This window comes from Urocampus carinirostris, chromosome 16 (assembly GCF_059441175.1).
Source record: "Urocampus carinirostris isolate Australia breed hairy pipefish chromosome 16, RoL_Ucar_1.0, whole genome shotgun sequence".
NCBI lineage: Eukaryota > Metazoa > Chordata > Actinopteri > Syngnathiformes > Syngnathidae > Urocampus > Urocampus carinirostris.
In genome coordinates, this window is record NC_142364.1 from 10,809,923 (window position 1) to 10,954,101 (window position 144,179).

Below are 144,179 nucleotides of genomic sequence, written 5' to 3' on the forward strand. Positions count from 1 at the left end.
GTATTGATGAATGCACAGTTAAGATTACAAATTGCATAAATCAATCGCAGATATACACTGGATATCAAAACAAGAGAACAATTTTTTTTAAAATGAGTAATTTGGGAATGAAACCATCGTCACTGTATCAACAACTGTATTTTGCCAAAAATGCACTGATCAAAACTTGAGAACAAGGACTTTGGCATGGTAACGCAATCTGATGTTTACCTGGTATCACTAGTCTCTCACACTGCTCTGGTGGGATTTTGGTCCATTCTTCTTCCAGCCTCCTCCACAGTTTGGTGATTGTAGTGGGTTACCTGACCATAAGTTTGTCACCCAGGATTTTCCAGAGGTTCTCTTTTGGGTTGAGATCAGGAATAAATGTTTTCACCTTATAGGACATTCTTGACCTGTTTTGCTGTGTGGCATGGAGCATTTTCGTTATGAAAATTGCAGTAAGTGTCACGGTTGCCCATTGCCCTCACTTGGGCCCGCCAGTTTGGCGCCAGCTGCTGCTTGTTGCCTGATAGGCTTCCCTCCTGTTTAAACTCAGTGCTCTCATTCACTCCTTGTCAGTCCATCAACAAACCTCTGCACTTGCAAGACTTGTATTTTGTCTCCGTCCGGTATTCTGCTCGTGTATCCAGTATCCGGTATCGATCCCGCCTGTCTCGTCCTGTCCGCTATCTTGCTCCAGTATCCAGTATCCGATATCGATCCAGTCTTTCTCGTCCTTTCCGGTATCTTGCTCCAGTCTCCAGTATCCGGGATCCGATCCCGCCTGTCTCGTCCTGTCCGGTATCTTGCTCCAGTCTCCAGTATCTGGTATCGATCCCGCCTGTCTCGTCCTGTCCGTTATCTTGCTCCAGTATCCAGTGTCGATCCCGTCTGTCTAGTATTGTCTGGTATCTCGCTCCAGTCTTCATTATTTGGTATCGATCCCGCCTGTCTCCTCCTGTCTGGTATCTTGCTCGAGTCTCCAGTATCCAGTGCCGATCCCTTCTGTCTCGTCCTGTCCGGTATCTTGCTCCAGTCTCCAGCATCCGGTATCGATCCCGTCTGTCCCGTCCTATCCAGTATCTTGCTCGTTTATCTAGTATCCGGTATCGATCCTGTCTGTCTTGATCAGTGCATTTTCAGCAAAATGTTTTTTTTTTTTTTTTTGAAATGCCTTATCCATTTTGTGAAAAAATGTTGTGTAAGCATGGTATAGACAGAACAAAATGTCCTTAAACTCTTGAGCAATGTAGTGTCATGATGACTGATTGGATTACCTGTGCCGGCTCGTTTTGCGCCAACAGCTGCTGATTTGTTCCCTGTCCTTTTTAAGCTCAGTCCTTTCACTCTCCTGTTGTCAGTCTGTCGGCAAACCTCTGTTTCTACAAAGCAAGCATATTGACTCTGACTCCCGTCGGTCCTGCTTTTTGCACCCGTTTTTCCACCCGTCCGTTCCTGATCTCCCCGTTTGGCTACGACCTGTTTTGGACCCCAACCACGTTTTCTCTCCCGTCCCGGCTTAAGACCCGTTTCGGATTCCGACCACATTTTTGCTCTCCTGTACCGGCTATCGACCAGTTTTTCTGTCCTCGACACCGCCATCCCCGCTCTGGAAGATCCACTTCCGTATTTGGATCACGATCCAATCTTGTGAGCGGCTTGCTTCCCGCGTCCAGCGAGCATCGGATCGCGGGCGCTGCCCTCCCTCTTTCTATCAATAAGACTTGTGGTTAACGTTACGCATTTGGGTTCTGATTCCGTCCTGGTCGTGACATGTGGATGGTATCATTTTTAAAACTTGAAACAATGTATACTTCTTGTTTCTGCCCCTGTTCTTAAGGTTTTCTTCCTGATAACTACTGATAACGACTAGCTGTTGTCTGTTAGCCAACTGTATAGCATCCATTATCACTCCTCTTCTACTGTAACAAGGAACCCCTTCATCACTACCTCAAACTTCAATGAAAAACAATGAAGGGTCTTGTTCCTAGTGTCAGCAAAACTCTTGCAAGTTGGAGTAGAAACCGAGGACAAAATCAAATCAAAATCAAACTTGACATTACTGGAGAAGTTGGAAAATCGGCTTTGAAAGTCCTTAAAAATATGGCCATGAAAAGGTTGTAGGAACCCTGAAGTTGAGAAAGTCAGGAAAGCGGAGGCGACATGAAAGATGCCCTTCTGGGGGAGGAATGTTAGGAGGGCTTCCTATCATCCCGCCCCCCCTCCGGCAAAGCGACATCTACCTCAGGCACGCCAAACTTTTTTAGTCTCAAGTCTTAATTGAGCGTTTGCGCCCCCCCCCCCACTCGCTCAGGGGCCCCTGGGGGCCCCTCACTCCTCACTTTGTTTGCCGACAACAAAACGCGCCGTCGCTGTCACTCAACGCAAACAAACAAGAAGCGCCCCGAAAAGTCGACGGACGGGATCCTTTTCTACGATTTTTCCTTGGTTTTTACCTCGGGTGAGGCGCGAGAGGCGCCCGCCTCTCTCACCTGCGCCGTCTTTTTGTGATGTCGTCGTAATTGCGGCATGTTGCGTCATGAAAAGTCGGCGTTTTCCGTCAAGGACGCGGAGGCGGCGCTACTTGAGAAGCCATTGACGGCCTCCTGAGTGCTCTCTCGCCAACGAGCTCTCTCTCTTTATCGTTTTGCAAAGTCGATTCCCGGAGAAACCAGTTAGAAGAATTATTATCATCGTGGTTTTTTTCTCTTCAGCTGCCTCTTCCTGTGAGGCCTGCTTCACCTGTGAGAGGCCGTTTGAGAAGTGAATTATACTTGCTCTCACATTTAATATCATACTCTTACAAAGACACATTTGTACTCTCATACAGACACAGTCATACCCATGCACAAACACTACTATACTCTCTCATTCACACTACTATATTCCCTCACACATATTATCATACTCTCATATACACACTACTATACTCTCTCACAATCAATACTATACCTTAATACACACACTACTTTAGACTGTCAAACACACTATTATACTCTCTCTCATACGCGACTATGTTCCCACACACACACACACACACACTACTATAGACTGTATTTTACTCTCTCACACACACTACAATGTTCTCTCCCACATAGTACTACACTATCATACACATACTACCATGCTTTCAAACACATATTACTCTACTCTCACACACACTACTATAGACTTTCACAAGCACTCGTATACTCTCTCAAACACACTACTACACACACACACGCACAACTAAAAACTCTCAAACACAGTATTTTACTCTCTCACTCATACTATTATACTCTCATACACACACTACTATAGTCTCTCCCACATACTATTATACCTTTATACACACATTATTATGCTTTCACACGCATAATACTCTCACACACACTGTTATACTCTCTCATATGCACGACTATACTCTCTCATGCATACCATTAGAATCTCATACACACACTACTATTAAATGTTCTCCCAAATACTACTATACTCTCAATCGTACACTGCTATAGACTTACACATACTATTACAAATACTCACTCACACACTACTATTCTCTCACACAGATACCAGTATATTCTCATACATTTACTACCAGACTCTCTCCCACATAATACTACACACTACTATGCTTTCACACACTTTGACTATACTCTCACTTACATACACTTACATACTACTATGCTTCTTCACACACATTGTAGACTCTTACACATGCTATTATTCTCTCTCACACACACTACTATAGACTTTCACACACACTATTATACTCTCTTAAACACACTACTACACACACAGACACATACACACACACACACACAACTAAAAACTCTCAAACACAGTATTATACTCTCTCACTCATACTATTATACTCTCATACACACACTACTATAGTCTCATACTATTATACTCTCAATCGCACACTGCTATAGACTTACACATACTATTATATATGCTCACTCACACACTACTATTCTCTCTCACACATACCAGTATATTCTCATACACCTACTACCAGACTCTCTCCCACAAAATACTACACACTACTATGCTTTCACACACTTTCACTATACTCTCACTTACATACTACTATGCTTCTTCACACACACTGTAGACTCTTACACATGCTATTATTCTCTCTCACACACACTACTATCATCCCCCACACATTACTATAGACTCTCACAACAAAGACACACTCTCTACTACACATTACTATTCTTTCTCATTCTACATTAAATTTGCTATTAGTATATAGGTTTTTACCACCTAGTGTAATGATCACCTCATATCTGAGTGCTGTTTTACTTGGGTACTTTTGGTAACCATGGAGATGCACACTGATATGCGTCTATATATGTTGTACATTTGAACCGCAACCTGGAGTTGCTCCTAGTACAGAGTATAGAAGTATATGTGAGAGAGTATAGTAGTATGTTTGTGACAGCATGGTGGTGTGTGTATGAGAGTGTAGTGTTAGAGTATAGTAGTATGTATGAGAGAGTATAGTAGTGTTTGTGTCTATATACAAGTATAATTGTGCATGCATGAGAGGATGATGTTATATGTGAGAGCAAGTATGATTTACTTCTCAAAGGGCCTCTCATATTCATCCTCTCTGCACGTACACGTGGTCTTGAATTATACATCAAGTGAGGCCGGGCCCCATTACAATTCAGCTCTTGATGAATGGGGTCAAAGTTCGGGGCGGTCTCATGTCGGGGGCTCTTGTGAACATGGTTTGCACGGCAGGTAAAACTTGTCCCCAGGATTTTAACACGTCCTTCGTGTTTTTCGCTGAATTTCAAGCAGGGAGGTGATGGCTGACAATTTCCAAGTCATAGGCTCAATCCCATTACTTCCCCTTCTGCTTAGCTCTAGGTAAGGATTTTGAGTCATTGTGGTAGATCTAAACTTCAGTAGACATTCAAAACAAGGAGAGAAGAAATTAATGAATTTTGAAATCGCAATGAAATTGTGACTTTCTTACCGTTGTTGTGAAAGCGCTTTGCTAGAGTAGGGGGATAAATGGCTTTGAGACAAAATTTGTTTTTTTTATCCTCTAACTTGAAAATGGTTCTCCCGGTGTCTTACGTTTTACCAAGCCTTTTGGTGTGTGAACTTTGAGAACTTGAGTAACACTTGGTAGATGCATGCTGCGTGCTAAATAAGCAAGCTAACTGTCTGTGGACGTCATGAAAATACAAACAATAGAAGAAGGTGTCAGGACCAGAACGGAAACAGGACCCAATTGCATAGCGTTTATCACAAGTTTATTGAAGGAAAGAGGAAGGGCTGTGCCCACAATCCGGTGTTCGCTGGACGCGGGAAGCATGTCGCTCTCGTACTCGGATTGTGATCCGAACACAGAAGTGGATCTTCCGTAGCGAGCGATGGCGGTGTCAGGGACGGAAAAACTGGTCGGTAGCCGGGACTGGGAGAGCAAGGCGTGGTCGGGGTCGGAAACGAGTCGTAAGCCAGAACGGGAGAGTGGACGTAGTCGGGGACAAAAAGAGTCGTATGCCGGGACGGGAGAGTAGACAAGCTTAGGATAAAAAAAGGCCGTAGCCGGAGACAGACGGGAGCAAAAACGGGACAGGTGGGAGTAAAAACGGGACAGGTGGGAGTCAGGGTCGAAAAAGGCTTGCCTAGTATACACTGAGGTTCACAGACGGACTGACAACAGGGGACAGACAGGACTGGGTTCAAGTAGTGACAGGGAGCCAATCAGAACCCGCGGCGGTTGGCGCCAAAAGAGCGGGCACAGCTGAGTCACATCAGTAATCGCTCGGTGTTGTTTTGAGTATTCCAGACATTGCGACGCCCAGGGGGGGCTTCCTTGGCACGCCCATGGGAGGAGTCGGCACGCCATTATGCAGGGAGAAGATGGTGGATAGGAGAGAGCTAAAGGACTTCAGAAGAGGGCTTCCCAGAGACTCCAATGACGCTAATTCGGCCGTTTTCGATGGAGTACACTTAGTTAAATTGTCAATGAAATTAAATCTGCCCCCGTGTGAAAATGTCGGCTTTCTTGTTCATCTTTTCCTTCAAGAAACGAGCGCGCATAAATTGTTGGGTGAATGTAGGTTGTGTTTGGTTAACGGAGTCAGATAACTAATTCCAACAATTTGGTAAACGGTACAATTTGATATTTGAATTCCCAACACTACCAACTTGGTTTCCCCCACTCTTCCTCTTAGTTTATACTTGGGGGATGACGTTTACTTTCTTACCCTTGTCGTGATGGTGCCTTGTTAGAGAAAGGGGTAAGATTAAGGGGAAGGGTAGTAATGGGACAGAACCTTGGTCTGCTTCTAGTTCTCTTGACCCTAATTTCAATCCTGTTGTTTTATTGGTTATTGGGAATTCTGCTGTAAAGGGTGAATTGTTTGCATGCTGATGCTAAACAAGTAAGCTAACTGTTGGCGTCTCGGAAAATCAAAACGGTAACAGAAGGAAAAATGAACGCGGGACAAAATCTTTCTGGTAGATTTCTCGCGAAGGACTCGCTGTTGATGTTTTGCCGTCGGCCTTTCGCCTTCGGCGCAACCTTTCCCTGACATCATAGCCTTTTCGCTAGCGCTAAAGCCAACAAGAGCGCGGCGCTAATCCGCCCTCCTCGCCGCCTAATGAAGCGTCAATGGAGCAGCTCGGCACAGATTATGGACTCGCCATTGTTGGCCGGCCGATTCGGGCTCCATAGATTCGGGATTTGCGGCCAAATCCTTTGGCCGCTTCCCACAAAGCTCAAATCCGCTTGATGAGCTGCTTTCGCTGCTCTCGCTCCGGCAAGTCTTTGGCCGCCTTTCGCTTTCTTCGGCTTTTCTTGCGTCGTGTTTGCGTTTAGGATCGGCCTCCCCCGAGCGGCCCCCCTCCGACGGGCTGACCTGACCCCCGGCTCGGCTTTGTGGGCCACACAGAGTGAGGTCTCTGACGCTAATTTACAAGCTACGTTCCAATAACAAGGAGTGTAAATATCCAAATGGGGACGCTGACCTTAAAGCCTGACGCTTCAATAGTTAGAGGTTCACAAATGTATAAAAAGGGCAACAATTTTCTGGAAATTTCTCTCTTTGCTACTCTCAAACTGAAACTAAAGAGAATTGCAGCCTCAAAAAAGTCAAAATAATAAAAAAAAAATGCAATTATAATGTATTGGCAGAAAACGTTTCTGATTTTAAAGCCTAGATTTCCTCTTTTTTGTCACAAGCCAGGAACGGAGACAGGACCCAATAACGTTCATTTTACTCAGTTTTTATTAAGAAAGAGAACAGATGATCTTCGGACACGGGTAGCTGATGGCAGGAACGCAGAAGTGGCACTTCCGTGTCGAGCGAGGGTAGTCGTTGTCAGCGAGAAAACAGGTCGATGGCCGGGACGGAGGAACAAAAGCCTAAACGGGTCCAGAAAAAGGTCGGCAACAGGTATCAGGCAGTAAAACAGGGCAAAACAGTTCGATGGCTGGGACGGAGGAGCAAAAGCAGATACGGGTCCAGAAAAGAGGTCGGCAACAGGTATCAGGTAGGAAAACAGGGCAAAACAGGTCGATGGCCGGGACAGAGGAGCAAAAGCAGAAACGGGTCCAGAAAAGAGGTTGGCAACATGTATCAGGCAGGAAAACCGGGCAAAACAGGTCGATGGCCGGGATGGAGGAGCAAAAGCAAAAACGGGTCCAGAAAAAGGTCGGCAACAGGTATCAGGCAGGAAAACAGGGCAAAACAGGTCGATGGCCGGGACGGAGGAGCAAAACAGAAACGGGTCCAGGAAAAGGTCGGCAACAGGTATCAGGCAGGAAAACAGAGCAGGATAATGTCGGAGAGTACAAAAGCTTGCCTAGCTGAGAGCATAGGTTCGCTGACGGTCTGACGTGTTCCTTTCGGAAGACGGGAGTTTAAAAAGAGTCAGCCAATCAGGTCCCGCGGCCGTTGGCGCCAACGGGGCAGCCGCAGGTGCCCCGAATCAGTAATCATGACACTTTTGAAGAGATTTGAATGTTTGCTTTTAATCTTGGAAAAAAATATAGATAAAGATATTTTTCATTATATTTTGTTTTCAGAATAAAAAACAATAACTTGCTAACTTGCTAAGGATAATTATTCTAATTATCTTGATTATAATGATCATTTTTCTTATTTCATTTATTTCTGGAATAATATATTTGTGTATAATTAAGGATTATTGCTCTTATTTAATATTTTTTCTGTCTCAACCAGCACACAGGGTGGACCCAATCACGTAACGTTTTCTCACAATTTCATTGAAAGAAAGAGGAAGGGCTGCGCCCACGATCCAGTGTTCGCTGGACGTGTGAAGCAAGTCGCTCTCGGATTTAAACTGGGATCCGAACACAGAAGTGGATCTTCCGTAGCGAGCGATGGCGGTGTCAGGGACTGAAAAACTGGTCAGCTGGGAGAGCAAGGTTTGGTCGGGGTCGGAAACGAGTAGTAAGCCAGAATGGGAGAATAGACTTTGTCGGGTACAAAAAGAGGTCGTAAGCCGGGGCGGGAGAACAGACGTGGTCAGGAGCAAAACATGTCGTAGCCGGGGACAAACGGGAGCAAAAACGGGGCAGGTGGGAATCAGGGTCGAAAAAAGGCTTGCCTAGTATACACTGAGGTTCGAGACCGACTGACAACAGGGGACAGACAGGACTGGGTTCAAATTGTGACAGGGAGCCAACCAGAACCCGCGGCGGTTGGCGTCAAATAAGCGGGCACAGGTGAGTCACATCAGTAATCATGACATTTTCCTTTTTTTTAGGATTATTCTTTTTTTTTTATCTCGTTTGTCGTATAACATAATTTATCTTTTTAAAAATTTTGTTTCTGGGGTAAAAGAGTAATTTATTTCATCTTAATTCTGGATTATTTAAAAAAAAAATTTTTAGGGATTAATGTTCCTATCAGGGCAGCACGGCGGTGCAGTGGTTAGAGCGTTTGCGGCACAGTTCTGAGGTCGTGGGAACCTCCTGCGTGGGTTCAAATCCAGCTCCCGGCCTTACTGTGCGGAGTTTGTATGTTCTCCCCGTGCTTGCGTGGGTTTCCTCCGGGCACTCCGGTTTCCTCCCACATTCCAAAGACATGCATTTCAGGTGCATTGGCCGGTCCAAATTGTCCCTAGGTGTGACTGAGCGAGTGAGTTGTCTGTCCCGTGTGCCCTGCGATTGGCCGGCAACCAGTTCAGGGTGTCCCCTGCCCACTGCCCGATGATTGCTGGGATGGGCTCCAGCACCCCCGCGACCCTACTGAGGATAAGCGGTGCAGCTGATGAGATGAGATGAGATGAGGGATGTTCTTATCGTGGTTCTGGAATAAATTAAGTATAATAATACTTTTATAATAAGCCAAATTGTTTGATGGTTTTGAATTCTTAATAGTTAGATAATACATTGTTCACTTTCTCTGATTCGAATCCAGTTTCCGTTTCTGTTCCAGTTATTTTGAATTGCTCTTTTCCTCTGCCGTCAATCTGCTCCCGTTTTTATCCTTCTGTTGTTTCTCAGAATGCTAGCTAGTGCCCCACACACGTTTCCCCTAACATTCCCCCTTACATTCCCCTGCACGTTTGCCCCGCACATTTCCCACCTTTTCCCCAGTCTACCTATGGAATCTGACTTGTGAAAGGATCGTTCATCTCTCTTGCATCCTGAGAGATGGATAGCCGACATTTTCCCCCGCCAGGGAAACCGCGTCCTTGCCCCCTTCTCAAAAAGAAAAGCCGACAGATCGTAATATGCGAAAGAGGAGGACGCCGAACAAAATAGCCGCAATGAAGCGAAGATGTTCGGGGAAGAGCTGCGTGGGTGGCGGCACATGGTCGGCCATATGCCGAGGTTTCGACCAGGGGGGGGGGCAAACCGAGAGTCGAACTGCAACCTTGTCGAGGTGAATGGAGCTCAAAGGCAACCCGATGTTGAGTTTATCGTTTAAAAGATGCTTAAAATGGGGAGAAAAGACACTAGGAATTAATTTTGAACTTGCCAACATGTGAGGACTGTAGAGATTCTAAGCCTGGCACACATTTCAGAATCTGGCTCGAAGGACCAATTGTTAGGTTTAAGTTAAGTTAGGTTTTGTCCGCTAATAGAACAACCCTTGCATTACAAGCTTTCTTTTTTGCAAGCGATCGAAACAAAGCAACGTTGATATTTTATGTATCAGCTGTAAATGCAAAGTGCCACTTGTTGCCTGTGTTCATTATTTAAAATAGAACAACCTTGGTATTTAAGTATTGTCTGTAAATGCAAATTGCTTCTTGGTTGTGAGCGTACACTTATCAAAATACAACAACTTTACGAGTACTGTCCAGGAATGCAGCACGTTTCTTCATTGCAAGCATTCAATGATCAAAATAGACCCACCTTAGTATTTCAACTGCCGTCTGGAGATGCACAGTGCTTCTTTGTTGCAAGCTTTCAATTTTTGAAATTGAACAATTTTCGTAATACCAATGCTATCTGGGAATGCAATTCCTTCCTCATTTTAGAATAATGTTGGAATTTCAATGCCATCCCCAAATGCAAAACACCACTTAGTTGCTACTGTTCAATGATCAAAATAAAACAATCATGGACCCACAAATATTATTTGAGAAGGCAATTGCTTCCCTACCATTACACATACAGTCTGTGAATGCAATAGTTCTTTGTTGCTAGTATTCAGTGATCAAACTAGAACAACCTTGCCATTACATATACTGTCTTGAAATGCGTTCAACAACTTTGGTATTTCAAGTACCGTCTCTAAATCACCTTTGCGTCTTTGTTGCAAGCATTCAATGATCAAAATAGAACAAACATGGAACTACAAATACTATTTGGGAAGGCAATTGCTTCTTAATTGCAAGCGTTCAACGATCGAAATAGAATAAGCCTGGAGTTTCGTTGCCATCTGGAAATGCAGAATGGCTTTTAAATGATCAAAATGAAACAACCCTGCCATTACCTGTACTGTCTGGGAATGCAACGGTTCTTTGTTGCTAGTGTTCAATGATCAAACTAGAACAACCTTGCCATTACATATAATGTCTTGAAATTCAATTGTTTTTTGTTGCTAGTGTTCAACAACTTTGGTATTTCAAGTACCGTCTCTAAATGCACTTTGCGTCTTTGTTGCAAGCATTCAATGATCAAAATAGAACAAACATGGAACTACAAATACTATTTGGGAAGGCAATTGCTTCTTAATTGCAAGCGTTCAACGATCGAAATAGAATAAGCCTGTACTTTCGATACCATCCGGGAATGCCGAATGCCTTTTAAATGCTAGCCTTCAATGATCAAAATAAAACAACCCTCCCATTACCTGTACTCTCTGGGAATGCAACGGTTATTTATTGCTAGTGTTCAATGATCAAATTCGAATAACCCTGCCATTACATGTCCTGGACGAAAAGTGTCTTCTTTTTTCAGCGTTCATTGATCAAAATAGAACAACCCTGACATTACAAACACTGGTAATGCCAAGCGCCTTTTTTTGACGCGAGAATTCAATGAACTCAAATCAGAACAACCTAAGTGTGTCAAGTACTATCCGGAAATGCAAAGTGCTTCTGATTAGCAAGTGTTCAATGATTATAATAGAACAAATGTAACACTGATTTTGACAAATGTAAAGTAAACATAAAATGTTCATCGACGTTTGAATATCGTCAGGTGTCGGTGAGGCGTACCCCTCCCTCGCCTCGAGGGACCCGGGGTAAGGCAGGAGGGGGGTCTCATTGCTCTCGGCACTTTCCTCTTACACAAACGGCGGGATCAGCGCTCGGCGGCGGAATAATGAGGAGATAATGGCAGGTAATGCCGCCCGATCTGTCCCCATTATCTCCTGGCAGCCGCCGGCGCAGCGCCATCTGCTGCCGGATCTCGGGGCGGCGCCGCCTCAAAAGGAGACGGCTTAGGGCATAATCCTCCGACGCTAACGCTAACGGCCAACAGTTTGCGGCCTCGCCGGCGAAATACATTGTCACGGGCGGGAAAAGCCGTCATTTTCCGGTTTCAAACCCCGCACCCCACCCCACCTCCTGAAACGGAGTGGCTCCCACAGTTTGTTGGCTGCCGGATCGGGAGCAGGGGCTTTAGCGCCTGGCAGTGCTCTTTGTGCCTCGTGTTTACCCACGCTTTTCGTTCCCAGCAGGATTCCCAAAACCCTCAAAACACCCAAACCCCCGCTCCTCCCACAATACACAAAGATTTTTTTTATTGTCTAGATTTGTCAAACCTCCAAACATTTTCTGGATACTCAAGTGGGAAAGAAAAGAAAATTAGAAATGCAAAAACTAAGTGGAAAATTCCACTTTTGTTCCAATGCGCTTGGAAGAGGGGAGTTGCCCAATGACAAAAAAAAAAGTTTTGTTTTTTTCTCTCGACAAAACTAAAACTAAATGAAATAAGAGAATGCAAAAGGGGAAAAAAGAAAGGGAAAAAAGGGAGAAAGGGATAAGGAGAAAAAAGAAAGAAAGGGAAAATATGGAAATACGGGGAAAGAGAAAAAAATAAAAAAATAATGGAAAAATAAAGAAAATGGGAAAAGAAGGGTTTACTGTGAAAACAAATAAACGGGAAGAAGTTAAAAAAGGGCACAAGGAAAGTAAAAAGGGAAACAAGGAAAAAGTGTCAGGACCAGAACGGAAACTGGTCGGTAGCCGGGACAGGGAGAGCAAGGCGTGGTCGGAAACGAGTCGTAAGCCAGAACGGGAGGGTAGATGTAGTCGGGGACAAAAATAGGTCGTAAGCCAGGACGGGAGAACAGACGTGGTCAGGAGCAAAATAGGTCGTAGCCGGACAGACGGGAGCAAAAACGGGACAGGTGGCAGTCAGGGTCGAAAAAGGCTTGCCGAGTATACACCAAGCTTTGCAGACGGACTGACAACAGGGGACAGACAGGACTGGATTCAAGTAGTGACAGGGAGCCAATCAGAACCCGCAGCGGTTGGCGCCAAATGAGTGGGCACAGCTGAGTCACATCAGTAATCTTGACAAAAATTGAAGAAAGTTAAAGAAAGTTTAGGATGAAAAAGTTTGAAAAGTACAAAAATGACAAAAGGAAAAAGAAAAAAAGAAAAAAGTTAGGAATAGTGAGTAAGAGGAAAGAAAAAGAAAAAGGAACACAAGGGAGAAAAACAGGGAAAAGGAAGGTAAAAGGAAGGAAAAGGGAAGGAAAAGTTAAAATAGGTGAATAGGAGAAGAAAGAAACAAGATAAAACACATTTGGAAGTTGAGAGAGAAAGAAAAAAGGGAAAGGTAAAAAAGGGTAAAAAATTACAACAGAAGAATAGAGAAGAAAAGTAAAAAGGGGAAAAAGTAAGAAATAAAAAGAAAAGAAAACCTCCCAATAAATTCTTAACACAATTAATGCCGATCGATTTAGAAAACAATTACTCTTGAAATAAAGGCAATAAATAACAAATACATTTTAGATCATAAAACAAAATCTTTTCACAATATTTTCATTTTTTTCTTTTTTGGGGGCAAAAGTTGGCAAACCATAGTGTGACATGACAGTTCGGGAATTGCGCTAACAGAGCGCTAGCATGTGCCGTTTTCACTTTGCCGGCTGCAACCGATCGACATGAGCGCTCATCGGCAGGCGTGCCAATCAAGCCGCCCCCCCCGAACCAGCCTCAACCTCCCCTCCTAGTATTTCCTTCTGAATTTTTGTGCATAACCATAACCGAATGCTACTAGCTTCTTTCACTAAGTCTTTAACACACCACATATTACATACACGTTGTCACGTTTTCCTCATTTATGAAAAATGTACTTGCATACTTGTTACATATCTTAGTTTTTTATAGATTCGTTTTATCAAATTGGTTTTGAAACACTCACAATGAAAGGAAAAATAACACATTCATTGTATAACTTTGTATCACCTGCCAGGAAGGCACTTTGAAATAAAGTAGTATGGAAAATTATTACCATAAAAGGATTTTTATAGTATTTCCATCGTATTTCTTGCTGTATTTTGTAGTATTTTGGTAGAGTTACTGTAGATGTATTTGTGTAGTATTTCTGCTGTAGTATTTTTGTGGTATTTCTGTCATATTACTGTTGCTGTATTTTGTAGTATTTCTGTAGGATGTTTTGGATGGATTTGTGTAGTATATTTGTAATGGTAGTTTTGTAGTATTTTTATAGTAATTTTGTTGTATTTTTGTTATAATTTTTTAGTAATGTCACCGTTGCCCATGGCACCGACTTGGCCCCGCCCATTTGCCGCCAGCTGCAGCTCGTTGACTGATTGGCTTCCCTCCTATTTAAGCTCAGTGCTCTCACTCACCCTTTGTCAGTCCGTCAACGAACATCTGCACCCGCAAGACGTGAGTTTTGACTCTGTCCGGTTCCCTGCTTGTGGTTCCTGTATGTTCCCGTCTATTTTGTCCTGTTTTATATTGATCTCCAGTTTCGTTCCCGGCTATTTTGTTCTGTTTAATTTCAATCTCCAGTTTCTGGTATTGTTTCCGTCTATCTCGTCCTGCTTGTTATCGGACTCCAGTCTCCAGTGCCTGATATCTATCCTGTCTGTCCCGTCCTGTCCAGTATCGACCCCATCTGTCTGATATCTGCTTGTGGAATTGGTATTGATCTCGTTGGCCTCTGGCTTCCTGTCATTCCACGCCAGACTGCTGCCTTACTTCTTCCGCCCAAAGATCGCCAAATCACTGGTGTTAACTGGGTTAACGTGCATGACTCCCCATTTCCTGAAAAATAAAGCTTGTGTGAAAAACGTCATGCATCTGGGTCCTCCTCCTGTTTCGGTTCTTGACAAGTATGTCTGTAGCATTTTTTTAGTATTACTGTAAATGTACTTTTGTTTCATGTAGCTCATGGTATTTTTGTAATAATACCTTAGTATTTTGAACTATTTCCCGTCACAGTATTCGTGTAGTATTTTTACAGTATTACCAACAATGTATCACTGTAATATTTCTGTAGTACTTTTCTAGTTTTCCTTTAGTATTTTAAGTATTTAGCTAGTAGTATTTCTGTAGCATTTATGTGGTATTTTTTTTTAGTATTTCCATACTAGTATTTTTGTAGTATTACTGTACATGTACTTTTTTGTAGTATTTCGCGAGTATTTTTATGATTTTTACCGTCATAGCAATTTTGTAGTATTTCTGTAGTAGTATATTTATAGCAGTTCCATACTAATATTTTAATAGCATTTCTTTAGTACTTCTCTGTATCGACATTTCGTTCTGTGTGCATTGTTACAAAGAATGACAATAAAAGTAAATTATCTTATTATCTTATCTTATCTTATCTTATCTTATCTTTGTAGTATTTTTGTAACATTAATGGAGATGTATATTCGTATTAGAGGTAAGATCTTAGGCCTGGGTCAGTTTCGGGCTTAAAATGTTAATCATTAAGTCGGGCCGGTCAGGCTTCTCTCTCGCTGTTTTTTTTTTTATTTTTATGGAGGATCTACACAGCATGCACTTACTTTTACTCAAGTAATTATAAATTATTTATCTAAATAATTATTTAGATAAAGACAATGCTTACCGAACTATCAGTTTATTTTAGAATCATGTTAAAAGCTTCCTCCTTCGACCTCCCTCACATCAGACGTCATTTTCGCTTCTTGCCGATAGCTTACAGACGATCCTGACAACACTCGTCGGATCGTCTGTGAACCTACGCTACACGCTAGGCAAACTTTTGTGACTCCTGGCTCTACCCTGTTCTGTTGTTCTGTCTGACTCCCGTTGGCGACTTTTTTTCTGGACCTGTTTATGTTTTTGCTCCTCCGTCCCGGCCATCGACCTGTTTTTCCTTGCTCTCGACTTTGCCTGCGCTCGAAACGGAAGTGCTACTTCCTCATTCCCAGGGATCTGCTACCTGTGATCGAAGTTTTTTTATAGCATTTCTGCAGTACTTCTCTGTTATTACCTTTTTAGTATTTCTGTAATATTACTATTTGTAGGGTTTCACCTGTTGTATTTTGGTAGCATTTTTGTAGTATTACTTCATAAGTATTTTTGTATTATCTCACAAGTAGTATTTCAGTATTATTTTTGAAATATTGCCGCTACAGTATTTTTTTTTCTGTAAAAATTATGTTGTAGTATTTTTGTAGTATTTCTGTTGTAGTTTTATAGAAATTGTGTTGTATTTTTTGTAGTATTTCACTAGTAGTATTTTTGCCATATTTCTGTAATATTTTTGTATTATTTCCATAGTAGTATTTTTGTAGTATTATTGTAGATGTATTTTACTAGTATTTCTTTAGTATTTTTTATGGTCTTATCGTCCTAGTTTGTTGTGTAGTATTTCTGTAGTATTTTTCAAATATTGCTGCTACTGTATTTTCTTTTCTGTAAAAATTATGTTGTAGTATGTTTGTAGTATTTCTGTTGTAGTTTTGTTGAAATTGCGTTGCATTTTTTTAGTATTTCACTAGTAGTATTTTTGCCGCATTTCTGTAATATTTGCATATTATTTCCATAGTAGTATTTTTGTAGTATTATAGTAGATGTATTTTACCCGTATTTCTTTCGTATTTTTTATGGTGTTATCGTCATAGCATTTTGTGTAATATTTCTCTAGTAATATTTTTATAGCAGTTACATAGTACTATTTTTATAATATTTCTCTAGTATTACCTTTGTTGTATTTTTCTCTCGTATTTTTATGGTATTACCGTCGGAGTAATTTGGTAGTATTACATTAAAAGTAGCTCCATAGTAGTTATCTATAGCATTTTCCTGCAGTACTTCTCTGTTATTACCTTTTTAGTATTTCTGTAATATTACTATTTGTTGGGTTTCACCTGTTGTATTTTGGTAGCATTTTTGTGGTATTACTTCATAAGTATTTTTGTATTTTCTCATAAGTAGTATTTCTGTATTATTTTTGAAATATTCCCGCTACAGTATTTTTTTTTCTGTAAAAATTATGTTGTAGTATTTTTGTAGTATTTCTGTTGTAGTTTTATAGAAATTGTGTTGTATTTTTTGTAGTATTTCACTAGTAGTATTTTTGCCATATTTCTGTAATATTTTCGTATTATTTCCCTAGTAGTATTTTTGTAGTATTATTGTAGATGTATTTTACTAGTATTTCTTTAGTATTTTTATGGTCTTATCGTCCTAGTTTGTTGTGTAGTATTTTAAATATTGCTGCTACTGTATTTTCTTTTCTGTAAAAATTATGTTGTAGTATTTTTGTAGTATTTCTGTTGTAGTTTTGTTGAAATTGCGTTGCATTTTTTTAGTATTTCACTAGTAGTATTTTTGCCGCATTTCTGTAATATTTGCATATTATTTCCATAGTAGTATTTTTGTAGTATTATAGTAGATGTATTTTACCCGTATTTCTTTCGTAGTTTTTATGGTGTTATCGTCATAGTATTTTGTGTAATATTTCTGTAGTAATATTTTTATAGCAGTTACATAGTAGTATTTTTATAGTATTTCTCTAGTATCACCTTTGCAGTATTTTTCTCTCGTATTATTATGGTATTACCGTCGGAGTAATTTGGTAGTATTACCAATAGTAGTTTTTTTATAGCATTTCTGCAGTACATCTCTGTTATTACCTTTTTAGTATTTCTGTAATATTACTATTTGTAGGGTTTCACCTGTTGTATTTTGGTAGCATTTTTTGGAGTATTACTTCATAAGTATTTTTGTATTATCTCACAAGTAGTGTTTCTGTAGTATTTTTTAACTATTGCCGCTATTGTATTTTTTTCTGTAAAAATTATGTCGTAGTATTTTTGTAGTATTTCTGTTGTAGTTTTATAGAAATTGTGTTGTATTTTTTTTAGTATTTCACTAGTAGTATTTTTGCCATATTTCTGTAATATTTTCGTATTATTTCCATAGTAGTATTTTTGTAGTATTATTGTAGATGTATTTTACTAGTATTTCTTTAGTATTTTTTATGGTCTTATCGTCCTAGTTTGTTGTGTAGTATTTTAAATATTGCTGCTACTGTATTTTCTTTTCTGTAAAAATTATGTTGTAGTATTTTTGTAGTATTTCTGTTGTAGTTTTGTTGAAATTGCGTTGCATTTTTTTAGTATTTCATTAGTAGTATTTTTGCCGCATTTCTGTAATATTTGCATATTATTTCCATAGTAGTATTTTTGTAGTATTATAGTAGATGTATTTTACCCGTATTTCTTTCGTATTTTTTATGGTGTAATCGTCATAGTATTTTGTGTAATATTTCTGTAGTAATATTTTTATAGCAGTTACATAGTAGTATTTTTATAATATTTCTCTAGTATTACCTTTGTTGTATTTTTCTCTCGTATTTTTATGGTATTACCGTCGGAGTAATTTGGTAGTATTAGATTAAAAGTAGCTCCATAGTAGTTTTTTATAGCATTTCTGCAGTACTTCTCTGTTATTACCTTTTTAGTATTTCTGTAATATTACTATTTGAAGGGTTTTACCTGTTGTATTTTGGTAGCATTTTTGTGGTATTCAGTAGTATTTTTGTATTACCTCACAAGTAGTATTTCTGTAGTATTTTTTAAATATTGCCGCTACAGTATTTATTTTTCTGTAAAAATTATGTTGTAGTATTTTTGTAGTATTTCTGTTGTAGTTTCATAGAAATTGTGTTGTATTTTTGTAGTATTTCATTAGTAGTATTTTTGCCATATTTCTGTAATATTTTCGTATTATTTCCTAGTAGTATTTTTGTAGTATTATAGTAGATGTATTTTACCCGTATTTCTTTCGTATTTTTATGGTGTTATCGTCATAGTATTTTGTGTAATATTTCTGTAGAAATATTTTTATAGCAGTTACATAGTAGTATTTTTATAGTATTTCTCTAGTATCACCTTTGTAGTATTTTCCTCTCGTATTTTTATGGTATTACCGTCGGAGTAATTTGGTAGTATTACCAATAGTAGTTTTTTTATAGCATTTCTGCAGTACTTCTCTGTTATTACCTTTTTAGTATTTCTGTAATATTACTATTTGAAGGGTTTTACCTGTTGTATTTTGGTAGCATTTTTGTGGTATTCAGTAGTATTTTTGTATTACCTCACAAGTAGTATTTCTGTAGTATTTTTTAAATATTGCCGCTACAGTATTTATTTTTCTGTAAAAATTATGTTGTAGTATTTTTGTAGTATTTCTGTTGTAGTTTCATAGAAATTGTGTTGTATTTTTGTAGTATTTCATTAGTAGTATTTTTGCCATATTTCTGTAATATTTTCGTATTATTTCCTAGTAGTATTTTTGTAGTATTATTGTAGATGTATTTTACTAGTATTTCTTTAGTTTTTTTTATGGGGTTATCGTGATAGTAGTTTGTGTAATATTTTTGTAGGAATATTTTTATACCAGTTACTTGGTAGTATTTGTGTAGTATTTCTTTAGTAGTACCGTTGTAGTATTTTAGTAGTATTTTTTGTAGTCTTGGTGTGGCAGAAATGTGTCTTGTTTGCTGGGGCAAGCTGCAGGTCGTGCACAAATGCGACGTAGACGGGGACGCAGCGCCTGCCCCCAACAAGTTAAAGATCACATGCCACCCTTAACTATGAGGATGATGAAACTGGTCTTGGTTTTTCTTAGACTCCGCCCCCTTATATTTTCCTCCGTCGTCCTCATTTGCATCAGGTCGTTTGTCCTGACTTTGTGATTATATACAAGCTTTTGGCTGGGGACGCGTGTACCTGCGTCACCCCCCTCCCTTGCCCGGCTGGGGCCCCATTAATAACCGGGCCCCGCCAGGGAGAAGGAGACGGAGGAGCTTGTTAGGCCCTGATTTCCCGAAAACCTGCACATGTAAAAAAAAGTGGGTTCAGTTGTGGTCGAGGACGACCCCCCCCATGTCGGGCGCTCCGGGGGTGTCGGCGGCGTGGAAATGGGATTAATTTGTGACGCCTCATCAAAAGGGAATTAGCCAGTTTTGGTGAGCAAAGACGCCGGCTCACTTGTGAGCTACTTTGAATACTGGGATCATCCCTGTAATCCCGCCCCAAAAGACAAAAACCGGACTAGACCCCCCCAAAAAACACAGAGACAATCGGCGCGTCAGGCGGCATCATGGCCGACCCTAGCAACTCTTCCACCTGTCACCCCGTCGCTTGCTTCTTTGTCTCGACCATTAAAGGCCATCGAGAAGGAGAAGGATACAAAAAAAAGACAAGAACGGAACAAGAAGAACAAGGAGAAACAAAAAAAAAAAACAAGATAAAGATTGGGGAAGCGAAGGAGAACAAAAAGAATAAAGGGAACCAAAAGAACAAGAAGGCAAAAAAGACCACAAAGAACAAAAAAGTAGGAGAGAAGGAAGATAGGGAAGAGAAAAGAAAAAGAAGAACAGGAAGAACAAGGGGAAACAAAAAAAGGTGAAGATTGGGAAAGAGAAGGAGAACAAAAAGAACAAACAGAACCAAAAGAACAAGAAGGACAAAAAGAACAAGAAGAACAAAAAAGTAGGAGAGAAGGAAGATAGGGAAGAGAAAAAGAAAAAGAAGGAGAAACAGAAAATACAAGACAACGATTGGGGAAGAAAATGAGAACAAGAACAACAAAGGGAACCAAAAGAACAAGAAGAACAAAAGAACAAGAAGGCAAAGAAGACAAAGAAGAACAAAAAATGTAGGAGAGAAAGAAGATAGGGAAGAGAAAAAGAAAAGGAAGAATAAGAAGAACAAGAAGAAACAAAAAACAAGATGAAGATTGGGGAAGAGAAGGAGAACAAGAAAAACAAAGGGAACCAAAAAAACAAGAACAACAAAAAGAACAAGAAAGCGAAAAAGACCAAGAAGAACAAAAAGGTAGGACAGAAGGAAGATAGGGAAGAGAAAAAGAAAAAGAACAAGAAGAACAAAGAGAAAAAAAAAACAAGATTTAGATGGGGGAAGACAAGGAGAACAAGAAGAAACGAAGGGAACCATAACAACAAGAAGAACAAAAAGAACAAGAAGCCGAAAAAGACCAAGAATAACAAGAAAGTAGGAGAGAAGGAAGATAGGGAAGAGAAAAAGAAAAAGAAGAACAAAAAGAACGTAGGGAACCAAAAGAACAAGAAGAACAAAAAGAACAAGAAGGCGAAAAAGACCAAGAAGAACAAAAAAGTAGGAGAGAAGGAAGATAGGGAAGAGAAACATAAAAATAAGAACAAGAAGAACAAGGAGAAACAAACAAAAATCAAGATGAAGGTTGGTGAAGAGAAGGAGAACAAGAAGAACGAAGGGAACCAAAAGAACAAGAAGAACAAAAAGAACAAGAAAGCGAAAATGACCAGGAAGAACAAAAAGGTAGGAGAGAAGGAAGATAGGGAAGAGAAAAAGAAAAGAAGAACAAGGAGAATAAGGAGAACCTATAAAAGATCAACATACAAAAAAAGATAGATGAAGACAAAAAAAAGAAAAACAAAAAGGAGAGTTAGGAGAACAGAAAGGAACATTGGGAAGAAGCAAAGAGAAGAAAAACTAAAAAGAAAACAAAGGGACAACAACACAGGAAGACAAACTAAAAGGTGGATAATAAGATGATATAGTAAGAAAAAAAAGGAAGAAAGACAAAAAAAGATAAGAAGATAAGGGTTGGGGAAAACCAAGTAGAAGGACCAGAAGAACAAAAAAGAACAAGATGTGAGAAGATAAAGGAAAAGAAGAACAAAAAATACGAAAAAGAAGAATAAGGAGAAACTATAAGACGTCAAGATAGAAAAAGTGAAGACAAAAACAAGAACAAGAACAGAAACAAACAAGGAGAAGAAGAAGCAAGCTTTATTTACACGGAGCAGATATCAAGAATAATAGTGGTTAGCGGCCAGCCATAGCCTGAAGCCAAGTGAGCCACACGTGTGGCTAGAGAAGGAAACATTGAAAAAAAGAGGAGGATGCCTGCATCACAGGAATCAACAATGTTTGCTGTGAGAGGCAAGTGACACTTAGGGATGAAGCGAGAGACATTAGTGACTTCCTTTTCACTGTTTCCTTCTTTAGCCAATGATGTCAAGTGCCAAATACCAAAATCATGGAACACATTGACACGAGTGGCTAGAGAAGGAAACAGCAGGGAAAGAAAGTCAAAGATACTTGAATTTCGGAACTCTGCCCTGGAAGGTGAGTTACACCGAAGGACAAAGCAGGAGCAGTTAACAATATCATTAGCAGCTAGCGGGTAGCCATCACCTGCAGCAAAGTGGCTAACATGGGTGACTAGAGAAGGAAACAGTGGGGAATAAGCACTAGATTTTGTTACCTGGGGGAGAAGAGAGAGGGGGGTCTTTATACCTGCCACTCCCTTGTGAGCCATTTGTCTCCACTCGCAGTCAAGAAGTAGACATTATGACACTAATCACAGAGAGCAGCAGTTGCAAAACGAGTGGCCCCCTCAACACCCAACCCCCTAAAAAAACTTGAAAAAGGCTAAAGTCTCACACTGGAATAGGTAAATAAATAAATAGATCCCCTATCTAGCCCCCCACTGACATTTCGCATCCTCGTCAGGCCCCCGCGGAGCCGTCAGGAGAAACGAACAGCACGAGTAACCTACCTGCTGTTGGGCCCCCCCCTCTACCCTCCGCCCCCGCCATCTCATCATCGCCGGTCCCCTTTGTCCTGATTTATAGAACGGCAAAGGCAATGGATCACCTGGCGGTGGAAGGGGGTTCCAGGGGTACATGCTGATTTTCTCTTTCTTCTTTGCCTCTTCTGCATCTTTCTCCTTTTTCTTTTTTTCCTTTGTGTTTTTTTGTTGTTGTTTGTGTTCTTCTTTTCCGCATACGTTATCTATTCTCCTTCTTGATTTCTCTCTTTCTTTTACTCCTATTTGTTGTCCTCCTTCTTTTCTCCCTTTCTTCATTTTTATTTTATTTCTCCTTCTTATTGTCGTTCTTTTTGTCCTCTTCCTTTATCATCCCCTTCTTGTTCTTGACCTTAGTATTCTTGTCCCCTTTAGGTTCTTTTTGTTTCTATCTTCCTTTATTTTCTTTCCTTTCTTGTTCTTCCTGTCTAACTTTCTCTTCTTGTTCTTCTTCTTGTTCTTCTCCTTGATGTGCCCTTTCTTTCCTTATTCTTTTGTCTCATCTTTCTATCACATTTTTTTCTACTTTTTTTCCTCCCTCTTGTCCTTTTAACATTTTTCTGTTTCTTCTTGTTACTCTTGTTCTTCTTTTTTTTAACGTCTTCTACTTTTCTTCTACTCCTTTAGTTCTTTTCTTTCTTCTATTCTTCTTTTTGTTTTTCTTCTTGTTTTTGTCCCTTTTTAATTTGTATTCTTTGTTGTCGTCTCCTTCTTTTTTGTTCTCACTTGTTACTGTTGTTGTTCTTCTTCTTCTTGTACTTCTCTTCCTTTTCATTTTTATTCTTCTCCTTTTATTGTTTTTCTCCCTTTTCTTGTTCTCCTCCCTTTTCTACTTCTTCTTGTACATCTTGTTATTTTCCTTCTCTTCTTCTAATAATTTTCCTACTTCTTCTCCTTATACTCCTTCTTCTTGTCCTTCTTTTGTGTGTTATTTTTCTTGTTATTCTCGTCCAATGACTTCTGCTTCTCCTTCTTGTTGTTCTTGTTGTTGTTCTTGATTTTCTCTTTCTTTTTCTTCTTTTCCTTGTTTCTGTTTTTCTCCTTCCTCATCTTCTTCTTACTATCTTCCTCTGTTTTTTTCTTCTTAATGTTATTCTTCATGCAGTTCTTTTTCTCCTTGATCTTCTCATTCTTATTGTTCTTCTTCTGCTTCTCCTTGATGTGCCTTTTCTTTCCTTCTTCTTACGTCTAATCTTCCTTTCACTTTTTTCCCCACTTCTACTTTTTTTTTCTTTTGTCCTTAATTGTTTTCCTTTTCTTCTTGGTTCTCTTGTTCTTCTCTCTTTTATCTTTTTTCTTCTACCTTTCTGTTTCTCCTTTAGTCTTCCTTTTTTCTTCTCTTGTTTTTGTCCTTTTTTAGTTCTCTTCATTGTATTCGTCTGCTCCTTCTTTTTCTTGTTCTTATTTGTTATTCTTCTTGATGTTCTTTGTATTCTTTTTTTTCTCCCTTTCCTCATTTTTTGTTCTTCTTTGTCTTGTTGTTCTCCTCAATCTAATTATTCTTAATGTTAATCTTCCTGTTCTTTTCTTCCTTTATATTCTTCTCCTACTTCACCTTCTTCTTTTTCTTCTTTTTTTATTTTCTTTGATTTATTTCTTCTTAATGTTAATCTGCCTATTGTTCTTTTCTTCCTTTATATTCTTCTCCTTCTTCACCTTCTTCTTTTTCTTCTTCTTTTTGTTATTCTCTTTGATCTTTTTTCTTTTTAATGTTAATCTTCCTGTTCTGTTTCTTCCTTTATATTCTTCCCCTACTTCACCTTCTTCTTTTTCTTCTTCTTTTTGTTATTCTCTTCGATATTTTTCTTTTTAATGTTACTCTTCCTGTTGTTGTTTTACCCCTTTATATTCTTCTCCTTCTTCTCCTTCTCCTTCTTCTAGTTATTCTCCCTGTTGTTCTTTTACCTCTTTATATCCCCTCTCCTACTTCTTCTTCTTCTTTTTCTTCTTCTTTTTGTTATTCTCTTCGATCTTTTTCTTTTAATGTTATTCCTCCTGTTGTTCTTTTACCCCTTTATATTCCTCTCCTACTTCAGCTTCTTCTTTTTCCTCTTCTTTTTGTTATTCTCTTCGATCTTTTTCTTTTTAATGTTACTCTTCCTGTTGTTCTTTTACCCCTTTATATTCTTCTCCTTCTTCTCCTTCTCCTTCTTCTAGTTATTCTCCCTGTTGTTCTTTTACCCCTTTATATCCCTCTCCTACTTCACCTTCTTCTTCTTTTTCTTCTTCTTTTTGTTATTCTCTTCGATCTTTTTCTTTTAATGTTATAATAATAATAATAATAATAATTTCCTTGTATTGTCATTCTGTGTAACAATGTACACAGAACGAAATGTCGATTGCATCTGACCTGATGCAGCCGCAGCCAAGAGAGGGCGCCGCCGACCACTTTTTAAGTCTTAGGAATGACTCGGCCGGGGCGCGAACCCGAACCTCCCAGTCTCAAAGCGGGCGCCTTACCATCTAGGCTACTGAGCTGGTTCCTCCTGTTGTTCTTTTACCCCTTTATATTCCTCTCCTACTTCAGCTTCTTCTTCTTTTTCCTCTTCTTTTTGTTATTCTCTTCGATCTTTTTCTTTTTAATGTTATTCTTCCTGTTGTTCTTTTTCCCCTTTATATCCTTCTCCTTCTTCTAGTTATTCTCCCTGTCGTTCTTCTCGTTCTTCTATATTCTTGGACGGACGCACGACAGATGGAGTCGGGGACGTCCCAAAAAAAGAGTCCTGGACCACCTGGCCTCCACGTCCTCCTCTGAGACGACCGAGCGTGACCAATCGCATTGCGGAGGTCGTCTCGTGCACGGGTGATGGAGGGGACTCCTGGCGAGGGTGGGGGGCCTCCCGGGGCCCGGCGGGGGCGCCTCCTGGGGCCCGACAGGGAGCGGCAAAAGAAAGCGTAATGTCTTGTAAATGACCACGGCGTCGCTCGTCATTTCAATCCGCTAATCTCATTTTCTGCCCCCAAACACAGACTGCATAAGAGATTTTCCCCTTTTTTTTCCAACGTCTGCCGACATTTGACGTGTACTTGTGTGTTTGTGCACGTGTGGCGCTTAGTGTCATTCAAAATGGTTCTCTTTGAAGGCCATTTTATGCGATTATTTTTATATTTTATCCCCTAGCACTCTATCAAATTACAAATTAAATAACTCAGAATTTTGTGGACTTCATTGACAATGTTTAATATTAAAATGTATCGTTTGTCTACTCCATTAACCAAACACAACCTACATTCACCCACCAATTTATTCACGCTCATTTCTAGATGGAAAAGATGAACAAGAATAGCAATTTCACACGGGGGCAGATTTAATTTCATTAGCTATTTAACTAAGTGTACGCCATCAAAAATGGCCGAATTAGTCGAATTAGTGTCGTTGGAGTCTCTGGGAAACCCTCTCTTCAAGTCCTCTCGCCTTCCTCTCTCAGCCCACGTCTTTCCGTAAGATGGCGTCCCGGCTCCTCCCATGGGCGTGCCAGGGAAGCCCCACGTGGGCTCCACCACCTCGCCTCAATGTCTGGAAAACTCAAAACAGCAGAGCGTTTCTCAAAACATTGCCTGCCGTCCTCCGTCATCTGGGCCCTTCCGCGTCTGGATGCGCTGATTATCTTATCAGCCTCACGTCCCACAATATTCTCCACTAGGTTGCACTGACCTCGCACCACAGCCCCGCCAGTGAATATCTTTTGCATTAAATGTAATTTGTATTCGATCGTACAAAACCCTTTATAGTCAAATGTATAAAATCCTTCAACAAGAATGTATTTTTTCTAGCCAAGTCAAGTCATATTTATGTGTTTAGATGTCACAAAGGACTGTACAGGTTACAATGACACCATCCCCTGATCTGAAACCAACATGAGGGCAAGGAAAAACTCAAAACCTCAGCACGAAGAAAATAAGAAACCTTGAGAATGGGCCTCACAGGTGATAATCCCCCTTCCAGGAGGACCAGGGTGCAATAGATTTTACATGGGGTATGAGGTTGGCATCAATCATAAGTTCTTGAATAGAAGTTGTCAAGACCAGAACGGAGACAGGACCCACTTGCGTTACGTTTCTCTCAGTTTTATTTGAAGAAAGGAAAGGGTTACACCCACGATCTGGTGATCGCTGGGCGCGGGAAGCAGGTCGCTCTGAACGCGGAAGTGGGACTTCTGTGTCGAGCGATGCTGGTGTCGGGAACGGAAAAACGGGTCAGTAGCTAGGACAGGAGAGCAAAAACGTGGTCGGGGTTGGAAAGAAGTCAAAAGTCTGGAGAGGAGAGTAGACTTGGTCAGGATCAAAAATGGGTCGAAGCCGGGGGACAGACAGGAGCAAAAAATGGGACAGGTGGGAGTCAGGGTCGAAAAAGGCTTGCCTAGTGTTAACTGAGGTTCGCAGACGGACTGACAAACGGGGACAGAAAGGAGTCTGAGGCAGTTGGCGCCAAAGGAGCGGGCACAGGTGAATCACATCGCTCATCATGACAATCGTATTATAAATCCTATTAAAGAAAAAATTCTCTCTATTTAAGGACATCCTATTTCATAACGTTTTATATTTTATGCCCTCGCTCTTTATTAATCACTAAATTAAATAACTATTCTTTTAAAGTCTTCATGATCAAATTTGTTTGAACACCTCCTAATACAATGAACTGAAGTTTAAAGGATAATTTGTGTTCAATTTAACCCCATTTTGTATTATCATATTTTTTTCCCTGTTCTTTATTAAATCACAAATTCAAACCATTGAAATAACGTTTCAAACAATTCTGAATAAAGCGAACTGAAGTTGAAAGGATAAATTGCCTTCAATTCGAATTTAACATCACATTTCATATGACATTTTAACGTGTCACTCTTTATTAAATTATACAGTTAAATAACACATTATTTTGAAAACTTAATTGACAACAACGTTTTCAAACCATTCCAATTAAAGTGAACTGAAGTTTAAAAGTGAATTTGCCTTCAATTTAACTCAATTACAATTATTATTTTGATATTTTACCCCTCGCTCTTTTTATTGAATTGTGTAGTTAGCTAACTCATTAATTCGTAATCCACATCTACAAAAACTTTTTCATGACATTCCGAATAAAATGAAATGAAGTTTAGAGGAGAAATAGTATTTGAATTGGGTCAATTACATTTTATATGATATTTTTACTCGTCACCTTAAATAACTCATGATTTCATAAAAGTCATTGAATCATAATGTTTTCAAACAATTCTGAATGAAGTAAATTGAAGTTTAAAGGAATATAATGTCTTCAATCTGTCACGGTTGCCATGGCGCCCAATTGGCCCCGCCCGTTTGGCGCCAGCTGCAGCTTACTTACAGATTGGCTCCCTGTCAGTATTTTAACTCGGTCCTGTCAGTCCCCTTTTGTCGGTCCGTCTGCGAATCTCTGTTTCCCTTTTTCGCTTGTCCTGTTTTTTTTTGCTCCTGTTAGTCTGTTTTGAACTAGACTACGTCTGGTCTCCCGTCCCGAATTACGACCTGTTTTGATCTCGACCACCACGTCGGTTCTCCCGCCCCGAACAACGATTCCTTTTTTGATTCTGATCACGCTTTTGCTCTTCCACCCCGGCTACTGACCCGTTTTTTTCCGTTCCCGACACCGCCATCGCTCGCCACGGAAGTTCCACTTAAGCGTCTGAGCAACCTGAACCCCGCGACCAGCGATCTCGTGTGTGCGCTCCTTTCCCTTCTTACGAATAAAACTGCGAGAAACGTTATGCATGTAGGTCCTGTCTCTGTTCTGGTTCTGACACAACCTAACTGTATTTTGTTTCATATTTTTTTTATTTTATGTTTTTAAATTGTATTACTCAAACGATTACGAATGAGCTGAAGTGAAGTTTAAAGAAAAATCTCATCTTCAATTGAACTCTATTTCATTTCATATGACATTTTAACTTGTCACGTGTTACTAAATTGTGAAGTTTAATAACTCATCATTTTGTAAACTTTATTGACAAGAACATTTTAAAACAATTTCTTATAAAGGGAGCTGAACTTTAAAGGAAAACTTTACTTCTTTTCATTCGGTTCAGAATCTTGTGCAGGTCGCAAAGACTTTGCGAGTTAGCGATGGACAGGAAAGCTCGTAAGTATCAACAAAGGCACACAAACGTAGTTTTTAATCTACTGTCAGTATTACCACCTCCCTCTGCATCCAACTCGCTACTCCACTATACCAGCTCAAGACATGTCACATCAAAGTTAAATCTTTTTTTTTCTTGACGTGCATATTTATCTATGATGTTATTTATTCATATGCACATGTATTACATATAAGTAGTACTTGCTGTATACTATTTTGTTATTTTAATGTTTTTGTATTAGGTTGCGGTGTTCGAAACGCATTAGCCGATTAGCATAGTTTTCTATCCCCGGCTATTCGGCAATTTCACTTCAGAACAGATTCATGTCGTATCCCGGGGGTCTACTGTACGTTTATCATTGTTATAAGGTTGTAATTTAATGCATTGGTCGTGCATGTGGATGTTGCATAAGTGGCAGTACCCTTTGAGAAACGTATTTTCCTCAAAACCCGCAGTGCTCCGACTTTGATCAAGACATGACTCGACTCGAGTTCATTGGGCCGTGTTTCCAGCTGCTTGGCGGGGGGGGGCAATCGTATCAGATCACAGAGGATTTAGATGGGGGGGGGGTCTTTCAGGGAGTGGTCTTTGAGGGAGGTAGGCAAAAAGCAGTTTGCAGCCAAGCTGCCGCCATTCTTGTGCGCTTCCGGTCCACTGGAAGACTTGATGAAGTTGAAATGAAGCCGAATGAGGAGATGAAGCTCAAGCGGGGCCCCAGGGCCCCCCGGGTGAGGTGGGGGCCGGGGACAGCTGACCTGGATCAAATCGGCAGAAAGAAAAACGACACGAAAAAGAGGGCGCGAGAAGAAGTATCCTAAATGTGATAATCTCCAATCACCTCCAACATCAATTCAGTGGAGGTTGGGGTTAATGAGCTGGCGGGCGTGAGGCGAGCCCCGCCCGCGCCTCACACCTGCACCACCCCTTCCCATCCCGATTGCTCCTTTTCCCTATTGGCGAAGGCTCACATGCTCATTGTTGTTCTTTTGATGTAATCCGTTCTCACTTCAGCTGACTTGGGAAAGCCTATTACCCAAGCTCCTCTGCTCTCTGCTATCTAAATGCTAACGATGTGGGGGGGATGAGGAGGGGATGTTAGCGAACCACAGGAAGGGAAACCACATCCGAGATACTCTCGTTTATTTTTACTTTATTTATTTGATTTTCTTCCTCTCACTCAGAAGAAAGCTCAAGGTCATTTGTGTTGGCCGCAATACTTCAAGGTCCTTTTAAAATGGAAGTCCCAAGAATTCAAATTTATAATTCCTCAAGGGAGCAAGGAAGCATTTTAGTCAACAACAACAAAAGACGGTTAAAATAACCAATAGCTGGAGTTGTTCAAAGTGCCAGCATGAGTGTCTAGCGGGAGAAGCTAACGAAAAGGCCGGTAAAAGATTGCTAGAGCAAAGCGGAATTTATCAAGCATTGGGACTCACAAATCAGGGAGATCAGTGACATGAGTGGCTAGAGAAGGAAAGAGTTGGGGGAAAAAAACGGTTGCCTGAATCACAAGACTCAGCGACGTTCGGCTGTGGAAGCCGATAAAAACTGGATGAGGAAGCAGGAGCAGCTACCTTGTGAGTTGACAGTTCCTCGTTAGTATAGTGGTCAGTATCCCCGCCTGTCACGCGGGAGACCGGGGTTCAATTCCCCGACGGGGAGGATGGCTTTTGTAACTGTAATCCTGTGCAGTCCTTTAAGACATTTTTGTGATTAAGGGCTATATAAATAAATGTGACTTGACTGGACTTGACTACCCAATAACAATAGCACTGTGCGCACAGCATCCAACTGGCTAGAGAAGGAAACATTGGGAAAAAGTGGAAGATGCCTGAAATATTAGGACTCAGTGAGATTGGCTTGCATGACAGTGTAGAAAGAAGCAAGCTTCATTTACAAGGAGCAGATATCAATAATAATGGTTAGGGACCAGCTATTGCCTGCGGCCAAGTGAGCCACATGAATGGCTGGAGAAGGAAATATTTGAAAAAAGAGGAGTGTGCGTTTGCTGTGGAAGGCGAGTGATCTTAAAGAATGAAGCAAGGGACTCTAACAACGAGAGCAAAATTAGTGACTTATTTTTCACTGTTTCCTTCTTTAGCATATAATAAGCGCACAATGCCCAAAACATGAGTAGCTAGAGAAGGAAACACTAGAAGAAAAAGTAAAAAATGCTTGAATTTCAGAACTCAGCTGTGGAAGGCGAGTGACACTGAAGGACAAAGCAGAAGCTGCTAACAATAACACTAGCGGCTAGCGGACAGCCATCGCCGGCAGGAAAGTGGCTAACATGGGTGGCTAGAGAAGAAAACAGTGTGGAATAAGTGCCAGATGCCTTTTACAAATTTAGAACAGAAACAAACAAGGGGAAGAAGAAGCAAGCTTTATTTACACGGAGCAGATATCAGTAACAAAAGTGGTTAGCCGCCAGCCGTAGCCTGCAGCCAAGTGAGCCACGTAAAAAAGAGGCGGATGCCTGCATCACAGGAATCAGTTATGTTTGCTGTGACGGGCAAGTGACACTGACGGATGAAGCGAGAGACTCTAATAACCGGAGCGACATAAGTGACTTCCTTTTCACTGTTTCCTTCTTTAGCCAATGATGACATGTGCCAGATGCCAGAATCATGGAACACATTGACACGAGAGGCTAGAGAAGGAAACAGTAGGGAGGAAGTCAAAGATGCTTGAATTTCGGAAATCAGCCCTGGAAGGTGAGTGACACTGGAGGACAAAGCAGGAGCTGTTAACAATAACATTAGCAGCTCACGGGCAGCCATCACCTGCAGCACCTGGTTAACATGGGTGGCTAGAGAAGGAAACAGTGGGGAATAAGTGCCAGATGCCTTTTAAAAATGTATTATCCTACGAGATTTTTAAAAAGTACATCTCTATGAGATAGTACATGTGTTTTTCCTTATCATTTATATCAATAGTCTTTTTTTAAATGAATGAAGTAATTTTACACAAGTAGGGGTCACTATAATACACACTGGGACTTCAAGAACGTGGGGGGAATAAGAGGAATATTCGCACCAAGAAATTGTTGAATCTTTTGTTTACATTTTGCACTTTGTAAAACCTGACGCTAGTTTTGCTATTCTTGATCCTGAGGCAGCTAGCCAAAAGCCATCAATTGCAGCCGAGTAGCTAACATGAGTGGCTGGAAAAAGAAACAGTGCTCAAAAATGCACCAGATGCATTTTACAAATGTCCCAACTTTGAAGTCTTTAAACGCATGTCACGTTTATCTATTATTTGAATGAATGAAGTATTTTAACACAACTAGGGGTCGCTATATCATACTCACTGAGGGCATGACAAAATAGCAAAACATTAGCAGAAATAAATTGTTGAATTTTTTGTTTACATTTTGCACTTTGAGAAACCGACTTGTTCTAATTCCACGCTAGTTTAGCTTTTCTTGATCCCGAGGCAGCTTTCACAGGAGCTAGCCAAAAGCCATCAATTGCAGCCGAGTAGGTAACATAAGTGGCTAGCAGTGTTCCCTCTAAACTGCGCGCGTGCGCATTGCGCACTGCTTGCACATTCTCAGTGCACAAGAAAATCTAGCCGGCGCACAAAAATGAGGGCTCGAAATTACTAATTAAGAAGCGACTTAAGTCAAAGTTACAGTGCATGAAGGTAAAAATACACGGGTTCCCCTGACGTTGTGTCCTAAATATGGTATTTTGAAGTCGAGTCGGAGTTGAGTAAAGTTAGTAGAGTTTGTCGAGAACCGGCTTCTTTGGCTCGGCTCACTAAAAGGAAACCGGCTCTTTCGGGTCCTAAACGCCTCTTCAGGTTGTTTTTGCTTCTTTCATCTCAACATGACCAAATATTATCTAAAATTATGCACAAAATGACTTAAAGGAAGGGGGGAATAGAACAAAAAAGAAAAAAATACCAAAATTAAAAAGTAGTAAAAAGCTGAGAAAAAAAGAAACAAAAGGAAGAGAAAAAAATAAGGAAAAATGTAGAAAAAAAGGCAGAAACAAGAAAAGAAAGAAATTCAGGAAAAAAAAGTAAATAGAGAACAAAAGGAAAAAAGTAACAGCTCGGAAAAAATAAACACAATGAAATTTTTTTTAAAGGAATTTTTAAAAAAGTAGAAAAAACACAGAAAAAAAGAAGAAAAGGTTTGTGTTGCATTCAAATAATTTCCAATTAAATCAAGTGAATCTTGTTGCCAACATTTTACTTCCACTAAAAATGTGATTAAGTACAGTTCTGTATCTTACAACCGACTAAATAAGCCCCCAAAAATGTTAATATTATGCGACAAAATATATCAAGAAGTAAAAAGAAATGGATATCTTGTGAAAGAATTGTAAGAAAAAACGACGTTTGTAGGCAATCGTACAACCTTTGCAATAGTACATGAGTCAATTCATTCAAAAGAGAAAAATCATTTTGCATTGACGGAAACTCAGTAAAATGTAACGTGATGTCAAGTTTTGGACATGTTTGATCATGAATTATCTTGCCACACTTGGGATTATGGTTGCTCACTGTTGTTTCAAGCGTTGCTCACCGACTTTGTGTGAACGCTCAGACCCGTAAGGAAAATTACAGGGAACATTGGTCGCTAGAAAAGGAAACAGTGGTAAAAAAGCACCAAATTGATTTTACAAATGTCTCAACTTCCAAGTTTTTAAACCACAAGTCACGTTTCTCATTTATTTGAATGAATGAAGTATTTTAACACAACTAGGGGTCGCTATATCATACTCACTGAGGGCATGACAAAATTGCAAAACATTAGCAATAAGAAATCTTTCGTTTAATTCTTAACTTCGCAAAACCGACTCGTTGTCATTCCGCGCCGGGTTTAGGTTTTCTCGTTCCAAATCCGGGAAGATTTATCAAGTTTGGATGGGGGAAGCAAGTAGGGTCAATTATAAAATCACACTTTCCTCCGAAAATCCGGCGCCTCCTCGCAGATTATGCCCCGCTAGTCTGCCAGCATAATATTATTTTCCCGATTTCACCGTGCAAGATGGAGGCCTCGGAGGTCAGGGCGAGGAAAAAAAGACAACAACTTGTAAATGTGTTTTCAAATGCGAGGTGTTGTTTGCGCGTATTATGGAAATGGGGTCTGCAGGTAGCTCGGCACCGTCCGCTTCGGGTTTTTTTTGCCAAATGAGTCTTCTTTCGTTCCTCCCCCTCCTGCCAAACTTGCGGAGGATGCGCAGCTGTTCTCCCGGAGCGGGCCTCCATAAAACATAAAAAGAAGGCCTATATGAAAAATGCAACTAACGCCGCCATATTGGGAGGGGGGTGTCCTGGATGGATTTCTTCTTCTTTTTTTTCTCTGCAAATTGGTTTGACTGCTAGCTTGGCCGCCCGCCTGCGCAAACATTTGCTCAGCGTGCCGCACCCGTGAACGGCATCACAAAGATTGATTGTTCGCTTGCCTTTTTCGATATGAAATGAAATGGGATTCTTCCGGGATGGAGGATTGTGCGGTTTTGCATAAAAAAGTGGGGTTTTTTTTTTCTTTTTTTTCTTCCGCTGTTGTGCAAGAAGCTCCACAAAAATCGATCCCGGCGCTAGTGTCCGCTCGGGACTAAAGCGTTGCCGTGGTTACCGAGAAAAAGTAACTTGATTCCGGATGACATCGTCGGGTTCCTGTCATTGTTTGCGTTCAGACGGGTCATCCGGTTTTTGAGAGGGAGTGCGTGTCAAATACAGTAATATCTAAGGTCTTAAAATGTCATTTTTCACAACAGCAATTTCCCTGTCCCTGTTATATTTCTCTAAAGTACCAGTGTGTTGTCATGATTGCAACCGCTTGATTGGCGCCAAAAGCCCGGACAGCTGATTGGCTGTCACTCTCTTTTTAAACCCCCAGCTTCCAAGAGTAAGCCGTCAGATCGTTATGCGAACTGTTGCCTTCAGTTCAGTAAGCTTCAGCTTGGGGCGGCAGTAGCTCAGGAGGTACAGCGCTCGTCTTGGGATCAAGGGATCCCAGTTCGAATCCCGGCTTGTCCGTGTTACATGTCGAAGTGTCCTTGGGTAAGACACTGAACCCCTAATACCCCCAATAAGCAGGTTAGCGTCTTACATGGCTGCAATACAAGGCCGCTATTGGGAAATGTGAAGTACACTGTAAAGCGCGTTGGGAGGTCTTCATTGACTTGAAAAGCGCTATATAAATGCAGATCATAAGTAAGCCTTTTCGTTCGACTCCGTTCCTGCCCTGCTTTTATCTGCCTGATCTTTGTTGCCAACCTGTTTACGGACCTGACTACGCCCCGTTACCTGCCTGCCTCCTGCTACCGACCTCGCCTACGAACTCGACACCGACTTTGATCTCCAGTCCCGGCCAACGACTTGCTATTCCCGCCTGTCTCCGATCCTCCTCGCTCGACACGGAAGTGCCACTTCCGCGTTCCCGCCACCTGCTACCCGTGTTCGTCGATCCGCAAATCGTGGAAGCAACCCTTTCTCTCCCTCTTATCAATAAAAACTGAGAAAACGAGCGCTATTGGGTCCCGTCTCTGTTCCTGGTTCGTGACAGTGTGTATCATAAAGCGACCCCAAGAGATGTAAAATAGAGGATGTTCTAAATGGCTTGGCACATTTTGACATTGAATATCTCCGAAATGTTTAAAGGTGGTGTCCGTAACTTCAAAATATTCTGGTTGCTGACGCCATCTTCTGGCTGAAATCATCATTGCAGCTCCTTTTGGTGCAAGTGCAAGTGCAAGTATGTGAGATTCTTAAAAGAGCTCAAATAAACTGTTTTTAGAGGTTTGCGGTTGACATTTGGACTGTATTTGAAACAGTCCTTTTCTTACTTTCACCATTTTCATCCTGGAATAAAAGAAAACCGCGGCCACAGGTGTCTAATCACTCTTCTCCCACATCTTCTCTCTTCAAGCGAACTGCTGAGTTTGGTGATTGAGGTATTTTCCTCTTTTTTTCCACTGTTTTTTCCTCTAGCCACTTATGTCAGATCTCTGCGATTTTGGGTCCTGAGACATGATGATTTCTGCTTTGCTTTTGCAATTTTTTTACCAGCTTTTTAAGTACATTCTCCAGCTTATGTTTGCTGTTTGCGCATGCTTGGTTCAACTCCTGGTATTAGCTCTCTTCAGCTGCTCCGATTGTACCCAGGTGGCTCCATCTTTTCTTGCCACTGGGCGGATTAACAGCAGCTTTTAAGTCCTGTTGCTTGCTAGAACGAAAAATAATACGGAGTTATGTTTAAGAATTTTGCTTAGTGATATCCTTCAGGCTTTCGTAGTTTGTTTCCTTTCAATGATCCGGCCTCTAATGATGAATTATTTCACAGTGTCACCTTAACGATAACGAAAGGAAAAAGACACCCTGCAAAAATTGTCGACATAAGTTCCCACTGTTTCCTTCTCTAGCCACTCATGTCACTGAATTCTATGAACCGGAGTCAAATTCAATGTTTTGCTGGACTTTTTGGAATTTGTATGAATTCAATTGAAAGCGGCCTCTTTCAAATTCAGTATGTTGTCTGAGGGATTGCGCCTAATGCCTTGCTCAATGTCTACTCCTGCCTACTCATTCTTCAGTCTAACTGTTTCTTTTTCTTTTTTTCTTTTTTTTATATTTTCTGCAGCTTTTCTCACCAGGACCAGTTGACGCCCTGCAAAAATATTCGCAACAACAGGATGTCCTTGGACTTTCTGGGCTGAAAATTAAGGAGGGATTTCAGGGAACAAAGAAGGTCTGAAAACCCTTGCCAAACGGTTTTGCTTTTCAATGTGTTCTCAAAGAAACACATTTCACCCTTTTTTTCAACTTCTTTTCCTTTTTTCGGAATAAGACTTCAAAATATGGTACGCAAATGCATCTATTAATTTGCCTTGGATTAGCTAAAAAAATCTATAGATTATGTAAACCGCCCAAAAAGACACATAATCGCTGCGTAATCGAAGGAATAATTCTGAAAAGATTTATTAATTGATAATCATTTTACACTCGTTATTTAATGAGGCTCTTACAACGTCTAATTCATGCCCATATGCAAAACTTTATTTCTGGAATCATTTATTTCACTTATACTTTCAAAGTCCTAGAAAAATACTATGAATCAATTTGGGCACCCTCGTGTATTGTAGATATTAATACCTTAGTTTTTAGGTGACCTGTTTGCAACTTCTCTGAAGAGCGGTACCCTGAGAGCCTCAAAACAACTGTCAAATTGAGCTAAAAAAAAAAAAAGATTGTTCAACATCATAGTTTAGACCTCATACAAAAATGCTAGCTCAGAGAGTTCAGATGACAGGTATAAAGGAAATGGAAGCCCACAGGCACAGTTCGAGTTATTTCTCGGAGTGGCGGGCCAAGAAAATCTAAGATAAGCAGAGGCGATCAGGGGCGCCTCAACTTTTTTTCATAGGACCGTTTGATTATTCCAATATTTATTGGATATTTTGATGATTTTATTTGATCTATAATCTGGTAAGAATAAAACAGCCTGCACTGTATGCATTGTAAAGCAGCATATGATTTGAAAGTCATCTTTTTATTACACTCCACGATCAAGGAACTGGAATAATTGTTCAAAAAAGGTTATAGATTATATAGATTTAAAATAATACATTATCTAGAAAACAAGGAGGAGAAAGACAAGCATTAAGCTCATGTACATTTCTTTTGACAGTTTACTTTGTCTCTGGCCAATCTTCCAGAACTTTAAAAGAAATGCTGCAGATTACCTAATTTTCGGTTTGTTTGTTTTTTTTAAAAGGATTACAGCCTTTCAATCAATTGTAGGGTTTTTGTTCTTACTTGGGGGAATGTTTTACATGCCATCCTTGCCCTTTCCCATAGATACGCCCCTGGACGGGATGGAGAAGAATACCCAAACATAAATATTACATATTTATCCCGATTTAGGACTGTCAGGCGGGTGAGAAATCGTGGACTTGTTTCTTTCGAACAAAAACGTTCAAATAAGTCATTAAACTGTTGTTTATGTTTGTTTTTAGCCTGCATAATAATCATAAATAAGATTGTTTAAATTAAATTGTCTTGAATCCTACCAATAAGCGATGTCTGAAAGCACCTGACAGTCTAACGGAGGAAGAAATTGTGCAATGGGCTGCGCCCGCTAGTGTAGAGCGTGTGCGTGCGTGTATATTTACGAGTGTGTGTGTACGTGCGTGCGTGCGTGTAATTCTCCCGTTGAGTCAGTGGCATTTGGAAGAGAAACATTCGAAATGGAGAACGAAGATTTGGCATTAAAAGCCCAGAAAAGGCGAGAACATCAAGCAGGTAACGCTCATGCATCTTTGTATTACCTTGTGTTGAAATAAATTAAAAAAACAACTAATTAGTCGACCGCGTCGCCCCATTTTAAAGCAGGATTAGCCGAGCTAGCTAAGAAGCTAGCAAACAAGCTAACACGGTATTAGACAAAGATCCACAATTTACGAAGATGGAAAAGTGCTAGTTGTTGAATATGGGCAACTGGAAAGATTGAATGTAAGCACGCAATAACGCACGCAAATTCCAAAATATTCATTAAATTATCTTTTTTTAAACTTAAAACTAATCCAATATTGTTGAACCCTATCCAAATTGAAATATATTTTGAGCTCATTATTAGTGACGTCATCTTTTTGGAAGTTCGCTTCAGGTCAAGATCATCTATCTTGCTTGATTTATTTAGAACATATAGATTTACCCTTTCTATTTGTTATCACTACTTCTAAAGCTCAACTATGAAAAATATAATAACAATAAAAGTTAATCCAACATTCCATCGGTTTCCAGAAAGTAAGACTTAGTAAGCCATCAGCCTGACGGAATGCAGCTTCGTTTTCATGATGCAGGAGTGTCCACAAACCTTTTGCCAACTTCTAAGTCTAATTACGCACTTGAATTTCATGTTTTTTTAAATTAAGTCATCTTTAGGGATAGTATTTAATAAATATAACATATTTTCAAAAAGTTTAAACACGTTTAGACATTTATTCAGAAAAGAAAGTTGACATAATGTCCCTTTCCCGTTTGAGTATCATGGATTTATTCTTCAATATTGTGACCTTGGATGGATGGTGTTTTTGACCTTGAACTTTGTCTGTAGGTCCAAGCAGCGTGTTACACGATGCAGAAGGTATTGCATCCAGTCACACCTTTCGGATCAATGCATGTCAATACTTCTCATGCTTTTTAACTCGAATCAAAATTGCACTAACGGCATTAAATGTGTCAACTTATAGCACGTACTAGTCATAGTTATTCGATGGAACCTAAGAAAACGTAAATTAGCTCTTAACATGCTGTTGGTAGAGTGCTTTGTTAGGATTGTCATGCCCTTAAAATATTTGATTGCCATAGTCACCTCTTTATTTTTAATAGCAGTCCTGATCGTCGATTGGTTATGGACATATTCCTTACCAATGGTAGCGATTCGAGAGCCTTCTTTGTATTTCCTATTTATTGAAACTACGCTTGAGATAATTATCATCTTTCCTTCTCCCTTGAGCATGAATGTAAATAAATACATTACAACAAATGTTTTTGAACGGCTGACCCGAAAAAACTTTCCAAAGCGCATTAAATTCTAAATGATGAAAAATAAATGCATTGTGGGAGGTAGTTCAGCCAATAGCATATCGACATTTTCACGATGTCTTGACTCAAACCAATAGCAGACCAGCATTTTGTAGTCAACAAATAGCAGGCAGCCATCTTAGAGACGTAATTCATGATACTGCAAACTTTGAATTAGAAAGTTTTTGCAAAATAATTTGTTGTTGTTGGAGAAAAATGTACTAACGAGGGCCCGAGGAAATATCGTATCCCACACCGTAAAGTGAAACATAGTAAGTTGCGGACTCTGTTTTCAGGGGATCTACTGTATTGCTATTATTCCATTCATAACATCAGCCTTTCATCTGCGCACTAATATTCCGGAGGCAAACGTCTTATCGTCAAACATTCAGATGCAAAAAGCTTCACGTGCCGGAGTGACCTTGTGTGACCTTCCTCCTCCTCGTGCCTCAAGCCCAACAAAGTGAGAACACGGAAGTAACACGTGCGTCCATTTTGTGTTTGGTAGCCTTGGAGACTCAAGATCATGACATCGGCTGCTGCGGTTGGTTGTTGGTGGTGCTCTCGCTCCTGCTCATGATCGTCACGCTGCCGCTCTCCATTTGGATGTGCATCAAGGTCCGCTTCCTAGCATTTTTCAGATCACGTCCTCATAAAAATTGATCTTTGTCGGTCAAACATCAAGTGTTGCGTATGCAGATTGTCAAGGAGTACGAGAGGGCCATCATCTTCCGCCTGGGACGTCTTTTGAGGGGAGGAGCCAAAGGACCAGGTAGGGAATAATTGTGGTGGCCAGTTTTAGCTTTACAGTAGAGATGTACTGAATTATTGGAATTTAAAAAAAAAAAAAAAAAACAACACCAGAAGGGCCTTTTCAGTTTCTGCTTGAAAAAAAAACTGAAAAAAGTCTTCCAAAAATTCTAATGACGTGACGTCTTAGGTAGGGCGAGCCTTGTGAAGCTGGCTGTAAGTCGGCAAATTGTGAACAACGCATCTTCTTTTTTTAATTTTGCACACGAGTGGAAAGTCAAAATGAGATCTCTGCCAAGTTTTTACTAACCATACATTTTCTCATAAGTTGTCGTGTCCCTCTGCTTCCACGATCTTGTCCTCTGCTAGCCAGACTTTGGTTAATGTTACATGTTAACTTTACAGAGCTGAAATATTACTGTTGAGTTTTTTAAATTTTTCAAACACGTAGTTAATGTGTGACACTCCTTCAACCCCAAATTTTTTGTTAGCTGTAAAACGGAATTTGGTTAATATTTACATGTTAACACCAGTGTCTGAAACTCATGAGAAAGGGTAACCTGACACCAGGGCAGACAACTCTGAAAAGTTGCCATTTTTTACAAATTGAAACACAATAAGACGACTAATTGCAGTATTAAGGATTGATCATCAGAATATATAACAGAACAACATTTCAAAATTAAGTTTATTATAAATCTACTTATAACATTCATTGCATGTATATGACATCTCTGTTTTCCATCTGCCATCAGTATGTACCTGTATTTACTCATCTTCATTCATGCAATGTTTGCGTTGCGTCGTCTGCTGCAAGCCACGTGAACTCCTCTTTCCACGGTGCTTTTAATGTATGTTTACATTTTGTAGCGTCATCAATTGTGTTGGCTTCTTTTGAATCTTTGTTCTGGGGCTGAGGTTTTGGCTTGATTCCTAACCACTTCTCAATTTTTCTTTTGTTCTCTGTACTTCTACTTTGGAAAATGATATGCAAATGCACGACTTTATAACGCTCGGGAAAATCTGGAAGCGCGAAGTTATTTGATGCAGGCTTCTGATTGGCTGCCGAGTATGCAAATTGCTAAATCAACCAAAATTCCGAAATTTCCAAACCGGATGAAGTTTTCGAAATCGAAATAAAGCAAACGTTTGAATTGATTAAAAAAATAAAAAATATTTTCCTTTTTTTTTTGTGAAAAAGTTGTTGGCCACCTGGGCGTAGACGTCTTGTAAGTTGTACCCCCGACGTAAGAGATGCAAGCCCCGGGCGTCCGGGCAGACGTTATTTCAGACACTGTTAACACTGATTTACCACTGTTGAGCTGCATTAATTCGTAAACACATACTTTATGTGTGACATGTTCTTCCCGAAGTATTTTGTTAGCTGCTTGCTGGTTGCATCCCTACTTTACAGTATTACAGAATTTTCTGAAACTTGTTCTATGCCGTTAAAACAATGAACTTTTTTTTTTTACTTTGAACAAGAAATTTAATCCACCAGGTTATGCATTTTGACATTTTTTTAAAAATTCCAATACAGCCACAAGAGGGCAATCTTGATCTTAACATGTTCTTGGGCTAACTGACACGCCGCAAAGAAGTAATTTTTTCGTTTATGGAATTGTTTTAAAATTGTTATTCAGGACGGATCAAGAACGCTTCAATCGTTTTGGTCGTAAAAGTAGTTTGATAGAGTCAGGAAGGGGTATGGCTCAGGGGAAGGGCTTAAACCCACCCTTAAAGCCACTGTGCTCCAGATTCCACTTATATTCTAGTGCATATTAACTATTACTTTTTTACCGCATGGTGCATTTTATTAGTCTAGTTGTCATACAGTTTGATGCGATGAAAAATGGCCACACCCAAGGTTAATGGTGTAAGCAAGGGGGTTAAACCTCACCGCTCCTTAAACCACAGCACTCCGCATTTGACTTACACTCCAGTGCAATATACGTGCTAGATTTCTTTTCCACTTCGTGATGCTTTTTAAATCATAATGCAACTTGAATAACTTGATGTGTCAATGACTCAAAACCCCCCTACCCATACAAGGGATAGTGTTGGGTAAGGGCTTAAGCCTTTTCTGCTCTTAAAGCCACGCTGCTTTGCATTTGACTCCAGTGCGACATATAAATACACTAAGTAATGCAATTTTTGTGACATGTTCTTCTAATCGATGTGCTGATGAATGGACCTGTCCAAGGGGCGTGGTATGGGGGAGGGGCTTTAGCCTCACTGCGCTTATTGCTCCTTATTTCACTTACACTCCAGTGCGGCATACATACTATGTTTCTTTTCCATCTCATGTCATTTTTTTCCCATTCTGGTTGTTATGGTACAGCTCCATGTGCTGCCGAACGGCCTCACCCACTCGTGATGCGAAACATGGCTAGCTAGATGTCTTCAATCTGTTTCCAAGTCTTGATTGAATTTCTGACGTCAACGGGCCAGTGTCGCAACCGTTGCCTGGTTACGCGCCGACTGTACAGGATTGTTATTGGGCAATAAAAAGGGAAGGAAAGCTCAATTCCAAAGGTGGGGCGGGGGGCTCCATTTGAGTCTGTGTCCAGAATGTCAAATGGACAAAGTTGCAATCGGGTGTTGTTTGGTTTCAAAATGGAGCATTTGAAATTGTCGTGCAACACAAAATAATAAAGAAATTGTTGGTGGATGCCACCACTGTTCTAAACGACCTCCCTCCCCTTATGAGTACCGTATTTTCTACTATAAGGTGCACCCCAAAAAAATAAGGCGCGGAAGCTACCGTATTTACACAGGTATAACTGTTGCGCATTTTATACACTTAGGGTATATAATGATTAAAAAAAAATAGCACTTACCAAAATTGCAAAACATTGAATGCAACAGGAATCAGACCCAGGTCGAAGCAATAAGAATGTTGAATCCTAACCACTAAGACCACAAGTAATAATGATGACATTTGAAAAAGCATTAGATTTATTATCATTCTCACACCATTCTTACTCATAAAGACAAATGGTCGAGAAAAACTGGTCAAGTTGTAAATAAACACAAAAAAAGCAACAATTAATAAGGGAAACAACAATTCAACTATTTGGTGTATCTGATGATGAATGGGACTTTGATTTTATATCTTTCAGGATGAAATTTCTGTTTTCTCTGTTCTTTAACATTTGTTTATGGCACCATGAGTTCAACTGGTGTAAAAAAGAGAAAATCAAATGGCCCTTCCAACGTCATCTGTATCAAAAATGGCGTGGTGGGTAATTGGCAGCATTCTCAACGCTGCGACCAACTTTCAAGTACCGTGGCATACAGTGTTTTGCTATTTTGGTCAGCAACATTAGTCAATTGATCCATCATTGTACAAATGAAGGACTATATCATAAAACCTTGTGTAGTAACGCAAACAATACTGGATGCTTTTATATTATTCACCGAGTTCTGCTGTATATGAGGTGCGCCAGGTTTTAAGGCGCACTTTGAAATTTCTGCCCAATTTGTGATTTTTGGGTGCGCCTTATAGTGCGGAAAGTACGGTAATTTGATGGCCCGCCATATGCCCGCTTGACTTATGGAAGACATCGGGAAGAAGCGATGTAGTCTTGCAACATTTTCACGACTCCCCCGAGGAAATAAATTTGCATGCGTCTCGTATCTCGGCGTCTCGTCGTCTTTGATTTGTGCTTTGACTGCAGCTCATAAAACACAAAAGCCGGCAGCGGCTGCTTCCAAATGTTGGAATTGGAATCCCCAAAGCGCCGGAGGACTGTGACGGCAGGGGGTAATAATAGCAGCAAATGCCACATTCATCGGGGTCTTCGAGCCCCCCGTCAAATCCCGTGGTTAGTCATGTGCGGTTCCATCGTGCAATTGGCTTAGCAGAGACGCCCCAAAAAAATTAGGCTGCTTGATAACTGTTTTTTTTCTACTGATATTGATATAATCCTATAATTATGGGTGTGTTCAGAAAGAGAAAATGTCACTTCGAAACATGATACAAGTGCCCCAATACAGAATGTCACACATGCCTCGGCTAAGAAAAATAGATCATGCTTTCTTAGCACTGGCATTATCATAGCTCTGCTCATTAGTAGCTAAAATAAATCATATTAATATACAAGCTCTCCAGTGCCTCATGTCCATCATGAAGAGGTCGAGGGGAGACACAGTCAAGTGTAAATATAATATAGTCTAATAAGGAATATAAATACTGATCTTTCTGAGAAGTGTCATGTTTTTTTTTCTTTCGGGACGATAACTGTGACATCCTGTTTGGCCTCTAGCTGTCTGTGACTTATTGTGAATCCCTAATATCTACAAATAGATGAAAACCTCAGAACAAAATTTCCTGTCGGAAAATGTAGGAACATAATTTACTTTCTCAAGTAAAATGTTAAATTTTCCTCCGATTAACGGGACATTAGATGTCCCTGTATTGTGTAGTGCAGGGATGACAAACTCAGTTTGGCTCTGGGGCCAAATCCAGACCTTCTGTTCTGAGATGGGCTGGATCAGTAAAATAATGTCAACTCCAAATTTTAGCTTAGTTTTTCAGTATTATGCTTCATCATTCCGCAGACCTTACATATTATAATCACGGATGACATCGGGATCTTTTCTAAACACAACACATTTATTCACAAACAATGGGAAACATATTTTAAAAGTTTTACACCTGAACCAACTCACCATGCTATACAAACTTAACACTTCCTACTAGCGGCTGCAAAGAGCATTTGGTTTGGATTTATTTAAAAAAAAAAAAAAATCCTAACTTTTGAAAGAAATCACCTAGAGACTTGCTTCTTTTTTTACATTCTCAAAAATTAATTGCAGGCCCGAATAACGTGTCTGCTTTAGCTCGTCTAGACATTCTGATCCCGCCTCCCAGCTAAAAGTTGGCCTCTTTTGCGCCAAGAAAGGTGTAGCGCCCCCCTTTGCCGGCCAAAGCCGCAAAGATTCCCGCGGTTCCTCAGCCCAAATGTGGGCACAGCTGCCGTCTTGGGAAGCTTGCTTGAGTTGGCGAAGATCCCGCTGCATTCAAACATTTGCGGCGCCGCCTTATTGTGTTTACCGCAGTCCGCCCCCCTTCTTTCTCGCCTGATTGTGTTTGCCTTCTCGTGATTCCACAGGTTTGTTCTTCATCTTGCCGTGCACTGACAGCTTCATTAACGTGGACATGCGCACCATCACCTTTGACATCCCGCCGCAAGAGGTACGAGTGCGCTACGAGTGAAAACGAGCGCCAACAAGCGCGCCTTTTGTAAACAAAAACATCCGCCGAGACGCGCCGGCTGTCAAATGAAATGCCGTCAAGTTGAAACGCCTGCTTTGCGCCATTTACATTGGAAATTGCTTCCACTTTTATTAGTGGTGATGTCTTTTTTTGCCGGATTGTGTCAGTGCAATTTAACATCTCATGACATTATGCATACAGTTGGCTAGTAAATGTGAATGAAGGCTTCATTATTATCTCTGCTTATATAACAACTTCCTTTAAATGGAACAAGTATATTTTTGAAGGAGAGAGCGGAACAAAATCCAGAAAAACAAAAAGTATAATACATGTTTGTCCTCTTCCGCTCTAAAAAACTTAAACAGAAATGCATTGCATTCTCTTAAAAAGTAAAAACTTCTTTTGTTTTGTTGGAAAAAATAAAATAATTTTTTTTTTCTGTTTTGTTTTTTTAAATATCTATTTTTGCTGTTAGAATTTTTTTTTCTCCATTCCTCGTATATTTATTTATCTGTTTTTAATACATTTTTTTCTATTTTGATGTTTTTTGTATTTTTTGAAATATTTTTTGGGAAGAAAACAAATCTTCTTGAAATGTTTTGCTCCATTTTTTTGAAAAAAAATGTTTTTGTATATGCAATGATTTTTTTTGTTTTTGTTATTTGTAATAGTTTTTTTTCAGTCTTTGAATATATATATATATATATATATATATAATTATTTTTTTTTTTTTTTTTTTTTTGCGTTGTTTGAAATGTCATTTTGTTTATGGAAGAATTTTTTTCTGAATTATTTTTAAAGATATGTATTTTTTCACTTGTTTTTTAAAATGCATGTTTTTTCTCTAAATTTTGAAAAATAATATTTCAAGAACTAAAAAAAACATTTCTAAAATCTAAAAAATATATATATATATAAATAATATTGAAAGCTATTTATGAAAAAAAATAAAACAATTATTTTGAAAAATTTAAATATCTTAAAAAAGGAATTCCAAAAGCTGAAAAAAAGATTAGTTAAACAGAACATAGGTCTTTTTTTATTATTATTTTTAAATACAGCTTAAAAATTAACCCCTCAATTTTGGGGGGTAATGTTTCAAAGAATTTGGCCCATTTTTTTTAGTCCGCCAAAATAAAAGGATGGGTCAAATGTGGACCAATCATTTGACCCATCCCTTTTTGAGGGTTCATTTAGACCCAACAATTCCACACTCTATGACACTAGCGTTTTATGCATTGGAATACCGCTAATCCCCTTATTGTTATATTAAAAAAATTACAGCTTTTTTTTACAATTAAACAACAAAAATCTTCACTGAAGACTGGGTATTTTAGTCTACTTTATTTTGAAACCAGACTAAGTTTTGTACTTGAACAAACTGCTCCAACAATTGCATCAGATTTCTGTTTTGATAACTTTTTATTTTTGTTCGTTTTTTTTTTAAATGTTTTCGCAAAAACATCTACCACTTTTCAACGTCAAAAGGTTATCATGTATGCCATTTATTAAATGCTACATTCAACTTTTCTGTCTTCCAGGTGTTGACCAAAGACTCTGTGACGGTGAGCGTGGACGGCGTTGTGTACTACCGCGTCCAGAACGCAACACTAGCAGTTGCTAACATCACCAATGCCGACGCCGCTACTCGCTTGTTAGCCCAAACCACCCTCAGGAACGTCCTGGGCACCAAGAAACTGGCCGAGATCCTCTCCGACCGAGAAGAAATCGCTCACAGCATGCAGGTAGAACACTGGTCTAGAACTTGTGCCCCGGGGACTGGATCAAGTCAGAATGTTGAAAATGCTGAGAGATGCCAGTTTAAATATGTCCGTGAGATGTGCCCAAAGACCGGCACGACTCACAAAGCAGCCACTTCAGCTGTATTTACAGATTACTATTTATCAACCAGAGAACATATGAGAAAACAAACCAATGGGATTTGACTTAAAATAGAAGTCATGTACGCACTGTTTGAGGCAATTACATTGCACTCCCTTGAATTTAAAAACACAAAAATAGTACCTGGGTGTTTTTGCAGAAGTTTAAAGAAGCTTTTCCAAATTCAGGTACACATTTTCTTAAAAAACATGAAAGCATATAAATAATTTTAAATCATTAAAATACACTTAGTGAAACTTGTAAAAAATAAGAATGCTTACATATATGTTAAACATGTATACTTAAAAAAATGTGTTGTTTTTGTGTCTTATCCTGTGTCCCTTGTTTTGCTGTCATAAAACTTAAAATATGGCTGCCTATATTTTCCTCAATTTTATTAAGTTTTTTCTCTATCGGCATATACAAAATATTAAATACATCAGTCAACCTTTTATTGCAAATCTTTTCAGCCCAATGCAGCCGCGACTCAAAAAGTTTGCGCAGCCCTGAGGAAAAATAAATTATACTGTAAATCGAGTGCAGGTTACCCTCTGCTGCCATCTTGTGGTTAAGATAAAAACTCACTCGCCTATGCTTTCTTCAACTCCAAGCTGTGAACATGCTGCCCAGGATTTGAATTTGTGCCCAAATTGGGATCCTTTTCATAATTACCTTTCTTCAGAAAGAAAAGCATCTTTAAACATTAAAATATTTATTTGTTTAAAGATGATTAAGATAAGAGACTCATTCAATTGTCATAGTAATAAAGATTTTGTGAAAGCGTACGGTTATTTGCCATCAAATGGAAAAAAGAAATATGCCCCACGCTTGCCCTGTCAATCCCCCCCTTTCAATTTTCTTTTCTCAAACAATGAAATAATTTACTCCCCCAATAGCCTGAAAACAAATCTGAAAAACACAAAAAAATAGTTTGAAAAGCACAAAATATCCAATAAAATAGACCATGAAAAATAAAGCTTCTTAATAAATTCTAAAAAAAAATCTAAAAAATAAAAATCATGTAAGAAAACATCAATTTGACGCCTCTTCAAAACACCCTCTTCATATATTTTCAATAAAAATGGTGCACTAAAAATCCCTTCAAAAACTTGGGAAAAGTTAGAAAAACTAAAATAATAATCAAAATAACATACAAGGTTAAATCACTTAATAATATGAACATCTCATTAGCTGCACCGCTTATCCTCAGTAGGGTCGCGGGGGTGCTGGAGCCCATCCCAGCAATCATCGGGAAGTGGGCAGGGGACACCCTGAACTGGTTGCCAGCCAATAGCAGTAACATATTAAACTTTAAAAATGCAGTAAAATTGAATAGAGAATCACATTTTGTTCCTTTCTGAAAAGCAGAAAAATATTGCTTGGCCTCAAAACAGAAATTATTCAATAACAAAGCACATTCAAAGAAAAATCTTTAAAAAAACATAATTCAAATAAAAAAATAATGTTATTCTGAAAAAATGGAAATTGATGTAAAAAAAATTTTTTAAAAAGGCCTCTTTTATGCGAGACAATTCAATAAGTGAAAATCCAAGACTGAAAACAAAAAAATCCGCTAAACCATACCAAGACTTGACTTGTAGCCCCTTTGACCCCAAACCTTTCACATGTAAAATCTTATTTAAATTTTGTCCGTTACTGTCACTATAAAAAAGTAAATATTACCTATTTAAAAGCAATAAATATATATTTAAAAAAAACGAAAAATTTCTATACCAGTAAACATGAAAATTTTTTAAAAATATTTAATCTAAAGGAAAAAAATGTTATGAAAAACTGAACTAAAAGAAGAAAAAATGTCTCGCATCAAAAAATATTTTTATCTTTATGTTTGTTTTCTGTTTCAAAAATGCCTTCAGAGAAAACGTTTTATTTTCAAACGCTAACATGTAGACGTGTCTCCTCTGCAGTCCACCCTGGATGAGGCCACCGATGATTGGGGCATCAAAGTGGAGCGTGTTGAAATCAAAGACGTCAAATTACCCCTGCAGCTACAAAGAGCCATGGCAGCTGAGGCTGAGGCCACCCGCGAGGCCCGTGCTAAGGTAGGGCAAAAATGGACCCGTTTTTGGCCTTTGGTATCTTCCAGGAAGAATTTTACAGGACTATAATCTCTGCTGAGTCGCTCATGGACAATAGCTTCACTTTCTCGAGATGTAACATGAAGAAATGCCTCAACATCTAGTACCGAAACTTATAAAGTTTGGGGGCATTTGAGCCTGCATACAACCAATAAAAATATTATTTTCAAAATTTGCATATCACGGCAGTATGCACCAAAATTTAATTGGAAAACATGTCAGACATTTGAACTAAATGTAGCCTTACTTGCTACGGTAAGATTCAAATAACACTCAAACCAATACAATTTTGAGGACATGTATCTGACATACGTGTACAGACGCTGCCCTACTTACGAAGGAGATTCCGAGGTTCTGGGCGATCGTTCATAAGTTGAATTTGTTTGTATGTTTAAGGTTTTTTTAAGTATGTTTAGTCATGTTTATTTGTATAGCCCTTAATCACAGAGTCTCAAAGGGCTGCACAGACCACAGATTATTGCAAACCACAGACTATGATGACACTGTCCCCTGATCTAAAACCTACATGAGGGCAAGGAAAAACTCAAAACCTCAGCAGGAGGAAATTAAGAAAGACAAGTCAAATATCAAAACCAGGTAACCATAAACAAACTAAGCAATTTACCTCTGTCAAGTTCCACATGTGTTCATCTAGTGCATTTTTATCCTATTTAAGATATTTAATACAATCACCAAAAGTGCAGACTCATCTATTACTCTCTCACCTATCAACTCCAAACTAACACATGTGGATAAAAGGACACACTCTATAACCAAAAGGTGAAACTGAACTTGGCGAACTCCTTTTTTGTCACTAAACATTTTGAAATTAAAAAATAAGCAATCATTCTCTGCATTCAAACAAACAGAAATCTTGCCACACACATGACAATACCTATTGTATAAATCATTCGTCTATAAAAAAAAACAGATTTCAGCGACAGACTGCTGTCACAGTCTTGTTCCACGGATAGACAGAGGAGGTAAGTTATTCCTCATGCCATGAGGCTCTTTAACTCCACCCGGGGGAGTAAAAGCCCACATTAAACCCCACCCCAACATTTGCATATTGCCCTATTTTTATTAGTGTGTTTTTCCGTAGCACTATTTAAATACTCTATAGCAAAGCGTTATATTGGGTATTTTTGTATTCCATATCTTTATTTTATTGTATTTTTCAACACAAGGATACTGCTGGAAGTGTAAATTTCCCTACGGGGATGAATAAAGTATCTATCTAGCTATCCTGTAAAATAAGGTGATTGTTGGGATGATGCTGTGTGGACCACTCTGCTTGAATCCATTCACTGATGAGCTAACATACATGGATAATTCTTGTGTTGAACATGTTATACACTTAAGGATCACTACGGATTGAATTTGTGTAATGAGAGTTATGAATAATATTTATGCAAAATATTTAATCAGTCGAAAATGTCGCGGACCAAAATTGGAAAACATTGTACGCAACGGGAATCAAGCCTGGGTCGCAACGTTGAGAACGTCAAAACCTAACCACTAGTGATACCGATGGCATCCAAAGGCATTAGATTCAGATTCTTTTTCGGATTGAGATATACTTTATTGTCATTCGTGTACACGTGTATACAGAACGAAATGTCGATACATCTGACCCGCACAGTTTCCTTGAGCGTCAAATGGGAAACTGTTTCGGTCCCGATGCTGGATATTAAATGCAGAGATAAGTTTAACCATGTCTTCGTCAGAATTTTAGCGCAGCAGTTCGTCATCTCGCGGTTTGATGTTAGTTCCAGTTGTAAATGGTCCAGTTTATTGTCCAGAGAGCGAACGTTGGAGAGGAAAATGGATGGGAGAAGCGTTTGAAGGGTTTAGCCTTTAGCCTAGCGGTAAGCCCGGCCCGACAACCTCGCTTCCTCCTCCGGTCACACCGCTCTCTTGCCACTCTGCTTCGCTGCTTTGTAGGCCGCTGGGTCTTGTTGACGTAGCAGTCCGAGGCTAAGTAAACACTCCCGAGTGGTCGTAGCACCGAACGCTTGATTTCTGGATGATCGCATATCCAGCAAAAAAACTGCGATCGTATATTAATCTGCAGTTTGAGTTGACTTTGTGCGCCATCAAAAGTGAGTCGAAGACTGGGTTTTATGACCGAAGTGTAAAAAACTGTAGCGAGCCGATGTAGCCGCAGCCGAACAGGGGCGCCGCCATCTTGTAATTAGATTTCATCTCATAACTCTCTATATTTACCCACGGTGCCAGACACAAATGTTCGAGAATAGAGAAAACAGAAAGTGTTCCTGAAAGATATAAACACAAAAAAGCACGACAAGGGAAACTGCTCTTTACTGCATCTGATGAGGAACTGGACTTTGCTTTTATTTATATCTTTCTAGGACGACTGTTTTCTCCATTTCCGAACATTTGTCTCTGGTACCATGAATAAAAATGCTGTGATAATGAGATAAACTTTTGTTGCGTTTTTCAGGTGATCGCGGCAGAGGGCGAGATGAATGCCTCGAAGGCCCTGAAGGAAGCCTCGCTGGTGATCGCCGAATCGCCTTCCGCGCTGCAGCTCCGCTACCTGCAGACGCTCAACACCATCGCCGCCGAGAAAAACTCCACCATCATCTTCCCGTTGCCCCTGGAGATGATGCAGGGCTTCATCAAGCAATGAACGGATGCTCCGGACCACCTCCAAAAAGAGTCAAGGTCACCTTACCACTTCGCCGTGTTTTGTTTAATGCTACCACCACTGCCAGTTAGAGTTACAGGAACTTGATGGTTATCGCATGTTTTCCCTCGCCAGCATGCCGATCACTAAGCACGGACCCTAGATATCAACTCCGTCGCCTTAAAGGGACAGTGTGTAATATTTCAACCATTGTACTGTGGGGTGCGACGGAGCACGAGGAGCAACACAAACTACCGAGATTTAAAGTAACCAAAAGAACTATTTTTCTTATTAGTTTGGCTTTCACTGAGTTTTTGAGGGTACCTTTAGCACAGGAGTGCGCAAACTATGGCTGGCGGGCCGCACGCAGCCTGTCAGGCTTCTGAATCCGGCCTGTGAATTGTTATAATCGTAATGTTAACACAAAAAAGTACTGCTCGTCAAAATGTGTTGATTTGGTGTATTTATTTGGATATTCAAAATATTTCATGCAAAAACACTATTGCATTATGAGTTTTTCATTGGATATTATTAAATATAGTGGTTAAAAAAGGGACGTCATGTATTACAGTATTTTCCAGTTAATAAGGCGCACCCTCAAAATATTCCTCTGTGAGCTATTCATTTCATGTTTATACTCGACCAGACTATAAGATGCATGACATTAAAACTACTAGGTTGCAATAAGAAAACGGCAGAAAATACAAATTTCAGAGAACATAAATCTAGGAAATCTGATTTCACAACTAAAGTAACCTTCTATTGTTATACATTTCTGATTTTATTTTACTGTGTTACTGGTATATAAGGCACACTGAATTATAAGACGGACTTTCTAAATTGTAACAATTCTTTTGTTTTTTAATTGAACCTTATAGAAAATATGGATCTTTGCTTGAATTGGAGTACTTCCCCAAATTTTATGAAATGGTATATTTATAGACGAAAAAAAGAAGTATACAAAATACCTGTAGATCTCTGCATGTTTATACATCCATAAATGCATATTGTCACTGCTATTTTAAAAAAAAATGTCATTTCTTTGCCTGAATCAAATGTTTGCAATGAAGAAAATGCTTAAAAATTGGGATACTTCTTTCAGAAATAGTAATGAGAGAAAAATTGGAAAAGGCCCATTCTGGCCCTCCACTCAAAAAGCATAGCCCAGCTCTGCCTTGGCAAAATTTGATGTCAATTAAATCCGAATTTCTTCACAAAAAAAGAAAAAGAAATACTGGTTTATGTATTTTTGCTTATTGTTCAATTCATCACTGTTTTTTAATGGATAACGGTTTTTTAACTATTAGGAGGTGCTAAATAATACACAATGTCCCTTTAAGTGCTCTGGGTTAGTGACCAGGTCCAAGCTTCGATTACCCGCAAATGCCGCTAGTTGTAGTAGTAATAACTGTGTAATAACAATGTAATAACAGTTAAATACCAAGGTGTGTGTTTTGGGGGCGTATCCTCAAGTTGAACAAGCCATAAAATAGTAATGGTGTAGCAGTCGTGTGCCGCAGCTTCGCCTTATCTTACCGTCGTGCTTTTAGGAAACTTTTCTATGCAGTAGCAAGACATTTTTTTTTTAACGGTTGGTTTTTTTACGTTTGCTTGAACCAAAAAGTGAAAAATTCTCGTGTAGTGTTGCTGTTACAAGATGGAGGAGATTACTAGCTTTACTAACTAAACCTTTGTTTTTTTGGGAGTACGTTCTACCCAAAGTAGCTACTTTTTGAATGAGGGCGGGAACAGGTGATTTTTTTTTTTTGAGCCAATCGGCATTCATCTTTAACAAGGGCTACTAATTCATTTTAAAACAGGTCACTTTCACGTTTCACTTTACTCGTATATATTTTTTTTACTGATCTAACCGTCAATGGCACTGAGTCCTAACATTTAGATTTTGATGGGAAACTGTTTCGGTCCCGATGCTGGATATTAAATGCATGTCCTTTATTGTTACGGTCAATGGCTTATGCAGTTAATAAATGGTATTTCATGTATTGCGTCATGTATTTATTACTATTTTTAAAACAGTAGAGCCCCCGAGATACGGCAACCCCTCTTTATGACGTTTTCATTTTATGGCATGGAATGAGACAGGTTGTTTTCAGCCTCTTTTTGCAGCCCCTATCACTATACTACATCAACAACAAATTATTTCACGAGTTACGTTCCTTATACGTCTCTGATAAACCTGTCCGATATTGGTTAACATGTAATAAAATTGTAGCGTCACAGTATCAAGAAAATGCAGATACGCTATTTGGCTGAACTACCTCCCACAATGCCTTTCCACCTTTTTTCAGTTAAGAATCACCTGCGCTTTGTACAGACTTTGCCAGTCAGCAATGAATACTGAATTTTTGTACAGCATTTATATAATAATAATAATAATAATTTCCTTTGTATTGTCATTCTTTGTAAGAACGAAATGTCGATACACCTGACCCGTTGTAGCGAGCCGATGCAGCCGCAGCCAACAGAGGGCGCCGCCATTTTACCAATGTTATATGCTATGGGTTCCAAGTTTTGCAGTGATGCTAAAGGGAAAAGCAAAAACATGACAACCATGGAAACGGAAGCTTGATGATCAAAAATCATGGAGAAGGCACGCATCACCATCCCAAGTTGCATGGCTGTAAGCGATCAAAGATGGGGACTATAATTAAAAATGAGAAGGCGATTATAGCTACCCCCTCTGCATCCACCTGTTACTGCACTGTACCACCTAAAGTCATGTCGCACCAAAGCTGAATCAAATTTAAATGTCGAATCATATACATTACACATTTTACCTAGGACATGAAGGGTTCGGAGTGGATAAGGATAAATATCTATACCGATATATAAAAGCTTCACTTTAAGACCCCCCACTTGAGAACTTATTGATGACTATTGTATATAAATTGGAATATACACAGTCACACAGGTTTGAATTAACTATTATTTTTGTCATGGTAAGGTATGCAAAAACTAGCAAAAATTCTGCTAAGCAGCCGGCACAATAATGTCCAAACGTTGTTGTACGCTTTTGCTAGTTTTGGCCAATATAGAAAGTTCTGATTGTCTCGGAACAAAAACCCTTGGAAAAATGTAGCGCTATCATTTCATCTCAAAAGCGAACTAAGGTCTCTTTTATTTTTGTTTTGTTACACTACAACATTAGCATGCTACATTAGCATGCTAGCAGCTAACATTCGATACACGTGTAATGCTTTTTGAGGGGGACACACACAGCATATAGATTTCAAGTCGACTTTATTTTTGTGATGGCAATGTGTGCTAAAGGTCGAACTGGCAAAAGAAAGTACCATATAGCAAATTATGCCAAGCAGCAGGCACAATAAGGCTATTTTAGCCCTTTTGCTAAATTTGGCAAAGTAAATACGGACCAAATTTGCATTGTATAATAAAACCCTGTAAACATAAAGGTGCTTTGAACTAAACTAAGGCCACATTTCTTTGTTACGTTGCTACATTAGCATGCTATCAGTTATCATAGAGCTAAGTCTGCATTTTGTTTGTGTTACATTGCTAGAATAGCATGCTAGCAGCTAGCATATAGCTGATTCACATGGCTAGTTCGGCCATGGCCCTCTCCAGGGGATCGCTGGTCCAGTAGTCATGGTCCCAGCCCAGGAACCAGCCGGTAAAGGTTGGCGGTTCAAAACCTTGCTTGATCTTCACCACCGGAGTTCTGCGGTCTCTGTTAGCCGGGTCCGTCTCGATGTAGCGTAGCGCTGCGTGAAAAAGAAAATGCTAACACGCGAATGTCTAAATTGGAATCAGGTTTTTAAATAAAAAAACAATGCTAGCAGGTACTAGGCAGCCCCAAGGACCACACCAAGTTTCTGACTCAAACTATAAAACTATAAAATCCCAGCAGGTACTAGTTAGCCTCAATGACGTTGCAGAGTGTCTGACACTGGGATGAATGTCTCAATTAGCTTCAAGTAATTATACAAAATGAATGCTAGCATGTACAAGTTAGCCTCAAACACTGCACAAATTGGCCTCAAGATCTCACCAGACGGCATGGCTTCGGTCTTCTCCTCGTCATGGGCCTCGTTACCGATCCAGACGAAGACCTTGGTAACGAGAAGAACGTTAGCTTCTAGCATGCTAATTTAGCATGTTACACGTCCTTTTGTGACGACGAGGCACACGTTTCGTCCAAATCGTCCTACCTCCTCCCAAGTGTCCAGGATCATGACATCATCTGTGGCCAGGTCATCCTGCATCATCTCACCTGGAACTTCCTCAATCTGCAGGATTTTGGTATGTTTTTTAATTCTATTTTCTTTTTTGGCTACAAAATAACTTACGATAAAGTTTCCGGTCTTGTTGGAGCAGGCGAAGAGTCGAGGAGGATGGGCGTCCATTTTGTCCTTCAGCCTGGTGGAGGTGCGATATTCGCTTTTTCCTCCCAAAATGTCCCAGAAGTCGTCTAGGGGTGGATGATTGAGTTATCTCATGCAAGGAATACGTGTCACAAAACCAACTCACGTAATTAAATACAGTAGACCCCGGGATACAGCGTCTCCGCCTTATAACTAGTTCCTTAACAGTGTGTAATAAGATGGGTTATTTTTTTCCAACTACAAACAACAAATTCACATCCCGCAAAACTTAGTTTCGTCTCTGTCTGCTATTGGTTGACGTCATAAAAAAACCATGGTCTTCCATTGGTTGGCGTCACAACATCATGAAAATACAGATTTGCTATCGGCTGAACTACCTCCTACAATGCCTTCTCTCTCTCCATTGGGTTGCTAGCGCCAATGTTAAAGTCAATGCTAAAAGCGGGAGTGATCTTGTTCAACACATTGATGTATATTTTCTCTTTTTTTGTGATTTTCTTCGCTGTCTCATAACGAAATCCAATTTCTGTGGCTTATGAGTTAAGGCATGCAGTGATGCTAAAGGGAGAAGTAAAAACAAGATAACCAAGGAAACGGATCTTCAAATGATGAAGAGATACTTTCACAGACTTAGCTCTAATATCTCTCATAAAGCGATGGCTTTAATAATTATTACGTAGGAAGAAAAATATAGATATAAACACAAAATGTGGCAAGGAAGTTGAGAAACATCAGGGATGTAAACCCAAAATCTTCATCTTTTGCTAGCGCCTATGCTAAAGTCAATGCTGAAAAGGAATTATCTTAATCAAGACATATTTTTTTGTAAACATTACATGTAATAAGCTTCAATATGTCCAATTATGAGTCCCAAGACTTGCAATGATGCTAAAGGGAGGAGTAAACCATTGAAGCAAATCTTTAGATAACACATGTACCGTATTTTCCGCACTATAAGGCGCACCTAAAAGCCTTTATTTTTTTTCAAAAGCTGACCATGCGCCTTATAATACAGTGCGCCTTATTTATGGATCAACATTAAGTCGCAAAGTCTTCCAGCTAACTTGCAGCCGCCGACTAGATTTTCCCCCGAACGCCAAGTAGTCCACGGTGTATGCTGGGATTTATTTACCGGCGTTTCATTGGCTAACCAATGTGTCAATCATCATTTGAATCGATCACTATTGGCTAAAGTAATTCGGAGGTCAAAGGGCGGATCCTTTTTATCATTTACAGGCTGGCATAGGCTGAAACGGCAAAACAAAGCCTGCAATTGGCCAAAAAAGATGTGTCAATCATCATTTGAATCGATCACTATTGGCTAAAGTTATTCGGAGGTCAAGGGGCGGATCCTTTTTATCATTTACAGGCTGGCATAGGCTTAAACGGCAAAACAAAGCCTGCAATTGGCCGAAAAAGATAGCACGTGGTTGACGGCATACAGAAAGCATTTTTTACTATTCTGTATTTGTAAATATTTTATTCTCCTGGATTTACTACACTCACGGATATAAGAGGACATTGGCTGCACATTATTATGAACACAACGACTTCGGTGAGCTACTCTGGCTATATATTATCCCTGTATCTTGTTTCAGACTGAACTCGATGTTTCTGTGATAAGCGGTGCAGATAATGGATGGAATGGAGTGTCTATTTTTAAATTAAACTCAATTCCAAGTGTTTATTGTCATATGCACAGTAAAGTTGCAAGCGAAAAAGAAAATAGATATTAAGGAATGGTTGGCATTTCTTGAATCCCAATACTTTAACCTTCCGAATGATGGAACGATGCATTTGAGTGACATCGTACGGACACCGCATCCGCACGTGTTCTCGACACGTATTTGCGTCTTTGCAAGCTTTGGGAATGTTAAGGGGGTAATAAGTTGGACTGAACTATCTGACTGTTTTGTCCACGTTCCCATTGTAGCGCCTTATAATCCGGTGCGTCTTATGTATGTCAAAAATAGGACCAAAAACTATTTTTTCGGGGTGCGCCCTATAACCCGGTGCGCCTTATAGTGCGGAAAATACGGTAAATACAAATATGTGAATCACTTCTCTTGCTAAGCCAGGTTTCTCATTCTTATTGCTAAAAAAGGGAAAGGGCACAAATTTGTGTATAGGTTTCCTCACCAGTCTCCCCTCCCTCAGGCATCTCTGTTGGGGACACGTTGAGGATGTGGCAGAGTTGTTGGGCCCCCGTCTTCTCGGGGCCACTAGCCCCATGCCCCGCCCACAGGAAGCAACCGCCGGGGCTCACCAGGACAAAAGCGTCGTTGGAGTTCAGGTTGGCAGCCACCGCGTCCACCTGGAGATAGAGGAGTTAAGCTCCGCCTCCAAGTTAAGCTCCACCTCCAAGGCAGAGAAGATAAACTCTGCCTCCAAGGTGTAGAAATTAAACTCCGCCTCCAATTTCCAGAGTTTCTTCCGTCTTACCTCCACGGCTCGGGTGTGGCCGGCCGAGTTCGAGCGCACTTGGAAGAGGCGGGTCTCGGCAGGTTCTGATTGGCCGCCATCCCTGGAGGTACCGCCCTTGTAGACCACCATTGGCTGTCCTCCAAAGAGACTCATCAGGTGGGCGGGTTCTTTGCCTTGCACGACTCTCACCTAGGGGCGGTATATGAAATTGTGCATTGTTTAGTCTTCGGCTAAAAATGTGGGCGTGGTCATCGTCAGATGAGCAGCCAATCACAACGCTCCCAAAACTTGAGCGAAATCCTGCGGGAGAGTCCAAGCTAGCAAATGTTGATTTTATTCTATTTAACCATGATACAAATGACCTTTTCCCCAAAAAATATTTTTAGTAAACATACCTGGCAACGCTAAATAACCAAAATATGCAAAAGGTGAGCCAAAAAAACCTACCTATTTCTACACCCAAATAAGTTATTCATGCAAAACGATGATGAAAACTAGCGCACTTAAATGAATTGTGCAAAACAAGTGTTAGAGCAGAGTCTTAGACTTTCTTTGGTACTGAATTCTGCAAGACTATACAATGTGCATGTCGAAAGGAACATCACTGACATCCCCTTGCTGTCTCTAAAAGGCACAGCATGTTTAAGAGCAGGGATATTTGCACAGTAGGCAAGAAACAAAACAAATCTATCAGAGACATACTGTGGCACTCGTGACATTAATTCTGAAGAAATGAACCGTGCGCATAGTTAAAAACACAAAAGTGACATCACCAAGCTGTCTCTAAAAGGCACAGCATGTTTAAGAGCAGGGATGTTTGCACAGTAGGCAAGAAACAAAACAAATCTGAGACATACTGTGGCACTCGTGTCATTCTGAAGAAATGAACCGTGCACATGGTTAAAAACAGAAGTGACATCATCAGGTTGTCTCTAAAAGGTACCGCATGCTTTAAAGCTCAGGAATCGGTATTCAATAGACGAACAATTTTCATAAACGAAACCCATTTTTAATACCATTGTATTAAGACATTTTTGCAAGAAAATCGCCTATTTTTAAAAGCCGTCTTAGTGACTTCTTTTGGAGAGCGATTGCCTTTTGTGTTGCTTGCTTTGCTGCTACCTGGTGGCAGGTTTTGAGAACTGCATGACTTCCTTGCAGACGATTTTTGTCAGGGCTTCGTTCCGATCAGCAAATATTGTTGGCTGATTAACCAGCTGGTCAGCGACTAAATTGCTGCATTTTAGTCCATAAACAATCGTGTTATGTGAGATCTCCATCTAATTTTACTCTCTGTGGGGATTATGGCATTTAGTAGACACCTGTTGTCTCTCGTCTCTAGAAGATTAGGATGCATATTTGCTATCACACGCACCTCAATGGATTAAATGTTCTTTAGTGACATGCAAAGAGAGTAATTTAAGCATAAATGTTAGAATACAATTCACCATTGTCATACAAAATGAACACATATTGGTGGAAAATAATTCTGGAGTTGAAATAGTTGCTAATGAGTCCTACTTTCTAGGTTACTTCCCAAAACACTCATGCAACTGAGGTGCAATTTAGTGTCCACATCTAGCAGGTTGTCATGCACACAAAAATCTACGTTGGGGTGAAAGTGACAGAAGATATCTATCCACACAGCCAGGATGATATTGATTGAAAAAAAATGTGATTTAAAGGTATCCACAAGGACTACGTGTGCTTCATTATCCTCGGTCAAAATAAGAGACATTGGAATTTTGTCGCTGGCTGTGTGCACTAAAAGACAAGATGCAGCCGGGAAAATCAGGAGAATCACCTGAGTGGTTATACGAGCGCCCGACACCTGAGGAAAAAGAAGCGAGGTGAAATGGAGGCGGGGAAGAAGAAGCCGAGGGAGGGAAGGTCACAGAAGGAAAGGACAGAAAACGCCAAATGGGACCTGAGAGGCTGACAAAAGAGGCTACCTGCACGGGACCACCACCGAGTTCCTCATCCAGCTGGGCGCTAAGCAGGGCGCAGGTTCCCTTTTCGTCCTGGCTGGATTCCAGGCCCTGCCTGAGATGGACAGAAGCGATAACTGATGTCAGGATGGATGAGACGACAAAAACGAGGACGGATGAGAGGACTCAACTCAGTCATGAAGACATACCAAGTCATTTTAGGCAGACTAGAGGACAAGAGTACGTTTAGGGGGATGAGAAAGACCATGTTGGTTAAAACGGGCAAGGCAAGCAAAGTCAGGATGGATAAAACAACTCAAGTCTGTGCGCCCGAGACGACCCAAGTGGACGAGATGACTTAAGTCGGTCAGGTCAGACGAGGCAACCAAAGCCAGGATGCACAAGGCAATTACAGTTTAGGCAGATGAGGTGACACAAGTCAGTCTGGGTAGACAAGACAAACCAAAGTCAGGATGGACGAGGCGACCCAAGTCAGTTTAGTTGGACGTGACTAACCAAGTCAGTCAGGGCAGACAAGACAACCAAAGCCAGGATGGGTGAGGCAATTAAAGTCAAAGCAGATGAGGTGACCCAAGTCAGTCAGGGTAGACGAGACGAACCAAAGTCAGGATGGACGAAGCGACCCAAGTCAGTTTTGGAGGACGTGACTAACCAAGTCAGTCAGGGTAGATGAGACAAACCAAAGCCAGGGTGGACGAGGCAATTAAAGTCTAGGCAAATGAGGTGACCCAAGTCAGTCAGGGTAGACGAGACAAAACAAAGTCAGGATGGACGAGGAGACCCAAGTCAGTTTTGGTGGACGCAACACACCAAGTCAGTTAGGGCAGACAAAGCAACCAAAGCCAGGATGCACAAGGAAATTAAGGTAAAGGCAGATGAGGTGACACAAGTCAGTCTGGCTAGACACGACAAACCAAAGTCTAGATGGACGAGGCGACCCAAGTCAGTTTTGGTGGACGTGACTAACCAAGTCAGTCAGGGCAGACAAAGCAACCAAAGCCAGGATGCACAAGGAAATTAAGGTAAAGGCAGATGAGGTGACACAAGTCAGTCTGGCTAGACACGACAAACCAAAGTCTAGATGGACGAGGCGACCCAAGTCAGTTTTGGTGGACGTGACTAACCAAGTCAGTCAGGGCAGACAAAACAACCAAAGCCAGGATGGACGAGGTAATTAAAGTCAATCCGGATAAGGTGACCCAAGTCAGTCTGGGAAGATGAGACTAAACAAAGTCAGGATGGACCAGGCAACCCAAGTCAGTTTTGTTTGACGTGACTGAACAAGTCAGTCAGAGCAGACAAGACAACCAAAGCCAGGATGGACGAGGCAATTAAAGTCAATGCAGATGAGGTGACCCAAGTCAGTCAGGGTACACGAGGCGACCCAAGTCAGTTTTGGTGGACATGACTAACCAATTCAGTCAGGGCAGACAAGACAACCATACCAGGATGGACGAGGCCATTAAAGTCAATGCGATGAGGTGACCCAGGTCAGTCAGGGTAGACGAGACAAACCAAAGCAAGGATGGACAAGGCGACCCTAGTCAGTTTTGGTAGACGGGACCAACCAAGTCAGTCAGGGAAGACCAGATAACCAGAGTCCAGATGGAAAAGGCAAACCCTAAGTCTATTTAGGTCGACAAGACAATCCAAGACAGTCAGGACAAGATGATGCAAGACCGGGTGAACAGGAAGAGGGGACTCAGCAGGGACAAGGCAACCGAAGTCAGGGCAGCAAGAAACCACCCAAATTAGAACCTCCATTCCCCTTGTAGCTTGAGCCCTTAGGATTGAGGACACTCACCACATGTAGATAATGTGTCCTCTGCGTCCTCCGTGCTGGTAGTCATACTGAATGATGTAACTGTCGCCTCCGTAGAACTGTCCGTAAGTGGATGGTGACACCGACACCTTGTCTGAGCCTTCCACACGCCAAATCTGATGAAAAAGACGGTGCGTTAAAAAAAATTGGGGACAAAACAAGGAACAGTATCAACGGTAAACTAGAAATCAAGTCGTACATCATGAAAAAAATTGTGAAATGTTTTTTTCAGATTAAAACGCAAATAGATAGCACTTTTTTCTTTGTATTTTGGCTAAAAATAAAATATACATGTGTCGCAATTTTGGAAAAATTCCTGCCTTCGCTACTGAAGGATTTCCTACATTTTACTACAAAGGATTTTATACGATTTAATACAAGTTACATTTATCGAGTGCAATGAAGATTTCTACTGAGTGGGCTTCAGGTCACGCCGTTCCAAATGCTAAATGTTTTAGCTGGGGAATTTTGATAATAGAACTCTGACGAAGGACGTCAGGCATTGTTTTGATAAACGCTCGGTGTTGTTTTGAGTTTCTCCAGACATCGACGCGAGGGGGTGGACCCCACGTGGGGGCTTTCATTGGCATGCCCATGAGAGGAGCAGGCACACCAGCTTGCGGAAGAGACGTGGGTCGAAAGAAAGGCAGAAGCTAGAGAGGAGGCTTGACTAAGACTCAAGTGACTCTAATTCCGCTAATTCGGCCATATAATTAATGGAGTTCACTTAGCTAAAATATTTAAGAAATTTAATCTGCTCCTGTGTGGAAATGCCGGTCTCTTGTCCATATTTTCCCATCAAGAAATGAGCGCGCATTGTTAGGAGAATGTCGGTTGTGTTTGGTTAATGGAGTCTGATAACTAATTCAAACAATTTGGTAAATTTTAATTCCCAACACTACCCTTCCTTTTTTCTTTAAGCTATTTGTCATTAGAACCTATTCCACTCCACACCAGTAGAGGGACCTCAGAAGCAGAGAGCTCACTTGTGCTCATTTTAGGACCATAGAATAAATCTGACCTGTTTGTTCCCGCTGCCGTCGTCCACCATGCCGTGTTGCGCGGCCATGGCAGGGGAATCGTGCAGGGAGGCGGCGTCGAAGGCCACTTTGGGGATCTTAGCGATGCTATTAGCCACATAACCCACGCCCATGCCGACAGTTTGATCTTTGTCGCGCCAGTTCTTGAAGAACTGCTTGAAGAGCGGCGTCTCGCCCATTTCCGGCAAGATTTGAACCTGCGTGTGCTTGGGGTAGCCCATCTTCTTGATAAACTCCTCCGCTGCCTTCATGGATGCCTTGCGCTCATCCATGTTGGCGCCTTGACCTTGGCAGAGAAAGACGGGAAATGGAGTCGGTGCCATCATAGATGGGGTTTTTTTTTTTTGTAAGTGGCGTCTGGCAAACCTTTCCACACGTAGATTTTGCCATCAGAGCCGTGGTCCAGGATGAAGCAGTCGCCGCTCTCCAGGGCGCTTTGGGGGAAGGGGTTCTCCTCAGACACCAGAGCCATGGCCATCTCACCGCTGGCGTTGGACACCTGCCCAGGGAGGAAAGAATGACAAATGTTAGGAAGGAAGGACAAATAAACAGAAGGGAGGAAGAATGAAGCAAAAGCCTGGATGCAAAAAATGGAAGGAATGTTCTACAAAAGAGAAAGAAAGGAAGTAAGGAAGGGGGATCCAAAAACAGAAATAAGGAATTACATAAAAAAGGAGGAAGGACAGTAGGAAGGAAGGCAGGTGGGGGGAATTTAGTAAGGTGGGAAAAAAGGGAATAAGGAAGGAAAGAGGGAGTAAATCAAGAAAATAGAAAGTATACACTATAGATAAGAGTAAAGAATGTAGATGGGAAGAATATATGAAGGACAGGAGTAAGAAAGGTAGATGGGAAAGATATAGAACAGACAGGAGTAAGCATGGATGGATAGGAGGAAGAGAATGGAAATGACGGAAGGGAGAAACGAAGCAAAAAAGGGCGCAAGGAACAGATGGAAGGACATAAGCAAAGAATTAGGGAAGAAAGGTGAAAAGATGATAAGCGAGGAGGAAGGAAGGGCAGAATAAAGGGATTAAGAAAGGACTGATGGAAAGTAAAGAATGCATGGAATGAAGGAAAGAAGGAGTAAGGAGGGTTTTGGAAAGGATGGACAAAAAACAGGAATAAGAATGGACGGAAAAGTTTAAGCAAGTAATGGAGCAAGGAAAGACAAAAGGAAGCGAAGAAGGATGGATGGAACGGGGTACGGAAGGAAATAAGAGAGTAAAGAGGAAATAAGGACGGACAGAGGGGGAGATAGAAAATTAGGAAGTATATACGAAGGACAAGAGTAAAGAAGGTAGATGGGATGAATATATGAAGGACAGGCGTATGGAAGGCAGGTAGGGAAGATGTACGAAGGACAAGGAATAAAATTAAGGATCAAGGAAGTAAAAAAAATGGATGGAAGGAGATAGGTATGGACTGATGGAAAGGAGGAAACTGCAAAAAAAGGAAGGAAATAAGATCTGGGCGGGTGGAAGGAAGGAAATGGGAATAGATAGAAGAGAGAGCAAGAAAGGAAGACTTAAGGAAGGGAAGAAGGATAGGATTAAAGATGGCCAAGCGTAAGAATGGATAGATGGAGGGAAGGATGGGAGAATGGACAGACAGGAGAAAAGATGTAAGGATGGAGAGAAGAAAGGAAAGAAGTAAGGAAGGATGAAAAGAAGGAAGTAAGGAAGGAAGGCCTCATACCTTGTAGAGTTTGGCCCTCTTCCTGTTGGACGCATCGGCCTTAATGTCATCTGAATCACCGACAGGCAGCTCTGGTTTTTCTCCTAAAACCTAAAAGGTCCACAAGGACTCGTTTTGAGTTCTGCCTTCAGAACCTCCTTCGTTTTTCTGAAGCGGTGACCCCGCCCCCACCTCGATGATGCGCTCCCTCTCGCTGCCCTCGTCGCAGACGTAGACTCTAGCCCTGCCGCTGCGTTCGTTGTCCCTGATTCCCTTCGCCACTTGGGTCGACTTCAGTTTCTCAAAACGGTTGCTCTGAGAGCCGCACCATTGGTAGATCTCCTGCCAGGACCCAAACAACCAATCAGAAGCCGGCGAGGACTCGCGATCGCCACGGGGGCGGAGCTTCTCACGTTTCCCAAGTCGAGGATGAAGCAGTCTCCTTGGTTGAAACTGTCCCAGCTGACCGGGACCTCGGTGGCCCGGACTACCCGCCGACCTTTAACCTGGAGGACTCGCTGGACCACCACCTCATTGGTAACCACGTGCTTGAAGCCGGAAGCCACACCCCCTTTCTAGTACCACCAAAAGACGAACATTCTAGCGCTTCGAAGGACAAACCTTTAAAACGGAATCTCACCATGTACTTGATGCCGGACTTGAAGTAGCCCAGAAAAGTCTTGGACTCGTGTCCCTGGACTTCCCGGTACTGGATCGGTTTTCCACCCAGGAAGTCGTCCATTTGGACGGTAAAGATGGCCGCCGAGCCTCGCTCGTCGGGACTGCAGAAGTCGCCTGCAGGAAAACACTCATGTGTCACGAGACCCGCCCACTATTCGCTACGCACATGAAATGGTCTCTGGCGGTCTTTTTGCCCAAAAATGGACATTAGACCTACCTACCTACTTTTATAAAACCTGGATGAAAATTTTAGTCCTCTAGCAGTTTTTAAGGTACCTTCTTTATTCATATCAGGTAAAACACCAACATGGCAAATGAGGATTCTTTGTGCCCATCTTTATCAAATCTGGCAGAACATTCAGTCCACTAGAGTTTTACTTAAGTGCTTCCTTTAACATACTCCACAGCAAGGGGGGGTTGGCAACCTATGACACGCGTGCCATCAGTGGCACGCGAGGGGTTAACCAGTGGCACGTGAGCGCACGGCAAATAATAATTGTATTTTTAAAATGCGCATTTTTGCCTGAAATTTAGACATTTTCAGTTACGTGCCGTGTTATTTGGAGGCTTTACGTTAGCTCCCCTCCTCCTCTGCTTCGTGTGTCAGTGTGTGTTTGCGCGGTGCCTCGCAGATGAGAGATCCGTTTTTTAACCCAGCCAACGAAACACGCGCGCGATAAATGAACGAATCATGATGGCTCCTCGAGCGCAAACATCTCGTTATTTCCAGCCAGCGTAGACAGACGAATGAGGCTTTGTGCAAAAAAAATGACTGCTGTTTTGTGCATTATGCCTCGAGAGCGTTGTACCTCGCACAGCAAGTGTTAAACGTCATTACGAGACGAAACATGAACATGAATTCAAGGATGAGGATGGCGGAGACATTAAAACGCGCTGTGTCCAGGTACTGCAAACAGACCCTGAAGACCTTTGTCACTGCTAAAAACGCCACCACTGAAGCAAGCTATCACATTGCTCACTGCATAGCAAAGCACAGAAAACCATTTACTGATGGCGAATATTTTTAAGTGTGTCCGTGTGTGTGTGCGCGCGTGCCTTCTGCTTTACTGCAGTTATTTCAAGTTTTGATATTTTCTGCAACAAGATATGATTTGATGAATGGTGTGGTAGGTGTAAAATGAAAGCTCTGTTGAATATTAAAAATATGTTGTGCGAGTCATTAATCTTGGTGTGGCACACTGATTTACAAGGAAATTTGAAAGTGGCACGCCACACCAAAAAGGTTGCTGACCCCTGCTCCACAGCAATCCAAAATGGCCTCTGGGAACCCCAAAATGGTCATTTTTACACCTACCAGGACATATTTGTATATAACCTAATTAATAAAACAAACATATTTTAGCAGTTGTGCTTACTTTATCAATTTAAAACTAAACACCGAAAAGGTTAACTGCACTCGACGTGAGATAAATAAGCAACTTCAAAATGTCCTCTGGAAGTCCTTGTGCCCCAAAAAGGACATTTTTAAACCTACCTACGTATATTTGTATAACCCAGAAGAAAATCTCAGTCTTCTAGAAGTTGTAGGTGCCAACTTTTTCACTTGAAACAAAACTCCTAAGAAGTTAAACGGGCCAATTCAAAACAATCTCTGGGAGTCCTACCTACTCTCGGGGAAAAATGTCAGTCCTCTAGCCGTTTATTTGAGGTGCTTTGGTTATTCATTCTAGGCAAAACACCAAGGAGGTTAACAAGCCAATTTATCTAGTAGAAAATTTACATTTTTACACCTACAGTTTTTCTCGTATATTTTAGGGTTCTGCCCTAAAGTATTAATGGTCTCACTCACCCAGCCAGAAATGAAGGTCATACTGCAGATTTCCTGAACGCTGCTTGATGGTGTTGAGTATGATGTAGGCGTCCCCGGTGTAGAACCCCCCGTGCAGATTTTCAGGAACAGGGGCCAGGTCCAAGTTCTCCACCCTCCAGACCTGAAGACCCGGTTTCTTTCCGGCACGCTCGAACTCTGGGTGCGTCACCATCCCGCCTGCGGGAAAAAACACAACGGTAATAATGTTAATGGACATATAATAATAATAATAATAGTAAGCTATAGTAAGATATTAGCTCCTGGACATAGTGAGTCATGTGTTGTGGGAAGGAGGTGGTTGGGGGGATTCTGATTCACACTAGTTCCAAGGTCTGTTCATCCATTCATGCTCTTCTACTTTTCTGCTTTGGGAGTGCCATCAGGGAACGCTGACTTTATGCTACCCAGCCACTTCATCCAGCTCATCTGTCAGGGTCCCGAGGCGTCACCAGGGCAACCTGTATACGTCGTGCCTCTGCTTGTCTTGGGTCGGCCTTAGGAACTACTGCCTGGAACACCTCTGCAGGGAGGTGACCAGACCAGATACCTGAACCACCTCATCTTAACTACATATTTGATGCTTTTTGTCATCAGAAGCAATTAATTAGTGAAATCCATCTTTTTTCTTCTGCTTATCCAGCGTCAAGTCTTTCTTCTCGCTAGCCACTTTGTCCAGCTCATCTGATGGGATCCTGAAGGGTTCCAAAGCCACCCACGTTATTTTTCTGAAGTGTCTTAGGTCGCCCCTAAGAACTTGTTCATTCTAGAACACATCCCAAGGAAGGCATCCAGGAGTTTTTCTTTCCCAATTCTTTAGCCACTTCAACTGTACCAAGTTAAATGCATCCATGCATTCCCTTTTTGTTTCTCTAGGGTTATATTGTGGAGGGGGTTTGGTGGGTCCGTGAGTCATTGAGGGGGCAGGTACAGCAGTAAGGTCCAAACCTTCCTTACCCTAGCCACTTTACAAGGTGTTCCCAAGCCAGCCTAGAGATGTTGTTTCTCCCCTTAATTGGAAAGCCCACACCTCTTTCTCCCCAGCCACTTCATCCAGCTCATCTGATGGGATCCTGAGGTGCTCCCAGGCCAGCGAGAAAACATTGTCTCTGGCCTCAGTACGGAAGCCTGGCCCTCTTTTTTCCCCACCCACTTCGTCTAGCTTATCCGGAAGGATCCCGAGGCGTTCACAGGCTAGTCTATCGACATCTTCTTTTTGGGATGTCCTGGGTTGTGCCTGAGAAATCCTACCGATGGGACATGCTTGGAACACTTCCTGAGAGGAGGCATCTAGGGGGTATCCTGACCAGATGCCTGAGCCACCTCAACTATAACAAGTTCTGTTCATCCATTTTCTGCTGATTGCCTTGGGTTAAATTGTGGGGGTGGCAGCCTTAACTGGAAAGCCAGAGTCGGCAGGGAAGACTGGGCAGTCTCGCTCCCTAACCACTTCATTCAGCTCCTTTAACAGGGTCAGGAAGTGTCTCCAGGCCAGTCTGGAGATGTTTTCTCTCTGGCATGCCCTGTCTGATATGCCCATAGCCCCTCCCGAGGTATCCTTACCAAGTGCCCCTGCCACCTCAATTGTACCAAGTAGGGGGGAAAAGGGAATATAATGACCCGATTTAATTTCGTACATTTGTTCTTTAGTGTAATAAGCAATGTGTTCATAGTAAAAAGCCAGGACAACCCTGGAAGGTAAGGAGTCTTTGACTAATTTTTTTTCCGATTTTGCAAAAGCGATGGTGGCGCCAGTCTAGAAAAGCTTTCAAGTGTCTCCGTCTCCGGCACCTCCTGTTTATTGCAAGGGGGGGCGAAGTGGGTGGGGAATGGACATCTGACTTCAGCAATTTGCCTTTCATGGAGCCAAAACGAGTGGAGACAATTGCAACATGTGAGAAATAAGTCAAAGTAGTTGAGTTTCCGCAAGGAAGCAAATAAATCTTAGGCAAAAAGTAAGTTAGAAGCTCCTTGAGAAGGAGAAGTGGAGAAGTCAGGCTTGGAAAATGGCAAAAACCAAAACGTCATTGGAGCTTATAACGGCAACAACAGCACTCTTGTGTTGACTTCTTGGAAAAATGTTGCTCTCGCTAGGAGAGAAACAAGCAAACAAGTTCTCTTAGTCTTGGCAAAACCAGCCATGCCGATCGCATGCACTTGAAAAAATCCCCTGTTTGTTTTTTTAGACTCGTATTTTTAGAGTGTGATTGATTGCATTTTTTCCTGTTTTTAAGTGTATTCATTCTTTTTATTTTTTTTTCATTTTTTTGTTTTTTTAAATGTATTCTTATTTTTGCTATTATTCATGTCCTGTTAATTTTATGTATTTTTCTCTTTTGTCATTTTTATTTATTTATTTTTTTTGTAAACGTCTTTACCTGTTTTTTTTAGAAGCATGTCTTTTCTTGCAAACATTTTCTTATGTTTTTAAATATTTTTTGCAAATATTTCTTGCTGTGTTTTTAAATGTCTTCATTCGTTTCTCTGACTTTTTTGGGGCAAATATTCTTTCCCTGTTTTTTTTTATATATTTAGTCGATTCTTTTTTGGCAATTTTTTTTTCTGTTTTTGACTTTTGGCACAAATATTCCCTGTTTTTTATGTATTTAGTTATTCTTTTTTGGCAAATGTTTTCCGTTTTTTACTTTGCAATTATTATTTACCTGTTTTTTATGCAATTATTTATTTCACTTTTTTTTTAAATACAATTTTTATTTAAAAACATTTTCTGTTTTTCTACCATAATCATGTTTTTAGTTTTTTATATCGCATACTTTAATTTTAATGTAATTTTTTTTATATTGGCTAAAATGCAATTATTAAAGATTATACAGAAATTTTTTTAAAAAAAACACTTTTCAAATAACAAAACAAAAATATTATTATCAAAACCTGAAAACGTTTTTCAAAAGACAAAAATGGTAAATGGTCTGCATTTATATAGTGCTTTTCAAGTCAATCAACACCTCCCAAAGCGCTTTACAATGTGCTTCACACTTACCCATTCACATTCGCACACCAATAGGGAGTCAGTCATACTTATTGGGGGCATTAGGGATTCAGTGTCTTGCCCAAGGACACTTCGACACATAACATGCCCTCTACAAAGCATTTTGTTGTCAATGTAGTGTAGAAATTCTGGGAGGGGGGAAAAATAATGAAAAAGAACTATCAAACAAAAAATATTTTGAAAAACTGAAAAAAGTATTAGAAAACAAGAAAAAAAAAATATTTCCCGCCCAAAATGAATAAAATACAATAAAAAACTGATTTCTTTTTTCACAAACTAAAAAGAAAAAAAATGTCAAAAAACTGAAAAAATACAGCAAGAAAACTTTTTTGGTGGGGGAAAAACAGACTGACTATATTTCCCAAAACAGAAAATAAAGAAAATAACCAGCAAAACATTTTTTTTGTTTGTTTTTTTGTTTTTGTTTTTTTGTTTTTTCCTGATTTCCAAAATAAGGGGAGAAAAACACAATTTTTTATTAACCTGGGGGGAAAAAAGTTTGAAAAACTCAAATTTTAGGAAAGAAGTGAAAAAAAAATCTAAATTTTGCAAGAAAAAAAAATACTTTCAAGTGAATGCAATACCTTTCCATACAAAACACCTATTAGTTTATTATTTGATTCATTTATTTACGTTTTCCAACTTTATCCATCAAAAATTGTTTACAGTATTTCCTGCGGCCAATTACGTCATAAAAACATCACTTAGCTCCACTTTTATGACCACTGGTACGATGCCAATTCTTTTTGTGCCTTTTCCAAGTGATGTAATTGTGATTATACCCCCTCTCCCCCTAATACCCTCAAGATGGTGTCGGGACCTGCCCACAAAAATGAAAAGCATCTACTCCCATGTATTTCTGATGGCTTTTGTTTTCCACGGTGTAAATATTTGTCCAAGGATAGGCCAATTTAATGTTCCATCGTCGACCAACCCCACACAATTTCAAGTTCCTTTTTCAATCATTTTACCCTTCAAAAACAATAGAGGGCCTTGTACCTCCATTGTAACTTCCCCAAGCATAAGAAGAACCACATCATGTTCTAAATTGTGAATCATCAACTTCTCTAGCGGCTATAAATGGCACCGACGGACACACCCGATAATCACATGACCCAAAACAAACACCAATCTGATATGTTGCTAGACAAAAAGGAAAATGTTTGGAAGAACTGAAAGCCTCGCCGTTAAAGAAGGCAAAATCCTTCGAATTGATCCGATGTTTCATAGATAGATAGATACTTTATTCATCCCCGTAGGGAAATTCACACATCCAGCAGTATCCTTGTGTTAGAAAATAAGATAAAATATATGGAATACAAAAATACCCAATTTAACGTGTCGATAAAGAGCATTTAAATAGTGCTACGGAAGATACACACTGTAATAAAAATGGGGAAATGTACAAATGTGGGGTTTAATGTGGGCTTTTACTCCCCAGGTGGAGTTAAAGAGCCCCATGGCATGAGGAAGAAATGATCTCCTCAGTCTGTTCACTAAAGCTCCTTAAACTGTAGAACCCTCGGTATACACGACCTACCCTACGACATGTTCACTGTACAGTGTGAAAATAGATGATTTTTAACCCCTCTTTAAGGCATTTTCCCAACGACGTTGACCACAAAATCCTTCGGTGTGCTCAGAAAGAAGAAAAACACTGATCAGAAGAGTGAAGAATACTGTAGACGTCAATATTGGTAAATATGTACGTACGTACGTTGCTTTAAATCTCCCAATTTTTGTCATGTCCTGGATAAGGCAACCCTGCCTACAACGCTTTCACTATACAGTGCGGAATACCAGTTTTTCTCGTCCCCTTTTCCTGTTACAGAACGCCAAAAACTGATTTTTTTCAAACTTATTTATGTTTCTTAGCTGCCTGTCTTCTAGCGGTCGATGTTATATAAAATTCTGCTCTGCTATTGGATTGTGTCACAGCTTCATACAAATGCCAGTATGCTATTAGCTGAATTACTTCCCACAATTCCTTTCTTCATTTGATCAGTTGGGAAACCCAAGAGTGAAGAATAATGTAGACGTCAATATTGGTAAATATGTACGTACTTTGCTTTAAATCTCACAATTTTTGTCATATAGTGGGTCTCCGGGATAAAGCAACCCTGCCTACAACGCTTTCACTATATAGTGTGGAATACCAGGTTTTTCCGTCCCTTTTCCTATGACGTAAGGTCAAAAACTAATTATTTCAAACGTATTTATGTTTCTTAGCTGCCTGTCTTTTATTGGTCGATGTTATATAAGATCCTGCTCTGCTATTGGTTTGTGTCACGGCTTCATAAAAATGCCAGGATGCTATTAGCTGAATTACCTCCCACAATTCTTTTCTTCATCTGGTTCAGAATCTAGTATACAATACTGTATTTTTCGCCTGTATTTATTGGCTATGGGTTCCAAGACTTGCAGTGACTCTAAAGGAAGAATCAAAATCATAATAACCATGGAAACAAAGCTTGAGATGGTAAAAAAAACACAAAGAAGGCACACAAACAGCAGCCCGTGCTAAATTGCATGGAACCAATTGACAATTGGGAGTGTTACTAAAAATAAGAAGCTTATTAAGGCAAGGAAATGTTCTACAAACATGGCAACCCTTACAAATGGTAGCTGAATGATCAGTTTCAGTTTTTTATCCACTATCTCCCTCCTCCCCCCCCCAGCATCCACCCTCTAACAAACACTCTTAACCCCCCTTTGGCTCCCAACTGCGACAAGGGCCTTCCCTCCCCCATCAGTAGACACCAAACTGCTCCAGCACAAAAACAAAACCGAATCCACCTAGGAGGTTCTTCAAAAACATTTTCCCACTTTGATTGGAAATTTTCTCATCAGATTTCCCGGCAACCCGAAGGACGTAAACAACAACAACAAGAAAAAAAGTCGGAAACATTTTTTTGTCTTTTAATCACCAGTCCAACGTTCCTGGGATATGACAATCATGGCTGAGCTCTTTTTAGACCAAGTCTGCATGGACCAAATGAAAAGGAAGGCAGTAGTCACTGCTGTTGAACTGAAGCTTAAAGGACAGTGAATGCACTTTGCATGTACATTTTCATGAGTTCTGCCTTTGGGCTAAGTTTGTTAAATTCAACCACCAAACAACGGGCTGTTGGGGACAGGAAGGAGTCTTTCGTTGTAGTTGAACTGAAACTTAAATGTGGATGCACCCTATACATACATTTTTGTGAGTTTCGGTCTTTGGGCCAAGTTTGTTAGATTGAAATGTGGCCACGGAGGCTGGAGGACAATCGTCATCGCGGTTGAATTGAAGCTTAAAGAACAGTGGATGCACCTTGCGTGTACATTTTCACGGGTTTCTGCCTTTGGGCAATTTATTTTGAGATAGAAACATGGAACGAAGGGGTGCTTGGGTGGGGACGGAGTTTTTCATTGTGATTGAACTGAAGCTTAAATGTGGATGCACCATGCATGTACATTTTTTGGAGTTTCTGCCTTTGGGCCAAGTTTGTTAGGTTGAAATGTGGCCACTGAGGCTGGAGAAAGATTTTCATCGCGGTTGAACTTAAGCTTAAAGGACAGTGGCTGCACCGTACATGTAAATTTTTACGAGTTTCTGCCTTTGGACCAAGTTTGTTAGGTTGAAATGTGGCCACTGACGCTGGAGAAAAATCGTTATCGCGGTTGAACTGAAGCTTAAAGGACAGTGGCTGCACCTTGCATGTAAATTTTCAAGAGTCTCTGCCCTTTGGGCCAAGTTTGTTAGGTTGAAATGTGGCCACAGAGGCTGGAGAAAAATCGTCATCGCGGTTGAACTGAAGCTTAAAGGACAGTGGCTGCACCTTGCATGTAAATTTTTACGAGTTTCTGCCTTTGGACCAAGTCTGTTAGGTTGAAATGTGGCCACTGACGCTGGAGGACGATCGTCATCGCGGTTGAACTGAAGCTTAAAGGACAGTGGATGCACCTTGCTTGTAAATTTTCACGAGTTTCTGCCTTTGGGGCCAGTTTGTTAAATTCAACCAAACAAAGGGCTGTTGGGGCGGGGAAGGAGTTTGTCACTGCTGTTGAATTCAAACTTAAAGGACGGTGGATGCACTTTGTGCATACATTTCTATTGATTTCTGCCACTGGGCAATTTATTTTTAGATAGAAACATGGAACAAAGGGCTGCTTGAGTGGGGAAAGAGTTTTTCATCGTGGTTGAACTGAAGCTTAAAAGGTGATGCACCATGCACGTACATTTTTTGGAGTTTCTGCCTTTGGATCAAGTTTGTTAGGTTGAAATGTGGCCATGGAGGCTAGAGAAAGATCGTCTTCATGGTTGAACTGAAGCTTAAAGGACAGTGGATGCACCTTGCTTGTAAATGTTCATGGGTTTCTGCCTTTGGGCCAAGTTTGTTAAATTCAACCACCAGACAAAGGGCGGTTGGGGAGTGGAAGGAGTTTGTCACTGCTGTTGAATTGAAGCTTAAAGGACGTTGGATGCATTTTGCGTACATTTCGATGGATTTCTGCCTCTGGGCAATTTATTTTGAGATAGAGACATGGAACAAAGGGCTGCTTGAGTGGGGAAGATGTTTTTCATCGTGGTTGAACTGAAGCTTAAATGGTGATGCACCATGCACGTAAAATATTTTTCAGTTCCTGCCTTTGGACCAAGTTTGTTAAATTCAAATGTAGAACGAGTGGCCACTGGAGGCTGGAAGATGATCGTCAGCGCCGTTGAACTAAAGCTTAAAGGACAGTGGATGCACGCTGCACAAACCACACTGTTAGAGTGTGGTACAATGACTGAAAATCCTGAGGCCATCTGTTGCCATCGCAGTGAAGATAATCCTTCTCGTGTCTCATTCCTCACATGGTTAATCTGTGCCTTTCCATAACCATATTTTGCTTCTATTACGATTTTGTTTTCATTGTATTTTAACTAATATTTAGGGTTTTGGATGGGAATGAAAGGGAGGATTTTATGGTCTTATTGTATGTATTGCCTGATTGGTGCTCTGCTAATAAGTTTAATTTCGATAACTTTGGGTGATTTTCCAATCTTTGTGCATTTATTACAAATTTTGTTTTATTTCAGTATTAATTCCTAATGTATATTCTAGAACTTATTTTATGTACAGTGGAAGGATTTTATCGAAACTTTACTTGTGGAAAAATGATGCCTTGCGCAGACCCCAAACCCAGCCCCCAGGAAATTAGTCATCAAGTACTTTGACGAGAACATGACTGCTAAAAACTCACATGCAAAAAAAAAAAACATCCCATAACTTTGCCCACATCTGGTGGCAGCTGACTCTGCTTCCTCTGTCTCTATTTGCTTGCCTGTCGCTATGGCAACCATGTATCACCTCTTGCAGAGGCAATACAATCGTAAAGCGATTCTTATTTCAAATCCATCACTCGTCGGACTCGAATTCCGATCGAGACATTTTTATTTATTTTTTTAGAAATGTGTAAGAAAATCAAAACAGAAAAGCCAAAGGTCAGATCTACACACTGGACCTTTAAACTGTGAGGCAGGAGTTCTACAAACAATAGAAACGAGTTCACTTTTCTCCCCGAGGAAACATGAGTTCTATCATCGCGCAAGCGAGGTTGATGTCCTTTTATGGTATTTAACTGCGCTCTATCTAATACAAGTGGTTATTACGGTGTTATTACAGCGTTATAACGGACCGAAGGCCGAAGAAAAGAGGAAAAGGGGTTAACGTGGAAAAATAAGACAGAAAAATCACTCGAAACCGTAACTTGAGGCTAAAAATGTTCAAACAAAAGGTCCAAGTGTGACGTACCTGACAGATGGAGCGTCGGAACAAAAGAAAAGAGACTTTGGAGAGATTCGACGAGCCGCTACTTTGCAGGCGGTCCAGTTGAAGTTTTCGTCCAAACCCAGCCCAGGACGCTCCCTAGGACGACCACGCCCCTTTGGATTTTAGTGGCATGCGCAAGGAAGCGCGCATGCGTATTTGATACGAGTTGCCACCCGCGCCCACAGATATGTATAGACCACAAGATAGGACACGCCCCTTTTGATCCTACTGTATACTTCAAGCCGAGACTAGTCTGGACTAATGATCAGAATTTTCAGTGCGTGGGACCGAGCGGAAACAAATCATAAAGAGAATGCAGGCCCATTGTGCTACCTATGGGATAATCTTTCATGGCTAAAATAATTGGCTCAATTTAAAAAATTAATATTTAACTTTGCAGAGAGCTTCGTTAGCTACTTGGCCATGCGTGAAGCTAGCAATTCGAATGTAGACAAATTTTGTAAAACTGTCCTTTTTTAGGGTTTTCTAAAACCGTTTTATAGTTCGAACCCTTTATGTGTCAAGTCACTTTAACCCCGTTAAGCATCGGTCGCCTGCACTGCTAAAAGAACAACCCAACTTTTGTTTCACTTGGAAATAAGACCACAAACCTCCCTGTTTTCACTTTGTAGATTAAAAAAAATAATAATTTTGAGCACGAGAATGTGTTACCTGCATAAAAATTGGTTGTAAAGTGGGCACTTTATGATTTCTTAACAATGTACATACATTGCCTGAACGGGGACGTTGACCCGACCAATGTGGCAACCACGTAAGCACGCTAGTTAGCGGGCTGCTATAGCGCGCTGACGTATCTCGTGTTCCATGCCCCTTTTGGTCAATGAAATTTGGGCAGGGTGCTCTTCCGGTTTGTAATCCAATGGGACTATTTAGCGCGCGGCTGCCATCTGCTGGTGATTTGGATGGAAAGATTGATAAGGGAAGAGTAAAATAAAACTTTCGTTTCATCCGTCCCTCCATCCGTTATCTGCACAAGTGGCATGGATTTTTCAAAGTGAAACCACATCAAGTTTATGTTTCATATTTTTTGAACGAAAGGATTTATCATCAAACAATAATAAATTATTAAATCATAATAATAAGTGGAGTATTTTCTTAACTGTTTTTGGTGTATAATCTACTAAACACTTTGAAGGGGTGTGTTTGAACAAATAGCAGTGTCTGCTGTTGACTGTACAAACTCAAAACTATTTTACAACCGTTATCTGCACTGCTTATCCTCAGCAGGGTCGCGGGGGTGCTGGAGGCCATCCCAGCTATCTTTGGGCAGTAGGCAGGGAACACCCTGGACTGGTTGCCAGCCAGCCGCAGGGCACACAGAGACATACAATTTACTCGCTTATTCACACCGAGGGACAATTCGGACCGGCTAATTAACCTGACATGCATGTTTTTGGAATGTGGGAGGAAACCCACGCAAGCTCGGGGAGAACATGCAAACTCTACATAGGAGGTTCGATCTCATGACCTCAGAACCGTGCCGCACATGCGCTAACCACTGCGCTGTCGTGCTGCCCGATTTCAACTCAATGCATGTTAAAAAAAAAAATTTTATTTTTTGGGGGGTTGTGGTTTTTTATTATTTTTTTTGGGGGGGGGGGGCGTTTTGGAAAAAGCAACTGCAGGAAAATCCAAAACGATTTGGTGTTTGGAGACTACAGTAAGATTTCACTACCTGTATGGTTCCCTGTGTGTTCTTTTTTTCTTGTTTCTTGTTTTTTTTTCTTCTTTCTTTTTTTTCTATTTCACTCGTTTTGCTTGTGGTTTTACTTTTTAAGTATTTTTAATGTATTTTCCTTTTCTTTCTATGTATTTTATTCCCTTTTTTCTTCTCGTTCTTTTGTTTTTCATTTTTGTAATTATTTTTCCTTTTATTATTCTGTTATATTTGTTTTCCTTTGTCTCCCCCCTCCCCTTGATTTTCTTTTTCCTAATGTTTTTCCTTTTCCCATTTTTTTCCACATTTTCTTGTATCTCTTTTTTCTTTTGTGCATTTTCCCGCTTTCTTTTTGTAGTCTTCTTTTCCTCTTTATTTTCTTTTTTTCCCTTCCCCCCGTTTTTTTCTTTGTGTTTTGTTTTTGTCATTTTCTTTCTTATTTTTTTTTTCTTTTTTATTACTGTATTTATTATTTTCGTCACGCCCTATACGTTTTCTTTTTGTCTTTTTCTCATTTCTTTTTTTCTTTCTACTCTTTTTTTCCCCTTTTTCCTTTCAAACATTGTTATCAACGACAGTATAAAAATGTCATTCTACTTGTCAAGATGTGAAGAAACTACTATTGCTTTTTTATTTTCTTAGTTCTCTTTTGCTGTTGGTGTTCAGCGTGTAACGGATTTGTGTGTTTTTATCTTATACAGTTCAGTATTGTCACTTTGGATGACGTCATATTATTGTGCAATTGTTTTTTTTTTATCTTTGGTGACACAAAATACAATTAAAAATAACAATGATGAAATAGGAAACGAAAGTTGTCGATAGAGAGAATCAATAAAAGGAGATTCAATAAATCACCAATAAATCGTCATTTGCTCATTTCATTGAGTATTTTTATAGTATGCGCGCGCATCTAATAAAAAAGGCGTTTAGGCCGGGTGGGGGCACCGGGCTGGGGAGGGACGAAGCCAAGCTAACGCTGGCGGGGCCCAACCACGACCAAGACCAGAACCGAACTCGTAGGATGCTAACCTGAGTCCATAACCCAGCCATTGTCCATAACAGTTCGCCGAACCGGGGTGGTTCGGATCTCGGATCTCCATCACAAGGGAAACGCTTCGGGTTACGACGCGTGGGAGGGAGGAAGGAGAACCGCGTTGGAGTGAAGCGAGGCGAGTCTCCCCCAGTCTGTCTCGTCATGGCAGGTAACCGCTTGCACCGGTTCCCAACCCGTTCGGCCCACCCGAATCTCTCCCCACCTTAACCTTTACAACCGGATGCTTAGTCGTGCGCACGCCCTGCTGCATACACCGGTTCGGCTACAGCTAGCCGAACTTAGCCACATGCTAATGCTAACAAGCTAGCTAGCTCGTGATAGAACTCCCGCAGCGTCATGGCGGGTCCAGCCCGAATGGTCCCGACGAGTGTTATAACATTCTTTTACAGCCAAGAACGAAACCAGAACCGAAGCCATATATACTAGCTTCTCGTCGTGCACATTGCGCATGCTTTAGGCTAACGCTAGCTTAAACTTTGACATTGAGCACATGCAGCTCGCTTATTTACCGCACTGCTATTTGAAATCAATTTTGAAATTGTGACGCTGCATAATTTGGAGTCCGAATATTTCTCTTCCGGTGACTTTTTGGAATATTTAACTCGCGATTAATGACACGGTGACGTCATGAATTGCGTGTAATTTAGCATCCTTTAAAACGAGGTGTGTCGTTCAATAGATTGGACCGAATTTCGACTGTGGTTTTATTTATTTTGTTGTATTTAATAATTACAAATGAATATATTTTTCAGCTTTTATTCTGATCTTTTTTTTCTTGATTTGTGTGAGTCACGACTCACCCTTTTAATACGTGAATACGGACGATGATGACTCATAAATTGCATCTTTTGTTTTCTCAAAGTCTTTTAATTTTTGTTGATTTGTTTGTGTTTTATCCTGAAAATAAATGATGTATTTTGTTTGTTTGTTGTACATGATTCAATTGTTTGTTTGTTTGTATATGATTCAGATTGAATCGTTTCTTGTACATGATTCAATTGTTTGTTTGTTTGTACATGATTCAAATTGAATCGTTTCTCCGGCGCCGTCACGAATGGCAGCCACTCCAGCAGCTCCCGTGTTATTTTCGATTGTTCTCAGTTATTTTCGATTGTTCTCAGCTTAGGGATGCTGCTGGAAAAGTGAATTTCCCTTCGGGGATGAATAAAGTATCTATCTATCTATCTATCTATAGAATTAACCTCCATATTTGGTCACAGAAATGTCCTGGAATTTGTCAAACAATACTGTGAATTATGTAATTCAGGGATGCACCGAAATCAAAATATTGGTCCAAAAATGGAAAATTTGAACCGCTTAGCTAAAATCCGAACAAGAGAGAGATGAGAAGAATGACATAAAAATATTTTGCGCATAAAAATGGAGGTAGAGCGCTCATCTTGGGATCAAGAGATGGCAGGTTCGATTCCCGGCTCCTCCGTTTTATATATCGAAGTGTCCTTGGGCAAGACACTGAATCCCTAATGCCCCCAATAACAGGTCAGGTCAAGTCATTTTTATTTGTATAGCCCTTAATCACAATTAGTCTCTAAGGGCTTCACAAGTTATTACATATAAGAAGTTTAGGTTATTCGTATGCTATAGAGTAGAAGTGAGTTTTAAGCTTAGATTTAAACATTTCCACTGAGGTTGCAGATCGGATCTCAGGGGGAAAGTCGGCACTTTGCATGGCCGCTATTAGTGTGTGAGTGTGTGTGTGTGAATGGGTAAGTGTGAAGCACATTTTAAAGTGCTTTAGAAGGTCTTCATTGTGTTGAAAAACGCTATATAAATGCAGACCATTTACCATTAACTGATATTACTAAATGCTAAGTTTTTCCATTTATGAAATACTCATAAAACAGGCATGTCAAGGGAGAGTGTAGTATTTACTGCCTCCTAGTGGTACAACAAACTTAAATTCATTAATAAAACAAAAAACGAACATTGATTTGAATACTGGGCCAAAATACATGAACTGTCATACCAATGTTTCTATTTATAAACAATCATAGGTCAAAAATATTGGTATCTTTAACTGGAAGACGCCATCTAAAAGACTCATCCAGCCACCACACTGCAACACAGGGCCATCTAGTGGTCGAATATTACACACTGGGGTTTTAAAAAATCTAGTCACTCCACAAAGTACTGTAGACGAATTAAAAACTGTTGAGCTATTAAAAATGTAAATAACGCAATCAAGTTCAATTTACTTTGAATAAAGTTGGTTAGAATATTAAATAGCTTGTAGAATTCTCCCTCGAGTAGACGAGGATTAATAAAGCATCAAAAAAGTTACACTCCCATTTTCACCAAAGTAAAACTAATTATGGTAAATTTAACTCCCACAGTTCATAGCTTACTACTAGCCAATGGAGTTTGGAGACTTTAGCCAAAGATAGTCTCACAAAAAACTTCAGGGTTGAAAAGATTGAATGTCATGCACTTTGTAATGAATTAAAACTACTGAACTGTAGATAGTTGGCATATAAACACTGGCCAAAGTCTGGCACTTTGCTCACGAAAAATTGGAAGCACAGACACTCATTTACTTCATAGGAGATGTCCTTTTGTTTAAAACTTCTCTTTTGACCACCGTCCCGTTTATTCTTGCGTGCAAAATGAAAAAATAAGCACTGGTTTCGTGCACTGAATGACCCCTGATTGCAAGCTAGCTTCACACGTCTCACCTTCGACATGATGTCATCACAACCTCGTTCTTCCTTTTTGGTTTATTTTTTTATTTTTTCGGTCAGAAACCTTTTCAGTGTCAAATTTGGTGCATCCCTGATTGTAATGATGAACAGCAATTTCTTTATTTGAATCATTCTTTATGATAATCCGTCCCATTGACTTTTTCTCTCTTTCTTGGAACATTTAGGAGCTGGAGGTGACCTGCAGTGGTGCTTCTCTCAAGTGAAAGGAGCCATCGATGATGATGTGGCTGAAGGTATCCTTTTTCATTAGATATATTATAAACAGCCGATCTAACTAAAGGTTGTTGTTTTTATAAAATCACAAATTTAACTCAAGTGCTAGACGTTTCTAATGGGAAGTGTTGTCCCAGCCAACTTTTGCCATTTGGACTCATTTTTGAAGGCCTACAAACAATTCAGCTCTGTATATAGGCATTGGAGGCATCAAAAAAAAGCTTGAACCCTTATCGTTCATTACGAAAAAACATGCTTCTAGCTTTTACCATTGTAAACAGTTTAAGGTTGCTTAGTTTTTAAAAAATACCTGTGTCCAGGAAAACCTCTGAGAAAATAGATTTTTGTAAAACGATGCATTCCAAGCAGACCCCTTACTCTGGTGCTTTTAATTTTACGTTTTTGATACATTCAATATATAAACGATGCTTTTCATAAGCACAACGGGACCTTTGCTTGCAAAATTTAATTTAATTGCAAAAACACTGCGCGCTGAATGCATGAACTTTGCAAGAACTGTACAGCCCCTGATGTTTCTGGTGATACAATCACATGATTTGGGTCGTCATGGCGATCACAGACATGCACTTCATATCATCTTTCTCTGTCCCACCAATTGGTCATCTTTTTTAGAAAGAATAAAAATTTGAACTGTTAACAGTCTGTACTTAGAGCTTCGTGTTTCTCATCACATTGCGCCTATTCGACAAATGGGCCGGCACCTACACACTGCCATGCGGTCTATGCAGGAACGAAACTAGGCACTAAGTCTTCCCAAACGTCTGATCGAAGTTACTCCTACCATCTAGTTGTGATTATCATACTGAAATCATTCCCAAAGGCTTCATACTTGCTGATAAGCTGCACCATACTGTTTAGAATAGTTTTAGTATTCAGGGACAATGCTTCTGAAAATGTATTTATACATTATGGCACTGAAATTGGCTAGATGTTTTGTTTTTTGATTTGCTCATTTCTCACCATTCGCCCAAACCGAAACTCAACAGACTAGAATGGCTCTTAAAAACCGATAAATAGAAGATCTAACAGTGTTGTAGTTTTTATAAGATCACAGTCTCGTTAATCGTCCTATTGATCTAATATTCCCATATGGCCCATCTTTTATTATCATGACCTGTTTGAAATTTGATTTTGAAAGGCCAGGATAATTATCATCCGTAAGAAATTGACCATAAATAAAATATCTTTGTTGACATTTTTCTTTCCAGCTGACATCATCTCCACGGTTGAGTTCAACCACACGGGAGAACTCCTGGCCACGGGTGACAAAGGTGGGAGGGTGGTCATTTTCCAACAAGAAATCGAGGTATGACATTTAACTCCACTAATGATCTACCGTAGCTTTCCGGGATACGGTCTCCCCTCCTCACAACGTGTGGATTAAGATTTTTTTTTTTGCCTTCCGTTACAGCATTTTTCGTACTTGTTCAGAATTCATGTAGAGATATAACGAAGTTTAAATTTTAAGTTGCCTACTTGTTATTGTTCGATGTCTTGTCAAATGCTGATCTGCTACTGGTTTGCATCAGGGTGTGGTCAAGATGCGTATCTGCTTTTGGCAGAACCTCCCATACTGCCTTTCTCCCTTTATTCAGTTCAGAAATTCGTGTGCGTTGTAAAAGACTTTGCCAGTCAACGATCCATTACTGTTTTTTTCTTGTACTGCATTTATTGGCTCCAGGTCCCAAGGCCCAGAGTGATGTTAAAGGGAGAAGGAAAAATGTGGTAACCATGGACCTAAAGCGTGATATAATAAGAAGTAGGAAAAAGCCAATAAAATAGTTATGCTAAAGAAAGGAAAATTTTGAAAATAAGTTTATATTTAAACCCGCTGTCTCTCTTCCTTCTGCATCTACCCCTTACTCCACTGTACTGGCTCAAGTCATGTCGTCCCCAACTTAAATCAAATTACATTTTTCCTCTTATATTTATTTGTTATTCAATTATATGGACATATATTTCACATAAGTACAGGGTTCCTGTGGATAATAATAAGGCCTTAATTGGCATCAAAATATCTTGGATCCAATTTCGAAAGTCTTTAAAATGTCTACCTATCCATCTACCTTGGTCAGATCCCTCAAGAGGGGTGACCGATAGCAAGACAAACACGTACAATAACAAAGAAAATAAAAAAGGGAAAAAAACACAAACATTTTTGGACCATGGCCAACCCAAATGCCCAAACAAGTTAGGCACCTAAGTTGGTCATGCTTTCGTCCCCCTAGATGAAACGGGACACAAGAAAGTGGCCATGCCACTCGGGTCAGGGTGACACAACACACTCTTTTGTACAACGGCAAGGCCTGACAGCTTTTACTGGTTTACCCCTGCCGCATCATAGAGGTGCCCTACCCATCCCTTAGAACGCGTCCAAACATCCCACTATCCTTTTACAACACCTCTCCACTAATTCCTATCACCAACAAGAGCTCTAGCTTCCACCTTAAAATGTGACTACATAATAAGATTTTTATGTGTTTGAACTAAAAATATTTAGTAACATTTATCAATCGTCTTTTTTTAAATAATTCACTGATTGCGTGGCAACAATAATGTAACTATCAAAACGATGATGTGGTTTCAGTCGGGTCTTTCAGAGCAGATTTACATCGTGGGTCTTTCCACAATACACATAGCAACTTCGGACAGAGATGTTTAATTTCGTCCATGGAAGTGTCTAAATTTAATGAACAGTGGCTGTCCGCCATTTTGAGAAACTGCTTTATAATGTGTATGAAGTACAATGTATTGTGTGCATGAAATGTTTTTATTTTATTTTATTTTTTCAAATTAAGTTTTATTTGTTGACTACGTCTTAAATTTTATTTTAAAAGACAATTTAAAAAGTGTTGAATTTAACTTGCCTTAAGATGTAGGAACCCTGAAATAATACTTACCATATAGTATATTTTATATTACTGTTTTTATCTGTGGCACAATCAGCTACTAGGTGTCTATCACCCACCATACAGCAATTCACATTGCAGTTCCCACCTCGGGAAAAAAATCATGTTGTACCCCTTGGGTTTGATTGAATTTCCCTTATGTCACAATTCAACTTTCCCCAATGGTTTTTTTCTTTTACATTTCAGAATAAAAGCATGCCTCAGTTCCGCAGCGAGTACAACGTCTATAGCACTTTCCAAAGTCACGAGCCCGAGTTTGACTACTTGAAAAGTTTGGAGATCGAAGAGAAGATCAACAAAATTCGCTGGCTTCCTCAGAAGAACGCCGCTCAGTTCCTCTTGTCCACAAATGGTACTTTTGTCCTCTGGGGAAATTATTGAACGGACGTTAATTGCATTTTGTCTTCAGATAAGACAATAAAGTTGTGGAAAATCAGCGAACGGGATCGGAGACCGGAAGGTTACAACCTCAAAGAAGAAGACGGCCGATACAAGGACCCCAACTCGATCACCTCGTTACGGGTCAGTCTGCCTAATTGGTAACAAAATGGCCGCCTCCTTGCTGATTGCTCGTTGGTGGCCTCAGGTTCCGGTTCTGATCCCAATGGACCTGATGGTGGAGGCTAGCCCCCGGCGGGTGTTTGCTAACGCGCACACCTACCACATCAACTCCATCTCCGTCAACAGCGACAACGAAACCTACCTATCTGCTGACGACCTTCGCATCAATCTTTGGCATCTGGAGATCACCGATCGAAGCTTCAGTATCTTTCTCGTTTTCAGTTCTTAAATGGTGCAAGGAATGTGTATTTCTGCATCAAATCCCCATCCGATGTTATCTGGAATCAAATCATATTCACACAAATGAAAAATAGTGTCTGCCATGACTTAAACCAAGCAAGCATTTATAGGTTTCCATATTTTGATGAGGATAGCATGCCAACAATGACACAAAAAATCCATTACTTGTTCCTCCCTTTTCTGTTAATCAAGACCAACAGCATGCGCGATTGGTTTAAAGCTGGTAGCGCATGAAAGAAAAATCCGTATAAGTCTGGATGTTCATTAATTGGCAGTCAGCGAGGTTGTCTACAAATGTAGTTTGGCACAGGAATATGGGTTTAAATTACTGAGTCTGCTTGGATGCAGAGGTTTCGGTTACTTAGTCCTCCCCCTTCTATCATTGTTTGCAGGCTATCATCAAAAATGGCAACCCAAAATGTTTTGTAGGTTTTAGTTAAATTGTTATTAAGAATCGGTTTGAAAAACTTGTAAATGTCAAGCTGGTTTTAGTTGAATTGGTTTGAGTGTGGTTTCCATTAATGTTTGAGTCTCTTCGGGCCGAGGATTGTTACTTATTCCTCCCCTTTTGCTCATTGGCTGCATCCTTGTTAAAAGATGGAAACCTTTAAATGTTTGGATTCTTTTGGTCAAAACTATTCACTGAGCAATTTAAGTCAGGTTTAATTGCTTTTTGAGTCTCCAAACGAAGAGTTGGTTCTGTTACTTATTCCCCCCTCTTCTGTTATTGTATGCCATCTTCATGAATATATGGAAACTTGTAAATGTTTGGTTTCTTTTAGTTTAAGCAGACCTTTTTTATCTGTGATTTTTCAAAGGCCGATTGTTCAGTTATTGATCCCCCCTCTCTCTTACGTCATTGTTTGCATGCTATACTCATGTGGATATGGAAACCTCTGAATTTTTGGGGGCTTTTAGTTCAAGCGGACATTTTTTTTTTCGTTCGTGTGTTTTTTACAAAAAGCAGAGGGGGATCAGTTATTTATTCCCCTTTTACAGAACACATTTGATGGGGATTTTATGCAGAAATCCATATATACTTTTCATCACACTGCATTTTGAGTTTGGTGAACTTTTGTTGATATTTCTGTGGGAGACGCGATTCGTCCTTGAGCCGGCCTTCTCCAGATATTGTGGACATCAAGCCGGCCAACATGGAGGAGCTGACGGAGGTTATAACGGCGGCCGAGTTCCATCCTCACCAGTGCAACACTTTCGTCTACAGCAGCAGCAAAGGAACCATTCGCCTCTGCGACATGAGGAACTCGGCGCTTTGCGACAAGCACTCCAAACGTGAGTGAGGAACGACACCAGGCCGCCATCTTTATAGGAGATAATATCTGGAATTTGTTCTTGCAGTTTTTGAGGAGCCGGAAGATCCCAGCAATCGTTCCTTCTTCTCTGAGATCATATCGTCCATCTCTGACGTGAAATTCAGCCACAACGGACGCTACATGATGACCAGGGACTACTTGTCTGTCAAGATTTGGGACTTGAACATGGAAAACAGGCCCGTGGAGACATATCAGGTGTGTTCACATTTTATCTGGGTTTCAGGGGAATATTTATTAGTACAGTAGACCCCTGGAATGCGACGTGTCGTTCTGAGGTGGGGATCATAAAGTGAAATTGCATTAAAGAGGGGAATAGAATCCTATGCTAATTAGTTAATGTGCGTTCCAGACCCCATGCACCCCAGATAAAAACATTGAGATAACTAAATGGTAGACATTAAGTTCTACTTATGTGTAATTTATTTGTATATGACTACAAATAAATATAGGAAAATGAAATATTGTGTTCCTTGGGTGTGACGTGACTTTAGCTTTTCAAGTAGAGTAGAAGGTGGATGCAGAGGGGGGAGCAAAAAACATTTTTAACAATAGTCCTGTTCATCGATTGGTTGCGACCATGCAGCTCAGCCATGATAGAAATTTGTCTGGGTTATTTATACCTCTTAATCATTGCAACCTTTTGTTTCTTGGGTTATCATGTTTTTGCTTCTCCCTTTAGCATCACTGAAAGCCTTGGGACCAGTAGCTAATAAAACGGTACAAAAAATACAGTATTGTATTGCTAAAAGTCTTTATGAAGACAAGATTTTGAGCTGAACTAAGAGAGGAATAGTCCTTGTGGGACATCGTTTAACCAGTAGCATGTTGGCATTTTAATGATTCTGTGACGCAAGCGAATAGACCAGCATTTCATATGACTTTGATCAATAGCAGACAGGCTTTATAGATATGTTACTTATCCTATTCACTAACCCTGTAAAGTAAGTAAAGCAAGATATATATTTTTTAATGTAGTAAAGTGGGGAATATGCTGTTCAACGGGGCTGAAAAAACACAATATTCCACACTAGTGTAAAGGAAAACATTGTGAGAACCGGTTGCTGTATCCTGAGACTGTATATCGGATTATTTGGCTGCTCTGTTATTGCTTTTTGCTTATTTTTTTTTTAATGTGAGACTGGGATTGGATTATATGACCATGAGAGAATTTCATATCTTTATCTATATAATTTTTACCTTCCTACCAGACCTTTGGTACAATTTTCACCCACCCTGTTTGCCTTTTAAGGTTCACGAGCACCTGAGGAGCAAACTGTGCTCACTTTATGAGAACGACTGCATCTTTGACAAGTTTGAATGTTGCTGGAACGGAAACGACAGGTGATCCCATAAGACGGTCATTTTCATGATTTTTTTCACATCGACAACTTTATTTTCTCCTGATAGATTTTGGCTCTGGATCAGTTGTCACAAAATTACTGGAGGATCATTGTATTTTGCACAGATAAAAGCTTTCCACTGTTCTCAATTATCTTTTTTACTTCACAAGATAATTTAAAAATTATTATTATTAATTTATATTTAGAGTTGATGAAAAGAACATCTGAAATAGTTGATTGAATAATAAAAATAACAAAGATGTGAGTCGAAAAATCTCTGGACTATATGGCGCACTTTCAAAAATATTCCTGTTTGAATTTTTTTTTTTTTTCATTTATAAGTACGGCCAGACTATAAGGCGCATGAACTAAAACTGCAGTAAAATGAAGGTTTGCATTAAAAAATATATTTTTAAACTTTTTTTCATTATTTAGCGCCTTACATGGCTGCAAGGCCGCTATTGGGAAATGGGGAGCACATTGTAAAGCGCTTTGGGAAGTCATTGACTTGTAAAGTGCTATATAAATGCAGATCATTTCATTTCATTCATAGAACATAAATATTTATGTAATCTTGTTTCTCAACTAAAATGAAGTTACGACGTAAATCCATCTCAAACATTAGTGCATGAATTGGTCCTTGATTTTGAGCTGTAATGTTTTTTGATGCGTGGCAAAAGTTGTTCTGTTGCTCTGCTGAAGAAAATATGAGACGCTGGCTGGAGATGAAAGAAGGCTCATTGACTCAGCTCAAGTGGGGAAGGGGATTTTTAGTCAAAATAATATAGGAGTCGATGCACAATCATCTTCTTTCGATGTTTAATCCCAAACCCTCCATTAAATGGTTGTAATCCCCTTCTGTTTTTATTTTTTTCTAGCGTGGTGATGACGGGCTCTTACAACAACTTCTTCCGGATGTTCGACCGGGGCCAGAGACGTGACGTAACTTTGGAGGCGTCCCGAGAGAACATCAAGCCCATGCAGGTGCTGAAACCCCGCAAGGTTTGTGTGGGCGGCAAGCGCAAGAAAGACGAAATCAGCGTGGACAGTTTGGACTTCAACAAGAAGATCCTGCACACCGCATGGCACCCGCAAGACAACATCATTGCCGTGGCAACCACCAACAACCTCTACATATTCCAGGACAAGGTCAATTAACGTGAGCAATTTCGGTTAGAGTTGCGGTGACTAGAGCCGCCTTGACGCCTGGGGGGCCTATGCCGGGGTGGTTCGAGTCCCGGTTAACGCAGACGAGCAGAATCTCGTCCGTCTTGCGTGATTGGACGTCTTTTCGTTCCAGACGGAGAACGAGGAAGTCTCATTCTTGCCCCACCTGGTGGCAACTGCCTTGTGTTTTTGGTCATGTGCCATTTTTTTTTAGGTTTTGTTATATTGCCCCAACCTCTCCTGAAGTGGGTTTACTAGATTTATTTTTTTAATCTCCTTTTGGCTCTGTGAATTTTTATTATGTTTCTTGTCCTGTGCCATAGTAGTGTTTCATTTTCCGTGAGAAAACTGCTAGTCTTTTTTTTAATAACTATTCCTTGGCGCACCGGATTATAAGGCGCACCCCTCCCAAAAATGGTCTATTGTCATCTGTTTCATATATAAGGCACACTGGACTATAAGGCACATGAAATGATTGATCAGACGATAAATGTCACTGACCAAAACGATAAAACATTGCATGCAATGGGACTGGAACCCAGGTTGCGGCGATGAGAGCGTTAAAACCAAGTGGTATAAGGAAAGGCACTCGATTTTTATTTCATCACACTATTTTTTTCCATGGTGCCAGAGACGAACGTTAAAGAATGGGAAAAAAAACAGTCGTCATGAAAGATAGAAATAAACGCAAATAAAGCACAAAAAGGTATACAACTCTTTGTATCGGATTAAGGATCTAACTTTGCGTTTACTTATATCTTTATATCTAAAATTAGTGGGATTATGCGATGAAATCAAATGCCTTAACATAGGTCACTTATGTCACTGGTGGTCCAGTGGATAATCGTTGATGCTATCACCGCTGCGACCTGGATCAGATTCCCGACTTTGATTGATAGATAATTGCACAAATACGGTCGAATATCGTATAAATACTGTATGCAATTTGGATCCTAACCACTGTCCTTTGCAGTATATAAAATGCAACATGGTGTAAGACCAATTAAAGGTTTTAGGGTGTGCCTCATAGTCCCGACAATAGGGTCAAAGTATGTGCGGTTACCCTTTTATGAAATGATCTATACTGATAAAGATTATTTGTTTCTCTTTTCAGATTTTAATCATGCACATCATGTGAATACAGAAACATTATAAGAGGACAAAAGTAAAAAGGATCAAATTTATGTTGACCAACTGAGAATAAATAAGATTCAAAACGGTTGTTAATTCCTATATCAAAAGGATAATTCCGTCCTGTGTCTCAAACTGGACCTGCAGCCATTTTGATTTTTGTTTCTTCAAATTTTATCTTTTTGGGGAATAAACGTATCGCCGCATCGGATTTGCACCGAATCGAATACTTGTTTGTGTTTGTCCAGGCGAAGTAATCACTTTTATTGGTGGCATTTCATTGATTCAAATAAAACAAACTGCTACTATGAATTCCGATGATGGGCTGCAATACAGTTACATGGTGTCTGTGTCTTCATTTTCCGAGCCAATGTCAATCTTTTATTTTAATGTAATAATTTGAGACTTAACACAGCAAGAATTTAACGGCTGTAGACATCCCCGGTATATACGGCTATATGCTTTTGTATTTCTTGCTTGTCGCTAACTCTGTTTCCATGGTTATCATGTTTTGCTTCATTTGTTTCATAGCTAAACAAAATCAAGTTAAATTCTGGACAGGACAAAGAGAGAAAAACATTGTGGGAGGTCAATCAGCTATTAGTCAATTGGCATTTCCACAATGTCATCAAGAAAACTGATAGCAGACCTGCTTTTCTTCTGACTTTGATAACAGACAGGCATTTTAGAGATGTAAGTTTTATTTGTATAGGTTTCTAGACGCGAAATAATTTGTTGTTGATGTGATATCGTGTGGAAAATGCCGTAATGCGGGGTTGGCACAAATATATTATTCCACCCCATAAAGTGAAAACGTATGGCGGGGGCGCGGTATCCTGGGGGGTTTACTGTACCCGTTAACATGGAAAAAACAACGTTCTGATCTATAATAACTTTTTTTAAGGCAAAATATACCACTTCATGTTGATGGAACGTTTGTTTTATGGAAATCAACTTGGAATCAACTTTTTAAAACATTAAACTATGATTTTTATATATATAAAAAAAGCGTACGTGACTTTAAGTATGCTATTAATGGGTGCCGAATTGTCGTTCTAAACAAAAAAAAAACTTATATTTTTATTCTTTTTCTAGCGCTCACATGTTTTGAAACTAAAGAGGTTTATTTTTATGACGGCATTCGACGAAGTATTTAGTTCTTTTAGGAAGGTTATATAAAGCCTGCTGTTGTTCTCACTACGTCATCAGTCAGCTCCGGGAGGATCTGCGAGCCTCGCGGCGGCGACCGCCTCGGCAGCAACCCCCACAATATCCCAAATAAGAACATTTTACTTCGGGTTGCTGTCCTCCAAGCACAAAAATCGTTCGCAATTTGAACGTATGAAGGAAAAACGTGTGACGAATTTTGGTGTGCATCCCTAGCTAACTAGCTAGCAGGCTCAACGATGGCGGACGCAACAGACAACAACGGAGACTCCGGGCTAAACGGTGAGTTTTGTATTTATTTTAATGGTTTATTTGCACATTTCTCGAAATACAGCACACATTTCATGCATTCTAAAAACAAAATTCAAACAGTTCAACGGGTTCGTTTCTTTTTGGTCGCCAAGCTATATATTAGGGGGCGGGGCTGAGTAGCTGAGTTCCGTTGTTTGACAGCGCAAGGACCAATGTTTTTTAGATATACATGATTGACAGGCCGGTGCGCCAATTAGAATTACTAAGCGTAGTTGTGGAGGTAGTCTTAGCTTTTGTCAACAAGATCGAAGATACCAAAACGGCTTTTAAAAAACGACATTTTTCCTGTTTTACTTTTAAACGATTTTTACTGTAATCTTTTCTCTTTTACTTTACACATTGTTTTTCCTCATCCCAGTAACATTAGAAGCCCTGCTGTTCAGATCAGGAGGTGGGGCTGGGGTGCCAATTTTCCGTTGTTTGACAGCATCAGGACCAATGGGTTTTAAGATTCTTTGATTGACAGGCTAGTGCGCCAAACAGAAGGTAGATTTAAGTTGCGGAGGTGGGATTAGTGTTTGTCAACAAGATGAATTCGAAGATGCCAGAATGCCTTAAAACAACTTTTTTTTCTTTTTTTTTTTAAACTTTGTTTTTCTCTGTTATCTTATTTTTATTTTGCATCTTGTTCTTCCTAATCCGAGTAGCTCAAAATTCCGCTGTTTGACAGCGTAAGGGCCAATGGTTAACATATTGATTGACATGTCGCAGAGCCAATCAAAATAAATAGCGTTGTTACGGAGGTGGGATTAGGTTTTGTCAACAAAATGAAATGTAAATGGTCTGCATTTATATAGCGCTTATCAAGTCAATGAAGACCACTCAAAGCACTTAACAATGTGCTTCACATTTACCCATTCACACACACACACCTTCACACGCTGATAACGGCGACAGTTATGCAAGGCACCTACCAGTTTATCAGGGGCATTAGGGGTTACGTGTCTTGCCCAAGGACACTTCGACATTTAACTCTGAGGAGCCTGGAATCGAACCTTCGTCCTAAAGACGAGCAAAATCGAAAATGATGATATTCGGGTTTAACTGGACCTCCCACCCCCTTTGTTTCCCCTTTAAATTGTTCCAAAATATTTCTTTTTTATTATTATGAGTTATATTTATTTATTTAATACATTTTAGACTAGCATCTGAAAGTCGCGGTTCCTCATCGAATAATCGTGCCTAAATCAAACAATTTTGATCAAACAAGTTGAACTCGTCGAAATTTCAGTTAAGGATACATTTTATTTGAAGAGTTTTATTTATTTTTCCTCATGACGACAATGGGGCATTTTTATTTCAAGCTCAACCACCAGGAATGATGGATGTCCCCGAGTACTTTAAATATCTCCAACAGCTTCTGCGACATATACTCTTATTATCAATACTAACAAAATGATTAACAGTAGTAGTGTATAATACACCACAAAAGATACAGTATTGTATCAGTGACTCACACACAAGATTTTGAACTGAATGATGAGAGAAAAAGCCATTGTGGGAGGGAGTTCTGCCAATAGCTTATCAGTATATTTATAATGCTGTCATGCACACCAATAGTAGACCAGCATCTTATTTGATGCGGACTAATAGCAGACAAGCATCTTGGAGACTTAACTTGTCATATGCACAAACACCTCAAAGTTTCATATGTTTTTAGCATGTGAGATAATTCTTAGTTAATGTGGTTTAGTGGTGAAATGCTATAAAGAGGGGCGGAAAACACATCATATTCCATATTGTTACGTGAGAACACGAGAAAATGAGAAAGTAGGAACGCAGTAACCTGGGGATATATTGTAATTGTGATCCCCAATGAAGCAGAAGTAAGATCTTAAGCTTGACCCGACCTGAATTTCAGGCTGGTTTGGGCCCAAAATGTCAATCATTAAGGTCAGGTTCGACTGGGCTTCTCTCTCTCTCTGTGCCTTTTTTTGTCTCTGTTTATTTCTCTCTCTTTCTCTATATTATCTCTCTCTTTCTCTTTCTCCCTCTCTCTCTTGTGATGGGCTGAAATCTTAAGGATGTACTGTTGCTTTGGTTTATGGTCCAATTCACCATCTATCAAAATGATGGGCGACCTTAGAAAGTTTCCGTCAACTCTTGAAAAAAATCCGTCAATGATGGAAACTTTTCAGTCAATGCAACCTCTGCAGACACAGAAACTTATGAGATGTGAATGTTTTTAAAGTCTTGTTTAACTTAGATTTGGTTAAAAAGACCCCGCTTGAATTTGTTATCATATATCACCTCTCCTCCCGAGTCCTCACACGTAAAATATGAAATTTGGAGTTTGCTTCAGACTCGGTCATGCAAACAGAGTGAATTGGTCGGGCTCAGGCTGGGTGGGGCTTTCATACCCACGGGCCTGGGGTGGGTCGAGCTGGATTTCTTTTTGACCCGATCGCACCTCTGCCATGAAGTTTGTCATCAAAGTTATCCCCACTTGACTTAAGATTTGAGTTGAAGGTTCCAGCTGTCACGCAGTACACGTCAGGACAACGATGGAAAGACATGCCCCCACGTAGGTTATCAGCAAGTTGGGGCAGGCGTCATCGGAACCTAGAGACTATTTTTGGACACTTTCCTGGCACAATCGCATCGGCACAGAGTCGAAAACAAACCAACAAGCAATAGTATTTATTGCATGTACTTTCCCAGGCGAGATGTTGATCTTGTAATAAAGGTCAGCAACTCTTGCTAGTGTACGAATGGAATGTCGTTTTTTTGGGGCCAGAATGTTGGCAAACGCCGGCTGGCCCCACGGCAACCAAATTCCAGCTCGCAGAGAGCACACAATGCTCTGTCTAAAGCTGCTTTCCTCTTTTACTGCACCCTGTGTCATCCGCGTTGACTTTTTTGGGGTGAGGAATAAATGTTGGTCAGGGTTAGGCCGGGCTGTTGTATTATTTTTTTTCTTTTTTTCTTGTGTTTTTCTTTTATTTTTTTCTGCTGTTTTCCTCTTTTTCTTTCTTTTGTTCCCCTTTTATTTTCTAATTTCTGTTTCCTTTTTATTTATTTTTTTCCTTTTTTTCGTTCTTTTGTTCCTTTTTTTTCGATTTTCCTTTTGCTTTTTCTGTTTGTCTTTTTCTTTATTATGTTTTTGTTTTTATTTTCCGTCTTTTGTTCCCCTTTTCTTTTTCTTGTCAGGTTCTCATTTTTTTCTTTTGCCTCTTCTTTTTTTTTGCCTCTTCAGTTTTTTATTTTTTCAGTCTTTTTAGCCTTTTATCTTTTCTTCCATTTTTACATTTTTTTTTTTTTTCCCAATTAAAAAAAAAAAAATTCTACCCTTTTCCCTTTCTTTTTATCCTTTCTATTTTCTTTTTATCTTCTTTTTTATTTTGGGTCTTTCATGACTTGTTTATCCTGATGTGCCACAATGTAAACAATGTTCACTACGTTGTAATCAATTACAACATAGACATCCAGACCAATTCTATTCCATTCTGTTTTACTCACTCAGTTCTCATTAAAACAAAGCCTATATAGTACTGTAACATATTTTTAGTTAGAAAAATGTTTCGTTCGTGCCCACAGGGTCGTGGGTGCAGTTGGAAATGAACAGAGGCGCCGCCGAGTCCAGCCAGTCCTCCCCGGCAGTGGGCCCCGCTTCGGCCCTGGGGCCTCCTAACACTCAAGTGGACCAGGGAGAGGAGATAGAGGGGGAGACGGGTGAGGAGACAGTAGGGGGGGTCCTGGAGCATGTGCCGTCCTCGTCCTCCATCCACAACGGCGACATGGAGAAGATCCTGCTGGACGCTCAACACGAGTCCAGCCGCAGCAATTCATCCTGTGACAGGTGGGTGGCGCCCTTCATCTGATCTACAAAAAATATCAAAAATGTAAACACACATTTCAAATTTTTGTTAACAAATTTGTTCTTTGGGTTGAATCTTTGAATATAATAAACATTCCCAATATGAAATTGATATATGCCTAAGGACCCACCCCTTGTGTAGAATTAAACATGTCCTCATTATTATTTTTAGTTTTACTTTATTTCATTTATATTATTTACTTTTTTCTAATTTTCTTTTCTCTCTACTTCTGTAGCACTCTCTGTTCCCTTAAAAAATGATTAACTTTGGTGAAAGAGTCAAACTTTTGTCTGTAATGATGCAATGTTCGATAAAATGGTCTTGGCGCCCTCTGCTAGACCAAAGCGGTGCTACAACTCTCGACGTCACAACAGAATTGTGTGCACTCTTATTTGCATCGATTTAACGTTCTTAGTGGCTCATAAATCGATTTGATTACAACTCTTTTGATAATAAATTTTAATCTTTTCTATCGATCAGTTGTTGCAGCCCAGAATGAATGACCTTTATAGTCGTTATACAACTATAACGGAATATGAGGGCATCTCCTTTCAGTGCCAGTAAAACAGTAAGGTAAAAATGTGTGAAATGATAATAACATTAAAAAATATATATCTTTCTATCTAAACTACTTAATAAACCCTGGTCTGTGTGTGTTTGTATGTGACTTATCAGTTCCAAAACAGCTGAACTGATTTTCGTGAAACTATACACAGTCGTACTTTAAGCCTCTGCGAGTGTCTGTAGCTAGGTTTTGCGTCACTCCTGATAAATACCAACAAAATCCATAAAAATCTGCTTTCGTGCACGAACGGCTCTTTTGCTGCATGCACCTTAAATTAGCTAGTGTTGTTGGACTCATTGATAATGGAAATGAATCAATTATTAGTATTGTCGTTATTATTAATAACAGTATCTCATCTCATCTCATCTCATCAGCCGTACCACTTATCCTCATTAGGGTCGCGGGGGGGGCTGGAGCCCATCCCAGCCATCTCCGGGCAGTGGGCAGGGGACACCCTGAACTTATCATAATGTTTTATTTATTCTTTCAGAAAATTATGCTCATGAACGCTGTAGATGTGAGTTGAGAGTGGTAATGGCTCCTGGGAAGAAGCTGCTCATCATTCTCTTTGCTTTTGCTTTGATTCACCTGTTGGGCCTTCCTGAAGGCAGCAGGTCAAAGATCTGGGCAGCTTAATTTGACCTGTACTTAATGAGGTTTTTGTGTTTTGCTAAGGCACCAAGTGGAGTAGATGTCCATCAGGGAGGGGAGAGGGCATGCATTGATTCGCTGTGCTGCTTTCACTGTCCTCTGCTGCCTCCCTCTGTCCCCCTCCAGTGCAGCTCCCGTACCAGACAGAAACAGCCATAGAAGGCTAACAGTAGCTTCCTCTCTAGGTGGTTCTTCCTGAGGACTCTCAGGAATTGTAGACACTGCTGGTCCTTTTTTATGATGGCTGTGGTGTTTGTTGTCCAGGACAGATCATCAGGGATTTGATTCTTAGTCCTTTTTTCCGTTTTTTTAATTTGGCCCCCAAGCTTCTTGACCGGCATTTCACTCTGTGAACTCGTCCCTAAAAGGCCCCATTCATCAGAGCTTTGACTTACAAATAATTTCCTTGATTTTATAATATGATCTGAACGTGCTTTTAGTCTCATGATGATACCAAGAAGGAGTTGAAGAAGAGTTGAAGCCACATTGCATCACACTTATCATCAGATCTGTGATCAGTTGCTTAACAGGATGGCTTGTCTGTTGTTGCTACGGTAACCAACCAGTTTTTGTCACATGCAGACCAACTGGCCTGATTTGTAAGGAATATATTTTATTTTGCTTTGCAGTAGAGCTCCAGGATAAGACACTCATCTTTTCTCTGAAGGGGATTCTAAAGTGAAATTGCAGTATATTAAGGGATAGAAACCTACGCGTATTATGCTACAATTGACCCACCCCCTCTTGCGGTGCCCCAGATAAGTAACATTCAAATAACAAAATAGTATATAGTTAGTGGTACTCTGATGTAATCTGATTAAGTAACATTATGAATGAATATACATGTAAAGGAAACATGACGATTGATTTACCTGTGTTGTTGATATGACTTAAACTGATCCGGTGGAATAGCGGGTGGATGCAAAGTATTAGAGTTGGAATTATCTTTCTTGTCATGGATTACTACTTTACAAGAGATTAGATTAGGCATGACAATCCAGAATAAACATGTAATAAATAGGAGGTGACGGCGACTTTGAGGACAGTCAGGCACTTAAAATACTTGCGTTGCGTTTAACACCTCCTTATTGTTTTTTACTTATTGTTTTTGTTTTACTCAAGGCAAAACTGTATACTTACCTAGGAGTGTGCACTACGAATGGAATAAAAGTTAATTTTTATTTTTTTTGTTGTCCATGGGGAGAGGATTTTTACCAGGCACTGTTTAATTTGAAAATATTTCCACAAATGACACCCACCCCCCATTCTTTAAGTCTATCACAAGAAATATGTCCATCTTCAAAATGTTCTAGTAATAGTCCAGATCATAGACCATTTACGGGAATTCTTTAGCAAGGGTAGCGATGCCTGAGCCTTCTCCGAATTTCTCGATCATCGCAAGCTTTTTTTTCATGGTGATCATATTTTTGCTTCCCCCTTTAGCATCGCTGCAAGCTTTGTGACCCTTAGCGAATGGATACAGTACGGTCTTCACAAAGCACACGAGATTCAGAACTCAATTAAGGGAAAGGCATTGTAGATAGTAGTTCAGCCAATAATATATAAACATATTTTCATGAAGCTGTGACGCAAACCAATTGCAAACCGGCATCTCTGATGACGTTGACCAATAGCAGACAGGCATCTGCGAGTTGTAGCGCCACGTTTACGGTGTCAAAAATCCCCTAAATAATATCTTGTTTACCTATTAAATGTTATGGGTTTTCATAGATTAGTCCCAACAGTTGGAAAAAAAATATTCTATTCACACCCTTTAAATCAGGACAATAAGAGGGTTAAATTAATCAAGTACCTGGTTTATTGATTTTTTTTTTTTGTACCTAAGAAAGAATTGAAATATGGGTGGGCGTTATACACGAGGTTTTACGGTAATATATAACTATTTGTGCAAAGAATGATCCATCAAAAATAATGCTGACCACAATGGCAAAACATTAAATCTGACCTCATCTCTCGACCCACAAGACCTCTACTGTCTATCTTTAGTAACAATATCTAAATCACTTGCATTGTTTATACTTAAAATGGTAATTCTCTAATTGATTTTTTTGTTTTTGTCTGTTAGTCCTCCGCGGCCTCACACACCCCTAGACGATGGGCAGATCATCTTCGACGTGGACGTTAGCGGCCGAGCAAGCCAAGTAAGAGCTCAAAAGCGCTTTATGGGGATCGTCACTGTTGCCGTGACAGACCTCCCGATCTGCGATCATGCACCAGAAACGTTCTCGGGCTCATGGTTCTCTTTTTCTTGTAGACCGAAGAGGACATTGTGGACAAGGAGCGGGACGTGGACATCCTGATGAAGGAAGCAGATTGGGTCGCGGACTGGTCCAGTCGACCGGAAAACATTCCTCCTAAGTAAGCATGCACTGTGTAAACATTCTCGCCGACGCACTAACGCAAGCTAGCATGTGATTTTTCTGTTAAAGCAACATTACAGAGTTGTTAGTGTTGATTTCTGGAATGAAGCGCACAAAGAGAGACGAGAGACCTCAATTTCAAATCATTTCTAGCTTAGCGGTGTGTCGTTAGCAAACAAGGCGGCTCTTTGAAGCAAACGACAGGAGCCGGCGCCCCAACAATCAGGAGCCAGCTCCCTTCGAATTAGTGATATGTCGTATGCGGGCATAACGGCTCAATGAGCCGAGTCTTTGTACTGGACAACAGCTGCCCTTCAGATATTGATGTGTCGTTCGTGAACCTAATGGCTCAATGAGCCAACTCTTTGAAGTGAACGACAGGAGACATCTCCCTTGGAGACGCTTTCTTTTGTGATTGGTCAATATGCATTTTTTCTGGGGTTCTGTGTTGTTCACTTAATTTATTATGTATTCGAAAACTTAAAATGGTCTTGTATTCTATCATTATTTTTGTAAATATTTCAATTTAATTTCCTGTGTTTTTCAGAGTTAATGCGTTTCACTTATCTTCTTTATGTGACAAATTTAGAAGTTATTCTTGTATTTCATAGGTTATTTGTTGTTGCAGTGAAAAGTACATATTTTTAATTTAGTTTTTGTGGCCTTATGTATTTTTCAGGGATACCTTGACTTTAAAGTTCCTTAGTATAAAAAGTTTAAATGAGTTAAAAGTCCAGTGTAGGAAGAACTGATGAAATCTGTTATTATTTGATCATGTAATCGATTTTGTTAAAAGTTTATTAAATAATTTTGTGCATAATAATACTTGATAATTGAAGCTATATCAATTAAAACAAAACAAATCTGAAGAGCTGTTCGGGGTGCCTCTTTTTAGTAAGATGAGCTGAAAGAGCTGGAATTCCTATCTGGAATAACTCTTTTATTAAAAAAATAATAATAATCTGATACAAAGTTTGAAAGATGAAAAAGGACAGAACTTCTTTTAACCTCAGAGTCTTCTGTTGTTTTATGTTTAACTTTGTATAAAGTTTATAATAAATGCCCCTTTCGCCCCTCACTAGGGAGTTTCATTTTTGCCACCCCCGTCGCCCGGCAACACTAAGCATGAGAAAGACGGGTGCCATGAAGAAAGGAGGCTTCTTTTCCGCAGACTTCCTCAAAGTTTTCATCCCCTCGCTGCTCATTTCGCACATCCTCGCCCTCGGACTTGGGTAAGACCCCGTTTTCTTGTTAGGGGCGAAAAGGAGTGACAGTATGTTCATGAAGCCACAATGAGTAAAGCTTGTCTCCTGATGACTTCCAAAAAGGTCCTCTGTCGCTTTGCAACACATCCACTGCCTTGCATTCCAAGCATCTTTTCTTAAAGTGACAGTGTGTAATAGTTGACCACTAAAGATCGTTGCAGCTTAGAATAAAGCTGAAGCGTGTCGTTTGGAAGAAGACACACTACCGAAGCCCGAAAGATTCCACTGAGTAAAATTTGAAGATTAAACTTAGCTAGCAACAGGGCATGAAAGCATGCCAGCAAGCAACAAAGAGAGACAGAGCTAGCTTTATACTGGACCCGTTGAAAAGACTCAATAGCTGGAGATTGTCAGAGCTGGCTAACCTTAGCATTTAGAGAAGCTACCAAATTGGACCAGAAGTTTGCAAGAGCATGCTTTATTTACATAGCGCGCCTAACTTTGATAATAAAGGGTAGTGGTGAGCCATAGCCAGAGGCTGAGAGGCAAACAAGGGTGGCTAGAGAAGCAAAGGGTTGAAATAAACAGAATACGCCTAAATTACAGAAATCTATGACGTTTGCATGTGGAAGGCAAGTGAAACTGAAGGACAAAGCAGGAGAAGTAAACAATCGGCTCGCTACAACGGGTCAGGTGTATCGACATTTCGTTCTTACAAAGAATGACAATACAAAGGAAATTATTATTATTATTATTAATAATAGCGGATAGCGGGAAGCCAGAGCTAGCGGCTAAAATGAGTGACTAGAGAAGGAAACTGCGGGGGGGAGGAAATGCAGACGATTCCTGACTTGTGGAACTGCGCAATGTTGGATTGCATGAGATCTGGAAAGCAAGTGAAACTGAAGCACGAAGCAAGATCAGTTTACAATAACAAACGTGTCTGGTAGAGAGCCATAGCTTGCATTCAATTTGCTAACATTGGTGGCTAGAGAAGTATACAGTGGGGAAAAAAGTAATACAAAAACCAGGAGAATCAGACTTAGCTATGTGTGGAGAGTGACTGGTAAGTGCTAAAAGCAGCGCTGAGACAAGCTAGTTTTACAAAATCTTCATTCGGGCTTCTGTAGTAGCAAAATGGCGGCCACACACTGTCAAAATTTAACAAAAAATGTTTCTGACATAGTGCAATTGTTTTTCCTTATTATTCAAATCTATGGTGTTCATATTTAAACAATTCGAGTATTTGTGTAATAATAGTCTGTGGTTTGCAATAATCTGTGGTCTGTGTAGCCCTTTTAGACTCTTTGTGATTAAGGGCGTCACAAATAAACATGATTTTACTTGGGGGTCGCTACAATTTACACACTGAGCCTTAAACTCTTCATTCAGGTGAAATTTTCATTTTTAGAAGTGAGATTTTAAGACACATGTATATGTTTTTGCCACTAGATGACACTGCATTTTACAAACTGTCCCTTTAAAGGTCACAATCAAATGTTATGCTCACCACTAAGGGTTGCTATAATTTACACACTGAGGCTTTAAATAAGAAGAACCTATGTATTCTTCATATAAGCAAAATTGCTGTTTTGAGAAGTAAATTCTTTAAGACCCATGGAGGTTTTTACCCCTAGCTGACACTGCATTTTGCACACTGTCCCTTTAAAGACCACTGTCAAATTTTCTGCACATCGCTTAGCGTTGATATAATGACACACTGGGCTTTGTATTTATTTGCAAACGTTTACCTGCATTTTGTCTACAGAGTGTACATTGGAAAGAGGTTGAGCACGCCCCCCGCCAGCTCCTTCTAAAGTTCTCCACGTAGAAGAAAAGAAAAAGTGCCTGCCTGCAAAGTAGCCTGGAGCTCGCCAAAAAAGTGTTGCCGTCATTCAGAGTTTCTCCTCCTTCCCCCTTGCTTGCCCCGCCCCTTTATCAAAATCCCTCACCTCGGCCACGCCTACTTTCATCTGACAACATCAATCCATTTGTAAACAATGATTTCAAACGAAAGTAAAACAGGGTGCAGGTGAGTGGGAGGAACAGTATTTTCCAGGTTCCGGGTCCGGAAAGGTTTTGACACTTCATAAATGTTGTTCATTTAGCTTGCCTGAATGTATTTGCTATCCTATTAACCAGAGTGAAGTTTTGATCATTGATTTGAAGTATTTCTGGGGAGAAAAAATCGCCAAAAGCTTGATATTCAAGGGTTGACTTGTTTGGATTTTATTTGTCATTTCAATAACAAAAAAACGGCATCAGAGCCTACCTGAGTTAGCGCTAAGGTTTCTCTGTTTTTAACCTGCAACTGGAGACTTGTTTTGATTTTATCATAAAAAAAAGATAACAACGAAACAGCATTAAAGCCTTCCTGTGTTAGCAGAACAGCTATACACTTGCTTGCTTTTGGTCATTGAAAGAATACAAAATGGCGTAGAAGCGTTCCTGAGTTAGCGCCACGGCTCCTATGTTTTTTTTTAACCTGCAGCTGTATTCTACCCGGCAACAGTTACAATTTCAAGCGTTGACTTGTTTTGATTTGTCATTGTAATAACAACAAAATGTCTTCATAGCCTTCCTGAATTATCGCCACGGCTTCTATATTTTTCAACCTGCAGCTCTAATCTAACGACAAACAGCTCTGACGTACCGCGTTAACGTTTTAAATTTTATCTTTCATTAGGAAAAAACAACAACAACTAAACTGCATTAAAGCCTTCCTGAGTTAGCGCTAAGACTCATCTGTTTAAACCTGCAACAGCTTCAGTTTCGAGTGTTGACTTGTTTTTATGTTGATTCTCGTTTCAAAAATAACAAAACCTTCCTGAGGTGGCTCCATGGATAGTACATTTTCAACCTGCTGCTGTAATCTACCCGGCAACAGCTTTAATGTCGAGTTTTGATTGGCTTTTATTCAATTTCTCACTTCAAAAACAACAAAACCTTCCTGAGTAAGTGCCATCACGTCTATATTTTTAACATGCAGCTGTAATCTTCCCGGTAGAAGCTTATTGAAGTGCAAACATTGACTGAAAGAGTTTTTGATGCGCTTTTAGACCTATCACCTAAACGTGTCAAAGACGAAAAGATTCGGTGTTAAATCTTTATGATCTTTTTTACAACAACGAGAATTTGTATGAACTTCGATGAGTGGGGGTTTTGATTACTATATTGGCACAACTGGCCTTTTTTCTTTAAATTTTCCCAACATTTTTAAAACTTGCCCTAAAATACATTTAAAAATTGCGAGAAGGAAGCCGAAGATGAAATTCTTGTGATGCATTTTCTTTCTCTCTTTTATTCCACTGATTAAAGATATCCTGAATGAAGAAGTCGGCTTGGCTTGACTTTGGATGGCTTTAAGATGATTAAAGTAAATATTTCTCACAAATACATTTGAATGCTCCTCTAAGTGAATGCTTCAATTGACTATGTGTGTATATGTATCTCAAAATGAATATTTCCAACATATGATTCAACCTAATGCTTCCATGTCGTGTTTATGAGCATCCCTCCCACTCCCTTTTCATGTCAGCACACCTGTTATCCACCAATAAGAGCACAGCAACAGTGAAAGCTCCGCCTTCTGCAGCCATGGCGTTGCTATTGGTTACCGTGGGTGGAGACCAGTTACGTGATGTCATAATATTTCTTTCTCCCAAGTAAGTCAATCGAAATGCTTTGTCATTTTCCAAACACACTCAAGCAGACAACAAAGCATGCATGCATATATTTATTGTTTTGATTCTGATTTTTGTTGCACCTTCACTTTCTACACGTGCATGTATTTATTTCCATGCCCCATTCACATTTATTTATAGAAAAAGTATTTTTGTCATTGATAAATGATTAATATGAGTATTGTTTACAATATATATAATATGCAGTTGGCAAACATATTTATACCTAAATAATCATTGATATTTTAGGTTTGCCATAATATCAAATATGCTATCTTTCAATTTTATTCTTTTTCAATGTATAACCTAAAAAAATAAACAATTAAAAGGTCATACTAACACCAGAAATGAGCAAGTAGATGGGGTTTCTCATCTTTTCTGATTGCTTAGTCATTTTTTTTTATCTTTTACTCCTTTTGTTGTTTTCTACTGTATTTATAGGATATGGGTACATGATACTCTTCTCTCTCGAAAAGGGGCCAATAGAAATGCTGCGTTCTAAGCACAAAGTCATGCAGACAATTGAGCAAATATACGTGTTTTTTGTTAAAAAATTTTACATGTTTAAAAATTCATGAAAGGAGATGCAGGATATAATGGAACACAAACTAGCTCTAACTGAACAAAACATGAAGTTAAGACATCGCATGACATGTCTAATACTAACTAAACAAAAATATGAAAGACAAAGCATAACATGTCGGAACACTAACAGATTTTTTTAATAAAGGCAGACAAAGCAGGATACAATGGAACATGAATTAGCTGTAACTGTACAAAACTTTGAGATATGACACTGCAGAATATTTTTACTCTAACTGGACAAAAATAGGTGAAGAAAGCATAGTATGTTGGAACACTAACAAAACAAAACGCAGGATATGTTGACACACTAGCTCTAACCGAACAAATCATTGAGACAACTTAGGCTATTTTAAAACCTCAATTAACTGAACACAACCTGGATGAAGACAATGCAGGATATGTAGAAACACTCGTTTTAACTGAAGAAAACCTAAAAGGACAGAACGTAGATTTTGGAACCTAAACTGACAAAACGGAAGACAATGTAAGATATGATGAAACAGTAATTAGCTCTAACTCAACAAAACATAGAAGAAATACAATGTATGTTGAGGCTCTTACTAGTTTAGCTGTCCCAAAATATGAAAGATGTAAAACGCAGCGGATGTTAGAGCACAAATTCCTTGAACAAAACATAGATGGCAGTGCAGGATATGTTGGAACACTAATTAGTTCTAACTGAACAAAACTTGAAGATAAAACATTGCAGGATAACCAAACAAAACCAGAAGACAAAGCATAATATGTTGGAGCCCCAAAACAACTGAACAAAACGCAGTAATTAGCTTTATCTGAACCAAACGTGAACGAAAGATATCCCAGGACAAAGCATTTTCTTCCAGTTCGCTAAATTTTCCTTTTTTTTTTATATATTTTATTTTGGAAGTGTGGGTGAGAAGTGTCCAAGGTTTGTAAACAACCTGGAACTTTCACCGGAAACGCTTTCGATTTTTTTAATGCTTTTATTTGGAGAGGCGCGTTTTCCGGTGTATCCCTTATGCCGACTCACTTGTCACTTTGTGTCTGCACATTAGCTTCGGGAATAAAAATCGTGCAACTGCGTGAAAAAAATATTTTTTTTTTCTTCCATTTTGGGGCGTTTTCACCAGGGTTGGGGGACATATTTAGTCTTTTATTGTCATTTTTTAGTCCTCATTTGTCCGCTTGGGTCAGCCCACGCGCACCTTCAAGTCCATTCATCCAAAGGCGGTGGCCGTGCAGAACCGCATCGCTGAGATCCCCCCCACCCCAAAAAAATCTTTATTTCTTTCTTCGCAAACCATGAGCAGCACGGTGAGTTCGGAGAGCCCGGTCCGGTCCAATCAGCAGTTTTGCGGCGTGTTCTGCAACACTTTGGACTTGGACACGCCGTCGGCGTGCAGAGGAAAGCGAGACAGTCGAGTCATGGAGCAGCCCAAAAAGGTGGAGATCCGTACCGGTTCCGGGAAGGAGGCGCTGCAGAACCTGGGCCGTGCAAAGGTAATTGTGTGTAAGGAAGCCCAAATGGGCCAAAATATAAAAATAAAAATATTGCAAAGAATAGCAAATAAAATAATATGGCCTTTTAAAAACGAGTCATCAGTATCAAATACGTACTTTTTTTATTTAACAATGAACATTTTTACCGTACAATAGACCCCCAGGATACAGTTACCTCACCTTACGACATTTTAATTTTTCGGTGCGGAGTAATATGCTCTTTTGGCACCTCTTTACAGCATTTTTCACACTATACCAAAACAGCAAAACATTGTCCCTAGCTTGCAATACTTTCACGTTACAGTGTTTTTTTAGGCCCCTCAGTACAGAATTTTCCCCACGATACCACATCAACGAAAAAATAATTTCACATGGCCGAAATCTTTGCAATGATTGTGCGTATAATGAGGTACATTACTGTCAGCTGTTGGTCGATGTCATATAAGATGCTAGTTGCGAATTCTTGGGGTCACATCTTCATGAAAAGGCACATATGCTATTGGCTAACCTCCAGCCCACAATGCCTTTCCCTTCTTTCAGTTTTGAATATCGTGTAATAATTGTTGTTTGACTTTTCCATGCCACTTTTATTTGTATTTGCAATGTTCAATTAAAAAATGTTTAGTTATGGATACCAAGGCTTGCAGTGATGCTAAAATGAGAAGCAAAACATGGTAACCATGGAAACAACGATTGCAATTAGCAAGATATATGAAGAATGCACATACTTTGGGACACTGGTTGTGGAATATGGTCGTAACCAATCAACAATCAAGACTATTTTTAAAAATAAGGAGGTGATTAAAACAAGGAAATATAAAGGCATGACAATCCTCCTCTTGCATCTACCTGTTACCCCACTTGACCAGCTCAAGCTATGTCACACCAAATGCAAATCAAATGTCATTTGTCCTTCACATGTAAACTAATTTGCCCGTATTTTACACAGAAGTAGTACTTACTATATGTTGTTTGGATGTTTCTGTGGTACCGGGGTTTTGGTGCTAAATCGCATATTAGTTTAGTTTGAACAATTTTTATTGACAGTTTTAACAGCAAATAAACAATGTGAGGTTTGAACAATTTTTCTAGACACTTTTGACAGCAATTAAAGATATTCACAATTTCATTATCTTACACTATATGGCTATTTTACTGTGCGACTGTGTTTAATCTGAAACATGTTCTTGATCCTCATGATTGATTCGTTTCCCTGGTGTCGTCAGTCATTTAGCCCCGCCTTCTGTGCTTTGATTGACAGAAGGATTCTTTCTTCCGACAAACTGCACGAGGAAAAGGAGCTTTTGAAATAAAAACGGCCTTTTTAAAAATAAAACCATGGCAATTGAAATACATTGTGAAACAAATTAACATATTCAGCATAAAAAAAATATAAAATAGCTAATTACATTTTTTATTAATAGATTTAAAGCACAGTAACAATGTACAGTATACAGTAGCAGGGCGAGGCTATGCGCATGCGCCGTGTGCTTCCTTTATTTATTTCAACTTATTTATTAACAAAAATAAAAAATCTCATTCAATGTGGTATAAGAGTAGAAAATGAACTACACTAAAATACTCCAAGGTTTAATACCTTACATGAAGAAAAATAATGATGTACAGTATCAAGCTAACGGAGCAGGGCGAGGCTACGCGCATGCGCCGTGGCTTCCCTTAATCGATTTTAATGTATTAATGAACAAGGCCAATTCCGCCCGAATTTAATATAATTTTAGATGTGGTGTAAAACTAAAATATTTTAAAAAGTAATTCTGAATTAAAGGGTCTTAAAAAGTACAGTAACGATGTAGTATGAGTACACTGGATCAGCAGGGCGAGGCTGTGCGCATGCGCCGTGGCCTCCCTCGTCTTGCGGCGACCGAGCCGGCTTTCTCGCCCCCTCCCTCTTTCGTCTCGGTTCGGAAAAGGTTCGACTGGGCTTGGTGCGACTCCATCCGGATTCTCGGCGTCCCCACCGCGGTTCTGTTGGATTTTCAGCCTTTTTTGGCGCCGGGGGGCTTCCTACTCTTTATTTTTCCCGCTCAAAATTAAAAAAAATCTAGACGCCTTCAATCATGTCCGGCTATCAAGGAAAGAAGAACATCCCTCGTATAACGGTGAGGTTTTTTTCCTCCGAATTTTTGTTTCGGTACCGGTTCTGAGACGTGATAACAAAGATTTGGGTTTGGAGGATTTGTCTTTTGTGTTTTGTTGCGGTGGGTTGCCTTTTGTGATGATAATTAATTGAAGGAGAGGATGGCTGCCGCCATTAAGCCCCGCCCCCTTTGCGTCATTTCACTCTTCCTAATGGAGTCAGTTGATGATGATGATGACTTCTTTCTTTTTCCTTCAAATTCAATTTGCAGTGTGGCATAATTGGGAATGTGTAAAGTACGAGGGAGAGCGGATGGGGAGGTCCTGCCGCTTCTTTCCATTTTCCTTGCTCATGATGAGAAACAGGAAAGGATGCAAAGGAGGAGCTAAGTCATGCTGTTGGATTTTTTTGCAGAATTGTTGGGTTTTCCTGCAGAACCAAAATTAGTTTGGACTTAAGTGATCTAGTTGGTTGACAGGAACATTTTGTGGTTCGAATTGATGTTATGTGTCAAACTTTGCAGCAATAATAATGTCCAGAGTGGAAAATGTGCATTGTGTTTCCACTTGACCTCGGTGAAATCCTTTGAAATATTTTTACTTTTGGTATTTTTCTGTTTTATTTAAAAAAGTATTTGTAAATTTAAGTTTAAAAAATATACATATTTCACTATTTGTATCCGATATTCTTTTTCAAAAATGTTATTTCATTTATTGTTAATGATTTTCATATATATAAATATTATTATAGTATTTATCATTTATTGTATTTAAAACATTTGTAATTTTTATCATACTCTTTCATTTATATACAGTACACATATTCCATTATTTATTTTATCATTTATCTTTATAAAGATTCTTTACATACATGTACTGTACAAATTTGATTTATTCTTAAATTACCTATAGAGAAATGATTATAACCTTGAAAAATTCCATGGCGACCATAAAGTTTGATTTAAACCATTTGCATAAGCAAGTTGTTGCAGGAACAGATCAGAGGATTAGCAGCCGCTGTTGTCCTTCTACTAATTAGCTCGAACTTAAATGGATCCACAGGCTATTCTTGTGTTCGTGCCCAAGATTTATTTGACTAAACAGTCCTAACAGAACAACATGAAAGAGGACAAATCACTAATTAGATTTAAATGACAGAAGACAACAAACAATTTTCCTGAACAAAACAAGAAAATAAGTCAAACTTACTGGCTCCAACTAAACAAAGCATGAAAGAACAAGGACTCATGGAACATACGCGAACATACCAGCTCTACTGTAAAAGGAAATAACAAGAAAAAAAACATAAAAGCCACTCCTACACTTGTACAGAATTTGAGTCCCATGATGAAGAGATCAAGAATTATAATGCTGGCACTCTAATCAGCTCCAACTGAGAAAAAACATGAAAAAGAGAACTCCGGATTGGTTGGAAAACTAATCACCTATAACTGAACAAAATATGAAAGGATGAACACAGGATATGTTTGGAAAACTAACGAGCTCTAACTGATCAAACATATGAGAACACAGGATATGTCGTTAGAACACTCACTAACTATAACTGAACAATACATGAGTGGAAAAACACAGGACATGTTAGAGCATAAACAAGCTCAAACTAATCAGAGCATTAAAGGGAGAACATTATAGGTTGGAACATTAACGAGCGACAACTGAACAAAACATAAAAGGAGAACAGAGACTATGTGGGAACACTAACAAGCTCTAACTGGTCAAAACATGAAGGAAGAATACAGGGTAGGTTTAAATATGAACAAGCTATTTACCCTTTGCACATGACGTCAAATTGCAGAATGGGGGCCATGACTGACAGTAAAAGCACCCCAGCAGATAGCAGTTGAATTAAAACAAAAATCAATAACAACGACAGAAGAATATAACCACCACTTTTCTTGATTGTGATTTATTCCTGTGCGGTGGGCAAGGTTCTAAGCCCGATTTGGAATTTCATCCCTTCTGATAAAGACAGAAGTTGACGATGTTTACCTATTTTTGACAGGGTGCGTTTTGATGTATTTCCGAGCACTTTTATGTTACGTAGGTACGAGTCCAGTCAAAGACACTCAATATAAGTTAGCTAGTCCTAACTGGCTGAGTTAGCTTCTTACTGTTGCCATTTTTTCACTACGTAAACGAACTGATTTTATTGCGATTTACCAGCCATTTAAAACTGCGGACTATCACATTAATTGAAAACTGATACAGTGGAACCTCGGTTTTCGAACGCCTCTCAGTTCGAACAAATTGGTTCTCGACCCAAAATTTCAAGAAATTCTTGCTTCGCTTTTCATTCAAAAAATCGGAGTTCGAACGCCGGTACGCTAGGGTGCGATGCTGAGCGGCGTACGGGTGTAGATTGCCCCCACCCCTCGTGAAGAACTGTTGTGACGTGCGCGCGCACTTGTTTTTGCTTTCGCTTTAGATATCGGTGAACGGAGTGTTTTAGCCCCTAATTATGCCTCCGAAGAAGGTTGGTGCAAGCAGCAAAGTTGCTACAGGTGAAAAAAGAAGGGTAGTGCGTACAACTATTGCATTTAAGAAAGAAATAATAGCAAAATATGAAGAAGGTGTGCGAGTTTCCCTTATTTCAAGGGAATAGAGCATGGCTTCTGCAGACCTTCACAAAGGTAAGAAATCCTATTCATAATTATTTTCTTTATCTTTTAACCGCTCACCACTTTTTGTGGTGACCCGGGTGCTAAATGACGTGTAAACGACCTAATTTTTTTAGTTGTACACGTTCATGTTAGCGTAATCTTTCGTACGGAAGATTACGCTAACGCGAACGTATGATTAGCCTGGGTTAGCTTCATGTTTACGTTCATGGTAAGCATTCAGGGTGTTGGAATGGATTAAAACGATTATACATTACTTTTAATAGGAAAAACGATTTTCGGTGATCGAACAAATCGGTTTTCGAACAGGGTTCTGAAACGGATTATGGTCGAGAACCGAGGTTCCACTGTATGCGCTTTTCTATACAGTATTTATTACGCCGAAATTAATTGTCAAATTATCACCGGATAAAACGGGAAACGAATGTTTGTAAGACAAACGGTCCTTTTGCCAAAGTAAATATTTTCAACATGCTCAATCGATTTCGCTACACGGTGCAAATGCCCCATGCTGTTATATTACATTCGCCAAAAATGTAGAGACAATGTCGTTTTAGTAATGTTTGCGCAAGGGGACATTTCACACCAGGGGTGCATTTTTCAGCACAACAAAGCACAGCAACGTATACCAAATACGAAGAACTGGTAAGCGTCCAGACTTTTATATGTTTTGAGATCTGCACCGGTGTATGGGGGTACTCCATTTACAGTTTAGTGGTACAGTTCGCTTGGACTGAAGTCAGGCAGACTAGAGGAATATGTCAGGAGAAAGACTGTATGGGTCAATGACTAGCCCTGCTAATATTATCCTCAGTTTCTCTAAATAGCGCTCTTTGTGCTTTCTGACAAGGTGAGCCACTTCATGCAACAGCTGCACAATTTTCGTTTGATTATCCATCCATCCATTATCTGCACCGCTTATCCTCAGTAGGGTCGCGGGGGTGCTGGAGCCCATCCCAGTTGGTTTGACTAGTCATTGCCAATGGTGTTGAATAGTTTATCTAATTTTGTTGTTGTTGTCTACTGTTTACTGGCCATATCCACAGTTTACGACCGTTTTTTTTTTTGCTGTCTGTCATGGTGTTCAAGTCTTTAGGTCACGTGTGCGCAAAGGGTCATTAACTGAGCAAAACACAAAAGTAGGAACACAGGATATGTTGGAACACTAACAAGCTCTAACAGAACATAACATAACATGAAAGGAAAACGACACAGGATGTACTTCCACACTTTGATTGAACAGCAGTGTGAGTGCCATGAAGGCGAGGCCATAAAATAGCGAGCAGTTTTTTTCCGGGTGGGTTTTTCCATCCATAATGTAGTATTTGTTGACGTAGCATCAGCTCATTTTGCCATCAAGCGCTGTCCACTTCCTGCCCAAGGTTCTTTCCCATCATAGCGAGGTCACTGTCCTGCCCGGCTCCTGTCCATTCTGGACAATCACAGCCCAGTCAAGGTTTTCGGCATGTTTACAATAGTTCCCAATATTGGAATTGAATCTGATTCAACAAAAAGTTTGTTGTTGTTCTGCAGAACATGACCTTATTGCGCAATTAGCAAAGCTCCAAACCACATGCACAAGTCCACTGTGATTATTTTTATGCTCTACAAATATATACATACATACATACAGTAAATGCCAATATGAGTACCGGGACCAGATGGGTCGGTGCAAGAAGGCTCAATAGAACCTTCTTTGTTAGTCGCCACTCCCTTTTTGCACAAAGGGGAAGTGGCAGGGGCAAACCTGCCCCCCTAAGTAGAGGGGCGTATGATGCTGATCAAATTAATACCCTGGCCCACAGAGTTGTGTCAGGGGCGGGGCCGCATTGTCTCACCACTCAATCTTTTTTTTTTTTCTTTACTCTTAATGTGATGATCTCATCCTTCGTTTTTTCCCGTCCAATCGAAAGAGCAGCTGAACTTAGTGGATTTTTATTTGTTCATGTCACGTTATTAAGCAGATCCCATTGAATGGAACTCAAAATAATTTAGAAAATGATTTTATTTACAGAAAATCAATCAGAATCACGTAGTGTACAGAAACAGAACAGTAACGTTTACTAGGATTTTCCGAATTCAAAGACATCAACTAACACAGGCTCGACAAAACATCCCTGCTACATCATGTTGAATCGCTAAGTAGATTTAAATAACCAAAACATGAAAGGAAGAAGGTGCCGGATATCAGGAATAGCAACTGGTTCTAACTGAACAAAATGCGAAAGAAAAGGGAATCAGGTAACATACTATTGCATGGATCGGACAACTACATAATATACCCACGCCAACCAGCTCTAACAACAAAAACATGACAGAAAGACAACTCAATATATGTTGCTACTCAAAATAACCCAAACTGAACAAAATATGAAAAAAATACCACACTGTATATGTTGGAACACTAACTCTAATAGAACAAAACATGAAATTATGAACATCCAGGATAAATCGAGACACTAACTCTAATGGAACCGAAAAAAAAGATAATACAAAATATGTTTGGACATTAAAAACCTCAAAATGAACACAAGATGAAAGGAATATTATATTGTAACACTAACTCTTAACTGAACGAAACATGAAAGTAGGACATTGCAGGACATATACTCACACGTAGATAGAACAAATACAACCAACCAGCAGGTAAATTTTAAAGGACAAACTTGAACTGAAAAAAAACAGACACAGAATATGCTTCATAGCTCTATTTGACCAAAACACAGAAAACGTCAATACAGAAAGTGCACTAATGCACCCATTGAATTTCTTCATTCTTATTTATAATTCTTGCTACCAATTTTGTAGTAACGTAATTGTCGCCCGTATCGGAACTGGAAGGGTTTCGGTCAGGGAGAAGTCGCCTGCTCAATTTCTTCCACTTCGAATGTTTTGTTTCCAGTGTCAAGCTTCACATAAACGTACAATAAACGTGCTTAAGCCTACACTCGCACACTTGCTGGATACTTTATACAGTGAAGAAAATAAATATTTGAACTCCCTGCTATTTCGCTACTCCTCCCACTTAGAAATCATAGAGGCGTCTGAAATTTTCACCGCATGTCCACTGTGAGAGAGATAAACTAAAAGGAAAAATCCAGAAATCACAATGCATGGTTTTTAACAATTTTTTGGGGTGATACAGTTACAAATAAGTGTTTGAACACCTGTATATAATCTAGAATTCTGACCCTGAAAGACCTGTTAGTCTGCCGATTAAACGTGTCCACCTGCACTCCATGTATCATCATCAATCAGATGCACATATTTGAGATCGTTTGCTTCCTAAAGATACCTGTCCACCCCATACAATTTGTAAGACTTTACCTTGCAGCATGGCGAAGACCAAAGACACCAGAAACAAAATTGTACTCCTCCACAAGGCTGGAAAGGGCTACAGAGCAATTGCCAAGCAGCTTGGTGAAAAAAAGGTCCACTGTTGGAGCAATCATTAGAAAATGGAAGAAGCTAATCATGATGGTAAATCTCAATCGGAGTGGAGCCCAATGAAAGATATCACCTCGTGGGGTCTCAAAGATTCTAAGAAAGGTGAAGAAAGAAGCAAGCCTATATCACACAAATAAATCGTTAAAAAATCATGCATTGTGATTTCTGATTTTTTTCTTTTTAGTTTATTTCTCTCACAGTGGACATACACCTACAATGAAAATTTCAGACCTCTCCATGATTTCTAAGTGGGAGGAATAGCATTATAGGGTGTTCAAATACTTATTTTCTTCACCGTATAAATAATATATGTGGATGGAAGAAAAAAAAAGATAGAATAGCTGCATCTTTGCAGGGAGCCTGTCTCAAAATTTAGCGAAACTGTTGTGGTATATAGACCGGAATTTAAAGTAACATTCTGTTGTTGCTGTTGCCATTGCAACATTAGTGATTCTGATCTTTTTTATTTTGTAGAGCGAGCGCCTTTTGATCAAAGGAGCGAAGATCGTCAACGATGACCAGTCCTTCTTTGCAGACCTTTACCTGGAGGACGGCATCATCAAGTGAGCCCCCTTTTCAACCATATTATAAAAATATATATAAAAAGGTGCATATTTTTTCAGGCAAATAGGCGAGAACTTGATCGTGCCCGGCGGTGTGAAGACGGTAGACGCCCATGGGCGTTTGTTGATGCCGGGTGGCATTGACGTGCACACCCGATTCCAGATGCCCGACCGGGGCATGACCGCACCCGACGACTTCTACCAGGGCACGAAAGCCGCTCTGGCGGGTGGAACCACCATGATAAGTAAGCTCCCACCGCTGTACCGTGTTATCATATGTGAAAAATAAGGCAAAATGTAGTCAGCAGGGTTCTTCAAGTGCTTGAAATCCTTGAAAATGTTAATGTTGTGTTTTCAAGGTCAGGTAAATGCATGAATTTTGGGTGAAGTGCTTGAAAATGCTTGAAATTGTTGCCATTGCCGTGTTTCTTGTCGGTCTGACTCTATAGACCAATAAAGAAAAACATTCAAAAAGTGCATGAAAACGACTCCGACACGCCTGCTCTCAGTCATTATGGCGTTGTCATGGGAAGCGCAACTGGACGCACCCAGGAAGACAGCTCTTTTTAGAAAACCGGCATTTTTAACTCGACCTACTGAGAAATGTATTGTTTTTTAATGATATGATATCAATAATAATAAAACGATAAGCACCAAATGGTTTAGTAATCTGGATTTTCATAATTGATGCGAGGGATCCCGGTAAAACAAATTAAATATAAATGAAAAAATTTACAGATCTACAAACAAAATGGTAAAATAAAAAACAATTTTAGGTTTAAACACTGAACATTTTTAAAAGCCCTTGAAAATACAAAACAATAAAATCCAAATTAAAAATAGTAACTCTTCAGTGCTATAAATAAATTAAAAAAAATACAAAAAACTAATTACAAATCTATTTTAACCAATTAAGACCCAGATCCTCTAAAAACCTGCAAAAATAAAAATAAGTAAAATTAAAAGCAAAAGGTCTCAAGTCTCTAAGATTGATATCATTAAAATGAGTCCAAATTTGGTTATTTTTTTCGGCTTTGTATAGTACTACGTATAGTACTTTTCTTCTATCTGTATTGAACTCCATTATTACCTAACATCTATAATCCCCTCTCCACGTTTCTAAACTAGAGTGACGTAGCCAAGCTGCGTGTGCATTGTTGAAGGAGAATGACAGAATTCATGTCAGTTTATAGTAGCCTATTGACACAAAAATATTGTAGATCATAGGTAGTAACAGCTTAAAATAGCACAAAGTCTGTGTTAGCTGCAAGGTAGCGACTTCCTTTGTCATCAAAGTTAAAAAAAAAAGGTTCTTTTGATCGGCGCTGGATTTCTTCTTTTGAAGGTCCTGGAAAAATTTCCCTTAAAAGTGTATGAAAAGTGCTTTAATTTGGCCATGAAAAAGGTGTCCTAACCTTGAGTCAGAAATGGACCAGAACTAGAATCACTTTAATGGAACTTTTTAGGTTGTTTTATACCAAACATAGGCAGCACAACAGCGCAGTGGTTAGCACGTATGTGCCATTGTTCTGCGGTCCTGAGATCAAACCTTCCTTTGTGGAGTTTGCATGTTCTCCCCGAGCTTGCGTTGGTTTCCTCCAGGCACTCCAGTTTACTCCCACATTCCAAAAACATGCAAGTCAGGTTAATTGGCCGGTCCAAATTGTACCTAGGTGTGAATGAGCGAGTGAGTTGTCTGTCTCTGTCTGCCCTGCGACTGGCTGGCAACCAGTTCAGGGTGTCCCCTGCCCACTGCCCGAAGATAGCTGGGATGGGCTGGGCTCCAGCACCCCCCGTGACCCAACTGAGCATAAGCGGCACAGATAATGGATGAAGGATGTACCAATAATTTTTAGGTTGACCTAAATTTGGGCTTGTTTATTTTTACAACATGTCCCCCTTTTTGTTTTGATGTTTTCTTGACGTTATTTTGTAGAATTGAATGGGGGGGTGCATTTAGGGTCAGCTCTTATGTAACCCGACTCTTTTTAATTTTTTTATTTTTATACAATTCAATGTAATTTTGTAGAATTAAGGGGAAAACCAATATTAAGATCAATTCTTCTGCACAGCAACACCAATGTTTATTATTTTTTCAACACAAGTTGACATGATTTTGTAGAATTACAAATAAAAATATATTATTGGTCCATTCTTTTTTTCCCCACGCAAAATAAAAAATTTCTAGAATCATGAAACAAATCAATATTTGCCAATTTTTTTAAAACACATTTTTAAAATTGAATTAATATGATTCCATAGAACTATTAAAAAAAAACAGTTGTTTTCTTTAGACAAATTAACAATTTGTTAGAATAAAGGGTCGGGGTGATCTTGGTTGTGTTGTACAAAAATGACAAAACCCTGTTTAAAATGTGTTGTTTATTTTTACACAAATTAACTTAATTTTAATTAACAATTGTTTTGGGGTGAGTTCTTGTGCACAAAATATTTTTGGGGCCCATTTTAAAAAAAAAATGAGAGAAAAACACGTTTCGGTGTTGTTTTGAAAATCCCAAACGTGATTTTGTTGATTCATCTTTCAACAGAATAACCTTTACTTTGGTTGTTTTTAATAAAATTAAACATTGATAATTATTATAAAAATAATAAATAAGCGCAAGTAAAAGATAGGTCCACTCTTGACCCAAATTGGGTTATATATACACAAGTGTAAGTTTTCGAGTTATGCCTTTTGTGCAGTGGACCATGTGGTGGCAGAGCCGGGGGCGGGGCTACTGTCGGAGGTGGAGCGTTGGCGAGAATGGGCCGATGCCAAAGCCTGCTGCGACTACTCGCTTCACGTTGATCTCACCGAGTGGCATCGGGGCATGCAGGACGAGATGGAGAGCCTGGTCAAGGATCACGGTAAGAGTGCCCCTAGTGGTGGGAGGCTGTCATTCCAACTTACTTGCTAAAAACTTGTACGTCTTTCACCATCTTAGGTATCAACTCTTTCATGGTCTACCTGGCTTATAAAGATCTTTTCCAGCTGACTGACACGCAGGTGGGCACCTATACTTTTTTGCTTTTCCTTGTTATGATGCTTTTTTCCATTTAATTCTTTTTTTTCATCTGGACTTCCGACAGGTGTACGAAGTGTTCAGCGTGATTCGGGATCTTGGAGCCGTGGCTCAGGTGCACGCTGAGAACGGAGACATCGTGGCGGAAGTAGGACTTGTCTCAGATTTCCTTGCATGAATATTCATAGGGGGCACATGCTGCAGCATCTATTAGGGTTCTATTTTGTGTGTGCATGTTTCAGGAGCAGCGCCGGATGATGGAGCAAGGTATCACTGGGCCTGAAGGACATGTACTGAGCCGTCCCGAGGAAGTAAGAGTGGTGTCTTGGGGTTTTTTTTTGTGTGTATTTGGGTTTCTTTTTTTTTCCCCTACCAGATATACACACCGAATAATTTTAAAACAACAACACATTGCATAAAGTCAAGTAAATCAAACCCACGTATGTCCACAATAGTCCCACAAGCATCCTGTCATCATATTTTCCAAAATTATCAATTTTGTCAATATTAAGGGGAAAACATTTCATTTTATTTTATTTTTTCAGGATAATGAAAAAAAACTGCATTACCCCCTCCTAAAAACTGAATTTCAGATATTCATTTATTTATATATATATATATATATATATATATATATATATATATAATGTATAAAATATCGTTTGTATTTACTTGAGAGCAACAATGCATTTAAAATTGAAAATTTAGATATGAAATGAAAAAAAAAACATGAATAATTAAATGAATTAAATTGCACTGACATGTGGAAGCGTGTCTTGATTTTGAATAAAACGGGTAAAAATAATAATAATAATAATAATAATATATATATACATATATAATGTGTGTGTGTGTGTGTGTGTAAACATATTTGGAAAGATAAACACAAAAAAATACTCCAAAAAACAAATCCCTTAAAAAAGAATCATTAAAAACAACAGGGATTTTTTTATGTATCATGTGAATGCAATACACTTCAATACCTTATCAGAATCGGAAAAAAATAAATAAATAAATAAAAACATGTGTTTAGTAGCGACACAGCGGCTGGGTGGTTAGCGCGCAGCCCCACGTTGCAGAGGTTCGGTGTTCAAGTCCAGCTACCGCAGCCTCCCCGTGTGGAGTTTGCATTTTCTCCCCGAGCTTGCGTGGGTTTCCTCCGGGCACTCCGGTTTCCTCCCACATTCCAATGACATGCATGTCAGTTTAATTGGCTGGTCCAAGTTGTCCCATCGTGTGAATGAGCGAGTGAGTTGTGTGTCTCTGTGTGCCCTGCAACTGGCTGACAACCAGTTCAGGGTGTCCCCTGCCCGCTGCCTGAAGATGGCTGGGATGGGCTCCAGCACCCTCGAGACCCTACTGAGGATAAGCGGTGCAGATAATGGATGGATGAAAAATAGTTTTGAGTTTGTACAGTCAACAGCAGACACTGATATTTGTTAAAACACCTCCCGTAAATTATACCTAAAACAGTTAAGAAAATACTCCACTTATTCTTTTGATCCAATAATTTATTATTGTTTGATAATAAATCCTTTGTTCAAAATATATTAAACGTAAACTTAATGTGGTTTCACTTTCAAAAATACATGCCTCTTGTGTTCAAGTAATCCAACATTTGGATCCATCTTCTGTTGCTTGTATCTTCAGGTGGAGGCAGAGGCGGTGAATCGTTCGGTGACGGTAGCCAATCAGACCAATTGCCCGCTTTACATCACCAAAGTGATGAGCAAGAGTGCCGCCGACGTCATCGCTCAAGCCAGGAAGAAAGGTAAGCGGCGCTCAAAAACAACCACGGCGTCCAATCGCGATTGACCCCCTCCTAATTGACAGGCGCGGTGGTCATCGGCGAGCCAATCAGCGCCAGCCTGGGCACGGACGGCTCACACTATTGGAGCAAAAACTGGGCTAAGGCGGCTGCTTATGTCACCTCGCCGCCGCTCAGCCCTGACCCGACTACGCCCGACTACCTGGGATCCCTGTTGTCATGGTAATGCCGCCCACGCCCACTTTTACGCCTACATCGTGGGTAAAACTTGCATAATACGAATTTCCACGATGAAATGAAAAATCACAGTTTAAAAATCTAACTGCTGAAGGAAAACTAACATATTCGTCTTGACATTGTTGTTTTTTTACTTCTTATTTTTGTTTCTAGTTTGAGCGGCCCCTAGTGGTGGAGGAAAATCTACATTTTGGCAACATTTTAGTGTAATCCTGCTGCAGGGGTGTCAAACTCTTCTCAGTTCAGGGGCCACATGTTAGAAAAAACATTCTAACAGGGGCTGGATTTAAATTAATGGCATCAAAAGTGTGCCTTAGCTGAAAGCCTGTGGGCATATATTTTGCATTTACTACATAGGTTAACAAGAAGAACCAGTGTTTTTCAACATTTTTGGAGCCAAGGAACACTTTTTCATTCAAAACAATCGTAAGGCACACTGTCGGTTGAAAATGTTTGAAAAAAATTTGCGGCACTAGTTTTTTTTCTTAAGCTTAAATCAGCATCGGCTTAAGGGCCATTAGGTACAAAAACCATTCTCACGGGGGCCAGAATAGTAATATTAATGGGATGAAAAGTGTGCCTAGTTGGAGGGTTGGGGGTCTTTTCAGAGGCTCACAATAAAATTATGATTCAGGGATGTAAGATTTGATTATAAAACGATAATTGAGGGTTTTCTTCTTTAATGGTTTGTTTCCCTTCACAAAGATTTAATCTATTGTAATTTTTTTTAAATAAAATATGCATTTGTAAACTATGTATACAAGAATTGAATTCATTTCCTTTTTGGGGAAACTGGAAAGTGCCAAGCATTGCATACTAACACAAATTTAAATGATTTATTTAAAGTCTTTGTGCTTTTTATGACAATATTTACCTTAAAATTGCTACTTTGTCATTAGATTTCATATCTATCTTGTCTGGACTAATATTTAAAACTTAATTTGTGGGCATGTGATTTCGTATGTGACTTATTGGCTCTGAAACAGCTGAACCGATTTTTGTAAAAAATTACAGAGTAGTACTGTAGGCCTCTGGTAGTGTCTTTAGCTAGGTTTGGTGTCAAGGCACCCCCAAAGAACCCCAAAAAACAAAAGCGATAAAAATCTGCTTCGTGTACAACCGGCTCTGGGGCTGCATGCAGTCATGCGGTTCTTTCTGGCACATTTTCAACAAATCCAACAACCTCGTTCGAGTGAAATATTTGGCAACGGCAGGCCATTATGCTTTATAAAGCTTCTTTAAATGAAATGAATGAAATGATCTGCATTTATATAGCGTTTTTCTAGTCAATGACTTCCCAAAGTGCTTTACAATGTGCTCCACATTTCCCAATAGCGGCCTTGCAGCCATAACCTGCTTATTAGGGGTACATTGTCTTACCCAGGGACAGTTCGACATGTAACACGGACGAGCCGGGATTCGAACTGGGATCCCTTGATCCCAAGACGAGCGCTCTACCTCCTGAGCTACTGCCGCCCCTTTAAACTTCTGCAAAGACACCCAGATGCTATTTTATTTATGTATGTATTTGTTTTTTTTGTATTGCTTTCAATAGGGTATCCGTGACTTATCATAAGTGAAATAAAATTGGGATGGGTTTCCTCAATGTTTTTTGGTTGATTAATAGTAGTCAGCCTAGATGGCTACAGTGGGTGCTTTGTGAGTGGTTCCTGGCTTTGGCAACATCTGGTGTACATATTTAAAACAGCAGGTCCAGCATTGTCTTGCGGACCATATAAAATGATGTGGTAGGCCACATTTGGCCTGTGGGCCATGAGTTTAACACATTTGACACCCTTCCCAACGGCTTTTTTTCCTTACAGTGGCGACTTGCAGGTGACCGGCAGCGCCCATTGCCCCTTCAGCACTGCCCAGCGTGCTGTGGGCAAGGACGACTTCAGCCTGATCCCTGAAGGCGTCAACGGCGTCGAGGAGAGAATGGCTATCATTTGGGATAAGTGTGTGGTACGTCATTAAAGTACTCATTAGCCTCGAGGACAGCATGAGAACTGCAAACTGTTTCTTTAGAAAAGTACAGTAGAACACCAACTTTCTGTTTTATCCATTCCTTAGCATTAGTCTCTGGTACCGTAAATGAAAATTGTGAGATAATGATGTAAAAGCATATGCATTTTTGTGTATTATCTACAGTGCCAATACCAATCCAATGTGACTAACTAGAATATCCCTGTTTTTAGCATATTTTTTTATCTTTACATGCCAGACAGGTTACCATTAGGTGCAATAGATTCTCCCAGATTCTGGAGAAGGCTGTGCAATTGAGAAATAAATCAAAGGGGATGTCTTAAAAAAATAGCAGTGTGGCAACCAATCTCTGAGTCCTTTCGTTTTGAGGAAGAAAACAAACAAAAACAGGTGTGACTCAGGTGTGAATCGGGTGCCGCCTATTAAGGTTGGATGAATTCAGCAGTTTGAACATGCATTTGAGGAAAATGGGTCGTTTAAGATACTGCTCTGAAGAATGGCGGTCTTTAAATAAAAAGTTGATTGGAGATGAAAGAAACTAAAGAGGTGAAAAAAAAATGTTGGCTGTTCAGCTAAAATGCACAAATACGGTAGTATACCCTAAAACCTGGTGAAGTAATGCACATCAATGAATACTGTATGCATTTCCTATTTTATCCACCAGTATTTTCCACTACTTATGGTGCACTGGGTTTTAAGGCATACTTTAAATAATTTCTGGCCAATTTGTGGTTTTAGATGCTACTTGTAGTACAGAAAATACAGTAAGTATAAGTTTTGGGGTGTGAATTAATTTGTTTGGTATGTAGTATAGTCAAAAGAATGCAGTAAAGAGGGGCCCTGAAACATCTAGTCCAGGGGTCAGCAACCGTTTCGGTGCGGAGTGACACTTTCAAATTTCCTTGTAAATCAGTGTGCCACACCAAAATTAATGACTCGCACAACATGTTTTTAATATCCAACAGAGCTGTCATTTTACACCTATCCAAATATACAACATGGATAGACATTTTAATCGTATAACTCAGTGTTTTTCAAGCCTTTTGAACCAAGGTACACTTTTATTTATAAAAAAGTTCCGTGGCACACCGTCCGTTGAAAATGTTTGAAAATTAAGTGATGTCAAATATTTTACTGTACTACCTCATAAGCAAATAATTACTATATAAAAAAGAAGAAAATGATACTTAAAATAAAAAAGAATGATGTGCTTTATGTTTTTATTTTTTACAGTGCAATCTTAAACCGCTTTGTTAAACAAATTAAGTTATTAAATGTACTGTGCTACCTCAAGAGCAGATAATAAGTACATAAAAAGTATATAAAAATCTACTGCCACCTACTGATATGGATGACTATTACAGTTCCTCGTCTGAAGAGTGCAAAAATACTGAATAATGGCCTGATTTTTTGGAAAGATAAAATTCCAGCGACAAGGTCTCACGGCACACTGGTTGAAAAACACTGGTCTAACTGACCTATTTATCTTTCACTATTCTTGTTTATCAATCACTTAAAATATGAATGTGAACAACATGTGGAAAGGCCTTTAGCCATACTGACTTCAACTTTTTACCACAAGAATTAACCAGAATCAATCATTTTTCATCAACTATAAACTACAATCAAAACACAAATAATATGGTCAGCTACTTTACAATTCATCAATGATATCTTGTTGCAGAAAAACTTGAAATAACAGCAGCAATGCAGAACACACGCGCGTACACACACGCTTCTTTAAAATATTCGCCATCAGTCAATGGTTCTCCGTGCTTTGCTATTCAGTGAGCAATTTGTTAGATAGCTTCAGTGGTGGTGTTTTTAGTTGTTTCCTGGGGGTCTACTGCAATAACAAATGTATTATTGATCTTTGTTCCCTGATCTTTGTTCTCACCATCGTTTGTATTCATTTCAGGTTACAGGCAAGATGGATGAAAACCAGTTTGTAGCGGTGACCAGCACCAACGCGGCCAAGATCTTCAACTTGTACCCCCGCAAGGGTCGCATCGCAGTGGGCTCGGACGCCGATCTGGTCCTGTGGGACCCGGACCTCACCAAGATCATATCGGCCAAGACGCACAACTCGGTATGGATTTTAGGTGAAGCTTTGCAAGTAATTTGGGGTCTTTGTCTCTCTTCACAAGTTAGACTGTAAAACTACCCCACGATGCATTATATCTCCACTTGTCTTGGATCAGCTGTATTTAATTCCTGGCTTTTGGGTTTGTGGTGTAACTTGGCTTACTCGCAAAATGTTGATCTTATTTCCGGGCTTTCAGAAACGTCGGAATACCCCGGCTTGACTCTGGTGGCTCATGTTGTGTGAGGCTCCTGCTTTTTTTATTTTCACCTTGTTGCCATGACGATTTATACTGGGTGTATTTATAAGACTGAAGCTCTTTTCATTTTGGTCCTTACTGATCGTGGCCTCCAATTGGGAAACAAAATATCTTGGGCAGATTTTTCCTAGCTTATCCCTACATTTCAGATGGTCAATGCTTAAATTTACATTTCTTATGGTTTTGAATGCCCAAATGAGGGGTCACAAATGCAATCCAATCAGGCACCAGGTAGCCCCCTAAGAACACACGAGAAGCCCTTGGAACAGTTCTGAAAATCTATAAATGAGATCAAATCTACTGCCATTAAATATGTCACCTATTGCACATAGTATAGTTGTTAGGATAGGCACTTAAATGGCTGTGACCCGGGTTCGGTTTATTATGCATCAGATTCTAAAGACAAAATTAAGAAAAAGTGAAGCAAAATGTTATACTGGTCAAAGCTTATGTACATACCAGTGTCTGAAACTCATGCGAAAAAGTTAGCGGACACCAGGGCAGTTGCCTGCCCATCCATAAAGTTGCCTGCCCCATTTTTCACAACTAGAAACACAATAAGACGACTCATCACAAAAAATCAATTGTTGTAAAGTATTAAGGATTGATAGTCAGAATCTATAACAGAACAACACTTAAAAAATAATTATTATAAATCTACTTATAACATTCATTGCATGTATATGACATCACTGTTTTCCATCTGCCATCAGTATGTACCTGTATTTACTCATATTCATTCATGCAATGTTTGCGTTGCGTCGTCTGCTACAAGCCTCGTGAACTCCTCTTTCCACGATGCTTTTAATGCACGTTTACGTTTTGTAACGTCATCAATTTTGTTAGCTTCTTTTGAATCTTTCTTCTGGGGCTGAGGTTTTGGCTTGATTCCTGGTGAGGATATGTCAGAGTGTGCAGTTTTCTCATGCGTGAGAAGATAAGCAGTACATTGTGGTTCAGCCTTTAGGCATATTTATTCCTCAATAGCATGCAAACAAGAACACGGCTCCATTCAATACAACATGGCAATCTACGATCAGCAAAACAAAATGTAGTGCGTGCGTAATGACGTAACACAATGGAAAACGTCTTACCACAATACCACGAGTTAGAGTGCTATTAAATTGACAAATCTTAACAATTCCTAACCACTTAACCATTTTTCTTGTGTTCTCTGTGCATCTACTTTGAAAAATGATATGCAAGTGCGCTACCTTATAACACTCGGGAAAGTCCGGAAGCACAAAGATATTCGATGCACGCTTTGCCAAACGGACCGAAATTCCGAAATTTCCAAACGAACCGAAATTTCCAAAACGAACGAAGATTTCTAAATCGGAGTAAAACGTTTTATTTGTTAAAAACCAAAAACAAAAATGATTTTTTTTTTTCTTGAAAAGTTGTCGGCCACCCGGGCAGAGACGTTTTGTAAGTTGTACGCCCGACGTAAAAGATAGACGCCCCGGGCGTCTGGGCAGACAATATTTCAGACACTGGTACATACTTTCCCTTAAGGATCTATTGAATTTATTCATAGCTCAACAATCTCTAAAGCAACTCTTCCTGGTGCAAGAACTCATTTTCATAACGATGTCTTGGGTCCTCCAGACGGTGGAGTACAACATCTTTGAAGGTTTGGAGGTCCGCGGGGGACCCGTGGTGGTGATCAGTCAGGGCAAGATTGTCTTGGAGGACGGAAACCTCCACGCCACGGAAGGGTCCGGACGCTTCGTGGCACGTAAACCTTTCCCGGATTACGTCTACAAGAGGATCAAAGCTCGCAGTCGGGTAAATACCACATCTTTTTCTTTTCTTTTTTTACATTTTTATTATGTCTGAAGCATTTTTACCTGACTGCAGCTGGCCGAATTGAGGGGCGTACCCCGAGGACTTTACGACGGTCCGGTTTGCGAGGTGTCGCTCACCCCGAAAGCCGTCACACCCGCCTCCTCCGCCAAAACTTCTCCTGCAAAGCAGCCCGGACAGCCGGCGCAGAGGAACCTGCACCAGTCGGGATTCAGCCTCTCTGGTAATTTGGTTGGAAAGGTGGATCCCTTGACCTCTAAGGTTTTAGGGGCACCATTTCTTGTGGTGTGTCTTGGGCAAGTACAGCCTGGTGGCGCCCATCCCTCTCCAGGCCAACAAATATTTCCGCCCGGTCTCGAACCAGGAACCTTTCGGATGTTAGGCGGACGTGCTAACCACTGCTATACAGGAACATAAATACTGAAATCCGGCAAAATAAAGCAGCTCAGTTATAATCCTCAAAACAAGGATTAGGGGAGATAAATTACAAACACATAAGAAAAAGTCATAATAAACACTAAAAACATTGCAAAACTTCAAAGAATAACAAGAATTAGCAATTTATGGAAATAGGTTGAAACTTGAACTTGATCTAAATAAACAAAACATGAAACAAAGATTCAGGCAACATACTGATGCAAGGATAGAACAACTACATCATGTATAAACACCAACCAGCTCTAACAGAACTAGACATGAAAGAAAAGGTGACACAAAAAGAATCCACATACAGTACATGGCTAGAACAATGACGGAAGATCCATGACAACAAGGACGTGACGCATAATTGATGCTCTAGCTGTAACTAAACAAAACATGAAAGATAGACAGTGCTGAATATATAGGAACACAAACCAGTCTGTCGCAGGGCACACAATGACATGCATGTCTCTGGAATTTGGGCGGGAACCCACACCAGCATGGGCAGAACATGCAAACTCTGCACGGGGAGGCCGTGGTAGCCGGAATTGAACCTTGAATATCTGCACCGTGGGGGCTGTGTGCGAACCACCCCACCACCGTGCCACCCTGAAGGGATACAATAAATACATGATTTGTTGGGACAATAACTAGCTCTAACTGAATAAAATGTGAAAGAAAGACGACGCAGGATATCTTAGAACTCTAACACTAACTGAACAAAACTGAGACGATGCACAATACATTGCAACACTGATGCTAACGGATCAAAACAAGAAAGACAACGCAGGACATGTTGAGCTAATAACTAGCTCTAACTGAAGAAAAAAAACATGAAAGGAAGACAGGATATGTGAGAACACTAACTGGACAAAACAAGAAAAACAGCACAGAATATGTGGGGACATTAATGCTAACTGAACAAAATAAGGAAGTAGGATAATGCGGTAAATGTTGAGAAACTAATGCAAACTGAATATAAAAAGACTATGCAGTTTATTTTAGGGACTCTAACTCGATCCAACTGAAAAAAACAAGGAAGACGGACAACACAGGATGTGTTCTAAAACTAACTGAACGATATTAGTAAGACACTCACTACGTCTAACGGAACAAAACAAGAAAAAAAGACGGCAGAATGCGCTGGGTCACTACCTGTAACTGACCAGAACATGATAGACCAGCTTTCAACTCTTGGTTACTGTGTTTTAATGCGGACATTTTATGGTCACAATTTTTGTGAGCTTGCTTTTATTCTGAAAAGTTTTTATTTTTTTGTTCCCACAGGTGCTCAAATTGATGACAACATTCCCCGCCGCAACACTCAACGTATTGTGGCGCCCCCTGGCGGCAGGGCCAACATCACCAGCTTGGGTTAAGGCCGGCGTACGGGGCAGGGCCAAAGAATGGCGTGCTGAGGCTTTCCCGAACCCGCCCCTAACTACTTACTCCGATTCTTAAAAGGACAGTTCACAAACTAACAAAACACTCTGTTGTGCACTTTTTATTTTTTTAAATTTCATTTCGAGCTTTGTGTTTTTACTCTTTATGTGCCTGAATCCGCTCAAGGTGTACATTATTGTTTGCTTTTCTTAAAGCAAAGGAAGTTAAAATTGATAAAACATGAAGATGGAGAAACGGATGCCTAGATTGAAAAGAAAAAGATGAAAGCTTGAATTGCTTTTGAATTACTTTTTTATTCTTTAGTGTCTTAAATATGTAACTAACCAAAAAACAAAAACATTGACGTTGACGTTGCTTTGCGCTTGGAAGTCTCGCAAGATTTTGCCTGAGGGCTCCCCCTGCAGCTTCGACTTAGAATTTCATCCAAAATTATTCTCATTTTACGTCCTTTTGTTTAAATCGTGCCCCAGATCAAAAAAGGACGGCCACTTTCACACTAATTTCAAAATTAAAATACTTTCACTAGTTAAACACATAATTCTGTAGTTCTGGGCTGGGAAATCTCGCGAGAGTTTGTTGTCTGGAATTGGAACGTAATGCCAAATGATGCTTATTTTATGTGATATTTAATTGGTGGCCATGAATGCGAATGCTTACTAACTAAAAAGTCAAATGTGATGGCTGGTACTGTTGAAATAAAGTGGAAAAAAATGAATGAAAACATTAAATTTGTCGGGTTTCAAGTCAAGATACGTTCAACAGAAAAACGGAACTTACAGCATTTAAAAGTTATAATTAAAGGTGGTGTATGTAACTTAGTTTAATAATCAATACAACTCCTTATGTTGCACGTGCAAGTATGTGAAATTCTTAAATGTGATCGAATAACCTCTTGGGATTGGGTTGGCATTTGGACTATTTGGTGCAGTCCTTCTCTTACTTTCACCATTTTCATCCTACAATTAAAGAAAACCATGGGCCGATATCACTCTCCTGGCCCCCATTCTCCCCGCCTACTCTCCTCCTGTGTTATGTGCTTCGATGATGAAAGTAGGACAAAAGTAGATAGGTGCGGTGGAAAAAAACATGTAATGGCTCTTTGAACTCTGCATTGTTAACACATGGTTAATAGAATTTTTTTTTAACTTTTTTTAGTACACCTCAGACTACGCACCCCACATTTAAGCCCATATTATTTATTAATTATCATTCACTCTATTTAAAAAAGAAAACGAAATGAAATTGAGAAAAATCCCAGTTTCGAAATAGAAACCCTGCAATATTTCACTTTTTGCTTGATTTCCTGACCAGCTCAGTAGCCTAGATGGTAAGGCGCCCGCTTTGAGACTGGGAGGTCGGTGGTTTGCGCCCCGGCCGAGTCATTCCTAAGACTTAAAAAGTGGTCGGCGGCGCCCTCTGTTGGCTGCGGCTGCATCGGCTCGCTACAACGGGTCAGGTGCAATCGACATTTCGTTCTGTGTACATTGTTACACAGAATGACAATACAAGGAAATTATTATTATTATTATTATTATGTAACACGCCACTTGCCTTGGATCTGTTGACCGATAGAGGGCAGTGTAGCCTTTATTTTAATGTGGAACATCAGAAGTTTCAATGAAACGAAGATTTGGCATTACTGTAGTTTTCGTTATTGTTTGCGGGCCTAGCAACAAAAGGGTTTGTTTGAATTAATTAATTTTAATATTGGTATCATTATTTTTACCACTAGGAAGCGGCGTAGCCTTTATTTTGAGTTTTGTCTCTCTGGTTGTTTTATTTTCAATGTTTTTTTTCTCATGCCGAGCAACTGTTTTTCTTATAAATATTTTTTCGTTTCTTTCCATTTTACTTTCCCCAATCAATGAGAATCCCGAAATGAAAATCCCGCGAGATTTTGATCCAAAAGCTTGGTCCTCGACGCCCTACCTGCAACGTGTCTTTTAGCCACTAGAAAGCAGTGTAGCCTTTATTTTGAAGAGAACGAAGAAAAGACCGGGAAATAATTTTCTTTTTTATTCTTTTAAGAGATAGAAGCGAATTTCTTTGCTAATAATGTTCTTAATATTTTTATTTTCCTTTTTGTACCTGAAGGAGGACGACATGGTCAAGCACTCAAGGTAATTGTTTCTTTTGCGAAGGCGACGACCTGTTGAAATTAAAGCAAATTCTTCAGTCTCACTCTTCCAAAAATTGAAAATAAAGTGCTCCTTTTTGTCAAGTAAACTCATTTTCAAAAGCAACTTCATTAGTTGATAATCTAACAAGTGTTGCTTGAACTTTTTACACCGAGTAAAAAAACAAGTTTTCTCTTTTTATATTAGACTAAATGGATCAAGTGTGTCAAATATGCAGCCCGCCGGCCGGACCAGGCTCGTCAAGGGTTTATACCCGGCCCGCGAGACAATGCTGAGAGAAGCTCAAGAGAAAAAATGACTTGGAGTTTGAAATATGTCCACTAGATGTCACTAGAGCCAGGTGACACTCTAAAAGCAACTAAAGCTGTATCTCTTTCTCTTACTATCTTTCCTTTTCTTTCGTTGTATTTTTCTGTTCTCTCCCTCGTTTGCTCTTTTCTCTCTTTCCTACTCTCTGTCTCATTCTCTATTTCTTCAATCTACCCCGCCTTCTCCTTCTCTATTCTTATTCTTTTTTCTCTTCCTTTTCTCTCTCTCTCTCTCTCTCTCTCTCTCTCTCTCTCTCTCTCTCTCTCTCTCTCTTTTTCTCACTTTTTGTTGTTTTTGTGTTTTTTCCTCACCATATATCCATGGTTTTGTGTGTCCAAAAACGTATACGATTCAAACTTTGCAGTGTTCTAAGATGCCTAGCCTCAATTAGTTGACCTCGTATAAAATGCTGTTCTGCAAATGGTTTATGTCACTACATCATGGAGATACTGATATGTTACTGGCTAAATTACTCCCCACAATGCCCCCCTCTTCATTCGGTTGAGAACCTTGTAAAGACTTTGCGAAAAGTGCAATACATTGCTGTGTTTTTTTCTATTGCATTTATTAGCTATGGGTACCAAGACTTGCAGTGATGCTAAAGGGAGAAGCGAAAACATGATAACTATAGAAATTAAGCTTTTGATGGTTTTGTTCAGTGAAAGCCAGTTAGTATTCCAACATTTTGTTTCGTATTTGTGTCCCTTTTGAAACTCTTGTTATTGTTCATGTAAGTGCATGTCCTGCGCCATCTTACTTCATGTTTCTGTTAAATTAGAGCTAGTTAGAGTGGCTGTGTTACGTTTCATTTTCTGTTCTTCTAGGCCACCTGTGTCAAACAGGCGGCCCGCGGGCCAGATCAGGCCCGCTTAGGGATTGAATCCGGCCCACGAGACAACGCTCAGAGAAGCGCAAGAGAAAAACAAGCTGCAGGTTGAAATATGTCAACTTGATGTTGCCAGGTGCCTCTCACAAAGACACTGTACTTGTATTTATTTTTCTCTCTCTCTCTCTCTCTCTCTGTCTCTCTCTCTCTCTCTCTCTCTCTCTCTCTCTCTTTCCCTTTTTGATCTTTCTCGCACACTTTCTTTCTCTCTTTCTCTTCAATGCTTTTCGCTCTTTCACTTTTTCTTTCCTTCTCTCTCTCTCTCCTTTTGTCTTTTTCTCAACATGTCCCTCTTTTTATTCCTTCTTTCTTTCTCGTTCAATGTCTTTCCTTCTCTCTTTTTTTTTCCTCTTCTTGCTCTTTTTCTCTTGTCTTCTCACTCTCAATTTCCCTCCTTTTCTCTTCTCTTCTTCTCTCACCCCCTCTCTCTCTCTCCCATTCTTTATTCTTCTTTAAGTTTAACAGAGTTTGGATTCCATTACTTTGCTGTTTTAACATCTCATCCTCTCTCTTTCTTCATCTCTCCTTTTCAGTCTTTTTCTCTCCCACTTTTACTTTGTCTCACCCTCCCTTTCTCTTTCTTTGACCCTCTTACTCTTTCTCTCTCCCTATTTGTCTCTCTTTTTCACTCCTCTTCTCTTTCTTTCTGTCCTGTTTCTTTTTCTTATTTCTCTCTCCATTTCTCACTATCTTTCTGTACCTTCCCCTCATTTTCTCTCTTTCTCTTTGCATTCTTTCTATCTTTCATTTTGCATTCTTTCTCTCTTTCTCCCTGCATTCTCTCTATTTCTCTCTGCATTCTCTCTCTCTTTCTTTCTTTCTTTCTTTCTTTCTTTCTTTCTTTCTTTCTTTCTTTCTTTCTTTTCCTCCCCTTTTCTCCCACTCTGTCTCTGTCTCTTTCTCTCTTTTTCTCTTCCTTTTTTGCCCTTTGTCTCTTTCTCTCTCTGTGTCTTTTAACCTCTTTTGCTCTAACTTCCCTTTTTTCCTATTCTCTTTCTCTCTTCATACCCATCGCCCTTTCTTTTCTCTCCTTCTGTCTTTCTATTTCTCTTTGGATTTCTTTCTTCCTCTCCCTTTCTTTTCCCACTTTACCGAAGTGTGGGTGTATGACCTCCATCATTTCTTACATGTTTTCTTTACATTTATTTTCAAATCATTGCTAGCAAGTGTGCCTGCATTATATCTCAAGGACTCGTTATGCACTCTCATTGTTGTTTTGTCCACGAGTGAGAATGCTTCTTGTATTGTAATCATTTCATTTTCATTTCTAGTTTAAGTAGTTTATTTCAACATATATTGTGTCCTATTTCTTTCTTGTTTTGTTCATTTAGAACACATTACTGTTTCAACATATCCTGACTTTTTTTCCATTGTTTTTTGTTTTTGTTCTGTTAGTCTGCCTGCATTATATAATATTTCATGGTCCCATCATCATTGTTTTGGTCCCATTTTATGTTTTGGTCTGTTAGAGCTGGTTGGTGTTAAAACATGTTTCAGTTGTAGCCATGCATGTGTATGTTCCCAGCATCCTCTTTCTCCTGCATTTTCTTCATTTCTTGTTCATTTCATTTTAATTAGCATTCTTACATCATTGAGTCTGTTTTTTCATAGCGTTGCTGTTTTTGGTTTCTCAAGATCTGAGCAAGCATCCTCCTTTCAGGTTTTGTTTAGTTATAACTAGTTGGCATGGCAACATATCATGCATTATTTTCATGTCTTGTTCATGTAGATCTAATTAGTATTGTTGCATCATTGACCCTGTTTTCTCATAGCGTTGCTGTTTTCGCTTTCTGAAGATCCGAGCAAACATCTTCTTTTCAAGTTTTGTTTAGTTATAACTAGTTGTCATGGCAACATATCATGCATCAGTTTCCTGTCTTGTTCATTTAGATCTAATTAGCATTGTTACATCATTGACTGTTTTCTCATAGCGTTGCTGTTTTCGGTTTCTGAAGATCCGAGCAAACATATTCTTTTCAAGTTTTGTTTAGTTATAACTAGTTGGCATGGCAACATATGATGCATCAGTTTCCTGTCTTGTTCATTTAGATCTAATTAGCATTCTTACATCATTGACTCTGTTTTCTCATAGCGTTGCTTTCTGAAGATCCTTGCAAACATCTTCCTTTCAGGTTTTGTTTAGTTCTAACTAGTTGGCATGACAACATAGTATGCATCATTTTCATGTCTTGTTCATTTAGATCTAATTAGCATTCTTACATCGTTGACTCTGTTTTCTCATAGCATTGCTTTCTGAAGATCCTAGCAAACATCTTCCTTTCAGGTTTTGTTTAGTTCTAACTAGTTGGGATGGCAACATATCATGCATCATTTTCATGTCTTGTTCATTTAGATCTAATTAGCATTCACGGCGGCGCAGTGGTTAGCGCTTGTGCGGCACAGTTCATGTCATGGGAACCTGTCGTGGGTTCAAATCCAGCTCCAGACTTTCTGTGCGGAGTTTGTATGTTCTCCCCGTGCTTGCGTGGGTTTCCTCCGGGCACTCCGGTTTCCTCCCACATTCCAAAGACATGCATTTCAGGTGAATTGGCCGGTCCAAATTGTCCCTAGGTGTGAATGAGCGAATGAGTTGTCTGTCCCTGTGTGCCCTGCGATTGGCTGGCAACCAGTTCAGGGTGTACCCTGCCCACTGCCCGATGATTGCTGGGATGGGCTCCAGCCCCCCGCGACCCTACTGAGGATAAGCGGTACGGCTAATGAGATGAGATGAGATTGTTGACTCTGTTTTTTCATAGCGTTGCTGTTTTTGGTTTCTGAAGAGCCTGGCAAACATCTTCTTTTCATGTTTTGTTTAGTTGGAACTAGTTGGCAATGCAGCATATCCTGCATCTCCTTAACTTCAGGTTTTGTTTATTTAGATCTAGTCAGCTTTGCTCCATGATGTAGCAGGTATGCGTCGTCCAGCCTATGTTGTTGTAGCTTTGATGTGTTTGAATCCTGGAGATCCTAGTAAACTTTTTTGTTCTGTTCCCCACTATATGATACCGATTCCTTTTCGGTAAATAAATCCTTTCATAAAATCTTGTTTCCTGTTTTATGCGATCTGCTTCTCCGGTCGAGCCGGACCCTGAGAGTTATAAAAACTTTCTACTGGTGGAAGTACACATAGCAGTTTTTATGTTTTTCTCATTTTTCTGTCTCAGCTGAGGCGGTATTGCAAACACAATCATGTTGTTTTCATCTGTTGTCCTCACCAGTTGCTTCTACCTCTGCTCTGCGGTGTTTTTCTATTTCATTAATGATTCATTTTTCCTGCTGTGTTGGGACACACAAGTTACATATTTTCCGCTCTGGTGTGAAACCCATCTACGGCGATTGTCACCTCATCTCGTGTTTGTTGATTTCCACTGAGGTTTTGAGTTTTTCCTTTGCCCTCATGTAGGTTTTAGATCAGAGGCTGGTGTAAAATACTCTGAAGTCTGCAATAGTATGTAGTCTGTAAAGCCCTTTGATCCTCCATGTGATTAAGGGCGTCACAAATAAACATGACTTGACTGGACTTGACTTGACTAATGATTTTGAGTTTTTCCTTGCCCTCATGTAGGTTTTAGATCAGGGGATGGTGTAAAATACTTTAATAAGTCTGCAATAGTATGTAGTCTGTAAAGCCCTTTGAGTCTCCTTGTGATTAAGGGCGTCACAAATAAACTTGACTTGACATAAGTAATCGATTGATCGGATTTTGAGATGATGTATATGAATTTTGCAAAAATATTTCAATATAAATGTATTCAAAAATGATTTTCATTTCACATGATTAAATGCCTTTTGTGAGTATTTCCCTGCTCCTAAACATGCTGTTCCTTTAAGAAGTAACTTGATGACGTCGCTGCTGTTCTTTTAGACACGTACATTGTTCAATCTCCCCCTCGTTACACGAATGCCACAGCATGTCCCTGCCACTGATGCTTTTTTTTTGTTTTGACTACTGTGCAAATTTCCCTGCTTTCAAACATACTGTGCCTTTAATGGACAAGTTGAAGATGTCACCGCTGTTCCTTTAGACATGCACATTCTTTTAGCCTAGCGGAAGTCATGACAGCATGTTTTAAACTCTCCGTTTTAACTCTTTTATTTTGTGTAATTGACTCTGTAAGTATGCTAGTCCTTCATCTCATGGTCTGGTGCGAATTTTTTCTTCCAAAAAGGAATTTCTGCTTTTGCTTAGTTAAGTATGTCACTTTGTATATATTAGGATTCATAGTATTTAGCGCATCCTTGTGGATATTTTGTGTAAAAAGGTATTTGCTGTATCATTTAATCGAGCTCGGGTCTCCAACTTTTTTTGTCATAATTAGCTCAAAGGGCACCCAGTTATCATTATGTTTTTACTATGTTGTAATCATGTTGTTACCAGGTTAATTATGTGAAAGAGGGTTTAATAGTCTCAGTCAAACACTAAAAAAATAATTTCACACGAAAAGTCACCCAACACTGGTGAGCTGTCTTTAAAACACGTCCGCGGGCAACTCACCTCTCCGTAGGGGCACCCTGGTGCCCGCAGGCAAAATGTTAGAGACCCCTTGATCTAGTTGATAAAAACATGACAGCATTTTTTTTTTCTATCTACTTAGAAAATCTCATTTTTATTCACAGTCATGCTTTATCGGGACTCATTTTAATTGATTTATATTAATTATTTCATGTGTTTGTAATTATTTAATGAACTCATAATTGTGAGACATAATATAATATTGACTGTGTATATATGTTGGCCGCGGACCTGATAGACTTTTGCCCTTTTTCTTTCTAGACTCTTCTTTTTTTTTTGTTTCCACTGGATTATTGGACTTCGTACGCCTTCATTTCCTCGGGACCACGTTTTTCCCTTTTATTTCTCCGTTGCCACTGACCAAACTGAACATTTGCATTCCACCCAAGTTCAAAGAACTCAGGCTTTGGAATGGGTGGAATGACTGCCCCTGTCAGGACCAGAACGGAGACAGGACCCACTTGCGTTATGTTTCTCTCAGTTTTATTGGAAGAAAGGAAAGGGTTGCACCCACGATCCAGTGATCGCTGGGCGCGGGAAGCAGGTCGCTCTGAACGTGGAAGTGGGACTTCCGTGGCGAGCGATGGCGGTGTCGAGAACGGAAAAACGGGTTAGTAGCTGGGACAGGAGAGCAAAAACGTGGTTGGGGTCGTAAGCAAGTCGTAAGGCAGGAAAGGAGAGTAGACGTGATCAGGATCAAAAACGGGTCGAAGCCGGGAGACAGACAGGAGCAAAAAACAGGTTGGAGTCAGGGTCGAAAAAAGGCTTGCCTAGTGTAAACTTAGGTTCGCCAACGGACTGACAACAGGTGACAGAGTCCGAGGCAGTTGGCTTTGAGGGAGCGGGCACAGGTGATTCACATCGGTAATCATGACAAAGGCGAGCGGTTTACCTCCTTTCGGTATTGAATTAAACAATGTGTGTCTTCAGTTTTCATTTGTTTCGGGTTATTAATTCCACTCCAAAATTATTGAACTGTAACTAAAAGAATCAAAGGTTAATTAATGGAGCGAGTTTGCCTCCAGATTATGAGATTTATCCAATCATCCAACTAAACTTAATGGAAAATAGCGGGCGCCACCTATTGGCCAATTTGGTAATTAAGGAATAGTTCTCCCTAGAAGCTAAAAGAATACAGAAATTAAACCACTCTTTACACTTATTTTTTGTGCATTTTCAGCTTTTAATCAGGCTCTTGTAAAAAAGGAATACTAGTTCAAGACTTTCAAATAAAAGAAAAATATTTTGTTGACAATCAAATCATAAACATAAGCGAATTGATTTTGAAGCCTCCCGATTCATACACCAGCAATTGAAAACAATGAATCAAATTTCTTAAATCCAGCGAGGAATAGAAAATAATTCCTCAACCGTAATTAAATTCAATCAGGCCATAATGCCATCAGGCAAGCTTTCATTTTTTTTGCGAAGGAGGACAACGTCTTCTTCTGCAACTATTAATTATATTTCTGATAGAAAAGGAATTCCAACAATGCCCACCTGATTAGTTTAGCGCCACAGTTTTTGAGCGTCGTCACCTTTCGGAATGTGCAACACGTCAAAGTGTAATCACTACGGAGGCGGGATCATTATCAGGGTCAGAGTTATTGAACTAAAGGCATCACAGTTATAAGCCCCTCCCCAAAAAAGATCCATTCTAAAGATGTCAGGACCAGAACGGAAACAGGACCCAATTGCGTAACATTTACCACAGGTTTTATTGAAAGAAAGAGGAAAGGCTGCGCCCACGACCTGGTGTTCGCTGGACGCCGGAAGCAAGTCGCTCTCGCACTCTGATTGTGATCCGAACACAAAAGTGGATCTTCCGTAGCGAGCGATGGCGGTGTCAGGGACGGAAAAAACTTGTCTGTAGCCGGGACTTGGAGAGCAAAAGCGTGGTCTGGGTCAGAAACGAGTCGTAAGCCAGGACGGGAGAGTAGACATAGGCGGGATCAAAAATGGGTCGTAAGCCGGGACGGGAGAGTAGACGTAGTCGGGATCAAAATAGGTCGTAGCTGGAGACAGACAGGAGCAAAAACGGGATAGGCGGGAGTCATGGTAAAAAAAAAGGCCTGCCTTGTACAGTGTTCTCGTTTGCCTGCGTCCTAGATGCATCATTTTTGCTGGGGACGCATAGTGTCAAATCAACGAGCGTCCTCGGGACGCAACTTTTTTCACACAAAATTGTCATTATTACCCGATTACTTTTTTTTAACAAAGATTTACCGCACTCCAAACTTTTCGTCAGGCAGATCCGCCATTGTTGTTTTGGTCTCGCGGTCCGAGTTTTCGTCTGCACGCCGATCTCGGCAAACGAGATCTTGTTGCTTTGAGATGACGTCATTGTTGTGGTGCTTGTCGTCGAGTTAAGGTGAACATCAACACAAAATTGGTAATTTCTTCAGTGTCAGTAATAAGTCGAAACATAATGCAGAAAGTGATAACAACGGCAATAATTCCGGCACGAAAAAACGGTGGAGAAATTCATCAGAAGATCGCGAAGGCAAGGAAAACACGTGCGTTGGAGGGAACAATTCGACGAAAGAAAATAAAAGAATACTCCTAGCAAGAAAAGGACTTTTCTGCCAAAATGGACTCCATTATCTTCCTGGTTACACTATGAGGAGGATGATAATGGAAGCTACATGTTCTGTGATGCGTGTACCCAGCGTCACAAAAAAAACTGGATTGCATAAATCATTTTGCAATACGAACTTTCAGAAAAGCACATTGGATCGGCACAACGACAATGAAAACCACAAATAAGCTATGGAAATTCTGTTGCTGCAGGAAGAGAGAGGCAAGTATGAACGAATACGACATCAAAACGAAGACTTGGCCATGCTTTCACTGCTAAAGATAGTTAAGTGGATGGCAGTATTTTCAGTATTTTGTATAATGTACAATATTGTGAACTGAAAACTCTGACGCGATAACTGCTTTGTATTACCAATTAACTGTGATGATTAAAACTGAATGAAAATATAGATTTATATAATTATTTCAGCAATAATATTTTGTATAATTTACATTATTGTTGTGAACTGAAAAATCTTGAAGTGATAACTGATTTGTATTACCAATAAACTGTGATGATTAAAACTGAATGAATATATAGATTTATATGATATATTGTCGCCGATTTACAACTTCAACCTCTATAACACTAAATTTTGGGGACCCATAGTTCTCTGTTGGGACCCATAGATTTTTGAGCATGCAAGTCCCCGGGACCCATCACTTTTCATAGGTAAAATGAACACTGCTTGTATAAACAGAGGTTTGCAGACGGACTGACAACAGGAGAGTGACACGACTGGGTTTAAATAGGGACAGGGAGCCAATCAGAACCCGCAGCGGTTGGTGCCAAATGAGCGGGCACAGGTGATTCACATCAGTAATCATGACAAAAGAGGTACATGACCAAGTTGTTCAACAACTTCTATAGAAAATCAAAATATATTCTAACAAGGAACAGAAACACTTTGAATGTTTCGACTGATTGAATATTATAACGTGGCTAAAAGTAACTCATGATTGTGGCGCTCTAGTGCCGCGCTCACATTACGAAGAATGAGTCACTTCAGCCATGCTGTAATATTCAAGCAGTCAAAAGAGTCTAAGCATTTTTGTTCCTTATTAGAATTGGTCGTCTCCCCTCTCTTTGTCTTTGTAATGCAAGCAGGGCACCAGAGAGACAAGATATTGAGTCACTTTTAGCCATGCAATATTCTTCAAATAGCCGATGGACTCTAAGCATTTATGCTCTTCGTTAGTTTTTAAAACAATTTGATCGTGTCTTATCTCTTCCTCTTCCTAATGTGAGCGAGACACCAGAGAGACAGGATAATGAGTCACGTCTAACCACGTTATAATATTGAATCAGACAATTGACTCCAAGCATTTATGTTCCTCATTAGATTTTCCGGAACATCTTGGTTGTGTCCCCTCTTTACCTCTTCATAATGTGAGCAAGGCACGGGAGAGAACCGATAAGTTACTTTTGGGCATGCTATAATATTGAAGCAGCTGAAAGAGTCTAAACATTTTTGTTCCTCATTCGAATTGATTTTCAATTTCTATAGAAGTCGTTGCACAACCTGGTCGTCTCTCCTCTCTTCCCCTTCGTAATGTGAGCGGGGCACCAGAGAGACACGATAATGAGTCACTTTTAGCCACACGATGTTCTTGAAATAGCCGATGGACTCTAAGCATTTATGCTCTTTGTTAGTTTTTAAAACAATTTGATCATGTCTCCTCTTTACCTCTTCATAATGTGAGTGAGACACCAGAGAGACAGGATAATGAGTCACTTTTAATCACGTTATAATATTGAATCAGACATTGGATTGTAAGTAATTATGATCCTCATTAGTTTTTCCAGAACATCTTGGTCGTGTCCCCTCTCTACCTCTTCATAATGTGAGCAAGGAACTGGAGAGAACCGATGAGTTACTTTTAGTCATGCTATAAAACTCATGCAGAGGAAAGATTCTAAGCATTTTTGTTCCTCAGTCGAATAGATTTTCATATTCTATAGAAGTTGCTGCACAACCTGGTCGTCTCTCCTCTCTTCCCCTTCGTAATGTGAGCGGGGCACCAGAGAGACACCATAATGAGTCACTTTTAGCCACGCAATATTCTTGAAATAGCCGATGGACTCTAAGCATTTATGCTCTTCATTAGTTTTTTAAAACAATTTGATCGTGCCCCCTCTTTACCTCTTCCTAATGTGAGCAAGACACCAGACAGACAGTCACTTGTATCCATGTTATAATAGTGAATAAGACAATAGATTCTAAGCATTTATGATCCTCATTAGTTTTTACAGAACATCTTGGTCGTGTCCCCTCTCTACCTCTTCATAATGTGAGCAAGGCATTGGAGAGAACCGATAGAGTTACTTTTAGTCAAAGCTATAAAACTCAAGCAGCCGAAAGATTCTAAGCATTTTTGTTCCTCATTAGAATAGATTGTCTTGTTCTACAGTAGTCGCTGCACAACCTGGTCGTCTCTCCTCTCTTCCAAGGCATGTTTATTTGTTTGGCCCTTAATCACAAAGAGTCTGAAAGGGCTGCACAGATCAAAGACTATTGCAAACCACAGACTATTATGACACATCCCCTCATCTAAAACCTGCATGAGGGCAAATAATGTACCAGTGTAGGCCGGCGATGTAGCTTAATCTGTAAATTGTAAGGTGGAATCCTAGTGTTGAATAGAATGCATCATTCTCTAATAAGTTCCATGTTTTTTCTTCTGTATGTGTATGTTTGTGTGTGCGGCGTAGTAATAGTAATAGTGCTAACCACAAAGTCTTATGTGATTTTCAAAAAAATGACAGTCCTGAACCCAAAATCCCCCCTGATTCTAATTCACAGATTTTGCCTTTCACGGGTTCTTTTTGGAACATAACATTTGCGATTAATGAGACATTACTGCAAACTGTATAAAACCTTCACCTTCGTAATGAGAGTGAGAGACCAGAGAGACAGGATAATGATTCACTTTTAACCATGTTATAATATTAAATCAGACATTTGATTCTAAGCATTTATGATCCTCATTAGTTTTTCTGGAACAACTTGTTCGTATCCCCTCTCTACCTCTTCATAATGTGAGCAAGGCACCGGACAGAACCGATAATGCGTTACTTTTAGTCATGCTATAAAACTCTAGCAGCCGAAAGATTTTAAGCATTTTTGTTCCTCATTAGAATACATTTTCATGTTCTATAGAAGTCGTTGCACAACCTGGTCGTCTGTCCTCCCTTCCCCTTTGTAATGCGAGCGGGACACCAGAGAGACAGGATAATGAGTCACATTTAACCACGTTATAATATTGCATCAGACAATTGACTCCTAGCATTTATGTTCCTCATTAGATTTTCCGGAACATCTTGGTTGTGTCCCCTCTTTACCTCTTCATAATGTGAGCAAGGCACGGGAGAGAACCGATAAGTTACTTTTGGGCATGCTGAAAGAGTCAAAGCATTTTTGTTCCTCATTCGAATTGATTTTCAATTTCTATAGAAGTCGCAGCACAACTTGGTCGTCTCTCCTTTCTTCTTCTTGTTGATGATAACAACAACATGGACATTGTAAACCCTGTTTCATAGAATCTTGAATATAAATGCACACATTTTTTCGTGCATTTAAAGGAAGGCTTGTATAAGAAATGCCCTCACTCCCCCTCACAAGAGACAACGTGCAGAAAGGAGACGCAGAGGAGGGAAACAAACGTATTAGATAAATACGCCGCCAATGATTCATTTTTAAGCTTTTTCATTCCGATGTGGGTTCCCAGCTCCGACAACGACAATTTAAAAAAAACAACACAAGACCTAAAATGTTTAATGTTTCACAATTCTGTCTGTGTCCTTTAAGGACCTCAAACAGGGACTATTTTTCTTCTTACATTTTTCGACTTTTTTCCCCCCCAATGTAGAAACAAAGCGACAACAGAAAAGTGTCTTTGTGACTTCAAAGTGATTTGTCTCAAAGAAACTGCGAGACGCTCCTGCACTTGTCCGATAAGCCGGCTCAAGTTTCTTCACAGCGTATTCGCCTTTTTTTGCGGCCGGAGAAGACGATCCCAGAAACAAAAAACAAGATTTTAAAGGAGGATTTATTTACAGAAAAGGTATCGTGCTGTGTACAGAAACAGAACGAGGAAGTTTTGTGGGAGCTACAGAAGTCAAAGACATCAAAGCTACGCTAGCACGGGCCAGACCACACGTCCCTGCTATGTCATGTTGAAACTCTGACTAGATATAAATAAACAAAACATGACTCTATCTTGACACAAAGTGAAACGAAGCAACTTTTTAAGACTTTTTAAATGTGATTGTCACGAAGCGGAGCGGGGAACAGGAAATAAGGACCCATTCGCGTAGAAGTACTCATAATTTATTGGGGGAGGATGAGGAGGGTACGCATACTCGATCCGGGGATCGATGGTCGCGGAGTGGATTAGAAATCCAAACAAACGAAAAGTTGTCCAAAACGGATCAGACCGAAAACAAAACAGGATCAAACGCAGGCAGATTTACAGACTAGGCATTTCTCAGAATTAAACAGAACTTGCAGAAATCTCACCGAACTCTCACCAAAGTTTAACAGGTATAACAAACAAGTATAACAAACGTTCCAGCAGAGCATAGTTAGAAGGAACGCGTTTAAGTACTCTAAGAAGCGATCAGTCAGATACGTCTCAGGGCGGGGCCAACTGGTCGCCGAGGCGATTGCGCCAGAATCCGGCGCCACCCGGCTGGAACCAGCTGGGCGCCATGGCAACCGTGCCGTACATGACAGCGATAAAAATAAAAGCGATTAGAGATTTGAAATTAATTGGCTCTAACTGAACAAAACATGAAGAAGACAATGCAGAATATACTGGAATATGAACTACGGATGATGTGTTGGGACACTTAATACGCTCTAAGTTTAACTGAACAAAATCACGAGAGACAACACAGGCAATGTTAGAACTCTAACTGAACAAAACATAAAAAAACAAGGCAGTATACATCAAAAACCGGTAACTGGACAAAACAAAGAAGGAAGACAGTGCAGAATATGTTAGAACACTAGCTAACTCTAACTAAATACACCATGAAAATAGGACGACACAGAATGTGGTGGAAAACTAGCTGGTTGTAACTAAACAAAACATGAATGGAAGACATCACAGGATATGTTGGAACATCAACTCAAGCTGAAAAAAACATAAAAGTCAATGCAGGATTGGTTAGCACTCTAACTAGCTCTAACTGAGAAAAACTGACTGAATACCAACTGGTTGTCACTGAACAAAAACATGGATGAAAGACAAAGCGGGATATCTTAGTGCTCTAACTGAACAAAACATGAAAGTAGACAACACAGGCAATTTTGTAACACAAACGAACTGTAACTGACTACAAAACACTTGAGTGTTTTGCAAGGTTAACTCGGTGCTTACCTTGAGCTGGGGATTCTGGTTTAGGTCTGGGATTGGATTGGGTGCGGGTTCTGCTAAACTGTTAATTAGATGAACCTGAAGTTGGGCTTGTTTTAAAACAGCAGTCACACTGCCTCACCAG

The 144,179-nt window shown here is 39.9% G+C and overlaps 6 protein-coding genes and 1 non-coding gene across 9 annotated transcripts in view; 5 read left to right on the forward strand and 2 right to left on the reverse strand.

The window, feature by feature from the left end:
- The first annotated feature begins 30,164 nt into the window (after positions 1 to 30,164).
- trnad-guc (transfer RNA aspartic acid (anticodon GUC)) lies at positions 30,165 to 30,236 on the forward strand. Its single transcript has one exon. It is a non-coding gene; the product is annotated as a tRNA-Asp (tRNA).
- Positions 30,237 to 37,698: 7,462 nt separating this feature from the next.
- On the forward strand, positions 37,699 to 53,718 carry stom (stomatin). 2 transcript variants are annotated; one of them, XM_088356284.1, is made up of 8 exons: positions 37,711 to 37,832; positions 38,647 to 38,676; positions 39,625 to 39,734; positions 39,816 to 39,888; positions 44,984 to 45,066; positions 46,629 to 46,832; positions 48,897 to 49,031; positions 51,532 to 53,718. In XM_088356284.1, the coding sequence occupies exons 1-8, from the start codon at positions 37,778 to 37,780 to the stop codon at positions 51,718 to 51,720; spliced, it is 879 nt and encodes a 292-aa protein (XP_088212410.1). In that variant the 5' UTR covers positions 37,711 to 37,777; the 3' UTR covers positions 51,721 to 53,718. The 2 variants fall into 2 exon arrangements, with proteins under 2 accessions (XP_088212411.1, XP_088212410.1); XM_088356285.1 differs by lacking the exon at positions 38,647 to 38,676 and having other exon boundaries at positions 37,699 to 37,832.
- A 1,243-nt stretch (positions 53,719 to 54,961) lies between these two features.
- On the reverse strand, positions 54,962 to 76,445 carry gsna (gelsolin a). Of its 2 annotated transcripts, XM_088355801.1 has the most exons (17): positions 76,287 to 76,445; positions 67,482 to 67,679; positions 65,631 to 65,785; positions 65,404 to 65,565; positions 65,183 to 65,332; positions 65,012 to 65,101; positions 63,683 to 63,815; positions 63,298 to 63,602; positions 62,259 to 62,392; positions 60,458 to 60,548; positions 60,310 to 60,336; positions 58,524 to 58,694; positions 58,221 to 58,395; positions 56,046 to 56,167; positions 55,908 to 55,985; positions 55,748 to 55,808; positions 54,962 to 55,460 (listed from the first exon to the last, which is right to left on the reverse strand). In XM_088355801.1, exons 2-17 carry the CDS (start codon positions 67,672 to 67,674, stop codon positions 55,291 to 55,293), a joined length of 2,217 nt encoding a protein of 738 aa, XP_088211927.1. In that variant the 5' UTR covers positions 67,675 to 67,679; positions 76,287 to 76,445; the 3' UTR covers positions 54,962 to 55,290. The 2 variants fall into 2 exon arrangements, with proteins under 2 accessions (XP_088211927.1, XP_088211928.1); XM_088355802.1 differs by lacking the exon at positions 60,310 to 60,336.
- Positions 76,446 to 78,923: 2,478 nt separating this feature from the next.
- Positions 78,924 to 91,011, forward strand: LOC148350275 (serine/threonine-protein phosphatase 2A 55 kDa regulatory subunit B alpha isoform). The gene is made up of 10 exons (XM_088320264.1): positions 78,924 to 79,184; positions 81,921 to 81,989; positions 83,199 to 83,296; positions 85,086 to 85,251; positions 85,309 to 85,421; positions 85,486 to 85,663; positions 86,829 to 86,993; positions 87,060 to 87,229; positions 88,284 to 88,375; positions 89,253 to 91,011. Exons 1-10 carry the CDS (start codon positions 79,178 to 79,180, stop codon positions 89,530 to 89,532), a joined length of 1,338 nt encoding a protein of 445 aa, XP_088176390.1. The 5' UTR covers positions 78,924 to 79,177; the 3' UTR covers positions 89,533 to 91,011.
- An 864-nt stretch (positions 91,012 to 91,875) lies between these two features.
- bnip3lb (BCL2 interacting protein 3 like b) lies at positions 91,876 to 104,253 on the forward strand. The gene is made up of 6 exons (XM_088320265.1): positions 91,876 to 92,121; positions 95,689 to 95,950; positions 99,272 to 99,347; positions 99,461 to 99,564; positions 100,649 to 100,798; positions 102,540 to 104,253. The coding sequence occupies exons 1-6, from the start codon at positions 92,079 to 92,081 to the stop codon at positions 102,586 to 102,588; spliced, it is 684 nt and encodes a 227-aa protein (XP_088176391.1). The 5' UTR covers positions 91,876 to 92,078; the 3' UTR covers positions 102,589 to 104,253.
- Positions 104,254 to 108,376: 4,123 nt separating this feature from the next.
- Positions 108,377 to 128,978, forward strand: LOC148350277 (dihydropyrimidinase-related protein 2). Its single transcript, XM_088355592.1, has 14 exons — positions 108,377 to 108,638; positions 115,176 to 115,264; positions 115,325 to 115,509; positions 117,968 to 118,132; positions 118,210 to 118,271; positions 118,355 to 118,435; positions 118,530 to 118,598; positions 119,938 to 120,058; positions 120,121 to 120,277; positions 122,116 to 122,257; positions 124,197 to 124,367; positions 126,229 to 126,408; positions 126,481 to 126,649; positions 128,134 to 128,978. Exons 1-14 carry the CDS (start codon positions 108,597 to 108,599, stop codon positions 128,223 to 128,225), a joined length of 1,725 nt encoding a protein of 574 aa, XP_088211718.1. The 5' UTR covers positions 108,377 to 108,596; the 3' UTR covers positions 128,226 to 128,978.
- A 14,030-nt stretch (positions 128,979 to 143,008) lies between these two features.
- The window catches only part of LOC148350278 (alpha-1A adrenergic receptor-like), an 11,393-nt gene continuing 10,222 nt past the window's right edge, over positions 143,009 to 144,179 (reverse strand). The window contains exon 3 of the mRNA XM_088355876.1: positions 143,009 to 144,179. This exon is cut by the window's right edge and continues 354 nt beyond it. Coding sequence (XP_088212002.1) covers positions 144,163 to 144,179 — 17 coding nt within the window. The 3' untranslated portion in view covers positions 143,009 to 144,162.

Coding starts and splice junctions, on each gene's coding strand:
- stom (XM_088356284.1), top strand. CDS start 37,778: ATGGAGAACGAAGATTTGGCATTAAAAGCCCAGAAAAGGCGAGAACAT. Junction 38,677..39,624: donor CGTGTTACACGATGCAGAAG/GTATTGCATCCA, acceptor TGTGTTTGGTAG/CCTTGGAGACTCAAGATCAT. Junction 45,067..46,628: donor TTGACATCCCGCCGCAAGAG/GTACGAGTGCGC, acceptor TCTGTCTTCCAG/GTGTTGACCAAAGACTCTGT.
- gsna (XM_088355801.1), bottom strand. CDS start 67,674: ATGGTGACGCACCCAGAGTTCGAGCGTGCCGGAAAGAAACCGGGTCTT. Junction 65,566..65,630: donor AGTCCGGCATCAAGTACATG/GTGAGATTCCGT, acceptor TGGTGGTACTAG/AAAGGGGGTGTGGCTTCCGG. Junction 60,549..62,258: donor GGACACATTATCTACATGTG/GTGAGTGTCCTC, acceptor TGTCCATCTCAG/GCAGGGCCTGGAATCCAGCC.
- LOC148350275 (XM_088320264.1), top strand. Junction 81,990..83,198: donor CGATGATGATGTGGCTGAAG/GTATCCTTTTTC, acceptor TTTTCTTTCCAG/CTGACATCATCTCCACGGTT. Junction 86,994..87,059: donor TTGCGACAAGCACTCCAAAC/GTGAGTGAGGAA, acceptor TTGTTCTTGCAG/TTTTTGAGGAGCCGGAAGAT.
- bnip3lb (XM_088320265.1), top strand. CDS start 92,079: ATGGCGGACGCAACAGACAACAACGGAGACTCCGGGCTAAACG. Junction 99,565..100,648: donor CCGGAAAACATTCCTCCTAA/GTAAGCATGCAC, acceptor GCCCCTCACTAG/GGAGTTTCATTTTTGCCACC. Junction 100,799..102,539: donor ATCCTCGCCCTCGGACTTGG/GTAAGACCCCGT, acceptor TTTTGTCTACAG/AGTGTACATTGGAAAGAGGT.
- LOC148350277 (XM_088355592.1), top strand. CDS start 108,597: ATGTCCGGCTATCAAGGAAAGAAGAACATCCCTCGTATAACG. Junction 108,639..115,175: donor AGAACATCCCTCGTATAACG/GTGAGGTTTTTT, acceptor TTTATTTTGTAG/AGCGAGCGCCTTTTGATCAA. Junction 120,059..120,120: donor CGCTCAAGCCAGGAAGAAAG/GTAAGCGGCGCT, acceptor CCTAATTGACAG/GCGCGGTGGTCATCGGCGAG.